At 35.6% G+C, this 144,179-nt stretch overlaps 2 protein-coding genes across 7 annotated transcripts; one reads left to right on the top strand and one right to left on the bottom strand.

Moving 5' to 3' along the window:
- Nucleotides 1-10,628: 10,628 nt before the first annotated feature.
- IL7 (interleukin 7) lies at nt 10,629-57,511 on the top strand. Of its 4 annotated transcripts, XM_058528921.1 has the most exons (7): nt 10,629-11,144; nt 16,205-16,338; nt 18,596-18,598; nt 51,451-51,531; nt 52,608-52,739; nt 54,747-54,800; nt 57,088-57,511. In XM_058528921.1, exons 1-7 carry the CDS (start codon nt 11,135-11,137, stop codon nt 57,205-57,207), a joined length of 534 nt encoding a protein of 177 aa, XP_058384904.1. In that variant the 5' UTR covers nt 10,629-11,134; the 3' UTR covers nt 57,208-57,511. The 4 variants fall into 4 exon arrangements, with proteins under 4 accessions (XP_058384904.1, XP_058384907.1, XP_058384905.1 ...); XM_058528924.1 differs by lacking the exon at nt 52,608-52,739; XM_058528922.1 differs by lacking the exon at nt 54,747-54,800.
- Nucleotides 57,512-69,454: 11,943 nt separating this feature from the next.
- On the bottom strand, nt 69,455-119,345 carry ZC2HC1A (zinc finger C2HC-type containing 1A). Of its 3 annotated transcripts, XM_058528920.1 has the most exons (10): nt 119,292-119,345; nt 110,641-110,714; nt 108,121-108,237; nt 102,713-102,854; nt 100,430-100,578; nt 92,601-92,700; nt 91,597-91,696; nt 84,069-84,185; nt 80,632-80,739; nt 69,455-72,005 (listed from the first exon to the last, which is right to left on the bottom strand). In XM_058528920.1, the coding sequence occupies exons 1-10, from the start codon at nt 119,305-119,307 to the stop codon at nt 71,840-71,842; spliced, it is 1,089 nt and encodes a 362-aa protein (XP_058384903.1). In that variant the 5' UTR covers nt 119,308-119,345; the 3' UTR covers nt 69,455-71,839. The 3 variants fall into 3 exon arrangements, with proteins under 3 accessions (XP_058384903.1, XP_058384901.1, XP_058384902.1); XM_058528918.1 differs by lacking the exon at nt 84,069-84,185; XM_058528919.1 differs by lacking the exons at nt 69,455-72,005; nt 84,069-84,185 and adding an exon at nt 75,405-75,706.
- Between the last annotated feature and the right edge of the window lie 24,834 nt (nt 119,346-144,179).

Here is a 144,179-nt window from a genome sequence, read left to right as displayed (position 1 = left end):
TGCAGCCTAGAAACTAATATTAGTCATCATAAATATTACTAAAACCAAATAATTCCCGTAAAACAAATGTTGCAAATAAAAAGTGAGTCTGGAATAATTTCCAGAGCCAGTCTTCTCAATTTCAAATGGCTTGTTTGTTTGTTTGTAAGGAGGATAAAATAACTAAAGCAGATCTTACAACTAAAGTTATAATATTTTCAGTTGAATAGTATATAAATGGAAATGTTTAAATAAGAAATATTTCACATAAGAAGCTATTTTATATTTAACTCAATTCTTTTCCCCTTCACTTTGTTATTTCCTTATGTCTATTTTTCAGTTATAGAACACACAGAAATATATATATATTTTATAGAACACACACAAATATATATATTGGGTTGACATTAAATACGTCTGAAGATCATTTCTAAAAAGAAAGTCTTGTCTGATCTTTATAGCGTTTTTCTATATAGATTATATGAGGTTTGAGGACACTGAACTTCTCAGGATAGGAATTGTCCTTTATACTATATTTTTAACAGCCAAATATGTTAGATATTACTGCTGATGTCAGATATACATAATGAAATCATAATAAGTGGGTTTGTTTGTCCAAATATTTGACTAAATTGAATGTGTCTAAAAGGTGGCTTCTGGCTGTATCCAGAATTTTGGAGGAGTGAGATGTTCCAATTAAGCTAAATCCTAGTTATCAGCTGATGAGTAAATATACCAGCACGAATGCATGCATCTACCTCTACGATGATATTGGCTATATGTTCACCGAGTGCCTGCGATGTCCAGGGACCACGCTAAACATTGAGAATAGAACCACAAACAAGATTGGTGCCTGTCCTCAGGAAACTGTGAAAGTCCAATAGTGTAATACATGCAACAGCAGAAGTAGCCATCCATTCATTCAACAAACTTACATCAAACACCTAAGGCAAGAAGTTACTGTGCTGGGCTCAAAAGATAACGTAAACAAAAGGGAAGTCTGCACCTTCAACGATCTCACATTGTAGGGAGAAAATCATCAAAACAATTACAATATAGCTGATAAGCTTTGATAAAACAAGGGCCTAGTCCATACAAGTGACGTTATATAGGACATCCCTCAGGAAACAAAACCTGAGCTTAACCTGAAGGATGGAGTGGCCGAGGGCCCTCGTGGCTGAAAAGACAGCATGTGCAGAGGTAGGGAAGCCTGAAAGCCTGAATAATGTGAGGGTTCAGGATGCCAGATGGGGCGCCAAAGCCACTGGATGGCAGGAGGGTGGTGCTGAATTATGAAGAACCTTGTATTCCATGCAGTGTCTGTGGACACTGCCCTTAGGAAACAGGAAGCCATTGAAAAATTTTAAACAGGGAGTGACATAGTTAGTCAATTTTTTCAAAAACATCCTTTAAGGAGGTTTTGTAGACAAGGAGAGAGAGAAAGAAGACCTAAAGAAAGGCTGCAGGAATTGATGAGAGAGGACAGTTAACAGCAAGCAAATGGATCAAATAGGATTTAATGATTCATTTTATCATTCCTAGGTTTCTAGCCTGGAGAATAAAATGAACAATTAAAGGATATATTTAAGAAGGATATAGGGTGGGAAGAATGAGGTATAAAATGAGTACATGTTTGTGTATACTGAGTTTGAGATATCTTTGAGAAACCTGGGTAGAGCTGCACCATAGCCTATTGGTTGGAATTTAAGGTGATGTAGTGCCAGCCTGGAAATATAAAATATAGGCAATGAGCATAAACCGGTGGTTACAACCATCAGATTGAATGAGGTGACTCAGGAAGCAAGTGCAGCATAAGAGGAGAAGGCACAGGGCAGAACCCTGAGGAATAGAAATGTTACAATAGACAGGCGAGGAAGAGAATCCAAAGAACGAGAAGGAAAGATTTTAAGTCTGTAAGACGAAAATTAGGAGAATGATGTCTGTGAAAACATACAAGGGAAAAAAAATCCAAGAGTGACTAAGCGTCCAATGCTCCTGAGATGTCAAGTAAATTAAGTGGGAAATGTACCCAACGTGTTTTTACAAAACTGCCTCCAAGCCAAGTGGTTAGCAATAGAGAACTGGTTGAAAAAATTATAGGCCATTTGTATGTACAATGCAGCTATTACAAAAAAACAAAAAAGGTCTCTATGTTCTGGTATGGAGAAAATATTTACCTATTGGGGGAAGAAGAAAAGGGGCAGAAGAGGAAAGTGAGGCACAACTTGCCACACAGAACTGCTGTAGTATGCTTTTCTCTATAGCTAAATTTAAAATAGTATTGGAAAAAACTGACCCTATCATATATTAAATTGGTAAAATAACTATAAATAGAAAAGATTGATTTTAAGTGACTTTGGAATACAGCCTTTTAATGTTGTATATGTCCTTACAGAGATGCATTCAAGGAACAGAAAAAAACTACGAAGCCGGTTTAAAATTTCCTTAGAAGTTATGTAGTTTAATGTAATATTAGTACTAATATTTTGCACCTACTTTACTTCTATTGTTAAAAATAAGTAATTAAGTTAATGATACTAGGAGTCAATATTTTCAGTGAAAGAGAAAAAGTGATAACATTCTAAATTAAAAAATTAAGTGAAAAAAAGCTGAACTATTAAAACTTTATTAAAGAGATCAACACTAACTCATAATTTTTCCAGCTATGATCAATGAAATGGCTTAGATGCAATGAACACTTCTAGTGCCCAGACTGTGGTCTCTAATGTAATAATCTGCTAAAATAAAACAGAGCTCCAAGGTAATGAACATTTTGGGGTCAATTTTGGAAATTTGAGTATCTGAGTATTAGATAACAACTTAGTGAAATACAAAACTAGAGAGGAGGCCACTGAAAACAAAGCATGTTGCAGAACAATGTGTATAGTATGATCTCTTTTTGGTTAAAAATATATATTAACAGCATGATCGTTCCAAGTGCGATGGTTAGATGGAGTTTTCATTTTTAAAATTTTGCTTGTCTCCATTTATTACATGTTTATGCTTTACGTGTTCTGTTTTATAACCCAGGAAATTTAACAAGTAACATCATCAACAACAACCAGCCAGCTAGTTCACTGATGACCCAGGATGCGGTAGACGGAAGCCAGGATGCAGTGGAATGAAAAATAAACGGGAGTGGAAACGACTCAGAATGAGTCAGGTATGTAAGAAAGGAAGAAGAAAGGAGAGTCATCAGGAGCAGACAGCTCAACGTCTCCAGGCCTTCTCTGACATAAAGCTTTGGCGTGGGCTTTCCTCCGTCCAGAGGATGCTTCTTACAGACATCCATGAGACTCAGGCAATTGTCTCCTCTCAGTCTTCGTTCAAATGTCACCTTCCCACCGCGGCCTATTTAAAATCACAGCACTCTTCCCCTCCCCTCCACTCCGCTCCACATACACAAATCCCCTACCCTGATCCTACTTTTTTTCATAGACCTTGGTAAATTTCTAACATTTTTTGCAATTTTTTACTATTTCTTGTTTATCCTGTAAGTCCTCCACTAGCAGGTAAACTCAATTTAACAGAAATTATTTTTGTTTGTTTTGTACACTGATATATCCTGAGCACCCAGAACAGTGCATGGCACATTGTATTACTTGATAACTATGTGTTGAATTAAAAGAAGGGTTACTTAGTGTTGGGAGAGATTAGAGCCCATCTGTGCGGTGATCTCGACTATTCCCAGGACGAAGGATAAGCCTGATTAATGAAGTTCAGGATGGCAGAAGCAATCCTTAGGAGAGTTCCTTTGTCTCTTCCTAGAGTGCATATAGTACACATACGGTAGTAAGCAGATAAAAGCTGTTTGGGACGTCTTATAGGCCAAAGAAAGAGTGAAACTGATTATAATTCTGTGTCCTTGCTATTTGGCCTTTATTTCTAGTAACATAAAATGCACTGCCAGAGCAACAGCTACACAAAATTTTGTTGGTGCTTTTTCGTTGGAAGAAATTCATTGCCTTGGCGACAATAAATTTCAGAAAGACACACTGTTTGAGCTGGTACTTACTGTCATGGAAAAGCAAAGGTCCAATTAATTCCATTTATGGATATGATACATTGAATTAGCTGCACGTACGCAGCAGGAAAAGTACCAAAGAGAACAGCCAAAGAGGCCTACTTGCGAGAACAAGTTTGCCATGAGGTTTATTTATTTCCTTTTACTGTTCACTATTCAATAAAGATTTAGCAGGAGGAAGAAAAGAGGGAATTGTATTGAGTCAAATTTAAGTCAACAAAAACAAGTATTTATTAAGGCAACAAAAGACTTAGAGAAAACTAAGATTATAAAGAAGACACTAGTCTCACTCAAGAGTAACACAAAGCCACTATAACAACAACAAAAGCATGAATTTGATCTACTCCATTTCTAGCACTTTTCTAGGTTCAACCTCCTGAGATTTCCTTAGGCCGCTAATCTTTCTTGCCTTTTGATAGAGATCCTTGTAGCTCTTGAAAGTCCTCGATTTTGTTGTTTGGTTTTGATTGTTTTGGGATTTTACTTTAAAGTCACTGAGTTAAATCAGGCTCATAGTGCAGAAAGCCTGCAAAAACTCTAGTCTCAGAGGATCATTCTTAAATGATCAATATACCAGCACATGCAACATTCGTTTTTGTCTTGCTTTTTGGTTAGTTCTCATTGTAGGCCACTTAGATAATGTCTATAAAATGAAAATATACATACTGAAAAGCTTAAAAGATAAATTCAAATAGCTTAATATATAGGGACGTATCTGTATTTGGTAGACAGCCCTAATTTCATAAAGTCTACTTTAGAATAAAAAGCAGTTATAATATGGGTTGGTTTGGAATTAGAATCAAAAGAGCCTCACTTTTCTGATCTGAATAAAAGTTTAAAGGTCTCAGAGAATAAAAATGACACAGAATATCATTTTGAAAGGAGGGAAATAAAAAGAAAAAAATATTACATTTCACTGGTAAAAATAATGTCTTACCTAGGACAGATCAGGAAAAAAAAGTGTTGATCAAAAAAAGAAAATCTAATGAGAAAGACATGATTAGAAAATTTGTTAGTTAAACGTTTGGGAGAACTGCTAACATCATAAAAGAAACAAGGAAATCAAAGCATATAGCCATCACTTCACAGGGCGTGTTAGTTAAGAAACAGGACATTCGGCTCCATTGTTTGAAAAATCGTTGTCTGATATACCAAACTCAATAGTTCAGTGTTGTGATCTCTTGAAAACTTCCATTTTTCTGCTCTTCTCATTGAGGTGTATATGTCACTGCCAGCTAACATATTAAAATTTTAGGAGAGCATATTAATGGTAGTTCCAGGCTTTTAGGATGCCAGTTAATTGATACACTATTGTCACAGAGCAATGATTGATACCCTAGGAACTCAGGCAAGTACAAGATCTCTTTAGATTACTATTTATTGACTTCATTACTGTTGGAATAGACTTAATAATTCCAAGTCACATACGAGTTAATGGATGTTCTGAGAGTTCAATCACAGTCCAAGGCAATGACAAATGTGCTAGAACAAATCTAGCTTGCCTGAAGGAGAGGCAGATGGGACTAATTTTCTAATTGAATAATAAAATGACTTAAATAGGACACACAGCCCTCCATATTAGGGAAAGAAGTCTAAATCTATATTAAATATGAGAATTTTGACAAGCTTACCAGAACCTGGGACATATCAACAGCAATCAGTACTTGGTGTTATAACATTCCCAACGTTGACACAGGTTTGCCTGGAGCACCGGTTCTCTCCGAGAACAGCAAGTCAAGACCTCTGCAGTCTGACATCTCCCTTTTCCACAAGTCACACTGGGGTAGAATCTGCAACTTGAAAGGAAATCTGTTGACTTCAGAGAATTTCAGGTTGAATAAGACACTCTCACTCTTGTCCAAAAGCTCATAAGAACCACTCAACATCTTCACATAGTAACTGGGTGATATTAAGGGAATCTGTTTAGAGATTTTAAGGCAATAAAGGAAAATATTTTTCCATTTTCTTCAAATAATTTGCATAAGGAAAATGTTCTAATTATTCATTTATAAAGGCAGTGGTTAAAAGCACAATTCCTCCAAAATTTAGTATATAAAAGAAACCTCTGATTGCAACAACACATCCATTAGTGTACAAAAGGATTAAATAATGCAAACTACATAAGCTACAGCTGCTCCCTCTGAAAGACCACTTGGGAAATATTTTTCCCTTAGACTAGCCAATACTCAATCCAAAAGCAGACAAGTGAGTGTCATAGGGAACATTTTGACATGACACATAAAATTAGGCACCAGATTTTTACTGGATTCTGATTGTTTAGAATTATACGATTTAACGACTCAAATGATAGAGGAGAGAGAAATGAAGGCAGCGTAAGAAAAAATAAATAAATCTGATATCTTGAGTTTCTTGGTTCCATCCTTTCCTACTTCTTCAGAAGAACCTAATTTTATCAATTAATATATAAATATGCTCCAGTACCTGTCATACTTGAAAATAGAAGCCTCCATTATGCTTTGCATGCCTTTCAAACCATTACCCCAAGCCTTTTATCTCTACCAGATGTCTTTAAAAAGTTATCTCCTCTCACTTTATTTGCATCTTCCCTTACACCCCACAAATTAGAATATTACTCCTATTTACACTGCTCATCTCAAACTGTTGTCATGAGGACCACAGACGATCTCTACTGTACCACATTCTGTGGACACACTTTTCAATCTTCATCTCGTTCAATCTCTTTGTGACATTTGGAAATACTGACTACTTAATTTATTTTGCAATTCTGTCCTCCTTCGCTTTCTGGTACACTGACTTCTGATTCTCCCACTCTGCTGCCCACAATTTGTCAGTTTGTCCGTGGGCACCCATTTCTCTATCTACCCTTAATGTTCGTGTCTCAAGGTTCCTCCTGGCGTTAGCTCTCTCTCTCTCTCTCTCTCTCTCCTCTCTTCTAAGTTGCAGGCTGGGTGATTTCATTCATTGCCATGGCTCAACAAATCATTGATATGCTGACACACACATTTCCAGCAAGGTTCCTGAGATTCTGACGTGGCCATTTTGATTCAGCCTTCAGAAGAAACCTTTTTATTTTCACTCTGATAATGCTCGAAACTAGCAGTCTTATCCTATCCCTGGGCTTCATCCTGTGAAAGTAAGTATATTTTATTGTTGAACTCTAGTCAATCATCCAGAAACAAATAGTTTATATAATACTTAAACAGTGACAGTTTCTAGAAAACAACAGAATTCCCAAATCCTTTTATGAAGCTAAGAGAATCTACCAAAAATAGCCCAAGTTCAGTTGAATATAGTACAAAGAACAAATATATACCAATTATGGATATAATTTCAGAATTCTAAATTAAATATTAGCAACTGGAATTTAGCATTATGGTAAATTTGTGGCTTATTCAGGAATGTAAATAAGAAAAAACATGACCATGTAAATAGATGCTCGGTAGTCATTTGATAAAATTTAAAATTCATCCTTCAGCTCAAGCTTGAAAATCAGATTGATTTAGAATTATAGATTATCTGCTTATAGCTATTTCTCCATTGGACCAGTAAATTAACCTTTTTGGACCCTAGCTTCACTAATTTTTAAAATGGGTTTAGATTTCCTTAAACCCCTGGTTTGAAATACATCTCATCCTTTCTTTTTCATAATATTCTTTATCCTTGAGATTACACATTTAACATCTGTTTTTCGCATCAGCCTGAAAACCACCCTGAAGACATGCATTGCTATCCACAATGTGTAGCTTAACATGTGTTAGCGTACATGACCAGTTGCAGAATCTGCAGGGCCCAGCACAAAGTGAAAATGAGAGTCCTCTTGTCCAAAAATAATTAAGAATTTCAAGACAGTCACAGCAGAGCATTAAACCAAGAAGGGAGCCCTTCTAAGCACGAGCCCTTGTACCACTACACAGAACACATGCCCATGAAGAAGTCGGCTTTGTGTGCGTGTGTGTGTCTGTGTTTGAAATATGTTGAATATTATGCCTGGAAAATTAAATCATAGGAACTTCAGGAAATGTCCATAGACAGAACGATAGCTAACATTCAGATCTCAGACTGCAAAGAATAGTCATATTAAGTTGGGTAAAAATAGTTCAGATAATTAATCAAGAAAATATTTTCAAGTTACCAATAATTGACTATTTTGATTGAAGATTATAGAATATTAAAAAAGACATTGGTTAACCTTTGATAATTCTCCCTTTAAGTTGACATTCACATCATTTTGATTCAATTTGTTCTATTACATTGTATTAATCATTCTGAGAATGTCTTTCCTCTTAACATTTATTAGTTATAATATGCTATCTTGTTTCCATGTTGACTTTTCTGCACAATTTATTGAGTCTACAAGTGAACAGAATAGTAACCACTCCATTTCTCTAATCATAAAACATTAGCATATAAAAATCCATAAAACACTTTATCCTTGTCTATCTGTCTTATGAAAAATAATGCTCAGTTTATCCAAATATCAACCACTAATTTAAAACTTCATTTTGGAATTTTTTTCCAAATGATATTAATTCTCTGATAGACAGAAAAATAATAACTTGATGTAGTTAGAATGTGCCCATTTTCATATAACAATGAAAATTCCAAATGCTTTATGAATATTTTCTTCAGAGTGATTCTTCACATTTGGGGTCAGAGTCCAGTGAAGAATTTATATTTCCTCTCCTAGAGCTCTGAATAATTTTGTCTCATGCTTCCCAAAAGTTCGCTTATGCATAAGCCCTTATTCAGCCAGGTTTTATGGTAATTGCATGAAAAAGAAAGACAAGAGTTCCTTCTGAGCAAGTTATTGGTGGAAGCTCTTTTATCTGTCCCTGAAAAGTTAAAAAAAAAAAAAAAAGTGCAGGCTATGTGCAATTTCCTCAACGCTGCTGTCAGGAATTTTAAATAAATAAATAACCAACCTAGGTGTATTTAGTTACAGAATTCATTTTTAAAAGTCACTTCAGCCTCCTGTTTCTGCACTCCCCACCTCCCACTCTAGGATCAGCAAACGGACATGCTTAGCTTTTCCCACCCCATCTGTCTCCTATTCTCATTTGCTTCCCTCCTTCTCTTCCGCTCTCCTTCTATTTCCCTTCTGCCTTCACGTACTTTCTCTTTCACACAGGATCTCATTCACGCATTCTCATTCAATTGTTCTCTCTCATTCTGTCACTCAGCCATACTTTCTGAATGCCTCTGTGCTAGATACTGCTCTCAGCGGAAGTGAGCTTGGCTGGGCACAGAGAAGAAAAAGGCTAGTGTGGCTGGAGTGCAGTGAGGTGGGGACCAGAGAGGGACAGAGAGGGCAGCAGGGCCTTGAAGGCCTGTACTTAGTGGGAAGCGGCCAGAGGGTGGTCCTGGGGGTGGCAAGTGTAAATCTGATATCCTGCTGCTATGAGGAGAGAGGGAAGCTGGAAGATCCCCTAGAGAGCAGGGTTTTATGGGTTTGCCCATGGGCACTTCGCAGAGTGGACAGATTGGATTCAGAATTTCTCGTAGAGGTAGAGCTGATGGGACTTGCTATGGATTGAATGTGGGAAGTGAGACTAAAAGAGAAATCAAAGATCCGAGTTTCAAGCTTGAGCAACTCTGTCTCACTCTCTATTTCATTGTTATTCTCTCTCTATTCCATGTTTTTCTCTTTTCTTTGTTGCCACTATAACAGGATCTGGAATGCTCACATCCCCAGGTTAATTTCTGCTTGGGTCTCAGTTTAGAACTCACAAACTCCAGAAACCTTTCCTGAAGTCCCCACACTGGGACAAAGGCACACCCACATGACACATGACCCTGTCTCCCGGCCAGCATCAATTTCTACAATACTCAGAGAACTCCTAACACAGGGGTTCCAGGCATCCTCTAGAGTCAGAATGTGGCAGGTTTGTGTTCAAGCTCTGTTACTAACTAGCTAAGTGAACTCGAGTCATTTACTTCAGGGAGTCTCAGTACCCGTACCTGTGAAGTGCACGTTAGAAAATTATCTGCCTCATAGAAAAATTTGCATTAGACCATATATGTGGAATGCTTGGCACAATACTTGTACAGAGCAAATGCTAGATATCTGATAGCCGTTATTATTACCACTGTTATTACTGTACATTACCTACCTTCATTTAAGCAGAGTTTCTGCAAAATATCAGAGACTTAACTAAAACAGGAAATAACTAAATAATTCAGCCCTAGAAAAAAATTAACTCCTCAGTAACACACAGTCAAAAAGGAAAGTTTGATTTATTAGCCAATTCAGATAAATGCTCACGTGGGAGTCATAGTTATTAACCAGTATAATCTCCATTTCCTCCACCTAATTTGGGCTTTGATTTTTGAGTCCAAAGATGCCACTTACCAGATTAGGTGGGCCCACAGGATTATCTTTCTTTGAGGTCTCACCTGGGCAGGTACAAGTACAAAAGCCAGGGTTTAAAGAGACTCATAGAGAGGTTGGAGGAGCTGAGGGCGTGACCCTCTTAATCATTCTTTACTTCCTTTTTTTTACAAGACGACTTGGCATCGTCCACCACATCCGCGGCAATAGCTGCGACGCCTCCTCCGTGGCGTCCGCTTGCAATAGCCCAGTTTTCGCCCTACACATTTGTGGCTTCTGTGGCTACATTAGCAACAGATGCTTTCAGATCCCAGTCGCCCAGCTTTGCCAAGGCGGCTAGAGGTCATCTGGAACTCTTTTGCCTCAAATCGCTCTGACTCAGAAGGCTAGCTCGTTCCTCCCGCGGTGCCTTGGAAATCCGCGCCCTCATCTGGTCCTGGTCCAGGTGCACAAGAAGCGCTAGGGGAGGACGCAGGTGCCCAGGAGAGGGGGGCCGTGAAGGCGCCCCGGAGAGGAACTCAAAGATCGAACCTGCGGACCAAGCGCAAAGTAGAAACTGAAAGTACACCGCCGGCTGATCCTACGGAAGTTATGGGAAAGGCAAAGCGCCGAGCCGGGCCGTGGTGTGTGCCGCCCCCCTTGGGATGGATGAAACAGCAGGCGCGGCGTGGGTGAGAGGAACCAGCAGCTGAGACGGCCCTCCCCGGCACCGCTCCCGGCACCTCCGCGGAAGACCAGGGTCCTGGGAGTGACTATGGGCGGTGAGAGCTTGCTCCTGCAGCAGTTGCGGTCATCATGACCACGCCCGCCTCCCGCAGATCATGTTCCATGGTAAGCGCTCCTCTCCCGGGCGCAGAAGTTCGCGCGCCCGGCACGCCGGGGACTCTGGGACGCGCCGCCGGGCCCCGTGTCCAGGCGCGTCCGGGAACAGCCTGGCCTTGCACTTTGGACCAGCCGAGAGCACTGGCTCTCCCACAGGCAGCGGCAGCCGCGCCTGAGTCCCCTGGCCGCCAGCCACCTGCACCTGGGGCTGCTGCGCCTGACAGGCTGAGAGAAGCCGTCCCCGACGCCTGCTTTCTGTCCGAGACCGAGCGCGGCAGCCTCGGCCGGCTCAGCAGTGGCAGCCGGCAGCCGGGTCTCAGGGGTAGCCAGTGGCTGTCAGTCTTCCCTGGCCAGCTCTGCCCCGCGCCAACCCGGCGCAAAGCCCACCGTTCCCGGGCTCCTGGTCGCGCCAGGTCACTCCCGGGCGCTCGGGATCGGCGAGGACCTGGGCTCTTGCAGCTCCGAACTCCCTAGAGAAGTGAAAGCGAGGCTCCCACGGGACGCGCTTTTAAACCCTAAGGGGACCGGTCTCTGGAAAACCCCGTTTCCCCCCCTCAGTAAGGCTGGGAGTTTCCGACTGGGGCTGTACATTGTGCTTTTGCTGGGAACCCAAGTCATGGGGCTGGCACTGAGGAGGACCGGTTTAGGGGTTTTGTTTTTTGCTCCATGGGTGCTCCTTGGTGGAGGCAGGATTAAATAGGCATAGCTCTGAATTCTAGACCCTTGCCAAGATCTTACATATTTCATTGGTGCAGAATACGGACTTAAATGGACAAGGTCAAGCAGAGAGCTAGCGATTTGGCAGCCACATGGCCAAAGTAAAGAGCCAAAAAATTTACCGGAAGATAAAAGGGGGAAAGGAGATGTGAGGGGAGAGGATCTGCTGAGGGAAATTGGGACGTTTTACAGTAACTACTTCCTTAAGCAAAAGAAGACGGGTGGGGGAGGGTGCGGCAAGAGAGAGCAGATTGTTCCTCGGTTTGATGCCTGGTCCGTGCGCGTTCCTGGCTACACCGTTAGATCAAAGGAACCCTTTCCCTTCTCATCGCTAGTAAAGAATCAGGAATTGACATACCCAAGAAGTACCAGATAGGTAACAAAATAAAGGGCGGGGGGCAGGGGAGGATGGCAGTTAGAGTATGGAAGACAATTATGGAAGAAGATTCGTAATGGGCGTCCTGCAGAAGTTTAATATAGAATTAGAAATTAGGTATAGCCCTGTTTTCTTTACAATGCCCTTGGATCTCTTGCAAATCTGCTTCTTTCTTGATTGCTCTCGGTTCTAATCCTTGCATCACCTCTGATCTAAAGTGGAGGGGTAAAGTAGAGGAGCCTAAGAATAGGGTTCCTCTTTACACTTTTTCTTTGCTCCTTCTTTTAGGAGTTGACGTATTTGAGGACCTACTATGTGGTCGTCAACTGTGCTATCTAGTTTAGAAAATTTAATCATATTTGAGGACTGAAAATGGAATAGTAATAAAAACAGAGGACAAAGATGAGAAAGCTTGAACAAGTATAAAGGAGAATTACCCATCTATATCAATGGTTGAACATCTTAAAAATGAAAAAAGTTATTTCATAGGACTAACTTACATGTCATATTCACACTCACGTATGTGAATTTTTTTCTGGTCTCACCCCTGACACTATCATAATCTAGTGTAATAAGACCAAACAATTAGTGTATTTTTCCTGAAATAGGAATGTGGATGCAGTGTTTCAGAGCTCGGCCAGGAAGTACCTTAGTGAGGTTTCCTGTAGAGGAAGATGGATTTTTGTACATTTCCCTTGGCTACACACACACACACACACACACACACAGAGTTATTTGTGTAGGAAGCAGTGTAACTCAGTATCTAAAAGCTGAGTTTCTAGACTGTTCAACCTGACAAACCTAGATTTGAATCTTGCCTCTTCCTTACATTATATATGCGGAAAATTTTTCTTTGGGCCCAGATTCTCCATCTGCAGAAATGTTAATAATTAATAGTACTTATCTCATGAAATGGTTGTGGGATTAAGTGAAATATTGTATGCAATATCATTGGATGGCTTCAGGAATGTCTTTAAGTGTTTATCATGGGATTTGTGGATAGAATTTACAGTCTAATCTTAATATGGTTGTGGCAGATATTAGATTTCTTTATGTGAGCATAATCAAATTCATTTTTGTAACCTTAACAAACTAATTTCCGTACAACACATGGTTGTTTTCTATTGTTTATTAACTTTTTCATTATTCACCCATTTGCTTGCACCAATTGTTCATATTAAAGCCGACTCCTGTATAGTCAGATAATGTGTTCCAATCTATCTTGAATGTCTTTTGACCATTTTTTTAAATTCCCAGTGAAGATAGGTCTACATAATGCTTATAATGGACAGTCAATAAACTCTTATTGATCTTAAAGACTGATGAAAGATTGGATTTGATGGATAGAAACTAATTTATTTGTGTTCACTTTGACCCGGTAGCTTAAGTAGCTGAGGAGTGAATGTATTATTTGGCTGAAATTAAAAACCAACAAGAATTTTTAGACAACCATCCTTCTGGTTTATCCAAACTCCCTCCTGAAAACAGTTCTCCAGTTTCAATCCCTTCAGGATATCTAAAGAAAATTCCACAAGCCCAAGCTTGCCTTACATTATTCTTTATGGTTTGTCTTTTCTGTAACGTAATGAAAAGTTCAGGGTTGGGGGAAGCTGTGGGTGTCTATGTATAATCTGAAACAAAACAAAATAAAAGCAGAATCCCTTTCCCATTGCAAAAACAATGTCAAAAGCACACTCAAACTCGGCAGTCTTAATATGTGACTCTCTATGTGGTGTGGAGGAAAGACTTCAATTATAGAACAAGCTGAAAGTCATTAATGACGGAGCTGGGAACGTATGAGATGTGAGTGTGAAGCCTGGATGTGTTTGCCGTGTTGTTCATGAGGTGATTTCAAATCTAAAGAGTTACTGTATTTAGATGGCCAGGTAGATTCTTAGAATTAAGTTGCTTGAGAGTTGGAAGGGACATTAAAGGATCATTTAGTCTAAAGTTTTCATTTTAAAACTCAGGTAAGTGAAGCTTAAAAGATGCTCTGTCACTCAATCACACAACCCATTGTCATACCAAGACAAAGACCCCAAGTCTCCATACTACAAACCCTCTCTGAGCTTTGCCTTGCCCTCGTCTATCTGGGGTTAACATTTAACAACAACAATGGCAACAAAAGACACTCTTTACAAGACAAGGCAAATTATGTTTTAGAATTGAGAAACTAGTTGTAATACACAAAATAGACTGAATTTTCCACGAAGCCATCATTTGAAAGCATTGATAAAATGCCATTCTATGAATAAGGAGGCTGATATGAATTTTGGGAGCACTAATTACTGAAAATTGGGGTGGAGAGGACACAATAGTTAGTGCTCATAGAAAGTAAAACCACCTCCTTTATTAAAACATAAAAGGTAGACCTTTAAAATAACATTTATGTATAATGATAAAAATGTCTCTTTTTCATTCTAGTATTTAATTATTTCATTATATTCTCCTTAAAGCTTATTTCAAGTTATATGCTGTATAGCTGTTCCTTGATCATCTGTTCCTCCCAAAGGATACCCTCTGTACACCTGTAAGATGACAGAGAAAACACAAAGTTGGGCTCTATGCCATCTACAAATCTGATTATAAAGTTAGGTCCTAGTAAATAATTATCAATTAATCATTGTTTGAGCATCTTCACGATGAAAGAATAGTAGTAGTAGAAAGAGGCAGAGCTATATAATATTACATGCAAGTGGTTGTCATTCAGAAGACCAATGTGATTACATATTATCAAAAGATTGTGACCACTTGTAATCAAACCCTGGCGAGACAGTAAGCTCAGGTTAGAATTCAAACCTGGCACCTACTATCTGTGTTTTACAAAAAGATGAACTTAAAGGACTCTGGATCTTTAGAGATAATATGTGTAAGGCACTGAGCAGTGCTCAGCTCATGGTACTCAGGTAAAGGTATTTCATTCCCTTTGATTAGACAATTGCCCCTAATGGTCCAGAAGCCTTATCCAAAATAGATATACATCATTAGTTAACAGGCTTTGAATTTATTTATTGCATTTTTCTAATATGTCAAGAAGCTAGACAGAGCTGTGTTTGAAGACAATATGGATCTCTGGGCGCTTAGAAACAGAAGATACTGAAAAGACAAGGAGTCTCAAAATATCAATGTCCACTCTGTCACGGTTCTGGGAAGGGTAAACCCTTTAAGGTCCATCATTAAAAGGAAGGAATATAATCGCAGAGCAGTACCACGGAGATAAACCTCCTGCAATGCTGCCTCCAGGAAGCAGCTTGACATGTGGACAGCCATCAAGTTTTACATAAACATACCATCAGAGGCCATAGATCATAAAATTTCAAAAATTTGTAACTTTTTTAACCCATAGTTTACCTGTTTACCTGTAGATGCCTTTTCTTGTAGGGATGTTCAACGTTAAGTCGAAACTGAATAAACTGCATTTACGTTTTTCAGAAGCAAAGAGACTCTGCCGTCATCATACCTGTCCTGCACTTTCCCAAAGAGTAATTTCTAAATAGAAAAGTGAAAGAGGGGCCGGCCCAGTGGCGAAGTGGTTAGGTTAAGTTCCCGTGTCCGTTTAGGTGGCCCAGGGTTTGCCGGTTCGGATCCCGGGCATACACCGATGCACTGCTTGTCGAGCCATGCTGTGGTGGCGTCCCACATAAAGTAGAGGAAGATAGGCACGGATGTTAGCCCAGGGCCAATCTTCCTCAGCAAAAAGAGGAAGATTGGCATCGAATGTTAGCTCCGGGCTAAACGTCCTCACAAAAATAAAATAAAATAAAAATAAAGTGAAAGAAACCTAAACTCTAAAATGCTGTCCTACTTTGGTTGTTACATAATATTGGATTTTAAGGTTCTTCCCACACTATCCAAAAACCGAGATGCATTTTTAAAATTATTAGAAATAAATGGTCAGGCCAATTGAAACACCACAATCAAATTATATAACATGACTTATAACACTTAGCTTATTCTTACTTACTGTTGAATTTAGTTTCTTTTAGGTATATCTTTGGAATTCCTCCCCTGATCCTTGTTCTGTTGCCAGTAGCTTCGTCTGATTGTGATATTGAAGGTAAAGACGGCAAAGAATATCAGAATGTTCTGATGATCAGCATCGATGAATTGGTATGTGCTGGTTTTGTTCTCCTCGAATTTTGACTCACTGGGAAAACTTGATATCTACTATCGGTATGCAGTTTCATATTCAGGAATCCATTTACGTTCCTTGAAAGAAAGTGAAACAACTAAAGAAAATTTAGTGAGCTACTAACTATATATTTTTATAGTTGGCATCATTATTACCTTTAAAAATAATTCTTTCCTAAACCTTCAGACACTCACAACTATCCTTTCACTACCAAATTTCTTGTAAGCATAATTTAGCATAATCACCCTCATCTCCCGTTGACAGTCCCTGTAGAATCATTACATTAGGAGAGGGAAATAGAATATAATATTAAAAAATTACCATGAAAAGAGATGTATAGTTATTTTATCTGAATGTGTGTACATGCATATATATTATGTATTTATTTTTATACATATGTATATATAGAATTTATTGAGTTAATTTTTTTATTTACTATGGACAAATTTTTTTTATATTAGGTTTTATTTTTTAGAACAGTTTTAGGTTTACAGAAAAATTGAGAAGAAAGTAGAGAATTCCCATATACCCACTCTCACTCTGCACAATTTCCCCTATTATTAACATCTTGCATTTGTGTGGTACATTTGTTACAGTTGATGAACCTTTATTGATACATCATTATTAATTAAAGTTCATAGTTGATGATAAGGTTCACTTTTTGTATTATACCGTTCTATGAGTTTTGACAAATGCATAATGTCACCTACCATTAGAGTATCATACGGAATAGTTTTACTGCCCCTAAAAATCCCCTGTGCTCCGCTGATTCATCCCTCCCCTCCTCCCCTGCAGCCCATGGCAACCACTGATCTGTTTACGGTCTCTGTAGTTTTGCCTTTCTAGAATGTCATATAGTTGGCGTCATGCAGTATGTAGCTTTTTTAGTGGATTCTTCCACTTAGCAATGTGTATTTAAGGTCATTCATGACTTTTTTGTGGCTTGATAGCTCATTTCTTTTTATTGCTAAATAAAATTCCATGAATGGATGTACCAGTGTTTGCTTCTCCATTCACTGATTGAAGTCTTTGTTGCTTACAGTTCTTGGCAATTATGAGTAAACCTTCCGTAAACATTCGTGTGCAGGGTTTTCTGTGGACATACATTTTCAACTCATTTGGATAAATAACTAGGACAGTGATGGCTGGATCAAGTGGTAAGACTATGTTCAGCTGTGTATAAAACTGCCAAACTGTCTTCCAAAGTGACTGTACCGTTTTGCGTTCTCACCAGCAATGAAGGAGAGCTCCTGATGCTTCATATCCTTGTCAGCATTGGGTGTTGTAAGTGTTTTGAGTTTTAGTCATTCTAATAGGCACGTCGTGGCATCTCGTTGTTGTTTTAATTAGCAATTCCCTAATGTCATATGATGTTGAGCATCTTTTCATATACTTATTGCCATCTATCTATCGTCTTTGGTGAGGTATCTGAACTCACATCTTAACTAATATCTTAACAATATTGAGTCTTCCTATCCATGATCATGGAATATCTTTCCATTTCTTTCTCTGATTTCTTTTATAAATTTTGTACTTTTCTTCATATAGATCCTATTCATATTTTGTTAGATCTACACCTAAATATTTCATATTTTTGGTGCCATTGGAAATGGTGTTGTGTTTTGAATTTCAAATTTCAGTTGTTCATTGCAAGTATATAGGAAAGCGATTGACTTTTGCATATTAACCTTGTATCCTGAAACCTTGCTAAAATTGCTTATTAGTTCCGGGAGGGTTTGTTGTTATTGTTGATTCTTTGGGACTTTCTACAAAGACAATTATGTCATCTACAAAAATAAATGTTTTTACAGTTTAAGAGCTGTATCAATATAATGGAATGTGTTAATTTAACAGATAATCAGTGCTTAAAGCCCCAATGACCAAGGAAAACTTTCTCAAATGTTCATGAGATGTGAGAAATTGTCTAATCTGTCCCCTCCTTCCACTCCACTATCTTCTCCACATACTCACACTGAAGTGGCATGACACCTTGGGATATTCAGTGTTATCTCTCTTGGAGGGATATGGAAAATTCAAGATGATATTGAACACTGTACCACAGAGGTCATTGATTTTGCCCATTGGCAAGAAAGAAAAGTGCACACTACATTGTAATTGCCCCATGTATACTGCATGAATTTTTGATATTTTCTGCATTAAATGATGCTACTAAATTAACCTTTTTGAGTCAAATAATGTTTTTTCTTTAATTTTACTATCTGGGCAGGGAATCAGCTAGTATTAGTTCTACAACATTTATAAATAACCATATGTATGTAAACTCTGCAAAAAAATGCTATTGGCAAATTCAAAATAAGGAGAGTTTTATCCACCAGATTCATAGTACGTTTTTTCTGGAAATATAGAGGAGCTTCTCTCGTTAAAACACACAGCATCAGGGCTGGCCCAGTGGCATAGTGGTTAAGTTTGTGCCCTCCACTTTCGTGGCCGGGGGTTTGTGGGTCCTGATGCCAGGTGCAGACTTACACACCACTCATCAAGCCACACTGTGGCGGCATCCCACATACAAAATAGAGGAAGATGGGCACAGATGTTATTTCAGGGCTAATCTTCCTCATCAAAAAGAAAAAGATTGGCAACAGATGTTAGCCGAGGGCCAATCTTCCTCAGCAAAAAAAAAAAAACAACAACACAGCAGCTACAAGAACCACAGCAACAACGATACCATTAAAACAAAGAAAAACATGGCTACTCTTCCCAAGGAAATTAATTCACAAGACGTGGAAGACAACATGAACTAATCAGTCCAAGTGAACAGTGCCATCATGATCTCAAGAAAGTTGTCTGTAAATGTGAGGTGGTAAATTTGAGCAAAGAAGAAAGAAAGAAACAAAGAATTATTCATATCAACGTGGCTGGTAGAGAAGATTTTGTCACTTATTCACTCAATGTGTACTAGATGCTTTGCAGACATTACTGTGTCTAAATCTCAGGGACACCATAATAATTCTAACATTTATGAAGTGCTTGTTATCTTCCAAGTATCAACTAATTTTACCCTCACAATGCCCCTATGAGAGAGGTACTCTTATTACCTTCACTTCACAGAGGAAGAATCTGAGGCTTGGGGCTGCCCAGTTTGCAAGTGGCAGAGCTAGGATCTGAGCCTCTGCTGTTAACCAGCTCGCCATCTTGCCTCCTAGTAGCAATCTCTGGGTTAGTTTATTCATTCAGCAAACATTTATTTGGAGCCTGTTTTGTGCCAGTTATTACAGAAAACCCTTCTGTTTGGTGGTGGGGTCGTGGGGGCTTAGGGGTAGATGGACCAGGTATAGACCCTTTTTTTAAGAAGCTTACATTTGGTGATGGTTAAGTCTTGGTGTGAAGAATGCAAGTTGCAGCTTGAAAAGGAGTGGCTGTCATTTCAAACAAGCAGACTGGTTGTGAGCCAGATTTGGAAACAAAGAGATAGGAATTGTGTTCTAGGAGGACTTGAATAGATCAGTTTGGCACTAGGAGAGAGACCATGTTGTGGGAAAGGGTACCAATCTCAACATTTTAGACAGTACGCCCCCTTAGCAAAAATTTTTTTTGAGCCTGCCCTTCCCATATATTTTTAGCATTTATTTACATATTTTAGCACTTATTTACATATTATGGCATTTTCATAGTATTTTTGAATACATTAATAATGATACATACAAATAAAGTTAAAATTTACAAAGGATGAGATAAAAACTAAATGTAGATAGACTCTGTAAAATTTTTCTCCTGTGCTGCAGTGGATTGCCCACTGTGGACTCCACTTTGAAGACCACTGACATAGGGGAAGACATGAGTTGATCTGTATGTTATAGCAAAATTGTGAGTGGTCTTGATGAGATGGTGTTTAGACTTTATTCTAAACATAACCAAAAGTCAATAGCGATTTAATCATAAAAGTAGAATTTCATTAAAATACAAATTTTTGAGCATCTACTTTGTGCAATGTTGGCCATTAAAAAATAAATAATAGTCCCTGTTCTTCTATAATGTATGAGGATGAGGGCTATACATCATTGTAATACAAAATGCTAATAGCAGTGCATTACAAAACAGTTTCATGCACATTATCTCATTGAGCTTCACAATATCTCTATGAGGCGATAACAATAATAGTAACTGACGCAAATTCAGAGTTTTCCATGTATTAATTTATACAATTCTCAGCAACTCTATGTAATGAGGAAACTGAGACATAGTGGCAAGCTGGAATTGAAATCCAAGCAATCTGGTTCCAGAAAATGCCGTCATTATTATGAGGCAAAGCAGGGAGTAGCCCTGATTTTCTGAGGGAGAACGTGTGCTAGAGAATTGTGCTAACGTGATGAAAGAAGGGAATCAGGAGCATTAAGATGCTGACTGCACTGGTTGAATTGTAGGGAAAGGAGATGGTGAACTGAACAGATATTCGACAGTTTTGGGTACTATTATAATCATCCGGATCAGATTAATAAAGTGGAATCGAGTTGTAGAGGTAAGGAAATAGAAATGATGAGAACTATTACATAGAGGCCAAATAGGACCTAGGGTAAGGGTGACACTCATTCTTTCTACCTACCTCAGCAGGAGAGGGAGGTTCATAAAAAATGATAAAGGCCCTCTTTCTACATGGTCTACCAAATAAGGAATGCAGATTTCTAGAATCAGGATGACTAAGTTAAATAGAATCAGTATTTTAAGCTTCCTAATACATATGACCAAATTATTTTCCAGAAATGACAGATCAATTTACAGTTCTTACAACAGGATATGAGATCATCATTCTTGTCAGTATTGAGTATTTTTATTTTTGGTCATATCTGCCAAGGCAATGGAAAAATAACTTTTTGTTTTGATTTACATTTCTATGATTGCTAGTGACTGACTGTTTTTTACATTTATTCATCATTTATGTTTTTCTTTAATTATTTTGCACTGAGATAAAATTCAATGTCCTTTTTAAGGTGCATAATTTATTGGCTTTTAGCATATTCACAAGTTGTGCAATAATCACCACTGTCTACTTCCAGAGTATTTTCGTCACCTCAAAAAGAATGATGAAAACCACTAGCAGTAACTTTCCATTCCCCATCACCAGACCCTGGAGGCCACTAATCTACTTTCTGTCTCTATGGATCTGCCTTTTCTGGGCATTTCGTGTAAATGGAATCATACAATATGTAGCCTTTTATGTTGGGCTTCTTTCACTGAGCATAATGTTTTCAAGCGTCACCCATATTAGAGCATGAATCAGTACTTCATTTCTTCTTATAGATCAATAATATTCTATTGTATAGGTATACCACATTTTGTTTATCCATTCCTCACTTGATGGACATTTGAGTTCTTTCCACTCTTTGGCTATCATGAGTAATGCTGCTTAGAACTTTGATGTACAAGTTTTACCCAACTCTCTTGGATATATACCTACAAGTGGAATTGCTGAGTCATATGGTAACTCTATGTTTAACTTTTGAGGAAATGTCAAACTATTTCCAAAGTGGCTGCACCATTTTACAGTCCCACCAACAATGTATGAGTGTTCCATTTTCTCCACATCCTCACCCAAATTTGTCGTCTGACTTTTTTACTCTAGTTATCCTAATGTGTGAAGTAGTATCTCTTCACTTTGTTCTTTGATTTGCACTTTGGTATTGCTCTTTTTATTTGCATTTGCATGATGACTAATGATGTCAAACATCCTTTCATTATTGGCCATTATTCTTGGCCATTTGTATATCATCTTTGAAGAAATGTTTCTTCAAATCTTTTGCTTACTTTTAAATTGAGTTGTCTTGTTATTATTTGCTTGTGAGAGTTTTTTATATATTCTAGATACTAGACCCTTATCAGATATGTAATTTGCAAATATTTTCTCTCACCCTGTGGATTGTCTTTTTGCTTTCTTTATAGTGTCCTTTGAAGCACAAAAGTTTTTTTTATTTTAATGAAGTCCAGTTTATTTATTCTTTTGTTAATCATGCTTTTGGTATCATATCTAAGAAACGATTGCGTAATCCACGGTCACAAAGATTTACACCTATATTTTTTTCTGAGTTTTATAGATTTAGCTCATATTTAGGTCTTTTCGTTAATTTTTGTATATGGTATGAGGTAGGGATCCAACATCATTCTTTTCCAGCTTTTCCTGCACCTCTTGTTGAAAAGACTGCTTTCCCCATTGAATTGTCTTGAAACTTTCTTCACTTTTATTGAAACTCAGTTGAACCCAAAAGTAAGACTTTACTTCTGGACTTTCAATTCCATTCCATTGTCTGTAGGTCCACCCTTATGTCAGGACCACACAGTCTTGATCATGGTATTTCAGTAGTTAGTTGTGAAATTGGAAGTGTGATTCCTTCAACTATGATCTTTTTTTTTCAAGATTGTTTTGGTTCTTATGGGTCCTCATCATTTACATTGTCAACTATTGATATTTATTATATGGATTGTCTACACTTTTTTAAGGGATTCTGTTGTTAAAAAGCTTTGAAATTTAAATGCAATGCAAAACTCTCTGATGATGCCATGCCTCTGTGTGATAATTAAACCACATAACTCCACACACCTGTAAGCACGTCCAAGTCAGTGGCATGGATAGAAGCAATGACAGTAGAGACGGTGATGACAAGCTTAAGGATATCTTCTCCCTTATAGCCCTCAAGATCCCTTGCAATTCTCCTATTGGCTTTTATTTATATTCCCACCACTTGGTAAGAGCTCATTATATATTAAGTATAATAACTTTATGACTGTCACATTTTTTGAAAATATTTTCCAGTTTATCATTTACTTTTTAATCTTGCTTTTTGACATGCAGATTTTATTTTTATGTAGTTATATCTATAAAATAGAATTACACAGGGTGCAATGTAGGCACCAAGGTGGGAATTTGTCATTTCCCTTTTTAGGAAAGGGGTCAGTTAAGGCTACATAGCACACACGATTCTTTTTTTTTTCCTTGAGTTTTTTTTAAAGACAATTTTTTAGAGCAGTTTTAGGTTTACAACAAATTGAGAGGAAGATACAGAGATTTCTTATACACCTCATGCCCCTACACATACATAGCCTCTCCTATTATCGACATCACTCACTAGAATGGTACATTTTTTTTACAAAGGATGAACCTACGTTGACACATCATAACCATCCAAAGTCCATAGTTCACCTCAGGGTTCACTCTTGTGTTGTACATTCTGTGGGTTTGGAGAAAGTATAATGACATATACCCATCATTATAATATCATACAGAGTATTTTCACTGCCCTAAAAATCCTCTGTGCTCTGCCTATTCATTTTTCTACTCCCTCCAACCTCTGGCAACCAGCGATCTTTATATTGTCTCTATTCTTTTGCCTTTTCTAGTTTTATGTCTTCTTTCCCAATCTGTATACCTTTTATTTCCTGTTTTTCCTTTATTGAATTAGTAAGGACTTCCAGTACAATGTTAAAAAGGAATGGTGTGAGGGGACATTCTTGCTTTCTACCTGATCTTAGTGGGAAAACTTCGAGTTCCTCACTATTAGGTATGACATTAGATGTAGGTTTTTTGTAGATAGTCTTTACCAAGTTGAGGAAGTTCTCTCTTTCCTAGTTTACTGAGAGATTTATGAATGGGTGTTAGATTTTGTCAAATGCCTTTTCTGCATCTAATGATACAATCATGTGATTTTTTTTTTTTAAATCTGTTGATGTGATGGATTACATTAACTGATTTTCCAATGTAGAACCAACCTTGCATGTGTGGAATAAATTGCACTTGCTTGTGGCATATAATTCTTTTTATATTTTTTGGGATTTGATATGCTAATATTTTGTTGAGGATTTTTGCATCTACTTTCATGAGAGATATTGGCTTGTAGTTTTCTTTTCTTGTAATGTCTTTATCTGGTTTTGGTGCTAAGGTAATGCTCACCACATAGAATGAGTTAGGAAGTATTCCCTCTGCTTCTATCCTCTGAAAGAGATTGTAGAGAATTGGTCTAATTTCTTCCTTAAGTGTTTGGGGGAATTTAGCAGTGAACCCATCTCAGTCTGTTGCTTTCTGTTTTGGAAAGTTACTAATTATTGATTCAATTTCTTTAATAGATATAGGCCTATTCAGATCATCTATTTCTTCTTATGTGAGTTTTCATCACACATGATTCTTGAATCTTAAAGTAGATGTAGGTGTTACCAAAAGGAGCAGAACAGGGTTTGGGGGCTCCCCTAGGGAGAGGATGGATCATCTTGCAAAAGAATGTAAATAGGAAACCAACTGGCATGGTGTGGTTGGATTGTAGGATGCAAGATGAGAACCAAATTCTCAGACCCACTACCTGGATCGCTGAGTGCTGCACCCGCCATACAAAGGAGTTTGGATTTTTTCCTAAGCACCAGGAAGTCACTGAAGAGTTTGGAGGGGGAAAAAGACATTGAATGTTAGCGCCATGAGAATAGAAATCTTCATCCTTTTTGTTCACTGCTGTACCGGGAGAGCTACAACTCTCAATAAATACTTCATGAATGAATGAAGAATGAAATAACACCATCAGAGATTTTTATCTTATAACCTTTTTCTGGCAATCATGTAGATAATTTGTGGGGTAGGATGGAAGAAAGCCAGGAGACAGTGGGAAGCAACTTCAGTAATTTAGGTGAAAATTGTTGATGGGCATTGACCAAGGCAGTGATTCATAACTTTCGGGCACTTCAGAGTGAACTGAAAGGTTTGTTCAAGCACAAATTGCTAGGCCCCACCTCCAGAGATTCCTATTTTTGAGGAATTTAGTGATCTGAGAAGTGCACTGGATAATCTCATGTATATCCTTCACTCATATGGAAAGAATTCATAAACTTAAAGAAAAAATTAGAATAGTACCCCAATTTTAGTCTAATATCTGAATTCTATTGCATCAGGTCTACAAAGCCATATATTACACTTTGTGGGTATTAGCTTCTATGAGTTTGTTTGTTTGTTTTTCAATATTTAGCTCAACCACAGTAACACACAAAGTAGAAATAATGTGGAAGAAAAAACTCGACCATAAATTCAGTTAGTAATTGTGTTAAAGTGCACATTTAATTTTAGAATCCATGATTAAACATCCATTTTAAGGATAAATAAAACAATCTTCTGCAACATGGAAAAATATATGTTCACTGATACCCTTGATCAGATTTCTTTTCAGTGAAACAGCGTTGCAGTGCTGTGTAAGGCACACTGAGTGAAGGATCAGAAGACCTAATTTGTTACTAGCTTTGTTATTAGCAAGCACTGTGATCGTGGATACCTCATTTAACCTCTTTGGGACTCTTCAATCCCCTATAAAATGTGGAAATTGAATTGTCTCTGGGTTCCCTCATATATTTTGAGACATGAAAAAAATTGTTTTATTTTCTCTTTTCTTCTTCTTTCCCTTTCTTTCTTCCTTCGTTACAGGCCTGTCTTGATTATTTTCTTCCATTTATAAATATTTATCAATACCCTACTATGTGCAATGCTCTGTGTCAAACATTATGCTTCCATATAACAACAACAACAACAACAATAATAATAATAATAAGCTATCTGTCTCCAATGGACATATAATCAAGGACTGGAGTGAAATTCATTCAGAAATAATTATCTTATAAAGCAATAAATAAGCAATATTTGGAGAAGAAAAGACTATTCTTTCTCCCATTGAATAGTCACGGCATCCTTGTCAAAAAATGAGTTGACCATAGATGTATGGGTTTATTTCTGGACTCTTCAATTCTACTCCATTTATGAGCATATTTATTCTGTGCCAGTACCACACTGTCTTTATTACCATTGCTTTGGAGTAAGTTTTGAAATCAAGAAGTGCAAGTCTTTCTAGTTTGTTCCTTTTCAAGATCGTTTTGGCTATTTCAGGTTCCTTACAATTCCACATGAATTTTAGAATCAGCTCATTAATTTCTAGCAAGTCAGTTGGGATTCTGATAGGGATTTTGTTGCAACTGTACATCAATTTGAGGGGGTATTGTCTTTTTAACAATGCATAACAATGCTTCTGATCCATGAACATGGGATGTTTTTCCATTTATTTAGATTGTCTTTAACTTCTTTCAACAATGCTTTATAGTATTGAGGCTGTAAGCTTTGAACTTCCTTTGTTAAATTTACTTCTAAGTATTTTTTGTGTCTTTGATGCTATTGTAAATGGGAATGTTTTCTTAATTTCATTTTAAAATTGTCTGTGATTCTTACTACACACTACATACTTAGTAGTTTTTTATAGAAATAATAATATGAATTGCAATAATATATGATAAATAATATATGAGTTGTAAATCAACACCATAAGTTAATGAGAACCCAGAACTTGTTTCAAATAGGCTAGGAAGTCTTTTTTCTTGAAGATGTTTCTTTGGAAATTTGTTATGAAGCAAATGTCAGGTATTTTTCTGATATCCAGTATTAATTAGCTTTTGATGTTGTATAATATTATTTTATTCTTAAAAAATTATTTTGCCTAAACATAACTCATATGATTGGATGATGCAACTCTTAGTCACCAGAACAGAAGCTGGTTAGAAATATAAAGGCTGCCAGAGATGGCCAAATACTTTCTAGGAATGACTCAGTCTAATTACTGTCACATCAAGGGCTGTTCTTTATTGTAACTTATGAAATTATATGCTCTAATGACTAATCAATTATAATTGGCTTTTACAATTTCCAATATCTTTATTTCGTCTCTATCTTTTTTCTAGGGGCCCTCACAGATTCAACTTCTGTCTTTGCATAGATAGCTCTCAAATACCCTCAGGTCTACACCTCTTTCATAAACTTTAGAACCATTTAATTCAAATATCAATTGGAAAATCTCTACTCGGATGTACTGTGGCACATCATGCATAATAGAGAACTAATTATCATCACCAGCCTGTTTCTGTTTCTACATTGTCTGTCTTAGGTAACAGTGTTTGCATTTTCCCAGTCATTCAATCCTGAAAGCCTGGAATTATCCTTGACACCCTCACTCCTTCATCTCACCCATCACCAACTCCTGTGGATTAGTATAATTCCTTAACACGTGTATAAGTCATTCACTCTGTTGACTTCCACTACCATAGTCTTACTTTAGGTAGTCATTACATATCACTGGGACCACTTCCATAGCCTGCAGTAGGCCCCTGGCTCATCTCCCTGCCTCCAGAATGCATCTGTCTTCGTTACTGGCATTGAGTCATCTTTCCGAAATTCAAATCTGATGCTCTCTCTCGCCTTTTCAAAAACTCTTTAATACTTTAAAATCTTTCTTCCACAGTACCCAGCAGACATTGATCTTGCATTTGATAGGTTTGCTAACAGAGGTGGCCAAGAAAATAAATAATCAAATTCTAGTCAAATATTACTTTAAATATATTATTTTAAAAGAATTGTAATTAACAGAGAAAAAAAGATTTAAATTGACTAAAATAAAAATTAAATTAGTTCTTCAATATATCGAGTTAAGCTAGAAGATAAAATACATTTCCTATGTATATAATTTAGCAGCGTGACTGAATAGGTTGCAGTTTAACAAGGGAAGTTATCTTTTAAGGGGCAAGTCTTTTTGTTATATTAATTACTTCTTTCAGTTATAAAAATGAAATAAAAATACACCAATTAAAAGAGACTGAGTAGATAGAAGAAAAAACAAGACCCAGCTATATGTTTGCTACAAGAAACCCACTTTAAATATACAGACAGACATAGATTAAAAGTAAAAAGATGGAGAATGATATGCCATGTTAACACTAATCAAAAGAAAGCTGGAATAGCTATATTCATTTCAGACAAAGCAGACTTCAGAGCAAGGAAAACTATCAGGGATAAAGAGGGGCATAATAAAGGGGTCAATTCTCCAAGAAGACATAATAATCCTTAATGTGTATGTGCCTAACAACAGCATTGGAGACTTCAACACCCTTCTATCAGTAATTGACAGATTCAGCAGGCAAAAAAGTCAGTAAGGATATGATTGAAATAAAAAGCGCTATAAATTAACAGGACCTAATTGACATTTATAAAATACTTCATCCAACCAACAGCATAATACACATTTTTTTCAAGCTCACATGGAACATTCACGAAAGTTGAACACATTCTGGGTCATAAAACACACCTTAACAAATTTTTTAAAGCTAGAAATCATGCAAAGTATGCTCTCAAAACATAATTAAAATGGAAATCAATAACAGAAAGATAGATGGAAAATCCCAAAACATTTGGAGATTAAACAACACACTTTTGGATAACATATGGGTCAAAGAAGAAGTCTTAAGAGAAATTTAAAAATATTTTGAACTAAATGAGAAGAAAATACACATTAACAAAATTTGTGGGACACATTGAAAGCAGTGCTTAGGGCATTGAATGTGTATATTAGAAAGAAGATGGATATAAGTCAAGATGGCTATAAGCTTCCACATTAGGAAAATAGAAAAGAGAGAGAAAATTAAAACTAAATTAATCAGGAGAAAAGAAATAACAAAAATTAGAGAAGAAATTGGAAACAAGAAAGTAATAGAGAAAATCAGTGAAACTAAAATCACGTTCTTTGAAAAGATCAGTAAAATGGTAAACCTCTCTCTAGCCAGGCTAACAAAGAAAATAAGAAAAAAGACACAAATTACTAACATTAGAAATAAAAGAAAGACCATTACTGTTAACCTCATGGATATTAAAAAGATAATAAGGGAATATTATTGTGATGGTTAATTTTATGTGTCAACTTGGCTAGGTTATGCTACCCAGTTGTTTGGTCAAACACCAGTCTAGATGTTACTGTGAAGGTATTTTTAGATGTTATTAACATTTAAATCAACAGACTATAAGGAAAAGAGGTTACCCTTCACGATGTGGGTGATCCTCCTTTGTTATGGACCGAATGTTTGTGTTCTCCCAAGATTCATATATTGAAGCCCTAACCTCCACTGTGATGATTAATATTAGGAGGTGGGCACCTTGTGAGGTAGTTAGTTTTGGATGAGGTAGTGAGGGTGGAGGCCCCATGATGGGATTAGTGCCCTTATAAGAAGAGAAAGAAACACCAGAGCTTTCTCTCTCTACCATGTGAGTACACAGTGAGAAGATGATCCTCTGCAAACCAGGAAGAAGATTCTCACCAAGAACCAAATTTACTGGCACCTTGATCTTGGACTCCCCAGCCTCCAGAACTGTGAGAAATAAATATCTGTTGTTTAAGCCACCCAGTTTATGCTATTTTGTTATAGCAACCTGAGAAGACTAAGACATCCTTCAATCATTTGAAGGCTGTAAGAGAAAAGACTGAGATCCACTAAGGAAGAAGGGATTCTGCCTCCAGACTGCCTTCAGGCTCAGGATTACAACAGCACCTTCCCTAGGCCTCCAGCCTACCGGCCTACCCTGCAGAGCTTGAACTTGGCAGCCTCCACAATCACATGAGCCACTTCCTTAAAATAAACCTTTCTCTCTCTGTTTATATATATATATATATCCTATTGGTTTATCCTCTATATATTCTATTAAATACATATATATATATCCTATATAGGATTTATATATTCCATTGGTTCTGTTTCTCTGGAGAACCTTAACTAATACAATTATGAACAACTCTGTGTCCACAAATTCAATAATTTAGCTGAATGGACCAATTCCTTAAAAGACAAATGACCAGAACTCACACAAGAAGAAATAGATGATCTGGCTTATATTTATTACAGAAATTGAATCAACAATTAATAACTTTCTAAAACACAAAATGCCAGGTCCAGATGGTTTCACTGGTGAATTCTACCAAACATTTAAGGAAGAAGGTATACCAACTCTCTACAAACTCTTCCAAAAAAAGAAACAGAGGGAATACTAACTCATTCTAGGAGGCCAGCATAACCCTAATTCCAAAACCTGACAATGACATAACAAGATAAGACAGCTCCTGGTGAATATTTCTATGAACATAGGTGGAAAAAAAACTCAACAAAATATTAGCAAATTAAATGCAACAATGTATTAAAAGAATTATACATCATGACTAAGTGGGATTTATTCAGGTATGCAAGCTTGGTTCAACATTTGAAAATGAATTAATGTAATTTATTATATCAACAGGATAAAAAAGAAAAATCATATGATCATATCAATAGATGCAGAAAAAGGGTTTGACAAACTCCAACAGGGATTCATTATAAACACTCTCAGCAAACTAGGAATAGAGAATAATTTATTCAAACTGATAAAATTTAGTTATAAAAAGCCTACAGTTGACCCATATTTAATGGTGAGAATCTAGATGCTTTAGCTTAAATTAAGTAAAAGTTAATGATGTACCCTCTCACTACTCCTATTCAACATCATTTGGGAAGTCCTAGCTAATCCAATAAGACAAGAAAAGGAAATAAAATATATACAGAAGAAATAAAACAGTTTCTGTTTACAGATGGCATGATTGTCTTCATAGAAAATACAAGAATCAACAAAAGAACTCCTGGAACTAATAAGCAATTATAGCAAAGTTACAGGATACAAGGTTAATATACAAAAGACAATTGCTTTTCTTTATACCAGTAATGAACAATTGGCATTTGAAATTAAAAATACACCACCATTTACATTAGTATCAAAAAAATGAAATACTTAGGTATAAATCTAAAAAAATATGTACAATATCTATATGAGAAAAACTATAAACTGATGAAAGAAATTAGAGAAGAACTAAATAAATGGAGAGAGATTCCATATTCATGGATAGGAAGGCAATATTGTTAAGATGTCAATTCTTTCTAACTTGATAAGTTTAATTCCAATCAAAGTTCAGCAAGTTATTCTGTGGCTATCAACAACCTGAATCTAAAGTTTATATGGAATGTCAAAAGACCCGGAACAATACTGAAAAGGAAAACACAGTCAGAGTATTGACATGACTCAAACTCAGGACTTATTATAAGTTCTGATTATATATAATCAGAACAGTGTGAAATTGGTGAAAGAATAGACAAATCAATAGAACAGAATAGAGAGCCCAGAAGAGACCAAGACTAAGGTAGTCAACTGATTTTGACAAAGGATCAAATGCAATTCAATGTAGAAAGGATAGTCTTAAACAAATAGTGCTGAAGCGACTGAACATCTGCAAAGAAAAAAACAACCCTTATACCTTTCACAAAAATTGACTCAAAATGGATTATATATCTAAATGTAAAACACAAAACTATAAAACTGATAGAAAATAACATAGGAAAAAAATCTAGGTAACTTTGGATTTGGTGATAACTTTTTACCTATGGTATAATCCGTGAAAGAAAAACATGAAGTTGGACTTAATTAAAATTAAAATTATTGAGAAAAACACTGTTAAGAGCATAAAAAGACAAGTCACAGACTGGGAGAAAATATTGACAAAATACATATCTGATTAAGGACTTGTATTCAAAATATCCAAAGAAGTGTTAAAACTCAACAATAACAAAAGAAACAATTCAATAAAAAATGGGCAAAATACCTGAACAGACACCTCCCCAAATAAGATACACACATAGCAGATAAACGTATGAAAAGATGCTCAAGATCGCATGTCATTAGGGAAATGTAAAACTAAACAATGAGATGGCACCGCGCACCTAATGAATGTCTAACATCTAAAACACTCACAACCCAAATGCTGGCAAGGGTTTGGAGCAACAGGAACTCTCCTTCATTGCCAGGGGGAATGCAAAATGGAACAGTCACTTTGGAAGACAGTGTGGCAGTTTCTTACAAAGTTAAACGTAGTCGTACCATACGATCACGCTCCTACGTAGTTACCCAAATGAGTTGACAACTAATGTCCACACTAAAACTGCCACGCTAATGTTCATGGAGGCTTTATTTTTTCATAATTGCCTAAAAATGGAAGTAACCAAGACATCCTTCAACAGGTGAATGGATAAACAAAATGTGGTACATCCATTCAGTGGAATATAATCCATGATAAAAGGAAATGAGCTATCAAGCCGCAAAAGACATGGAGGTAGCTTAAATGCACATTATGGGAAAGAATCCAGTCTTAAACAGATACGTACTGTACGATTTTGACTATATGACATTTTAGAAGTGGCAAAACTATGGAGAGAGAAAAAGATCAGCGGCTGCCAGAGATTGGGGAGGGAGAGAGAGAGGAATGAATAGGTGGTGCACAGGGTAATTTTAGGGCAGTGAAACTATTCTATATGACATGGTATTTGGTGGATACATGACATACATTTGTCAAAACCCATAGAACTTTACACCACAGAGTGAATCCTAAGATAAACTATGAACTTAATAATAATGTGACAATATTGATTCATGAATTGTAACAAAGGTGCCACACTCATGCAAGACATTAATGATAGGGGAAACTGTGGGTGGAGGGGAGGGAATATATCTGAACTCTCTGTTCTTTTTTCTAGCTTTTCTGTAAACCTACAACTGTCTTAAAAAATAACGCCTGTTTTTTAAAAAGTAAAATCAAATAATTAATTAAAAAATAAAAGAAGACTGGTAGTACTTATAGTATGGCTACATAAATTCTCCAAATCCAACATCCCTTGGTATGCACAAGTAGTTGCTAGGGAGGAAATAATCACATTTCCATAGATAGTTTCCTGGGCAGAATGAGATTAAGAACCCAACCTCTTATTTTTTGAGGTCCCATGATATTAGATTCTTTATGAAAGACTGAATTGTTCCTGACTGATATCCACTGACAGGGGGAATTCATCAGGGAAGAACAGAACCTTGACTCGTCACCTGGACTCAACACCAGATTCAAGGTATTTGTCGGGGAAAGTTTACTCTGGAAAGGAGTGTAAGGATTGGCATCACTTTCAGATCTGAGTACCCTGCCACTGCAGATCTCTTTGAAAACAATGCTGGGCATATAAGTATGAATTAAATAATTATGAATTTGGGACCTCAGGCCTGTGTACTGTTGGGGCCTGTACAGATGCTTGGACCAGCAAGAACATCCAACTATGTTGTGCTGGTTTTCTGTGTTGATATCTTGTAGCTGCAACAGAAATCAAAAACAGAAAGAAAAAGCATAAGCCAAAAGCTGTGGATGGATCAGATAGTCCTGTTCTCTCTACATGGCATTTGGAAGGAAACCTAGTCTGTTTGCATTTAGAAAGATGGGTTATTTCAGCGTTCAGAGTTTACATACGGCAGCTGAGGTCCTCTGAAAGTTTGGGTGTGTGTGACTAGTAATGTCATTCAATCAGTAATTTTTTGATCATATGAAAATACAATGGAAAACTTGAAGATGGATAAAATGTAGTTCTTGCACTAGGAAGAAGTAGATAAAAAGCAGTAAATACTAAGTGAGTGGATGATGTTCTTAAAGCAAGGTCCCCAAAAAGAGTAGCAGGCCTGAAATGGCTCCCAGGAGCTGGAGAGAAAAAGACGAGGCTTTTCTAAGTAGGGGCAGTGAGATGAATGCTAGAGTCACAACATGATTACAAAGCCTGTCCTAGTGAAGGAGGAAGGCCCTTTCAGAATTTCCTCTTTATAGGTGCCTATTATTGTAGAGACTTGGTTTCCTCATATCTGGCCAGGCTTCTGTAAAGTCAGTGCACTTCATCTTTGAAGAAAATGGTGTTTCTAATACTCCCACGCTTTAACAGCTATTTCATGAGAATTACGACATTGGTAATTTTTACATTTGTTTAGAACCCAGACCTATGTCAGTATTAGATCTGGCAGTATTGTAAGTTTTATAGAATCTGGGCTCTTTAGCACGTGCATTTAAAGGTAAATCTCAGCCAGATAACCAATCAAGATGTTGTGGATCCCATAATGATCATGTGTGCTTCAGTTGTTCTCTATTGGTGGTGATTATTCATGGAGGTTATTAATTCACTGATCATCCTTGGTGTTGAAGACTGTGAGGTTAGAAATGTAGTTTATTTATTTGGGGCTGGCCCCATGGCTTAGCGGTTAAGTGCACGTGCTCCGCTACTGGCGGCCCGGGTTCGGATCCCGGGTGCGCACCGACGCACCACTTGTCCACCCATGCTGAGGCCGCGTCCCACACACAGCAACTAGAAGGATGTGCAACTATGACATGCAACTGTCTTCTGGGGCTTTGGGGAGGAAAAAGGATGAGGATTGGCAATAGATGTTAGCTCAGAGCCGGTCTTCCTCAGCAAAAAGAGGAGGATTAGCATGGATGTTAGCTCAGGGCTGATCTTCCTCACAAAATAAATAAATAAATAAATAAACTCATTGCTTTAATTAAAAAAAAAAAAAGAAATGTAGTTTATTTAGATAAAAGGTTTCTGTGTGTCATGAAGACCACAGATAGTTAATCTTACAGTGAGTAATTTATAATGAACCTATTTATGTCATGACCCAGTGGACCCTATGTAAATATTCAGCCTGGATCTGCCACTTGCTAGCTATGTGACATTGGATAAATTACTTAATCTTTTTATACTTTAGTTTCCTTATTTCTAAAATGGGAATAAAATTAGTACTCACATTTCATGGGGTTATTATAAGGATTAAATGAATTAATATATGTAAATCTGATTACACAATGCCTGGAATTTAGTATGCATTCAACAAGTCTTGGCTCATAATATTATGCATGTAAGAAATAATATGTCTGCAACAATGCCTTCTGAGTTTCCTATTTCACCTCCTTAAGAACAGAAGGAAATAAAAACCTATAACATTTTTAAACGGCTATAAATTGCTTGATTTATGAGAGTGAAATTCTATTAAAATTCAAATGTATACGTGATGATTTTGCATTTATAGAACTTAGAAATGGATCATCAATAACATGGTTATCCATGAAATTTTTTTCAAATAAATTCTACACAGAACTCCAGTGAAGCCCCGAGCCTTCACTATTCTGCATTCTCTTACACCCGTTTCTAAGGGGCCCCTGAGTCATCCTGTGGAAATTCTGTGGAAACCCCAGGATTACATGGAAGATGATGTGTGTTAACCACTGCTGCAGTTCAGCCATTCATTTCACAAAGGAGGAAATTTAGGGAGAGGCTACATCATGTCAGTACAGTGCTATAGTTAGATTACTGGAAATGAAAATGTTTGGGTCAGAGTCCTAGCTTTGCCACTTTGACTTGGAGACTTTGGACAAGTCAGTTAACTGCTGTAGGGCCTCACTTTTCTAATTCATAAAATTAGAATTTTGGCTTGCATAATCTTTGAGGTCTATTACTGCTGAAAAGTTATTTAATGCCAATAGTGGAACTATTTGGAGGCGGTTATCCACACCTCTGTTTCAGTGTTCTTTCCGTTGTACTGATGTAGGATTACAGTCTATTTAGACGAAACAGAGAATATGGATGCTCAGCATGAAACTTTTATATATACCCCATAATAACATTCCTACACACTCGAGTAGGATAAACATGACTTTTGATCTGTGGCACTATGCCAACTGGAAGTGGATATGATGCCAGGTTTCAAAAGTTATTCAGTGCCCATATTTGACACGAACATTGCTATTTAGGGAAATCTGCCAATCGTTGAATCATACAATTCCTGGAACACCGTTTCTTATCCCCAAGCTTCCATAACCACACCTTGATTAATGCAAATTAATAAAACACCAAGTTATGTGTCTAGGGTGTGTTGGTAACACTGGAAAGGCATCCTATAAACAGAAAATATATATTCACCTCCATAAAAGGCATCCAATGCATATCCAACTTTCTACAAGATAAAGAATGGGTTTAAAAACTAAGATTGAGGGGCCGGCCCGGTGGCGCAAGCGGTTAAGTGCGCGCGCTCCGCTGCGGCGGCCCGGGGTTCGCTGGTTCGGATCCCGGGCGCGCACCGACGCACTGCTTGGTAAGCCATGCTGTGGCGGCGTCCCATATAAAGTGGAGGAAGATGGGCACCGATGTTAGCCCAGGGCCGTCTTCCTCAGCAAAAAAAAAAAAAAGGAGGAGGATTGGCGGATGTTAGCTCAGGGCTGATCTCCTCACACACACAAAAAAAAAAAATTAAAAAAAAAAAAAAAAAAAACTAAGATTGATTCATTACCCTTTTGCAGTGTCCTCCTTTGCTCTGTATTCTTAACATTATAAGTAATTCTAATGAATTTTGTTGATTGTTTGCTTTTCCTTAAATACAGCCTCATCAAAGAAATTCTGTAGAGGTATTTTCCCAAGCAGAAACTTGAGATCATAAGTTTTATTTTATAACTTTTCTGCATAAAAAACATTTTGGGGACACTTGTGTAATATTCTTTCGAAACACCATATTTGATTATATAGTCATTTTCAATGTTATTTTTAGACTGGTGTTCTTTGCTTTTATTCTTGGCATGTTTTCTACAGTGAATGACCATCAATATCAATTGTTAAAGCATTTAATTATTTCTGCTATTGTTTTTGTACTATGGAGACATACAATATAAAATATGCTGTTTTATGAGTGTAAGTTAGATGAGAAGGAGAGTGACAATAAATTTCATTAGAACTGCTTTGCATGGGCTACTCTTGGTCATAGGAGGGACTGGAGAATCAACAAAATCACACTTTGGTAGGCTCAAAGCTTTGATTAATTCATTTACAGTTGTTAATTAATACTACTATATATATTCACCTTAGAATTTTAGCATAAAATTTAGTAGGATACCCATTTTGGCTACTAAATCACTGTATTAAATATCTTCTGTTTCTTGAATGTCAGAGTGTAATTAATATATGTTCATTGTCATAACAAGGAATAAATACTAAAGTCGAAAAATTTCAGCTACTCTTCTCCCCACCACCCCCGCCCTTGTTAACCTAACAAAGTTGGTCAGTAGATAAAGGGAAGGTGAGAAATACAGGGTTTGATAAGGATGTGCTGTCTTAGTCTTTGCATATACTTGATATCTGTTACCTTCTCAAAACCTGTCCATTGAGGATGAATTCTCAGAAATAGAGAAATCTAAAAATATTAGACAGGGCAAATATAGTTGAGGGCACAAATATTTGTATGTACTTATTTTGTAGAAAATGTAGAACGTGACTATAAGTTTGGAGTTGATTAATTTATCATTTGTTTCACAGTGACTATTCCAAACTAAAGAATGCCTGTTTACCTAATAAGCTATCTCCAAATTGGAGTCAGTTCCTTGATTCAGCCGGACTTACCCCGGTTGTACATTTCCAGTGGGACAGAATTCTAACAAACAGCCTTCCTTCTGGTTCTCCTGTATTTCTCACATAATCTATATCTACCTCCTCACACTGCATTTCTCCCATAATTTACATCTACCTACCGCCTAATTTGCTCCTCTAGGCAAAACAGATAAGAAGCAGCTCGGTCAGCAGTACAGTATGAATACCTCTCCAACATGCACCAATCATCATAGGGCAGAACTGAAATCATGCCACATCTCTGCCCAACAACTTTCCACAGGTTACCACTCATTGTCTGTTGAATGCAGGACTAATACCTTATCTGGCATTCGGGAAGCATAATCTGCTCTCTGTCTGCATTTCTAGCCTAATTACCATTTTACATTGCCCCTTACACTCCCTACCACAACCGAACTAGACTACTTACTATTTCCCAAATGAGCCCCCCATTTTTGTACCCCAGTGCTTTTGCTATGTGTTCTCTCATTCTGGAATTTTCAACTTCCCCTGTCTTTCTCAAATTTAACTACCCCTTAAGACCAAGCTCAGGTTAATTCATTCATAAGACCAGGCAAGAGGAATTTCTTTTATAGCATTTTATCATGATTACTATTAAGTCAGTTATCATTCTGTATTTTATGCATAAAATATGAATATGCATGTGCATCCAATAAATTTTTTAAGTAGACATATAAATGAATAAATAATCAAATAAAAAAGATTGTAAGCTATGTCATGTGGACAGGATTCAGGATTTAGAAAAAGAATATATTTTCTCGTTTTTTTTGGCTAGAACTTGTATTCTCGACACTTCCATTAAACTTTGTGGATTGGAAATTCTTAAGCAAGTTCACATTACTTAGACGGTAAACTTGATGTAGCAGAAAAAGCATAGGCTTTGTAACTGGGCAAACCTGGGTTTGTGTGCTAGCTCTGCTTAGCATTCATTTTCTCACCTAGTCTATTTGTGAATCTGCTTTGTCTGGGACTATGGGGTGTAATGGTGTTGGTGACTGTTGTTGTGTTGGGTATTGTTTGCACCATCAGTCATTCTAGGGAGAGGACATTCCTGGGATAGAAAGTGTGACACGGTGTTTTTTTTTGTTTTTACGGGAGGAGGAGGAACGTCCTCTTCTCTAGGGCTAGAAATGAGTTGCTCTAAAAGTCTCGGTTAAGAGAGGACTGGAGCTGTTCTAATGCTAAAGGTGAACTTCCCTGACCACGGGCAGGCAGTGCGGGAGCAGGCACAGATTTATACTGGTAGAAGTGGCTGTGTGAGAAGGGGGGCTGATTTGAGAGCAGCCCGAATCCAGGGTATCATTTATGAAATCCTCCAGGCTGGAGAAGGTAGATTCGTTAGTATGCTTTCACTTACAAGTAGTAGAAAACTGAACATAAATGAACTTAAACATTCAAGACTATTTATTGGCTTATGTAACTCAAAAGTCCAGCTGTTGAGTGCCTTCAGCTGTGGCTTGGTCAGAACTTGGGCTTTTTCTTCACAATTCTTTTCACTCTGCATTTCTTGATGTCTTCAGCTTCATGCTGTCCTGCCAGTGGTAACCAGAGTTTCTTGCTTCTTTCAAATCCAGGAGAATGATCATTCTTTTTCCTATAACTAATTAACCATGGTTCCAGCTCTACTCTGATTGAATTATCTATGAAACAATCCTTTTGCCAATTGGAACACCAATGCCCTGATTGCTTTAGACCTTGGTTATTTGAACCAATTGCTCTGGCAGGGGAGATGGGATAACTCTTATTGACTTAGTATCGAAGTCTTAGACCACTCAAAGCCCAACCCAGACGTGGGAGTGGGATTAAGTTCCATAAAAAAAGCCACATGACTGCTAAATAATGAAGAGGGGAGAACTAGATAAGATATGGAAAGAAAATCACCGTGTCCATTACAATAGGAGTGTTTGGAGTTCCAACAGCTAGGAAAATGCTTTGGACATAAGGACTATGATTCGTCTCCACAACTGAAGACGGACATTAGTGGTCGTCACTAGAGAAAGAGCTTTAGCCAGGAAAGTGGTGATTTCATGAAGGTCATCATCTCTAGAGGCAGATGTTGATAGCAAGTTCAGGAGACCAAATGGAAGAACTTGAGTTTATTACAGAGCACACATTAGATAATACCATGGGGAATTTCAGAAATAACATGTCACTTTGAGAGGAGTTCAGCTCCATCAGGTAGGAAGTTAAAGGCTTATATTATAATAATGTGTGTATAAAAAAGAAGAGTGACTTTATGTTGTAATCATGGCATGGACACATGTGTTAAAGTCTCCCAAAAAGAAAAGGCAAAGACTTTATATAACTATAGATATTATCTTCCTACCCATCTCTCTCTCTCTCCATCTCTTTCTCTCTCTCTGTCTCTCTCTCACACACACACACACACACACACACGTACACTCATATATATATATATATATATATATATATATATGCATATACATACCTATTAGTCTGTGTACATGTGCATATGGATAAATAAGAGAAGACAATTGATACCATAGAGTCCAGAGAGTTAATCTATGAATAACAAGTGATTTTGAAGAAAAAAATAACAAATGAAATAGAAGCAAAAATTCCAGAATTGAAGAAGGATCTATTTCTGTACTTAAAAAATATATATATAAAGCCTGTTGATTATGAGTAAACAATACTAACGAGACAAATACTAAAATATATCAAGGAGAAATTTTTCAAGTAAGCATCCTTCTTGGAGAAATATGGAGGAAGGGTTTCCAATAGAGGAAAATAAAATTAGGCTACCCTCCAATTTTGTTATGAGATTTATCATATTTGTCAGTATTTGTCTCAAATACTGAGATTTGTCATAACAGGAGCATGATGAATCCACAATCCTAGACCAAGGCAAATTTTATTCAGTGCACCAAGGAAAATAAAGATACACAGAGGTCAGTAAGTATACAACTTCCTTATCTAAAACAATAACAACAAAAACCTGACTCTAAGATTAGTCCAGCCAAGCAAGATATTAATAAATATTAATAATAGACAAATGGTCATATAAAATGACCATTGTTAAACACTGAACTATTTAGTGATGTCTAGATAGTTATTGTAAATACAGAAACACAACAATAACATGTTTCACCTAAAAACTAGTAATCTACAAAGCATGTGGTTACAGGATTCAGAGAAAGTAAAAGAGATGATAAATGCCTCTTCTTATTTGAATAACCAATAAATACGTTTACTATTTAAATTGGGAGAGAATGGTTCTAAAAGAATTGTCTTTTATATAGCAAAACTACAAAACAAATGTAAAGGAGAATGAAGAAATAGTAACGAATATCTGACAATAAATATGAATTATTTTAAGCTCTAAAATTAAGACTGTATAAAAAATACATTATATGGGAGATACACCTTAAATAAAACATAGAAAGTTTTAAAAAATTTCCTAATATAAAATGTACAAACTGATCATTAGAAGACAAACAATCTAAGAAAGTGGATGAGAACAAGCTATTCATGAAAAGGAAATGCAAATTGTCAATTAAAGCAAAATGATGCTCATCCTCTAGTAGTCATGGAAATGCAAGTCTAAGTTAAAATTTTCACATATCAGAACTGATAACAATAAAGGCTGATGACATCTGGTGCTGGCAAGGATGTGACAAAATGGGCTGCTTTATTTGCTGCTGGAAGCATGAATGGTTTTTAAAATGAATATGCCATTTTCTTCAGCAAATCTCAATTATGGAAACCAATTCTACAGAAGTGCAAGCTTTATAAAAGGACATAATATACACATACAAATATACATATATATTTTTTGTAGGAGCAAATATTGCCTTGATTTTTCATCAATAAGATAAGGGTTGAATAAACTATAGAATATACTTAATGTGGAATATTATGCAGTTATGAAAAAAATTGTTCTAGATGAGTTTGACCTAGAATCATGGTCATAATATGAAGTGAAAATAATACAAAACAAGTTAAAGAGTAACGTGTATACTATGATCCTATTTTTTTTAAAAATGGTAAATGAAAAATACCTTCATAAGCCCTATATATGCAGATATACGTGTGAATTTTGTATGCTTGTATACACATGGCACATATGCATAGGTTTTTTTTGAGCAAGAAGGATATTTTCATCAAACTGCTACTATTTAATCACCTCAGGTGCATGATTCTAGTGGGGGCAGTGGAGAGAAATTGAAAAGTTTTCACCATACATCTCAGCATTGTTTGAATAATGACAAGCTAGCAATATATTTGACATTAAAAAATATTTTTATGTTCAAAATAATTAAAAAAATAAAAAGATGGGAAAACTATACCATGCAAACCAAAATCAAAGTGGCATAGTACAAATAGGGTGACCAAATAATTTATTGCCCTTTAAGAATGTAAGGGGGAGCTAACCAAACAGGTTGCCATTCTGGCATAATCCAGAATGGTCCAGAAAACTGGGATGTGTGGTCACCCTAGAAATAAAATATAATTCAAAAGTATTATCAAAGAGAACAAAGAAGAATATTTTATTTCAATAAAAAGGTAAACAGCAAAGAGCCTCTATTCACAACCTTTATGTACCATACAAAACATGGCAGTATTAAAGCAAAAATTCTAAGAAATACACTAATCTTCTCATTCCTTTCTATCTTGGAGAAAGAGATATATTTCCCTATATTCTAAAACTAACAACTTTAAAAATACTCCTGAGATTTTGTTCCCCATGGCCTCCTCTTAGAGTAGATCTTGACTTAATTAGTTGTTCATTATTCTTGAAACATTGATCTACCCCTCTGTACTGAAAAATTCCCATTATATAACAAGTATGTCATATAACTATTCCAAATGAAGGTAGTTACAACATTGCAGTTATGAAAGAGGGCTCTAGAGTCAGATGGCATGGGCATAATTCTTGATTCTGCCATCTACTAACTGTGTGACTTTGGGCAAATTACCCTATCTTGTTATGTCTCAGTTTCTTCCTTGAAAGAAATTGTATATCACATCTTAGTGTAATAAAGGAATAATAATTATACTGAACTCAAAGGATTCTTGTGAGAACAGGAGAGATATGTAGGTAAGTTTTGTGTCTTGTACAAAAATACACACTCAAAACTGTAATTGAATGCTCCATAAGAGTACTTTTTCATCCTTGGATGTCCAGTGCCTAGAAGCACACCTGGATCTTTTAACTTATTTAGTAAATATTTGTTAAGTTTAAAAAGTCAAAATTTATCATTATTACTGAGATACCACTCTCTCTTTCCCTCTTTTCTCCACTCTTTCCATAAACTTTCTGCATGCTACCACAGCCAATTATCCAATTAAAACTGTTTCCACCTCCTCCAGTCCACAGACTGACTGCTGCTTGAGAGGGCAAGGACCAATCTCTGTCTTTTATTGGTGTATTTAGACTATTGACATCTAAAGTGGTTATTGATATAGCTGGATTAATATCTACCTTTTTTTTTTTTTTACTGTTTTCTGTTGTTCTTGTTCTTTGTTTCTGTTTTTGTCTTCCACACTTTTGTTGCCTTTTGTGGTTTTGACATTTTATATGATTCCATTTTCTCTCCTTTCTTAGCATAGCAATTATACTTTTATTACTTTTATTAGTGGTTGCTCTTGCCCTAGGGTTTGCTATATATATTTACAACTAATCCAAGCCCACATTCAGATAACAATAACCACTTCACAGGTAGTACAAGTACCTTAAAATAACAACATAGTCCTCATTCCTTCCTTCTTCTCTCATGTCCCTTGCATCATTGCTTTCATTCATTTCACTTATATATAAGTACACATTATATATATATATATATATATATATTTATATTTATAATGGACTATATTGTTACTGTTATTATTTTGAACAAGCTATTTAATTTTGTCTTCATTTATTCATTCTCTGATGCTCTTGCTTTATGTAGATCTGAGTTTCTGACCTATATTATTTTGCTTCTCTCTAAATAACTTGGGTTTTTTTTTTTTAGTGAGGAAAATTGGCCCTGAGCTAACATATGTGCCAATCTTCCTCTATTTTATATGTGGGTTGCTTCCTCAGCATGGCTGATGAGTGGTGTAGGTCTGCACCTGGGATCCGCACCTGTGAACCCAGGCCGCCAAAGCAGAGCATGCTGAACTTAACCACTACACCACGGGGCCAGCCCAAGAATTTTTTTTAAAATTCCTTTCAAGGCAGGTCTACTGGCAACAAATTACCTCAACTTTTATCTGTCTGAGAAAGTCTTTATTTCTTCTTCCCTTTTGAAGGATAATTTCTCAGGGTATAAAATTCTAGGTTGATAGTTTTTTTCTCTCAACACTTTAAACATTTCACTTCACTCTCTTCTTGCTTGCATGATTCCTGAGGAAAAGTTGGATGTAATTCTTTTCTTTTCTCCTTTGTAATTAAGGTTCCCCCTCTCACCATGGCTTCTTTCAATATTTTTTCTTTATCTTTGATTTTCTAAAGTTTGCATATGATATGTCTAGGTAGAGGATTTGGGGCATTTATCCTGCTTGGAGTTCTGTGTCCTTCCTGGTTCTGTGGTTTGGTGTCTGGCATTAATTTGGGGAAAACTCTCAGTCAATATTCCTTCACATAGTGCTTCTATTCCTTTCTCCCTTTCTTCTCCTTCTGATATTCCCACTATGCATATGTTACACATTTTGTAGTTTTCCACACTTCTTAGATGTTCTATTCTGGGTTTTTTTCCCCCCAGTATTGTTTCTTTTTGCTTCTTAGTTTTGGAAATTCCCATTGTCATATCCTCAATTTTTTCCTTGAGGATGTCTAGTCTAATAAACAGCCCATTATTCTATTACAATAGTGATTTTTATCTCTAGCATTTCTTTTTTATTCAAATTTCCATCTCTTGCTCACATTATCCATTTTCTTGCATGTTGTCTACTTTTCCCATTAAAGGCCTCAGCATATGAATCATAGTTTTTAAAAATTCCTGGTCTGATAATTCCAACACCTCTGCCATATCTGACTCTAGTTTTGATGCTTGCTCTGTCTCTACAAATTGCATTTTTTGCCTTTTAGTATGCTTTGTAATTTTTGGTTGAAATCTGGACACAATGTACTGAAAAAGGATCTGTGGAAAATAGACTTTTAGTAATGTAGTGGTAAGGTGTGGGGAGAAGGGAAGCATTTTATAGACCTATGATTAGGTCTCAGTCTTTTGATGAGTCTGTGCCCCTGGACTGTAGACTTTACCAATGCTTCTCAGAACCTTCCTCCCTTAGGTGAGACAGGATCGCTAGAGGGGGCTGGAGTTGGATGTTTCTCTCCTCCCCAGATAAGTTAGGTTCTGATAAAACCCCAGCAGGTTAGGTTCTGGTTAACTAATTTCTCATCATGGCAGGCCTTGTTAAGAAGAACATAATGCTCCGACATAGTTCAAAATGGTTCCCTTTCCCCTCCCGCTGCCAGAAGCAGGAAGGGCTTTTTTTCAGATATTCACTGTAAGGACCTCATAGAACTCCTGTAGGTAGAACTCAGAAAAGTGTGCACCCCTCCTCCCCCAATGACAGGGTCTCCTTTGAGGTTTTAACTCTCAGACTTGTCCACTCTGAGCCTCCAGCAATTCATCAATTACAGTTCAGGTTTTTCTACTCCAGCACTGGTTTCCATGGAGATTTCTGCTCCTGTGAATTGTGATTATTTGTATCCACTTGTCTGTCTCTCCAGTATTTGGGGCAGCAGTTTGCCCTGTGACCTCCCTTCTCTGATGGGTATAAGAAGAGTTGCTGATGCTTCAGTCTGTTCAGCTTTTTACTTGTTGTTACGATGGAGTGGTGACTTCTAAGCTCATTACATGCCAGATTGGAAACCAGAAGTCCTCCAAACAAGTCTGTTTTCATACTAATATTTCTTTGGTTTATATAGTATTTAATTAAGTGATATAATCAAATAATAAGTATAACTTAGTGTTAGGGAATTGACTTAGTAACTATGCAACTCAAATTATGAGAACAAAAATTTGAGTATATCAGAAACTAGACTACTAGTTGGGAGTGTTCCATGTGCTGTGGGCACTAGTCAATATGATTTTACAGAAGAATTAGAGAGTATTGATCAACCGAGCAAGTTAGTTAAATAGAGAACAATTAAGAGAGCTTCTCCCACGTATGGTCATGTGTGCGCATATGCATATACATTTGAATATGTGCTTCTACATAATACCTTTTTCTTTTGATGTTTTATTATAAGCAAAATATTATCTCAAAACAAATATCATAATATCTGCTTCCTTTATGTTCCATCACTAATTTTTTACTATGCATTATCAGCTTTTCTTTCTATTTTCATTTTGCTTTCTTTATATGGATACATTTGTACAAGACTCAACTTAGTTGAACTTTTAGTTGGCATTTTACACCATGGACCACCACCTCCTTAAAACAATTTATTCTCCTGTTTTTCTTTCTAACTCTCTGTCTCCTCTACGTATGTGTCTATTTTGACATCTGTTCTTAGATCTCTGAACATCAACTCACACTTCATCTGTTTAAAACCAAACACACAATTTATTCACTCCACCTCTTCTGCCATTTCCTATCTCAGTAAATGGCAACACAGTATAGTCTGTTGCACACACCAGAAAACCCAGGAATCATCCTTGGTATGTCAATATCCCTTAAATTTAATTTGCAAATCGCGTTGAATTTGCTTCCTAAATGTTTCTCAAATCTATTCACCTATCTCTACGTTCTCTTTCACTACGAAGTCCAATAAACCGCTGTCTCAAGCACTGACTATGTAATACCCTCCTACAGATTCACGCGTATACTTTCTTGAACTCTTCCAAATCATTCACCATATTGCTATTAATATGATCTTTGAAAAAGGTATTTAGTCATTAATTATTGCTTTTAAGATCAAGATGAAGCTATTTAACATGTTCTTAAGCCCCTGCATAATTTTGTCTCTTCCAGCCCCTCCGGTTTTAAGTAAAACCAGGGATTTCTCCTGCTTTCTCAACTATATACCTGCTTTCCCTTGCTCTCTTTTATCCAGCAGCATACCTGCCATTGTTCCCTCCCACTTAAATGCAGCCATACATGCATTCATACATCTTGAATCCTCCTTTATTTCCTCTTTCTCTAGTTCACTCATGCTTCAGATCTCAGTTGAAGAGTTCTTTTCTCAGGGAAGTCTTCACTGAGGTTCCTTAATAAAGTCCTTCTTGTATGGGTTTTCAGTGTAGCATATACCTTTTATTCATAACAATGATCAAGTTGGGGTTTGTTTGTGGTTGTTGGATTGATGTCTGTCTTTAGCACCAGAGAGTAAACTTCTTGACAGAAGGAACCATGTGTGATTTTGGTCACAGTTCTATCTCCACTATTCTATGGCACATAGTAGATGCTCAACAAGTATTTGATTGAAGAATAAATGAATGACTTTTCATTTAAACTAGGAATCAGCTACCAATTCATACTATAATCTGCTAAGCTACCTGATCAATGGTAAAATTTGTGCCAGTTGAAATAGGATTCCAAGAACACTGTATACTTTTTCAAATTCCCTACAGAGTACAGATTTCACTTAAAATCCTCCAAATGAGTCTTTATATAATACAAAGACTTTGGGCCATGGATGGGCTGTGATAGTGATGATCAGAAATGAAGAATATTTCTGTGGGGACCAAGTTCATTTTCAAAGACCGGCCGGATATGAGACTGAATCTTTCTTTTCTATGTCAAAACCCCAATCCTTAGAACCAGACCTACAAAATGAATAGAAGGAGAATAGAAAGGAAACAGCAATCAGTCATGTCGCTGCTGACTAGAATCATTTATCAGCAATAATTACACATTAGTTCACTTAGAGCAAATGTGACCATGAAGATGCACTGTGAGACTTACTGACCTTCTCTCCTGAAGGAAAAAACACGAAAACATTCAGAAGGGAACTATTCTTCATGACAGAGAGTATCGCAATTGCGTAAGAATCTGTTCTGAGGCAAAATACTTGAACTGAAGGTGCTGGCTGCCCCAATTCATTACCTTTGCCCATTCTCACTTTATTTTTGGACAATTAGTTGATACAAAAAGCAACAGTTCTATATTGGTCAGCTTTTACTTCATAACAAACAGCCACAGAAGCATACAACAATATACATTTATCACAGATTCATATTTACGCAAGTTGGCTGGGGTCAATCGTCTTCACATGCTTCATTCTGGGTCACTGGTTGGAGGAGCAGCTGTGTGGTAGTTTTAACATATGTCTACGAATTCTGTGACACTCCTCCTTTCAAGAGATGGAGCTTAATTCCCTTCCCCTTGTGGACTTGCATTAGTGATTCACTTTGAACCAATAGAATAAGATGGAAGTGGCAGTGTGTGACTTCCAAGACTAGGTCATAAAAGGCATTGTGGCCTCCTCCTTGCTGTCTCTTGAATTGCATGCTGGGGGGGAAGCCAGCCACCATCTTGTAAGGACACTCAATTAAACCTATGAAGAGGCTCCCGCGGTGAGAAATTGAGGCCACTTGCCAATAGCTATGTGAATGAGGCATCTTGAAAGTGGATCAGTCCTCTAGTCCTAGTCAAGCCTGAGGTGACTACAGACACAGCCAACATCTTGACTGCAACATCATAGAAGATGCAGAGCCAGAAGTACCCAGTTAATCTCCCACATTCCTGACCCAAAGAAATTATACAATAATAAATGTTTGCTTTAAGCTACTAAGTTTTGTGATAATTTATTATGTAGTAACAGATGATGAACACAAGCTGCTACCATGGGCTTGAAAGAAAAGAGTGCAAGGGGCCAAACTCGATTGTGGAAGTACATTTCAAGCCCCTGCTCTTGTCCAACCTACTAATACCTACTACCCAAAGCCAAGTCTTCTGGTCAAACTCAACATCAGTGGGCAGAGAAACACTTCTGTATAGTATGCTGAATTAAAGCCACCCAAAGATATTAGGTTCTAATCCCTGGACATTTATAAAGAAAAGGACTCTTTGCAGATGTGGTTATGTTAAGGATTTGGACATGGTGAGATTATCCTGGGTTATCCAGAGGGGTCCTAAATGCCATCACTTTGTCCTTATAAGAAACAACAGGGAGGACTTGACACACACACACAGAAGAAAGTGATGTGGAGGTGGAGGCAGAGACTGGAGACATGTGGCCACAAGCCAAGGAACACCAAGGAATGCTGGCAGCCACCAGATGGAAGAAGAGCCAAACAACAGATTCTTCACTAGAGTCTCAAGCTGACACCTTGATTTTGGACTTCTGGCCTCCAGAGCTGTGAGAGAATAAACTTCTGTTGTTTTGAGCCACCAAGTTTTTGGTACCTCTTGTTACAGCAGCCCTGGGAAACTAATACATCCTCCCATGGGGTAGGGTAGGGGTTGAGTAATGGCTGAACAATAATCTAACCTATTTTAGCATCCTTTCAAAAAATAACCAGAAAGTCAAAAAGGAAACACTATGTATGGATACTACCAAAATAAATGAACACATAAATAATCAAATTAATACATACATAAGAAAAATGAAGAATTCAGACCACAGATTAATTATGCAGAAAAGCAGTAGAAAATGCCAAAATTTTTCTTCTTAACAGTCTCTAAGAAACCAAAGTAAAAAGAGCTAAAAATAATACACTATCAGAGAAGAGATAATAGAAGAAATGAAAGTGAGCTCTCTGGATTTAGTGGGGAAAATGGAGAATAAAATAAAACTCACAAATGAGTTCCTCATTAGAACAGGCATATAGAAGATATAGTGGAGAAAACCAAATAAAATGAAATTTTAAAAAATCAAAGATAAATATATAAAAGAAAAAGTGAAATAGAAAATCTATTAATGTTTTTGAAGAAGAGACTATTACAAATGCAATAGAAAAAAATCAAAGAATAAAACTATGCTGAAATGAAAGAAGATGTAATTCTACAAATTGAAAGGACATTATGTATTTTAGGAACAACTGATATAACATGTTTTATACTGGAAAATATTGCAGTTCACAATCAGTATGATCTTGGCTTTTCTCTTGTTATTTTCCATATTCATAATAAATATGAATAAATCTTCAAAAACCTTCAAATAGCACAATGCCTATAAGAAACTATTATTAGTAAAGTAATTCTACTATTTGTTAAGTCAAAAGATGGATATATAAGGTTCTTTCCAACTCCATGCTTCTATAAATCTTGGTCTGAGCCATCCTTCTCATAGAGCTTGAATGAAAACAATTTCAAAAGCAACTGTAATTGGCACTCATGTACACTTATGTTAAATTTATTCATAAAATGAGCTAGAGTCAACTAGTGCGTAATAAAGGTGATTTCTATGAGAGTCAACCTTTTAAGTGTATAGTAACCTTTTTATATGCTGTAATAAACACTTGGCAAACAAATCAACTGGTATAACATTACCTTTCTATATCTGCAGAAAATGAGTTTTGTTAAATACCTGGAACAATGATTTAACCAATATGGCTTTTCAGATATTCATGTGTCATGCTATTTGTTAAAATGCTCCAAGAAACAGGTACTAATTCTTTGGCATATTTCATATCATATTTTTGGTAAATTGGAAAATACCATACAGATTGGCTGCACATTTGTCTATCTTTTTTTTTGAAGGATCGCATGGCAAAAAATAAATGCATATTTTATCAAAGAGAATGTATGCATGATTTATTGTCCTTCTTGGGGTTAAATGGAAGTCAATAGACAAATTATTTAATAGGCAAATATTAATTCTATACTACCTTTTCGGGAATGTGTATAATGTGGCAACATGAGGATAGTTACAGAAAATATATCTATTTGCACTTGAGATATTTGCAGTATGACTGGGGTAGTTGGCACTAACGAATCTTCTGTTTACAAAAGCATACTTTTCCAAAGATAAGAGGTGATGTAAAAGTGTCCAAGGATGCAGCATCTGCCCTTTATATAAAACAGCACAAGAAACTGGGGCTGTGTTTTCTTATCATTGTTTCCCCGTAGGGCTCGGCAGAGGACCTTGCACATTGGCCCATAGTAAGTGTTGAATGGTTAAGTGAATGTTTACATGTGCAGACACTAATTCCTGCAGGTAAAAAGGCTAGTGTATACATTTAAAGTCAAGATAAACCCAGAGACCATTTATGCTTTTCACAGGTGACTAGAGTATTGCACACTTTTCTGAGAGGCAGATGAAGATTAGAAGCCCATGACTAAATCCCGCCATTACTCCACTTTCTATCCTGTTTCTTTGGTGACAACATATAGGCTAAGATTGCGTGAAGTCCTTCTAGAAGCTCTGATAGCATGGAATTGCTAGTTTGCTGGACAGAGCTAGTCCAACCCTGTGCATAAGAGAATCTGAATCCTAATATGTCAACTCAATTCTTGATTCAGGTAAAGCCCACCTTCAAATGCTGCATTCCTTAGAAATGGAAAATAAGAATGTACCAGTTTGTCTTTCCACTCCTACATTACACACGTTTAATCCCATTGTTTCTCAGCAAAATTCTACCTCAAACATCCCAGACAAACTGGACTGTTAAAAATGCAGCAGAATGAATTTCAACTTTGCTTTCACTGTCAATAGGTTTTACCTTCTTTCTAATGTAAATTCCCTTTGTTGCTGTTTGATAGTAGCAGGAAATTGGACCAAATACGCTCTTAAATGCATCTCAACTTCATTATTTCAAAATTTATAGGATTTGTCTATATAGTATCACTTCTAAAATAGGTACTTTTAGTTCCCCAAATGAGCCAGAGTCTCTCAATGATTTCTGGGATTAAACTATGGAGTCTGGGGGGGGTGGGCTCTAAATATGTGAGGGTTTGTGTATATACTTGTTTATTATTCAACTATAGAAAACTATTCTTCATGCCTAGTCAGGTGAGTCAGGCTAAAGTTATTTTCCTTAAAATGTACATATGAATACCAAGTATTATAACATTGTTATTTTTATAATTACTACATACTAGAAAAGTCCTCAGTTTAACATATTATTTTATATTATTTATTACAGGACAGCATGATAGAAATTGATAGCAATTGCCTGAATAATGAATCTAACTTTTTTAAAAAACATTCATGTGATGATAATAAGGTAATGATAATTATTTGGAGTCTATATGTCGTTCAAGCTCGATTTCATAGAAGCTTATTTTTTTTTGTATCTCTGTTAGATAATTATATTGATTATATTAATAACATATTCTTTTGGTTCTAATCAGACAATTCCCACTGATCTATTAAGTTATATTATGGTCTTCTTTTATACTTTTATTTTACAAATAGCCCTGTGCTTATTTGACAAATATTCTTTTCTATTTTAGCATTTCATTTTTCACTTTGAAAATACTAGAAGAACTGCTGTATTCAAAGATACACATATCTCTTATTTCTGAAATTTTTATGCAGAAAACTGTTTTTAGAGCGATTGCTTGCACACACAAACATAAGTCACGGGCATAATTTATTTGTAGGCATTTTGAAATTTTTTCTTTCAATATTTGCTTATCTTCAAACCACTACCACATCCAATTGGTGTAATATTATAATTTACTAACTTTCAGTGAAAGCTTGTTTCATTTCTTTCTACTGAAACTAGTGTGCTATTCGATAGTCTTTTTTAAACTTACAATAGCTGAGTTAACTTCATGGAATCTAATAGCATATCCATAAATTCTTTTTTTTTAATTTCTTACTATAAATATCTGAAAAATTTGTTTTAGGTGAATATGACCCCTTATTTTCTTATTGCCAGCTATTCATCCATTGCTCAAAAGGTGCAAAAATAATAACAATGAGAAAAACCACACATACCTTTCATTATTGTTGCTTCCAAAAGCTCTCTCCTTTGGTTATCTTGTTTAAAAATTGAACAAACTTATTATATGTTCACCCTTAAGTGATAAGATCACACACATGTAACGGAGAAAAGAGACTTTAAAAAGTCAGATAATCATTAAACCAAGTTCTAAGCACTTCAGGCTATCACCTGGGAGCTAAATAGTTTCAGTCTGGTTACCTGTCAGTCACGTGATTAACCGGAATGGAAAGCTGGGGTGGAGGTGGGGCATTATTTAGCAATATGGTTCTGGCTTTAGACTCCTTAAGAAAGTTTATCATTACTTAGTATTTTATTTGAACCACAGCCCTTCTGATTTTTTTCTGTAATAGGAACCTATGTTTTTATATCGTGCTGCTCGCAAGTTGAAGCAATTTCTTAAAATGAATATCAGTGAGGATTTCAATCTCCACTTATCAAGAGTTTCACAGGGCACATTAAAATTGTTGAATTGCACTATCAAGGTAAGCTGAGGACTGTTTACTTTGAACAAAAATATAAACTACTCTCGTGATAGGGTACTACCATTCTCTAATGATCACAGAATTTTAAGTGCTTATTATATCACATATCACAGAATTTTAAGTGCTTATTATAACTTGAATGTTGAAACACATTTACTCAACTTTAGAGGACGAAAGTCTCAATTTGAAAAGTACCTATTCATCTCTTTGCTAGGACAAATAGTTTATGAAAGGGGAGTAAATATAAATGAAGGCGTATTTCATTGCCATAACTTTCAAGGAGGCTAGTGTGGTAAGTTGAGTGGAAAATGGTAAATTTTTATCTCTAAAACTTACTAATAATTTTAATTAATATATGCACATATTTATAAGAACTCATAGCCAATAAAACAGGTAATCAAATATCTTTATATGTTAAAACTGGGCATATATATGTCCAACAATTTTCTATTTTTTTGCTTCAACAACTTTGAAAGGTATAGGGCTAATTTTTCCCTATTTCACTGCTAGCAGTTATGAAATATAAACAACAAAACAAAATTTGGAAGATATTATCTTGAGACTAGGCAACAGTTTTTTCATCGGCAAAATGAAGAAAACTATATTAGCTACACTATAGGGTGTCGAAAAGGTTAAATGGCATAATTCATGTAAAATGCTTAGTACTAAAAAGGTTTCAATAAATGTAATATTATTATTATTATTGTTACCCCCTCTTCAGAAATTTTACCAGCTGCCACACAAAACCAAAGCTTTCTTATGATTTTTAAGGGAAATTTTTAACATTTTTATGATAGAAAAAGGATTGTGTGTGTTTTTATTTTTCAATACCAATAGTTGCCCACAGAAGGTAAAACGGTGAGATTATCTTTGAGCCCTGTTGACAGTGATGAAAATAAAGATGATATAAGTTGGACCACTTTATCTATCATTATGTTAGCTACTTGATAAGCCAGTCTCCTCTCAGCGTCCTGGATTTGCCAAGCTTATTTCCAATTTTGTCCCCTTATGTTGGTCCCTTATATGTAACTTCTACTGTTGTCTTTTCTATAAATCTGATCTATCCTGTTCTATGCATCCGGTAAGGCCAAGCTCAAGATTCATAAAGACTTCATACCCCAGCCTACCAGCTCTTAATCCTTATTTATAGGGATTTCAAGCACTGTCTAATGCAGGAATGGCAGATAGGTTTCATGTTGCTTACACATCCAATTGCTTAGTAGTGACTATTGGAAACACTAAGTTGAGTTTAAGCCTTAAGTCAGGGCTCAACTGGAAAGACCACATGACAAACTAGTGATATCACCTCTTGGCCTCAGAATGGGTAACGGATATAGGTGTGCTCTATATTTGCAATTCCTTCTCTCATATGTTGAGCTTTGCATGGATCATTGTGTTCCAAAACCAACTAATCACAGGGCAGAGAAAGAAAATACACAAATCATTTAAATCTTGAAATTAAATAAAATTATGTTACAAAATTAACTAACCTCATACAGTCCACCTTTTTCTTGAAATGATAAGGCAAGATATTAAAGACGGTCAGCTACATTGCATTTTCCTGATGCGTCAAGCATGCTAAAAGCTTTTACTGTTGTTTATTTCATTTTGCTTCTGATGGGTAAAGCTCAGTAGAATTTATGGTTAGGATTTAACAATTTAATGCTAACTTTATTTTCACGTTGATTAAAATTCTAGGTTTGTCTTTGCCAGTATACCCTTCTATGTTAGTTTTTCATATCTCACAGCTATTAACAGTGCTGGGCATACCTGCAAAATGATGGATCCAGGGTATTCAGAAGACTCACCTCTCTTGCTTCTTCCCTTTCCCTGATATTCTATTTCTAAATGAAATTTGTATTCTGCCACACCAACAATAAATAATTTAAAGTAGATTCTCAAATAGATTAGCTGAGCTGAGAGTAATATGAAAATTAGCAATTATATTAATAGAGGGAGCAATAAAAGATTAATATTCAATATTGTAAATTTAACTTTGTTTTTAAGGTTAAAGGAAGAAAACCACCTTCCCTGGGTGAAGCCCAACCCACTAAGAATTTGGTGAGAGTGACTGTATAATTTTCTTTCTTTATCAGCTTTTTACTCAACTTAATTCCTTAGTGTTTCTCTTTGAATTGTTTTCTTTTTTATGGTTGGTTTTGAAAAATATTCATTATAATGTTAATAAAAGGGAAAGGGAGGTACTTCCTAGAAATTGGATCTCTTTCAACTGCATTTTTAAAAGCCACTACTTTAAAATAAAAGCAGCTAAGGAAAATATCAGAGCATTGATTTTTCTTTTTAAGCGACAAAATTAAAACATCAATAGATAATAGGCAAAAGACATGAACAAACTATTTATATAAGAGAAAATAAACTAGAAAACAAGTGTATGAAGAAAAAAAGCCATCCTTGTTAGTAAAGAAATACAAATTAAAAATGAGGACCCTTTTATACCTATTTTACTAGTACAGAGTGTACAATATATACTATATATGTACAATAGTATATAAATATTCTATATATATCTTTATACACATACTATTATATATTATTGCACAAAATTATATAGTGATACAGAAAATATTTATGAATGAAAAAGCATATTTAATTAAATCTGATTAAATATTAAAATGATATAAATATTAATTAGGATGGGACACAGAAAAATGAACACACCTGGTTCATGAGAGTGGTGGGTCCTTCTTTTGCATTTCCATTATTATTATAACGTTATTTGACCAATAGATACATGGGAGCATGGAAATTCCTTCCTCCTCTTCGAGAAGCAGGATAAGTTTGCAAACCGTGGGACTCAGGAAACCCTAGGAATTCCACCTGAAGTGGAAGACTTGAAATGAATACAGGAGCAATATGTATTGAGGGCTTCTGGCTAAGAAAATTTGGAAAAAAATGTTTAGCAAAGGGAGATAGCATCTGTGTTCCCAAGATGACAGAGCTAAAATCATGGTTCTTTGTTTTTGTCTTTTTAATGAATGTTCAATCTTGGTCTCTGAGGAAAAGTCGTGACATTTTCACCTCTATGTATTTCAAACCCGATTAGTCATATAAACTTCAATTTGCATTTTTTAAAGATATCCTGGGACCCTCATGAAAAAGAATATGAGAAATTCCTCTTCATATTTATCTTCGAAATCTGTTGTCTAATCTTTTAAGTGTATTATTTAAATATGTGTTAGTGTTACTAAATATGTAAGTAAAAGAGATCTGAATTTGTGACTAAATTAAAAATAGGACAGAGGAGCTCAAGACCCAGTCGTTATATTTACTTGACATGTGACTGTGTCAGCTTATTTGTCGTCTTTGCAGCTCAGTTTCCTCATCTATGATGGAGGTGAAATCATCAATTTCATAGAGTTATGAAGTAGATAATACGAATTAATGTATATAAAGCATTGAGCACGATACCCGACCCAGAAAACACCCAATAATTGGTTGTTATCTAAATGAAGAATTACCCTACCCTCTACTAATCCCACTTCCCAGGGGCTCACAGGAATATAACTGAGTATATGCAGAGATACTCCCTTATATGGCTATTCCACGTGGGGTATCTCTTTCTCCACTTTCTGTAGGTTTTACTGGTAGCCCTTTTTAAGCTTCTTGTCAGGAACTGAAAACTAACCTATAAGGCAGATGTCTTTCATACTCTAGTGAAGACCAGATTGTTGGGGTAGACGTTAAGGCACAAGCCCAATCAGGTAGATCCTTATTAATCATCTTTGCCAAAATACTCTGAATATTTTCAGTGTTAACTATTCCTTCCACAAAAGATACATTTTTTCCATATTAAAAAACTCAATTGAGTGGCCAGCCCCATGGCATAGTGGTTAAGTTCATGCATTCCACTTCAGCAGCCTAGGTTCGCGGGTTCGGATCCCAGGTGCAGACCTACACCGCTCGTTAGCCAAGCTGCAGAGGTGACCCACATACAAAGTAGAGGAAGATTGGCACAGATGTTAGCTCAGGGCTAATCTTCCTCAGGGGGAAAAAAAAAAAAACTCACTTGAGTAATCCTCAAATATCTTTCCCACGAAAGTTTAAGCAGCATTCTTCTGTCCACTGTTGCAGAGGTGAAAATGGCAGCCACCGACATAGCTCTTTAATTTATCCTAAATCTTAAACCACAACAACTTTGAATTGTTTACACATCAATTATCACAATTATAGTTAGAAATTATAGTTTAAAAAATATGTGAGATTCTCGTTTTTCATTACATCAGATTTTCAGTATAACTTAACATGACGGAAATTAAAGATTCAATATTTTAAAACGTGTATTTTTATAAAAATGTGAACTTAAAACTTTTTTTATATATTTCCCTAGGAAGAGAATAAATCTTTAAAGGAACATAAAAAACAGAATGACTTGTGTTTCCTAAAAATACTACTACAAAAGATAAAAACTTGTTGGAATAAAATTTTGAGGGACGCTAAAGAACATTGAAAAATATGGAGTGGCAATGAAAACACATGAACTTCAGTTGTATCCTCCAAGAATCTATCTGCTCATGCAATTTTTCAGGGTAGAATGCCTTCTAGAAGTTACTGAATGGATCCTGGTAAAAACGGATGAGAGCAATTGAGAAATCCATACTGTAGTACTAGAAGATGGGCATAAACAAGGGAAACTGAATGCTGCAATCAACAACTGTTTCATATGTTTGCAGACTTACACCAACCGGTGTTAATTCTGTGCTGATTTTTGTAAGACAATCCATGTAAGGAATTAGTTGCAATAATACTTTTTAAACCTGTTTAAAAATTTCAGAAGAAGATATATAAAATATGTGAAGTATATAAAGGTTACAAGAATTAAAAATTAACATTGTTTTATTATCAAAATAACGTTATGGCTCACTATGCGTCAGTATACGGCAACAAGATTGGAAATTGTCTGCTGTGCTGGAAATCTTTCAGAGTTAACAGTGAGACGTGGAGAATGCCCATGAGAACAAGAGTCATATACCTTAAAGAAACAGCAGCTTAAAAAAGTCCAAGATACTTAAGAGAGATATCAAGAGATGTAATTAAACACAACTGTATAACCCAGTGCCTACAATAAATGGTATAGAAAATGTTTTAAAATGAAAATAAAGAATAATTTCACAAAAGAGAAAGTCAGCTGTTCTAAGGATGCTAAACCGTAGTACTGAGTTACTTTCGTCATTTATGTATAATAAAACTTGTCTACATGAGTTTGCAATTTGGTAAGTATATTTTTAAGAGAATAATATATGTTGGCCTTTTAATTAATGGAATGTGTATATTTAATTTTGACACTATATCTGTATATAAAAATATTTTCATACAGTATTACAAGCAAATCGCTTATTTTGGATAACCTTTCTCCTTTGATAATAAATGACCTATGTATTAACACTGTCAGATTCACTTAATGGATCTCAACAAGACTTTTAAGATAAGATTTTTAATCTTGCACCACTATTTGATCTCTCACTTTCATTGAATAAATGACCTTTAATATCTTGTTACTGAGAAGGTACATGAAACCAGGACCCTAAAACTGTGTTAAGAACAGGAACACTACTTTACTTTCTATGTTAAATTTTAGTCTTTTAAAAGAAACTTTTGTATATACTAGACCCAGTTTAGAAAGATCAGCCAACAGTCTTCACTTACTTACAGAGGGAAATGAAAACACTATTTTAGGGAGGCAAGGACCCTAAAACAGCCAGGAGTTTGCAGTTTGCTGAACTCACAAACTTCATGCTGTTTCACAGCTCATCACCACCTAGCTTTATTTGATCTACAGATAATGCTCAGGGGCAACCCCGGATGTGTGGTGGTCAGATCTTCCTCTCGGTTCGTGTCTGTCTCTCTCCCTCCAACTCATATGGGGTTTCATTCTCACTGGTGCAGATAGCTATATAGAAGCACACAGACAATTGAATAGAATTCACTGACTGCCCCATTAATGGGGCTTTTAGTCGAGTACGTTTTCTGTATGGTTCCATTATTAACTCCAGAAAAGGGAGTTGACTAACACTTTTTAGGAGCAAATGATTCTCCACCAAGCCCTTTCTTTCTTCACGTGGACTTTTCCAAGTAGGCTGTGTTTCCTTCCACCATAACACATGGTCAACTCTATGGTACACCTCTGCTCCGGTGAACTGGTGGTCTTGGTAAACCATCAGCTATAGAAATGAGAAAACTTTAGGTTTCTGAATGTAAACTCTTAAAACTTTGCTTGAAAGTGCTTTCTTGAAGGCTGTGTATAACTTTCCCAACACTGTCGAAAAAAATTTGGAGATTGTGGCAAAATAAGGAGCAATATTTTAAAATGCTTGTTAAAAGTTATTAAAATTTTCTCCCTTGATTTTTTATCATTTGTTTAAGATAGATTTGAATTTTAGAGAAAACTGACACTCAAAAAGTTTACTCAACATACACTGTGTGTCAAATGCTTGGAAAAAAAATACCAGGCATTTATGTTTGTATTTCTCTTAGTCTTGCCTTCCTAACCACTAGCAAGGTAAGTAGAGACATGGCAGGCTGGTTAATAATGATCTTGAATACAATATTTTTACTCCCCAATTAGAGACTTGTTTTATCTCAATAAACATTCTTTCAAATGTGTATATGGATGCTTTAAATAAGCATTTTATAAAGCTTGTTCCAAGAAACCCTAATCCTTATTGATGCTCCAAAAAAAAGGAAGCAAGCAAGGAAGAAAAAAAAGGAGGATTCTTAAAACAGGCTTTCAAGGAAGCTGCTGAAGGAAATACTCCTTTCAAGATTAACATAGTTCTATTAAAACTAGAAAAGTTTCTTTGCTTCATACTTCCATTGACAGCCAGCTTAAGGAGGACATTTCATCAAACCTACTGTAAATATTTCTCCAGAAACACACATCCTCTACTCTAAGTCAGTCTTTACAGTACTCTGAAAATTCAGTCTTTATGTCTTTTTTCATTATGTTCTTACTGCTTAGAAAGTTCTCCCAAATTCTATCCAGATCCTGCTCAAACTTCCAAATTCTATCCAGATCTTCCTCAATTGCTATGGCTTTCATGATAACTCTAGATAATGCTAATATTTCTTCCTTTAGTTGCCCATAGTACCTAAATGCCTATATCATGCATTATTATTTGATCAGATTCATCTTAATATTTTATCTTAAGTACAATTAGTATTTAAATAATTTGTTTTCTATTCATGTTTCTTTAAAATGTTTTCTCTCCTCTGAAAGAATATATGATCTTTTATGTTCCCTTCAGCTCCTTAATAGGAAAAGCCAGACCTACTGTAGGTAATAAGTAAAGATGAATTGCATTAAACCAGTCTATTAATACAATTTATTTAAATAATCCAGAAAATACATTTCTACAATAAAATATAATTTACTTAAAGATAGATATGATAGGACCATAGAACATAACTAATTTAAAACAATATGACCCCACAGCTTTGTGTTCTCACAATCTCCAGGGAACTTGCTTTCATTTCCAAACTTTGTCGTGAGACATCTTTCAGTCTTGATTCTGACCAAATAATAGAATCAGTAGAAATATTATAGGATAAGACAAAATAGGTAGGTACATTGATGATTGCCAATTTCAACAGTTTTTAATGTCCAAATATCAAAATATATGTATTCAGCTAGATTCACAAATTATTTAGTATTTGAGAAAGATGCAAAATGGTTATTTTGGTTTGGGAATAACCTGGGGTTTGTCTTCATTTGTATGTTTTGCATCCTCTCCATATAAAATGGTAAGAAGTGCATTTTTCTGTATAAGACAGGAATTCTCTAAATGGGGGAGAGATTAGTGTTCCTTAAGATACTACTCTAAAAGTGAATTATTTTCTATCCATATTTTACATGAAGGAAGTGAAGACAAGTGGCAACATTTACAGTTTAGGATTTGCTACTCTTGCTGGCTGACTTATTCCTTTTCCTTCAAGATCCACTCTAAGGGTCCCATCCTTCCTGAAGCCTTTCTCACCTTCCCAGATGGAGTTGACGATTCCTTCATTTGTGCCTCCACTGCTCAGCTCAATAAATAACTCAATAACCTACGAGGTGCTACCATGTGGGAGATGGACATATGTTTGCCAATTTCCACATTTGATGCTTATTACAAATTTTCTTATGTCTGAAATCATCTGATTTAAATGGGAATATTTTAATTAAAAATTTAATTGGACAGAAAGTTTATACATTTTTCTGGAAATGTCCTCAATACTATCACACATAAAGGCAGCTTGGTTTGCAGAGCATCCAATCAGGTGAAGTAAAAACTTTCTAGTAGAACCAGAAAGATCTCCCAGAAAAGGACAAAATGACAATTGTCTACACTGTCATCTCCTTGCCTAATATTTCCAGCAGAAAGGAAATGGATTTGTCTTTGCTGTAAAAAATCTTAAATGTGTACACCAATACATCTATCTTTCTGCTTAAGAGTAAGTTGTTACTTTCATTCAGGGTAAGTTAGATACCAGGGTTAGGAGTAATATCTTCACAGCCAAGTGAGTTTGAAGAAGCAGCTCCAACTTTTGAATACAGACCACTTAATGGGAAGATGCAACACAAATATGGACAATTAACTCACTCGACAAATATTTATTAAGCGTCCATCTCTAATGTGCCAGTTCTGGTCCTAGGGGTACAACAAAGTCCCTGCCTTCATGGAGGTATATTCCAGGAGAGGAAACAGTCAACAAGTGGACAAAATTATTCCAGAAAAAAATTCTATGGAAAAGAAAAAAACTGAGATAGATTCACTGGTGGAGAGAGGTGGTATTTTAGGTTAGATGATCAAGGAAGATCCCTTTGAAGAGAAGACATTTGAAAATATTCTATTGGTCTCAAAAATTTCAACATATAATACATGACTGGTACTATCTACACACAATAAATTTCATTGAAGGAGTCAAGAGATTTTGCAACAGATCAAAACAACATTTCAGCTATAGTATCTGACATTGCCATAGAAATAAATTATGAAATTATCAAATGTTTGACTTTGAAGTAGTCTATTGCCTTTAAGTGGTGGTATATAAGCTTTGCTTATCTTTTTATTTTGAAATAATTTCAGATGTATAGAAGAGTTGCAAAGATAGTACAGAGTGTTCCCATGAACCCTTTACCCAATTTCCTCTAATGCTAACATCTTACATAACCATGGCACATTTATCCAAACTAAGAAATTAGCATTCCTTGTTGTGGGGGTGGCTATGCTGTGCATTGTTGGATGTTTAGCAGCATCCCTGGGCTTTACCCCCTAGATACCAGACACATTCTCCCCTGAGCAGTGACAATCAAAAATGTCTCAGATATTGCCAAAATGTCCCAGGGAGACGTTTGAAACCACCGTTCTAGAAGTTTTATATGATGTTTTGTAGTCAGATCCATGACTCATTTTGAGTTATTTTTTAATATAAAAGGTGTGTATCATGGTTCATTTTTTTGCATATAGATATCCAATTGTTTCAGTGCCATTTGTTGAAAAGACTATACCTTGTCAGCTGAATTGCTTTTGTGCTTTTGTAAAATTCATTTGACTATATTTGTGTGGATCTATTTACAGATGCTCTATTCTGTTCCAATGATCTATGTGTCTATCTTTTCTCCAATACCACATTAACTTGATGATTATAGCTTGATAATATCTAGAAATTGGGTCAAATGGGTCTTCTGGTTTTTTTCTTTTTCAGAATTGTTTTGGCTATGCTACTTCTTTAGCCTTGCTATATATACTTTATTTTAGAATCAGCCTGTCAAACCACAAAAAAAAAGTTTGCTGGAATTTTGATTGAGAGTGTATTGAGTCTATAGATTAAATTGGGGAGAATTGACATCTTTACTGTGTCTATTCTTTGAATTAATGAACAGAGTGTATTTCTATCTAGGTCTTTGAGTTCTTTCATAAGTGTTTTATAGTTTTCAGCATACACATATTTTGTTAGATGTATGCATAACTATTTATTTGTGTGTGTACATGCCCATGCACTATTGTCAATGGTATTTTAAAGTTCAAATTCCTACTCTTCATTGCTGGTATATATGAATGACTAACTTTTGTATATTGTCCTTGTAGCCTATGAACCTGCTAGAACTAGACTGATCAGTTCTAGTTTCTTTGTAGATTCCTTGAGATTTTCTAGCTAGACAATCATGTCATCTGCAAATAGAGGTCATGTGTTCTTTGCATGTAGAAAACTTTTAAAATATTATTTTTTAAATTCTTAATTTACCTTCAGCATAGCCCCACCAGCCAAGAATTTGTCAAGCTTTACTTTCTGAGGTTTGTATTACGAAAATAATAGGTATGATGAATTTACCTTTTTAAACTACTCCACTACTCCATCATCAGAAAATTTGGATACACATTTCCCAGGGGTTCCTCTCTCCATTGCCATTGAGAATCTTTGCACTAGATTAATACTAATAGTTACTGATACATTTCTACATAAAACATTTTCACTTCAACTAACTTTTGAATTTGATAGTTTGAAGACTATTACAAATATAAACAAATAGTTGTTTTCCAAATATGTCAATCATTCCCTGACTTGTCCACACCTCCTGTAAAGGATTCTGCCACATCTATGACTTCTGGTAAGTGGCTGTGTTGTTTACCATGAACTCATGCCTCTATCCCAACTAATAGGAAGAGAATATCGGGCATCTGTCCTAAGTATAACTAATTAATAGATTGGCTAATTATCTGTGATGTACGTCATGTAGCTTGAAAAGATGAACTAATTCAGGTGCTCTGTGCCAGGAATTTGAACCAGAATCCCAAATGAATTTGCCCAAAATGAGTCCAAAATAGGAAGTTGTAAGGTTTAATTAAGGTGGGCACTGACAAGCTGAAGGAATGGGAGAGCAAAAATGATACATAGCAGTGAGTGAGGAATACAGACTATAGAGAATGGACAGATGAGCTAAGAGCAGCAGAGGCTGGCAGGTAGGCCAATCCTTGGAGCTCCCTCAGGACCTAATGACCTTCCACTTTTAATCCACATGCATCTTATATTAAACCCTCTTTCTCAAAGTAACGCAGAACGATCTCTGTCCCTTATATTTGAAGGTTCTACTCAGATTATTCTACATTGATGAATAAGGAAAGAAGAATAAAGGGCAATTTTATGAAGATTAGGTACTAAATAAAGTAGAATTAACCACTAAACTTTACCTCCCTAAGTCAGACAAAGTAGTTGGGTCCGTAACAAATAGGGCTCTATTTTTAATGAGTTGGGGGTTAGGGGACTCAATGGCAATCTTGTGAAATGGGGATGCTGCTCCTTTTGTTATGCTCAGGTGGGGCTGAAAAGTCTGTTTCAATCTAAATTGTATACAACCAGTGATCAACCTAAATTATATAGTGTACTACTTTTCCGAGTGTCAAAAGTACTTAATTTGATCGATACATACAGACACTTGAGGGTGGAATGGGTGACAACTATTTTCTCTTGCCTTTTATTTCTCACTAATTGAGGGGCCAAAGGACATATACACAGATTACATGTTTAAGCCAGATCATGTCACTTTCCTATTCCCATCTTATCCTGAGTAAGCCAAAAATCATCTGAGTGGCATCTACAGCATACACAGTCTGGCTGCCTGCTTACCTGACTTAATTTCCTGGTCTTCTCTCTCTTGCTCACACCATTCCAGAGGCCCTGGGCTCCCACCTCAGTCTGCATTTTTTACCTCTGCATGAAATACTTTTTCCTCTCTTTTCGACCTGCATGCTTCAAACATATTGAACACTCTCTAACAGAAAGCACTAAAAATTGGGGGGAACAATCCAATCGACAATTCAATGAAGTAAACAAAAAGGATTAACAATAGAGGCTCAGCCCTCTTCCAGGGCTGTGCTCAGATAGCACTTTCTCAATGCAATTGTTCCCGAACATCCTATTTAAAATCATAACCCACTTCCACTCTCCCTCGTTTCCCTCCAACTACCTCTTCCCCACTTACTTTTTCTCCATAGCACTCGTCACATTCTAATATAAAATATGTTTACTAATTTCTCTTCATGTTTTCAATCTTCCTCCACTGGAATGTGGACGTCAACAGGGCAGGGATTTTCGACTGCTTTGTTCACTGCACCTAGAACAGTGCATGGCACATAATAGGAATTAAATAAATATTTGATAACCATACAACATGCACATATATCAAAAATTATATACTACTACTAAATAACTGATATCATTTACTGAGAACCTGTTAAGCATCAGATATTGTGGCAAAGATTTTATACACATAACTTATAATCCTCAAATTAGCTCTGCCAGGTAGGTATAATTATACTCACTTAAATATTTCTAAAAATTCAGTTTGTGATTATCTAACCATTGATTGGGATGAGGAAAGGTGTCTTAATTCAATATATTGAAGAATCCCTCCTGTAGAACATGGTTTTAAGCACTTTTCCCATTACCATGGCCATTGTAAAAGGGAAGCACAAGGTAATACCAAATTTTATCACTGAAGAGTTTTTGAGTGCAAATAACAGATCCCAGTCTAGTTAGTTTCAGCAAAAAGGAATTTATTAAAAGCTATTGGGTAAGTCACAGAATCTCTGGGAGAGCCAGATAATCAGGTTCGGCAGCTGTTCAGCCAGAAGCAATGCCCAAGTTATAATGACAGACTACTCCAGGGGAGGACAGTCAGCTAAAGTGCCACATGGGGAACAAGCCACATCTTGCAATAAGGGTGCCACTTCTCGACTCCGCCACTGCTGCCTTTGAAGCTCAGTGTCTCTCCACCATCCTCACTGGAAAACAGATACTGCACAGCGTCTGCTTCTTCTCATGGCCTGTTTCAGAATCCAAGTCTGTTGAGTAGTCCCCAGGTCACGTGACTACTCCCTAGCTGTTAGAAAGGATGGAAGACTAAACTCTGGCTATGATCTTCAGGCAATGGGATCCAATACATAAAACTTACCAAACATAGGATTTCCAAAAGATGCTAGCCACAAACATAACCAGTACCCATTACAAATAGCAACAAAATTTAGGTTTAAAATAGATGAAGGTAATTTTTCACTACTAGGTATGACTTGGGCAATGTTTAATTTCTAGTATTGTTCAATGTTTTCTGCTTAAACTACAGTAAAGTATCTAAGACACTGAATGATAAGCCCCCCTCCTCCTCATATAACACCTTTCTGGTAATGACATCAGTAAGAAACAATCTTTCTACTGATACAAGAGGCAGAACCATAACAGTGTTTACCAATAAGGGAAGACCATGAGAATACAGTCCCTCACCAAGGACACAGAACTGGTCTAGCACACATGTTGCTCATTCAAATGTCTGTAGCAAGACATATTGAAAAACAAACCCATTGTTTTAAATTTTCTAATAATAGTTAATTGAATAGCATGTTTCCAAAGAGAATCACCCTTGAGGAATTCGTGTTTCAAATAAAATAAAAAATTCCTAATGTTTCTTGTGGGGTTCATATGAGTTTTCCCTATAAGGACTGTAATTTTAGGAAGATTAGTAAAAATAAAAATCTATTTTTAAAACTTTCTGGTTGTTCAAGTATTCTTGACTAAAAGAAGGTTTAAAGATAAGTATCATAGGTAAATATGTGAAAATAAATCTAAATATTTCAAATATAATACACATATATATTATCCTCCCAGCTCAACAACAGAATGCCATAACACCTTTTAAATATTTAGACCAGGTTTAATTTTTATTTTATGCTCTATGATGTAAAAATTCACTTGTATTCCCTGGACTCTTCAAAACACAGGTGATAAGCCTTTAAAAGGGAGGTGGGGGGACCTATATGAGAATGCCCTTTGAGTGAAATTCAGGAAAAATAATCCCATTAAAATTACACCTAGAGTTGGCAGACATCGCTTTCAGCAAAAAAAGGTATTATAAAAACAAATTAGCTTAACTAGATCACAAGGGCTATGCTGTACATTTGTGTTAGAAAACAACTGAAGATGAGGTGGTGATTTTAAATAAACTGTTATCACATGCAGGTGATTTTGAAAAACATAACCCTCTCTATTTTTTTAAAGATTATAAAGGTAATATATATTCATTTAAAAATTGGCAATATAAAAAATATAAAGAAAATATAACATCAAAAATTCTTCCAGTAGAAAGCAGCATAATATATTGAGGAATATATTTCAAGCCTTTTATCTGTGTAGTTCTTTACATAATTGGAATCATATTTTATACACATTGCACTACTTTAGGCTAGGTTTTTGTCTCAGTAATGAAACATGACCTTGTTATGCCATTGAAAATTATTTGAAAGTGCTTTGTTAACTTATTAATTTTTATCACTACAAAAAACAGTACTATTAAATATGTTCTGCTTAAGTATTTTTCTATACTTCAGATTAACCTCCTCAAGAAGTACATCTTAGAAGTAAAATTACTAGGTTATGAGGCATGAGTATTTTAAAGGCTTTTATATTAAATTTAGTCGACTTTTTCAAAAAGTGTTATCAATTTGTGTCCACCATCAGTGGATAAGTGCCTTCATCTTAATGCCCCATGGCAGTTTTCAGTTTTATTATAATTTATGATTGCTTATTTGATGAATGAAAATCAGCATTTCATAGTTGAGTATACTCACCATTACTAGCAACCTCCTATTCCTAGCCTTCTTGTTGCACATTCAAAATAGGCACAGAAACTGAGGTTTCTGGGCAGAGAGAGAAAAGATGACAGTGAAGGTGAAGAGTTATGTGACATAAGATTGAACAGGTGGAATCATAGGTAACTTTTACTCAGCATGGCTTGTCCTTAGTCCTCAGGACAGCTGAAGTCGTTCATATTTTACGGCTCTGACGGACCCCAGTGCACACACATCCCTGCCACTGCCACTTGCTTTTTCCCCAATAAAAGGTAGCGCAGCTCTCGCTCATGTTCTACCAGGTTCCCGTTAAGCATTAGGACAGGGCAGAAAAAAAGAAAATAGGAAACTTGCGGTGATAAGAGAGAAGCTCCATCTTCAAGTCTTGGGCAGTATTTTCTTGGCACCTTTATAACAAAAAAGTTCCATTAAAATGAATTCTTCCTGGGGCTGGCCCGCTGGAGTAGTGGTTAAGTTCACATGCTCCACTTTGGTGGCCCGGGAACCAAGGCACCACTCGTCAAGCCATGATGTGGCGGCGTCCCACATATAGAGAAAGACGGGCACAGATGTTAGCCCAGGGCCAGTCTTCCTCAGCAAAAAGAGGATTGGCAATGGATGTTAGCTCAGGGCTAATCTTCCTCACACACACACAAAAATGAATTCTTTTTGTCCTAAGTTGTAATTGTCCATTTACATATCAGCTTCTCCAAATAAATTATATCAACTTTAGGGCAGGGACTTAATTACATCTTATTTATTTCTCTTGATTCCTAGCATTTCATGGAATAAAGACCATATCAAGCATTTTTTAAATGTTTACAGCTTTAGCTTTGTGCATTCTCCATTAGCTGGTCTAACCATTTATTTAGCTCCTATTTAAATAGATGTCATTCTCAAATGTTAGATAATGTTAAGCCAGGCTAGATGATTGAAAAAAAAATCCTTAAAGGATATAGATTATAACTGTTGTACAACTAAGATGAAATGTTAAATAGTACAAGGAATATTTGGTAATGTGCACGAGTAATATGTTTGAGATGCATAATTTTGCTAACAAAATACTGTGAGGTAAATGTTAAATTATCTATCAATTACTACCACATAGGTGCTTGAAATGAGCTAGGCTAGGTTTTTAAGAAATCAACATATGGATTATGAAAATCACAATAAAACAAACAACAAAAACTATCTCTTAAAAATCTCTGTAACTTCATGTTATCAAAAAAAAAAAAATCATACCTATACTGCTGAGAGGCCTTTAAGACAATTGGAGGCTCATAATATTAAAATATCCAAAAGCACCCCCTAGTGGCCAAAAAGCGATTCACATATAAGACAACAAAATTGTATATAAATAATGAGTATCCTGACAATATTTAACTGAAAAATTTCTAAATGAGAATGAGTGTGGCTGTCATTAACTTTAATGATTCTGCACTGCTCTATTCAATAATATAGTCCGTTGGAAAAATTAACCTTAGTACTAAAAATATACTTACCATATAAAATACATATATTTGCAACGCAAATAGACACCACAGTTCTGCTGACTCTTTGTAGCTGTTTGTCTTTTCTATTATTTTTTCATTCCCTGAGCTTCTACTCATGGCAGCAGCGTTTACCTCTAGCCTAAGGAAAACTGAGTACAGTTAAACATGCCTAATCTGATCATATTTTCACTAGAGACAGCTCCTGTTTAAAATATTAAATATAATGGTTTAAATCATTAAGTATTCATCACAAACACTTTTTGCCATTAAACTAATATTACCTAATTAGAAATATCCATAATGTTTCCTATCAACCTTGACTTCACTGTTTTCAAGTGCTAAATTTTATTGGCTATGAAGAGAATGTTTCCTATGCCTTAAAAATCTTGTGGTGAAATATATTTATAATAGTTTGAGGTCATAAACACTTCAATAAAATAGTAATAATTTATTTAAAAGCTGATGGCACAAAAACAACTGCCAATGATAAGCTACTTTCTCATTAAAAAATTTGTATTTTGACTTCGAATATTTTCTTTATGTTTCAGTTTGTTCCCATCTTTTCACCTATGTCTGGCTAAAAGATAAAACGTCAATGAAAACCAAGTAGCATTTTTTTGCTTCATGTCTTTATTGAATAGGTTCAAAATGAAGATATTATTTGTAATAAAAAAACAGAGTGAACAAGAGACAACAGCAGCCATAATAATCTTACTTTTTTAAGCTAATAACTTTCAGAATAATATATAAGCAATTTTTACATTTTAATTTAAGCTTACAATCTTTTTTTTAATTCTACCACACTGGCAAATACTTGTGAAAATAAATAAAAATAAAATAAATGATGCATCGAACTAGGAAAATTTCTTAAAAACCAAGCTATTGCACAACAAATCAACATGAGAATACTATATGCAAGTAATACAGAAATGTATTTAAATACATTGTCACAACATGTTTCATAATTCATAAATATATTTCACCTACTGTTTATAATAATCTCTGGGTTCTGGAATTGAATGATTTCTTACCAACTCGTTTTCCATGTAGTACATTATAACATTTATTTGCTACTGTGAAATGCAGTGAGAAACAAACATATGCCACTTTTTAATTTAAGCTCATTTATCTATCCCTTCCCGGGGCAGACAAAAATTATGTGGTCTTAAAAAAAATACTTGAAAGAAAATAGTGCTCAGTTCTAAATAAAACAAAATTTTAAAGTTCTGCATATAATTTATAACAATTAGGACAGAAGAACATAAATTACTGAAACAGAAATCTAATATTATTCTCCTAAATTTATTACAGCTTTTTCTAATTGATGGACTGTTTTTTTGACCATGATGACTAAATAAAGACAACCAGAAAAAAAGATTAATAAAAATTCAGGAAAGAAACTATAAGGTAAGTAAAATGACAATTCCTATTACCACTAAGTTTGTTTCCCCTGCCTCAACAAAAACAAAAAAACCCCAAAAACCTAATGAATAAAATTATAAAGTATAAGCATAAATAAATTTCAGAGAAAATTATGACACCAATTTCTACACTGATCCTTACAGTGGATCAGAATCATAAGAAACTAGAAATTGCCTATAAAAGATTTGCTTGTACCTTTACAATACGATCAAAAGCTCTGTTAGGTTTGATTCAACAGAAATGACTACTGACTTACTGAATATGGCTGCACCAGCAAAGACAGATTTCTACTACTAAATACCATGTTACACTGAAAGTGACAATGATTAAAAGCTGTATTCTAGTCAAAGTTAGAGTATAATTAAATTTTTGTGAATGTTTAATTACATAATAAGTCAGCTATGCATTAAAGCAATGCATTTTCAGTGGCTTTTTATTGTGATGTGAATGGTGTTTCATCATTAAACATAAAAGAAAACGTGAGTAGGAAAACTTAGATATTCTTTTAACCTACTCATAACTACATCTAACTACAAGGGACTAAAATGCAAATACTTTTTACCTGCATGCCCTGCACTAATGATTAATTACCAAAGTTATTATTTATTAGGTGATGTGGTTTGTATTAAAATAATTTCTTCTAAATTCAGATAGAAATAAACATGAAAGATTTTGCAAGGAATTTTGAGCATCTTATACTAAATAATTACATTTTCGAACTGCAAAAAACAAAACTACTCTTTAGACGTGAGGTTATGGAAAAAGAAAGAAAAAAAGTGAAATTTGGAGACACAATTGGAAGTAGAAAGAATATATGTTCAACCAATACACACAGAAGTAAAAAAATCATTCAGTTATAACTAGAATAAGAAACATCTGTATTTTCAGCCGTGTGTTTCTGAAAAGAAAATTGCATAATTACATTTTCAAAGAATGAGTAAAGATTTTTAAATTACATAATTAATAATACACCAAGTAAAGGGCAACATAAACCTTAGGGGTTTTTTCTGTCTTTTTTTTTGATATTAATAAAATTCTTTGTGGGAGAGCTCTACAAGAAAATGACCTCACATAACTAATTGTAACTAAAAATATTCTCTTCAATTCCAAAATTCCGAGCATCCCATCCTATTATGGTACTATCTGAAAATAGGTACCAATAATAAAAATGTTTATTCTGATTTTTTGCTCAAAGGAATGATCATCCTAAACCTTTGAGGGCTAAGCAGCAGCGTTTGCGAGTCTGTGGAAGCATACTTATTGTGCTTTAACAACAACAACAAAAAATACCTAAATTAGTGATTCCACTTGAAATTATTTTCTGACAGATTAAGTGAATATTTCCTTGAATGGCACAGTTTGGGGTATCAGGTTTATTATATACAGTATATGTACACATATATATATATACACACACACATTACAGACTCAAAAGATTATGCTCCAAAAATTGCTGAAAAACATATTTTGAACAATTTTAGCAGAAAAGAACTAGAGGAAGCGCTCTAGCTGGCCAAGCAGCAATAGTCATAAAACTCTGGACTTAGCTCTTTTTTTTTTTGGATTTTGTTCACAGAACCATTCTTCGAACACCACATTCACAGCAGAACTTTGCCCATTCTACAGGGTATTTAGTCCCACACTCGTGGCAGAATTTTGGTAAGTGTCCAGATGAGTTTCCTTCAATGCCTTTAATGTTTCCGCCATTAAGTGAAGATATATAGTCTCCATCCGGCCTGAGGAAGTACAGAAAAAAAATGGAAACACAAAGTTCACATAACCCTTGGGAAACAGGACATAATATTAAGCATAACTAAAAGCTTCCTTAATCTCATTTTTAATATTCTTCCAGTTCAGATAAAAAAAGAATCTCTTTTAGGAAATACTGAAATTCTAAATGTTGTCTTTGGCATTATATTTGTCCCTGTTAGAATTCTTCATGAGCACATGCAGCCGCGCCTTCCATCAGCTCTATGTACTTGGCATTTACGACAACGGGAACAGGAGGAAAATTATAGTGTCCTTTCTGCAAAACCATCTATGAAGAGAGAACTGGAACCCAGCACTGAGGAAGACGGAGATGTTCCGGTTCCCAGGTCTCCCTCATTGGTCACAAGGACTGTAGGTTGAAACTCCTAGTACTTCTTTCATTATTTATTTTAATCGTATTATTAAATTATATTAAATTATTGTGATGCAATAAATGCTCAACAAGCCCCTATACATGCCCTGGCAGAGTGGGCCTTATTAACAACATAGCAATGAAAGTAATATAGATGTCAGAAGAACTACATACTATAACAACAGTTTTAGAGCAAAATGCTTGAGATTATAAAGGTTTCATCAGAAAAGCCAATCATTGAGGAAATTCAGCTTCTACTGATGAAACACTAATTAACTGGAAGAACAGCTATTTGATTCCCATAAGAACATCTTTACATTCCCTCCTGGCATGTGTTCTTCCGAGAACATGATATTTACTTTAAAGTTACCATATAGAGAATTCAATTGCTGGTGTCATATAAGCATGATGCCATTGAAAAAAATTTTTCTTTTATCTCTAGAGGTAGCCATTGGAGAATTCTAGGTGCTCCCCAGTCTAGATGCTTCTTTCCTGCAGGCAGTTTAAGAGCGATAAAGAATCACTGGACTTTCTGATAAAACCCACTGGGGATCTAAAAGTTATGCTGATGAAAATAAGAGCATATGTCAGTATTTTACAGGCCTGGAAGGTTCTTTCTTCTTTCAGTCCCACTAGAGACAGGGTGTAGAATTACTATGATCTCCAGCATCAAGAAGCATACCCACTTAGATATTGAGAGCAAATTTATAGCTATCAGAATAATCTTTTCAAACCACAAAGAATATAATGAATTAGAAGACATAACCCCAATCAAGGAAGAATGTCATGGGAAAATAAGCCAATTTTATTGTCAATGAAATGTATAAGAATTACCTTAAAAGAAAAGATCATTTCAACACTGCATATGGCAATTTAAGGAAATCAACACTCATACCAACATTAATAAGTATTCATAAAATATCAAAACTTCAACTTAACTAGATACTGCCAGATTTCTCTACATAGTGGTTGGCAAATTTATACTCCCACTGGCAGCATATGAGGGTTCTCAATGTCACAGGTTTTTAACACAATTTGCACTTTCAAGAGTTTTTCATTTTTGCTTATCTGATGGGAATAAAATGGTATCCAACTGCAAATATACAAACCCCTGACTGCTTGTCAGGCTGAACACCCTGTCACACTTTTTTGCCATTTGGATTTCTACTATTGTGAACTGCCTATTCCCCACCCTTCTCCATCCCCCCACCAAAACCCACCCATTTTTCTACTGCGTGCCTTCATTTTTAAAATTTTCTTTGTCGAAATTTCCCAGATATCCTGGATAAAAGTCCTGGAATTTTTTAGTTTATATATATAGTGTATCTTTTTCCAGTCTGTCACACTGTTTCACTTTATCCCTGGAGTCTTTTGAAGCACTAGGTTTTCATTGTATTACGATGCAATACATCAATCAGTCTCTTGCTGTACAACTCGTATTTGCTAAATTACTTAAGAAATTCTTTCCTCAGACGATAATGAGACTTCTCTATTTTATTCTGAAGTCTTTATAGCTTTCCAGTCCCCATTTAGGTCTTTAATTTACTTGTAGCTTATTTTTTTTATACGTGATATAAGTAGAAAATTTTTCTCGACATGGATATCTAATAGTCCCACCACTCCCCATTCCCTGGATCTGCATTGCTACCTCTGAAATTTCCAGTTATTTGTGGGACTGGGTTCTTTTTTTAACCACTGCATTCTGATCCACTGTTCTATTTGTCTATCCTTGAATCAGTATCAGACTGTCTTCCCTACTATAGCCTCATAAATCATTCATGCATCATTCTTTAACCTGGCTAATTTTAAGCTTTTGTTCTTCATTTACATTTTGAAAACAACTTGTCAAGATTCATGAATTTTATTTGAAAATTGCACTGAATTTTTACATTGATTTAGGAGAGAACAGATAGCTTTAAGAGATAGCTTTATGATGTTGAATTTTCTATTATATGAAGAAGGTATATTTTTCCATTTTGGTTTTCTTTAATATCTTTGAAGTTTTGTAATTTTCTCCATCAAAATTACAGTTTTTGCTTAGATTTTAAACTGATTCCTATGTACCTTGAATTTGTGTTTGTGTGTGGGTATTTCTAAAAAAAAAGTTGCTGATAAAAAGACTAATAATTTTCAGTATACTGATATCAAATCCAGCAAATTTACTAAAAGACTTCATTATTATTTATTCATTAGTTTGTCTTTTTTGGGTGTTCTACATATAATCACATAATAGCAATATTGTGTCTTTATTTCTATGTCTTGTAATTTTAGCTTTTTTTTCTTGTTTTACTATACTAGCTAGATATTCTATTAAAACAGAAATGATTATAGCTGACATTCTTGTGTTATTTCTGCTTTTAAAGAAAATGCTTCTTACATGTCACCATTAAATATGAAGACTGATGTAGGGTTCTAGTAAATACATTTTGTTGATTTAATAACATTCCCTTCTATTCCTAATTTTCTAAGAACTTTTTTAAAAATCAAGAATAGGTGGTGAATCTTACTGAATATCTTTTATATACATAAATATATAAAATATATAAATGTGTGTGTATATATATTAAAATGACCAATATATTTTAATCCTTTAATCTGCTGATGTGATAAATTATATTAATAGACTTCCTAACATTAAATCAATCTTATTTTCTGGGATAAATCTGAAGTGTCATGACTTTCATGTTTGTGGATTCAATTCGCTAAAATTCTTGGATATTTTTACTTGTATTTTCAAGTTTATAAGTACAACTGATTACAATTTTACATTCTTTCATTAGTCTGGGTATTAAGGTTTTACGAAACATTTAAAAGAAGTTGAGGAATGTCGTTTTTCACTTCCCTCCCCTGGAATATTTTGGTAGAATTTATCATGTAAAACAATCATGAGCCCATTCTGTGTGTGTGCACGTGTGTGCGTGCGTGCACGTGTGTGATGAGGAGGCAGGGCTAGTTTGTTATTTACTGATTCGATGTCTTTAATAACTATAAGCCTATATAGTTTTGTAGTTCATTTGAAATCAGTTTTCATAAGACACATTTTTCTAGGAAATTGTGAATTTCACCTAAGTTACTGACATAAAATACTTATAATTTTAAATCTCTGCTGCATCTGTAGTTACATCCCTCTTTTCATTCTGAATATTATTTGTACCTTCCCTCCTTCTTGTTGATCAATCTTGAGAGAAGTTTGCTTTATCATTTTAAATGAACCAAATTTTTCACTTTGTTTATCCTCTTCACGTATTACTCACTCATTCCCATTAAAAAAACATTTACTGAGACCCTGGTTTACGTCAAGTACTCCTCTTGAGCCTGGAGACAGAGCAGTAACAAAACGGATAAAAATTCCTGCGCTTAGGGAGCTCACAGTTTTGCAGAGAAGACAAGACACAGCGTAGATAACATCTACAGCAGGTCACAGGCTAAACAATAAAGCACAGCGGGACACAGAGCACGGGGCAGCGTGAGAGGGTCCAGAGCCATGAGGAGTGAGGACGAGGATGAAAGAAGAGTCTGGAGCGTGTTGTGACAGCTAAGTAAATTAGAACACAGGGCCTAACAAATTCAACCTGCCCTGGGCCGGCCCAGTGGCGCAAGCGGTTAAGTGCGCACGGTCCGCTGCGGCGGCCCGGGGTTTGCCGGTTCAGATCCCGGGCGCGCACCGATGCACCGCTTGGCAGGCCATGCTCTGGCGGTGTCCCATACAAAGTGGAGGAGGATGTTAGCCCAGGGCCAGTCTTCCTCAGCAAAAAAGAGGAGCATTGGCAGATGTTAGCACAGGGCTAATCTTCCTCACACACACAAAAAAATTTCAACCTGCTGACAGTACTGATGGGAATCTGAGTTAACTGAAGGTGAAGTCTCACCCCGAGTTCTGAAGCTCCCTCTCCACTCCTGTCAACAACGATGCAGAAGCCAGGACCCCAATGGTCTCATCAGGATCTCAAGCAGCTGCCGAGCACCACCCTGGAGGGAGCTCCTACTTGACCACCAGTTGTTTCCTTAATGCTCTCTATTATCATCTTTTTATTTCATTAGTTTGTTTTATCTTTATTATTTCATACAGTCAGTATTAGCTGAGATTTATTTAAGTAATTACCAATTTCTTTGTTCACCATTCCTCCTTGCAAAGTTCCTCCACTGGTCACTTTCCTTTTTCCTAAAGTACAGTCTTTGGATGTTCCTTTAGTCATGGTCTATAGATGGTAAATTTTCTCAATTTTTTTTGTCTGAAAATAACTATTTCATTCTCATTCTTGGAATGATAATTTAGCTCAGCGGTTCACAAAGTGACGTCCTCAATCTGGCAGCATCAGCATCTTCTGAGAACTTACTATAAATGCTGAATCTTATGCCCCACTTCTGACCTACTGCATCAGAAATCCTGGGCTGGGGCCAACAAGCTGTGTTATAATTAGCGCTCCAGGCGATTCTGATGCACTTTCAGGTTTGAGGACCACTGGCTTAGTTGGTACACAAGCAAAGGTCAGCAGTGACTCCCCTCAGCACTCTGACCGTGCCGATTCCATCGTCTTTGGGCCCCAAGTGCTGCAGGCGAGCTGTGTACTATCTGGGTAATCCTCACGTTGTCTAAGTCATGTCATTTTCTGTCTGGCTGCTTTTAAGATCTTCTCATTGTCTGTCTTCTCAAGTTGCATCACAATGCATCTTCATGTTGTTTGCATTTTATTTATCCTGCTTGGGATTGTTGTTCTTTGATTCTGAGAACTCACGTTTTTCATTAATCCTGGAATATTCTCAGTTATTAACTCTTTGAATGATGTCTCTCATTCACTCTATTTTGTTCTTTTGACCTCTGATTCAATAAATCTTAGACCTTATTTTACCACCCATGATTTTTAATCTCTTTCTCATCTTTCATCTCTCTTGGGACTACATTCTGGATAATGCCTTTAAATCTACCCTCTAGTTAACTTCTCTCTTCTTCAGCTCTGTCTAATCTACAATTTAAACCATCCCTTGGGTTTTTGGGTTTTTTCCTTATATTAAGTTCTGTTTGGTTGTTTTGTAAAGATGCTCTAATCTTTTTGTGATAGAATATTGTCATTGTTAATGATTCCAATTCTCTCTTCCTATTTCTTTAAATACTTTAAACAGACATTTTATAAGCAATGTCTGATGATTTCAGTATCTTAAGTAATGGGCACTGGGGTTTGTTTTATGCTAACGCTCACTCACTCATGATTGCTTGTTTCTTTGTATAGTTTGGAATTTCCACGTGTCTTTTGTAATTCAGAATTGCAAGCTCATGTTTGCTCACCTGAGAGAATCAGGAAGCCTGGGTTAAGAGTATTTCACACCAGAGACGATTTGCTTTTGCTTTTACAGGCTCCAAGGGAGCTACTAAACCAAGACTATCCAAGTTATTTTTCCAGTTAAGAATTTCTTAGAATAATGCAGATATTGTATTTTCAAACCTTAAACTCATGTGAAGGTGAGCCTATAGTTATGAATTACCAGGGGAACTCTTGCATTCCTCTGAGTCATGGCTGAGACAAACAAGTTTCCTTGGGGTCTCCTAGTCCTGGTTGGTGAAATTTTTTTTTCCTAACCCATCCTTTCACTGAGAGATAACCCTTTGAGTATTGTGAGAAAAGGGTTAATAGAACTCTTTCTCCTTTCCTGTGGACACATTTGACATTGGGATAAGTTCCTAGCTCTGTTTAATGAAAACCTAATAAAGGTGGAACGCCAGCTGTGTTTCCAGGCAATAGTGCTTATACGTAGTCCACTGAAACTGGACATACCCCTCAGGACAACCTGGAGGCTATGTTTATGGGACTGTTATGAGAGATATTGGTTCCCCGTGGGTACACAGAATTTCTAATTATAAACCGTTCCTATACCCACCTATGAGATTTTGTTCTCTTCACCTAAGCTGTCACCTGGAAGGCCAAAGACTAGGCTCAGGACTGCGGCAGGGGCTTCCACGAAAGAGAAACACCTGATGCTGCCCTGCTGTTGTTCCATATTTCCTGTAAATAACTCCAATGCCAAACGTAACATATCGTCACGTGAGTATCTCTAGCTGAGCCTAAGATGGCCCCTTGGAGGGTATCTCTAGCTGAGCCTAAGATGGCCCCTTGGAGGGCATTTCAAGAGTCCTGGCTTAGAGCAAGAGGCACAGGAGGAGGGAAGAGAAAGTTGACTTTCTAACCCTCCACTTTGTACAAGCCCAAAAAATCAACTCCTCTCTCCCACAAAGAAATTAAAACTCAAGCCTCTAAGTAGTGAAGATCAGTCAAAATCTTAAATGTAGCTGCAGTGTCAGGATTAATTTACCAATTTGACCTCTAGTTTCCTTTATATTTTTGTCCTGTTTCTCTAACTTTTCTGAGAGCTAAGCTATACACTCAAAAGGATATTTGTTCCATTTTATCCAGCATTTCTAGGTGTTTTTGGACCTAGGAAACGTCCAGGAAATCTAGTCTATTATACTTCAGAAAAAGAAGTCTCTAACATTTTTTCATCTACTATGGTTATAATTATTTCTATCTGGAATGGGGGGATAGGATAGTAAGGGTAAGTTAGGTGAGCAAGGGGCTTCCCATCACATATCAACCATCTAAAAAGAAAGAAGGAAAACCAAAGAAGAACCCAAATTTGTTTTTTAATGTGAGTTTTGCCCCTGCCTGTTCACACTTCTTTTGTCTACCTCTTTGGCAAGACAAGATGATCTTTTCATTCAAGTATACGTATTTATTAAATTCTCCATTCTATAAGAGAATGTTAATACTATATTCAGCCTTGATTCAAAACACATGCCTCCAGACATAAACAACACAGTACAACCACACTCCAGGACTTCGAGAAACACATGCTCACTTTTTTGATATTTAACACGTATCAAAACCTCAGCTGAGACAAACAGTATTTACTAAAGAATCTAGCTAGAAAGATAGCAATTCCTCTATTCCTCTATGGTTCTCAGCCTTTGTTATATGTAAGCAACACTTAAAACTTCTTAAATGGCAGATGCCCAGATCCCACTCTCCAAACCAAAGATATCAAAATCTCTGGGACAGACCTGGACATGTTCATTTTTAGAAAGCTCCACGGGCGCTTCTGATGGCAACCAGGATTGAGAGCTACTATCTTAGATACTTGAAAATCTATCCCTGGATTACATCTGAATAACAGATAGCTGTATACGTTATACACATACAACACAAGCAGACAATACATGTACTTACACATAACATACACACACCCCACAACTGTTTTTCATGGATCATAGGACGTCATGTTATAGGCCTGCATTGAGGGCATCTTAAGAAAACACCCTATGAGATTCATCCCCATATTTACGGTAGGGATGTTAATTAAAAAGTTATCCATTGAATTATTCAGTGCCTCTTTATGAGAATTCACAGGAGAACTTTTGGGGCCTCAGGACTCGCTGTGCTTTCACAGAGAAACTGATTTATTTTTCCTTTTTAGACAACATGAATTATGTAATTAACTGCTCCTATCTTCCCCTATACTCTGGCTGCTACAAGTCTAGACCCCAACTTGTGGCTCCTGGCTGGCCTATATACAGGGTCTCATGACACATATTTTGTGGACTAACTTCATTCCTTTTTTTCATTGTATCTTTTAATTCTCATTTTTCCTTTTTCTATTCTTCTTTCATTTTTAAAACAATTGTATGTCACTGTACGTTACGGATTTATCTATCTTGTCTTAAAACTTTCCAGAATAAGTTGGGATACATATAAAAAGTAAATATATATAACTGAGATGATTTCATTATATGCTTAAAAGCAGTGAATGTACAAGTCATGCAAATACTGTGACAGATTAAAAAGGGAAGTACATGGATAATCACAACCTCAGCAGGGAGTTTAAATGTATTAAAATGCTGCTGAAAATGATAATAGCAGTGGTTTAAAGGGTGTATTATTCAACTCTTGGAGGTAAAAATAACTATGTTGCAGTTAAAAGAAAGACACAAAAAACACAAATGAAACCAGTGGAACTGAACAAATTGTCTTTGAGCATTTATAACAACAATTATAACTACAAGCTTTAGGAAAATATTATTTATGTACAAACTATTTCTTTAGTGTACAACTTAAAAGCCAGATTAAATCATATAGCAAAGAAAGTATCAGATTTTCTATAAATAGCCTGATATATATTTTTGTATGTGGTGTTTGGAAAACTACATATACTCATTTTTATTTTGGTTATTAGAATATCAGAGTTAAACATACCTGGCTATGTAGCTATCAGTATATGTTTTTCTTTTGCTCATAAGCACACCTGAGGCAGGATTTCGTGCCAAACTGGGTGGTGTGGTATTTCGAGGTTTGATGTTAGCTCTAGAAGACAGAAAGAGATGGCATAATGAAAAACTATTGACTAGTAAGCATTTATTTCTCAAGTTGCTTATTTGCATAATTAGAAAAATAATTAGAAGCTGTGGAGAGGTAAATTCAAAAGATTAACATCAAATAATTATTTTAAATCTGAAAACAATAGTAGTTAATACTAAGGATAAACCAAAGCATTTTGCATTCACTAACAGTATCCTGATGGTATATAAAATCAATTAAAATATATATATATATGCTTTATATGAAATTTATAAGTTAATCATTCTGAAAGGCTTCGAGTTTTTTAAAGTTTAAAATCTATAGTTCCCTCCAAATAGACGTGTTTTATTAAATGCCTACAAGTAACTGTTAAATAATATGTTTAGCACCTGAGATGTGGTTAAAAAAATAGCTAACCACTTTAAGAAGATAATATTCAATTTATGACAGTCTGTTCTTGGAAACAGCAACTAAAATAAATAGGTTAATATGATTTTCCCTTTAAAGATTTAATTTCACCAACTACACAGCCTGAGCTATCTGGTATCAGTAGAGAAGGAGCTCTGGTTTGATCACCACTGAATTCCCTTTCTGAAACTTGAGGAATCAAAGAAAGCTTAGAGGGCTATGTGATGGTATAACGGTAGAAGCATAGGCTTTGGGATTCAGATGAATCTGGATTCAAATCCCAACTGCTACTGATCAAGTTTGTTATAGCGATCAACCTGCTGAGCCCAAATTCCCTCATTTATAAAACGTGACCATCACTTATCTTATAGGCAGTTATGAGACATAAATTGCAATTTATACAAACATTTAGCATAGTTGATGATGATGATACTATTATTACTACTATGGCTATTGCTACTACTACAAGTTAACATTTACATAACGGTGCTTACTACATTTGGTATAGCTACATTTCTAATTGCTTTCACATATAAACTTATTTAATCCTCACAATAATCCTATGAAGTAGGTAGAATTAATAACTCCATTTTATAAATGAGGCAACAGAGATAGTAACTAACCAAAGTGACACGGCCAGCATGTTGCTGAACCAGGGGCCAGATGTTTAATCAAATTTTAGTTCCCTCCCCCCAGAGATTTAGTCAAATCTTTTCATTTCAGAGATAAGCAATGTTATGTTGTACAAACAAGCAGAATACTTTTTAAAATTCCTTCAGAGCGGAAGTTCTTAAACTTTGGCTAAAATTCTTCCTCCTCCACTAGTACAGCAAAGCTGGAGAGTCTCCTAATATTTTAGATAGCTACCTCCAAAATACATGGAGGTAATAACAACATCTACTATGTTTCAATAAATACACTACATGTCAAATACAATGCTAGGTACTATACATACTTCACTGCTTCCTCTTCACAAAATCTCAGAAGGTATTATTCCCATTTTAAAGTTGAAGAAACTCATATTCAGAGAGAATAAGTAAGTTGCAAAGCTATTATGTGGCCAGAGTACTTGAATTTGAATTTAGGTGGGTTGTATTACAATTCTTATATTCAAATATGCAATGCTGTCATTCAAAGAGGGGCTGCTTTGAACAGTTACTTTAAATTATTTCTGAGCTTCGACGAGTGAAGAACCACCTTGGTGCATGGACGGGTTACCCTGGACCTCTTCAAACGACCATGAGGTGTCCATCCATGAGGTGTATTTTGAAGGTGTATCTACGCTACTTTATATGGCCCCTCGAGGGATGTTGCAGAACTGCGACAGTGCCTTTTTAGAAATACGTTCTCTAAAAAATCACTGCCAAAAAATGGCAGTTCCTCCAGTGAGAGTCATAAGAACAGGAAGGACACTTTTTTTCTGGTTCTGGAACAAATTTTGTTAGAAATCCTATCACCTTCATATAATATGTACGTGAGATATGCAGACAATACAAACACAGCCTATCACATATTTTTAGTAATGTCTTCTAAGACATGGAATTTGAATATCAAAAACCACTCTTAAGAGATTGAAAAGAACTGTCTTGATTGGTACTTAAAACATGTTGCCCTAGGGGCCACCCTGGTGGCGTAGTGGGTTAAGTGTGCGGGCTCCGCTTCACAGGCCTGGGGTTCGCAGGTTTAGATCCCAGGAGCGGACCTACGCACCGCTTACCAAGCCATGCTGCAGCAGGCGCCCCACGTACAAAGTAGAGGAAGATGGGCAGAGATGGTAGCCCAGGGCCAATCTCCCTCAGCAAAATGAGGAGGATTGGCAACAGATGCTAGCTCAGGGCTAATCTTCCTCACCAAAAAAAAACCCAAAAAAACCCCACACATATTGCCCTAGTCTCACATGGCCAAGACATTTCTCTTCCTGGTTAGAATCGGAATAACCTACTCTTATTCTGTATCTGCTTGCTATAGTACAAGCAATAATAAAAGAAAATTTAATTTTGGAATTAAATTTAATCTACACTTAATCTACCTTACTGCTAGTCAATGTTTCTCTGAGATCTGCTTCAGAGAGTACAGACAGCAGTAGTAGCACAAAAAAAAACGGCTCAGGGCCCAAATTCTTCCTTTTAGGATTTATCACTAACTACTCAAAAATCACACACGGCTGCTGCTAATACCTTCACGACTTCTTCCAACTTTATGTTACTGTAAATCTAGTTACATTTATTATTACTTTTCATACATGGTAAAAGAACGTTCTAGTAGGCCTTGGTTTAAAAATTAGCTAAGGGAACTGTGTTTAACAATATATTTTTCAACTTTAATAAGTAATTTATTAGACCCTAATTTCATCATTTTCAAACCAGAAGGCTAGACTTGGTATGGGGGCCCAAACTAGTAAGCCTTGAAGACTTAGGTGGAGGAGTTCCAAAGTGACTGCCATTGCCACATGTGCCTCTCTTCTCAGTTTGCTAAGGCAGTAACAAATGTCTGAATGTTTTCTAAGATCCTTTTTCCTGCCTTTTTATAATTCATCATCTGCTTAACTAAAAGGTAATCCAGCAATATTAAATAATACATGTGGCATAATATTCCCTCTACTCTTCTTTTCAAAAATATTACTACTAAAGAAAAAGCTTCATGAAAAAAACAATTACTGAAGGTGACTATTTCAACCCTTTAAAAATTAAAATTTAACAGAATAAAATGTATACTCTAAAAAAAGCCATTATTTGGGACGACAGAAATGTCCACCAAAAATCAAAGTGTTTTAAGTCCTAGAAGATTATCTAGCACTTCTTGTATTAAAAATGATTAAAATAACATTTTTTAAGTATAGGAATATACAAGTTTATAGTATTCCATTATAGAAAGCCTTTAAGGAAATATCTGAAAAAGATTAACCAAACTAAGTTACAAGTACTTACTTGGAAATGGGTAATAACTCATGTCTTTTGGTGGCACTGTCTGATTGTGTATCACTGTCATACAACCTTTGCACATGTCTTCCAGTTCGAAGTGGAGGGCCTAACTTGTCCATCTTACTATTAAAATATATAAAGGTGTACCCATAAGGAGATTGCTACGATTTGTTTCTTTACATAAAATTTTTTTTAAAAAGACATTATTCTGGTTCATCAGAAATCCACCCCACAAGCTGTTAATTATCTGACTGCCAATGTAAGACAACTAACATCAAAAAGAATCCTCACACAGTTTATACAATGTCCATTATTAGACATGAAAATTAGGCCACTCTGCCAGTTCTGATGAATGCACAAAAAAATGCCACATTTATATGTAGCAGGGCAATGGAATCAATGAGGAAACTTAAGGTAACAACTGTTTCAAAAAAAATTCATGAAGCTAGAAGTGAACTAAAGTTATTATTCTAATAAATAAGACAGATCTGATGCCTGTTGTTAATGAAGCTCACAAATAATCTCACTTTTTCCCTTCCCTGAATTCACAGAACCTTTCTCTTTTCTTCTTTATGATTTCCCTTGCATTTAAAAATTCCAAATATAAAATAAGGAATCAAATAAATAATATATTTATATCTTTACCCAAACTGACTTTCTAACAAAGAACGACTATTTGTGAAATTCATCCAGAGAAAAGTAAAACATGATCTTATGTGAAAAAACATGGATGGCAATTCTGAAAAATCACATATAAAAATGTTAAAGGGCCATGCCATCTGAGGCTTTCTATTTTTTTTTTCACTTACAAAAGTATAAAGGATCTCCATCTAGAGGATAATAGGAGAACTGCTGGTTTGTAGATATTTCATGGTTTTACATCAACCAAATAACTGAATCATATATACTATCACCAACCAATATCCATTGATAGCAGGGAAAATTAAATTAGGACATCAGGAGAATTATCTTAAAAAAACTACTGAACAACACAGCACTGCTTGTTCACTTTAAAAGTACAGTCTTTAAGGGATGCTTGTTTGCTCGTTCATTCCTCCCCTTACTCATTGACTACAAATCCTGAGCACCTACTATGTGTCAGGCACTGTGCTACATTCTGGGGAAAGAGAGACTTGATGCTTGTTCTTATGAAGTTCAGCGTCTAAAAAGAATCTGTTCATTTCTCTAGATTATAAAGGTCTCTAAGGAGGGACACATTTTATCTATTTTTATGTTCTTTCAGTATCCTCTACACAGCAGGAATTTTGTTGTAATATTTGATATTAATATTTTACAGATGGTTTACATTAAATTTAAAACATTTTAAGATTTTTTAAAAATGCTTTCATTAAATATATATATTAAGCATAATTTCTAAAATGTTTGAGATTAAATCTGATTTTTTTTTTTAATTTGTGAAAGATTACTGGAAAATTCAACTATCTGGAATTTTAATTAACAAATCAGATTTTCCTTTGAATCATTTAAGAATTATCAAAACATCACTGTTCCAAACAGTGGTTATCTTAACAAAAGGTATCTGTGGATTTGGAATAAGAAATAAAAGATCTTATTTTCTTTCTCAGAAAAAAAGTTACTAAAATTTAAATTTAGAAAATTTTAAACTACATTTTTAAAACAGATTCCTCTAACAGGATAAGAACCACTCAAATCCTACATAAGATACAAAAAAGTTCAAATTCAGAAAGGAAATGTGTAAAATCTAATAAAAATCTAAAGGTAACTGTCTAATGGAAATATTACATATATTCCATATGAGAGGACTGCCAGTATTTTCAGATTTTTAAAACCTAACTGAAAGGCAGCTTCCAATAGTGATTTAACGTACCATATACCTGTGTTATAAAATTCACCTCAATTCATCCATCTACCTAGATACAAGTGTATCCATATATCTATAAATACACACACATATATTGTTACTTAGGCTAAATGTTAATAAAAGTTATTATTAAGCTAAAATCACTTAAATTTATGTCCCTCTACAATTTGCTACTGTTATAATACATATATCATATATATATTATATACTATATGTAGCATATAGTATATAATACATATAATAGTATGTATACTATATACTGTTTTATATATATTTATATATATATGTAGAAAATCTTGACTACATATATATTTTTAAATCCCATGCAATAATAGTCAATGTAGGGGTAATTACATAAATTTAAAAATTATTAGTTTATGAAAGAACTTTCAAATATTTAAATCTTTCCCTCCACTACTCAGATCATAAGATGTAACAGACCATTTCTCATGTACCATCTTCATATTTAATTTACTGAATATGAACATTTCCTTGCTCAAGTCTCCTTTTCTATCAAACCCTTTATTTCTGTGCCTCAACCTCCGGTAGCACTAAAGATAAGTCAAAGCAGTAACAAGATGAAGGGAAACTTGGAAAGAAATTGAAATCTTTGCAAAAGTGGTGATGTATTTTGAAAAGGAACTCAAAGGCTTCAATCCAACTGATTGCTTTTTGGTTGAAGTTTCTTCTCTATGTCTTTCTTGGTCTTCCAAAGTATCAGTTAAGGAAGTGAATAAAATGACTATAGGAACCAGGAAGCCTATGTCTATTACATGTTTTACCCTGACATCTGGGGCATTAGATGTTCCAAGTTACATCGTCTACATATGGGGTTACTTTGAGAATTAATATATGTTGGGAAAGTACAATGAGAAATCCACTTCATGTATTTTTTAATTAATCACAAAGCTTGAGGAATATAATTTCAATCTGATAGTACTCCACTATGGAATTATCACTATCAATGTTTTTAGAGTGTATCTATGCTCTTTTTCTCCTAAAGGCTCCAATTCAGTAATGACAGTTATTATACACCCAAGGTCTAAAAGAAATTAAGGCAGGAATAAAAAAATCCATTCTGCAGTAAAAGTAGTCTTGCTGCTAAGGAAAAAAAAAAACGAGGGTATTTTTTGAAGCCAACCAAGCACACCTACATAGCATACATTTTGGAGCGGACTAAGCAATCTGATCACATAACATAGAATTTCAATCCCATATGATAGTCAAGGATATGTCCTTAAGTTGGCAGCAAGATTTGGTCAGAGACAACATGAAAGTGTATTTTCAATCCCTCACTGATCTTTCAATTGAACCACAGAAATGTGTTGAGTTAACAAAAGTTAAAAAATGCTTTGGTTCCATGAAACACTAATCTATGGCCAAAGTTCCTAGATATCCACATGACTTAAAAAATAACAGTTCCATCTTTGGGTATAAATGAAGAATCCTTAAAACCTATACCTTCAAATTATAAATATCTAATTTCTATGATAATTTACTTACTGTAAAACAGGAAGTGGCAAACTTTTCCTGTAAAGGGCCAGACAGTAAGTATTTTAGGCTTTGGGGGCTACACTGTCTCCGTTACAAATACTCAACTCTGCCAGGATAGCATTAAAGCAGCCATAGACAATACATAAATAATTGAGTGTGGCCATGTGCCAATGAAAACAGGTGTTAGGCAAGATTTGGCCCTCAAGCCATAATTCAAAAAAACCATCTGCTCTGAAATATCAAAATTTCATATGAGAGGATGCCAGTATTTTAAGATTTTGAAAATCTAAATGAAAGGCAGATTTCAATGATGATTTTTTTAAAATTTTACCATATATTAAAGGGTTATGATAAATATCACTACATTATCCTGTATTTCTCCCCCAAAATAAATTACTTTTTGTCAAGCTATGGTATGATATTATATGAACAGTTTATCCAGAAGGAAAAATATTTTGGCAAGCTTTCAAAATATTCACAGCTGAATGAGCATTTTTAAAAATATTTGGCAATGATATCAACCTATTTCTAATTTGAAATAAACTTTAACCTAGAGACGGTCCTTGTTTACTGTTGATACCATGTAAGGGCATTCTCTTAGGAAATAAGCCACTCAGTCTTGTAAGACTATAGCAAGCACAGTAGACTGAGAGATAATAAAAAGATGACTTCTGAAATACTATTGTATAGGTGGTATTTTTTTATCTTTATAGAACTCCAATGTATGATGTTCTGAGGCATTCAAAGTTTTGAAATGTGTCCTACTTCTGCTTTTGATCCTAAGCTCATTAATCCTATGGTGATAATTCAGTATCTTAATTTCATGCCAAAGTTAACTTCCTTAATCCAATAGTCTCAATCATTGTTATCCACATAAGAAGCCAAACTCTGCAATTCTAGGTTGTTTTAGGCATTTCTAGACCAATAATAAAAGACCGAGAAGTTCATAAAAATCCATATAATGCTCCACACAAACTCAATTTACATACATCAAAAGATTGGCTTATGAGAAAAGTATCTTCCCACTCATACAATGTACTTAAAACTGGACATTTATTTCTTATTGTTGCTAATTAAAATATGAGAAACCAAATTCAATTTTTGTATTAAGAAATGCTCCTTACATGCATTCTTTTGCCCCAAAGTAAACTGTTTTTCACAGTAACTGAACAGCAGTAAATCTCTGAAATTTGATATTTTAGCAATTGAAAACTATCAGCTGAAACATCCATTTAAGCTGGTAATTAACCATTAAGAAAACACCATTCTCAAGGCATGACTGTGTAAACTCTGAGACACAATTCAAATGTGGCAATATTTATTTAAAAGCTCTGTGTTTCACCATACTTCTAAAATCTCCTATGACTAAAGATACTCATCTTTTCGAATAAGGGAAAAAGGGTAACAGGGCACATGTGTATGGTGATGGATGGTAAGTAGTCTTTGGGTGGTGAAAATAATGTAGTCTACACAAAAGTTGAAATATAATGATGTACACCTGAAATTTATGTAACGTTACAAACCAATGTTACCGCAACAACAACAGAAAAGAACAAGGGAAAAATTTTCCATGGAGTTTGTTTTGCTTAAAAAAGTCTGTCAAAATCAGTTGACCCACTGGTTGTCTAGAATCACCAAACATAACGAAAATTTTTCCAAGTACAAAGATAAATTTTTTGCAGTATGACTCCAATATATGCTAAATACTACAGATCACCAGTATGCATGATTAAAGCTGACCACGATAAAGATTATACACATCAGGCTTTAAACAATCCCACAGCACTAAAATGACTCCATTTTACTAATTTCAGAAGATGCTCAATTTCTTGAACATTACAGTTAACCAGATGGCCCAATTCCACCTTATGCAATCCTGAATCATCTGTGTCAATGGAAATAATTGTTGCCATACAAACTTCAAGTAATTATTCCATCGGTACCAGAACCATGATTTTACGATATGCCAACAAGTTGACAAATGAGGGATTTATTAATTCGTTATTTTTTTTCATTTATTTGCCAAAAATTTGTTGTGTGTCTATATGCCAGGCATTACACTACATTTTGTAGTTACATCTATAAGCAAGGTAGACACAGAGAGCTTTACTATCATAGACCTTACAATCTAGCAAGGGAAACAGACAAACAAATCATTACCTCAATAATTCTGAAAAAGGAATGAACTCTGCTACTGAACAGACAGCCATGAATGGTTCCACTTAATATAGTAATGTTCCAGTTAATACAGTAATATATTGGCTGGCAGGAAACACCACCACTCTTTCCAGTAGTTGGAAAAACTCCTTTCACACGTAAGGATTGTATACAGAATGGACAATCAGAATCTGAACAGTCATGTTCGACAGTTTAATAAGATATGAAACAACCAGAAATTTTAAATCTTCATGGCATTATAAGCAGTGCATAACATATAATTATTCTGCTCAAAATCTTTGCTTATTAGTAAAAACATATTTTGTCCTAAGGATCATATAAATGTTGATCAGATTTTCTTACATCAATCGTCAAGGTCTAAGCAGAGTCAGAGAACGTTGTCAGAGTGAGACAGAGGAAAGAGACATCACGAAGTCAGAGAGCTTAGTGGCGAAGTAGTCTAGAAGCCTAGTTTTCTCATATTTCTACTTAAAAATATCAGCTTTTAATTCACAATCAACTGTAAATGAAACTATAAACAACACTACAAACACTACAACCTAACAAGGAAGGCAATTCTCTGTGATATGGTAAAAAAGGCTTTGTAAAGTTAAAACACATATGGCTATGTCTATACTGTAGTTAAATATCTAATGAGTCAACTTAGCACACAAGCAAAAAAAAAAACATAAGTCAACTCCGTTTTTTACCACTGGAAGATGAGAGCCTTTTACTTTTCAACCGTTTGTTCTCCTGATAACCTCTCTCTTCCTTAATGATAGTCTGTCTCTTCTCTTTGGAAGCACAACAAAGAGAAAAGACATTTAACTAATCAGATCTAGTCAGCTGATTTGTTTGCTTTTCCTGCAGTGACAATTACATAAAACTCCCTTTAGGACTTGTACTTTCTACATAGTCCAAATTAGGAAACAAAAGGCAGTTACTCTCACTTGATATATACCCTGGTGTATATTTCCTACATGAAAACTAAGGTGATAACCTATATCTGAAAATAACGTGTGCTATATTTCCTAAATCAATTTGATCGGTATTTATAAAGATAAAGACATAAGCCCTCATTCTAATGGTCATGTGGCAATCTCTTAATTCTCTGATCTATCAAAATGGAGGAGAAAGTGAGTTTCTACTGGAATAGGAGGCCTTCTATTAAAATCTCTAGTGCTAACAATGATTTTCTTAGAATAAAAATAATTGTTGAAAGCTTAATTATGCTACTTTATTAAAAACCATGTATATAAAACTGTGGAAAGATAAAAAGTATTAAATAAAAAGAATCACCCACTGTTAATATTTCAGCATATTTTGTCTTTTTTATCTACACATATTTTTATAGTTTCTACCATAGTACACATGGAGTTTGTATCCGACATTCCTCTTTGGTTATAGCAGAATAATCTTATTAAAATTTATATATATTTTATGGTTGCATAATATCCCTTTGTAGATGGTCATAATTTGCTATAGACATTTCGGTGATTTTTGTTTTACATTATAATAAAAACATATGAAAAGAGACCAACGTTTAGAGGCAAAGAGACTCCAATTTGTATCCTGCTTCTAACGCTCACCAGCTGTGTGGCTTTGAGCAAATTACTTTTGCTTCTTTGATCTTCTCATCCTATAGTGTGAGGTGCTTTTAATAAAAATACATGTGAAATATCTAGCATAGTGCCTGATACATAATGCTTAATAAATTATGATTACTACAAAAATCTTTTACATTTCAAATAATTTCCTTAGAATGGATTCCCAGCAGTAAAATTATTCAATTGAAAATAATGTTTTTAAGGCTCTTGATAAATGCCACCAGATTTTCTTCCAAAATTAATACAAGTTAGTTGTACTAATCTAGATCCTCAACAGCAGTGAGTGTGCTCCTGACCAGCAATACATTATAAGGCACATGGACTTAGAAAGAAAATTAAGTTTAATGAAAAAGCCAATTACCTAAACAAAAGAAAACCTTAGTATCATTTATATATATATACCACTAATAAATTAAATTCAGTGTAAACTTACCCTACTTGAGGGGCTGCTATCCCTTTATGGGAGGGAGATAAGGTCTGAAGTTTGCTTCCGACAGAGCTGCTAACTGAAGACACTTTACCTGAAGACACACCTTAAAATAAAAAAGGTATTAGTCTTAACGACACTCTGAAAAAGAAAAGTCACACAAAACAGAGCATATGACAAGGAAAACAATTCTCTAGTGGCAATAAATCTCTATGGTAATAAACCAAAACAAATTATCAACTAAGAAAATTTTTTTAAAAAAATGAAATTTCCAGGGAACATATAGCATCCATCGTTTCTAATTTCTGTATTTCTTTCTTACAATTTACATATAAATAAAAGTACACTTCAGTAGTCAATATCTTCTTCAAACATCTGTCTATTAAGGACAATTTTCAAGTTAGAGAGGTACAGGTAGAATGAGGGAAAAATACTGTGGTCAAAGAATCAAGAAAGATGGGGCCAGCCCGGTGGCGCAAGCGGTTAGGTGCGCGCGCTCCGCTGCGGCGGCCCGGGGTTCGCTGGTTCGGATCCCGGGCGCGCACCGACGCACTGCTTGGTAAGCCATGCTGTGGCGGCGTCCCATATAAAGTGGAGGAAGATGGGCACCGATGTTAGCCCAGGGCCGTCTTCCTCAGCGAAGAAAAAGAGGAGGATTGGCGAATGTTAGCTCAGGGCTGATCTCCTCACAAAAAAAAAAAAAAAAAAAAAAAAAAAAAAAAAAAAGAATCAAGAAAGAACTGGGTTGATTATTCTGAACAGATGATATATTAATAACAACATCAAGGATATACATTTAAGCTAAAAAAAGGACTATAAAATATCTCAAGTACAAGCTATCTCAAGTTACTTGATTTTTACCCAGAATAAATTACTTATCCTCCACATCTCTTAATCCTAATTATAAATCTATTTTAATAATCCACAATAGAATACTATCTTCATTTCCTTCTCTACCAACACTGTTTAAAAAAAAAAAAAAAGACAAGTTATTTTATGGATCTCATTACCTACAACAGTTTTGCTAGAGCCGCTTGGTTGTGGTAATCGTGAAGATCCCGAGGATGCAGTTCCAGGAGAATTTGACTTTTTAAGTGCAGGTGCCTTATACTAAAATAATGAAAATAAAACATTTATCAACATTTTTTGATTATGGATTGTAAACTAGTGTTTCAAAATCTCACATTCCCTTAAATGAGCGATCTTTTTATTAGCTACTGAGTTACCCAAATTGAGAAAGTGTACATTAAAATACATCACTTCAGAGAGAGGTTTCCCAAAATATGTTCCCTCTCAAAACTGGTGTACTAAAAACTTGGCTCAGATGTCCCACTGCTAAAATAAACTAAGAGCAACTTTTCCCAGCCCACAGAAAAGAAAACCAGGTTTAATGGAAAAAATTCCTCAATGTTAAGATTTTAAATGCCAAGCAAATATTAATAGAAAAACTTAGAAACATCCAACGATGCTTGCTTGGTGTTGCAGCTTTAAATGTCAAGATCCTTACATGTTCCTGGGTGTGGTTTATATTTCACACATATAATCCAGCCATATTTCCTACTGATAAAATTCATAACATTACATATCAGTCGGGACAAGTTTCACATAGCTGCCTTTTGGATTTCCCCAATGTGAAGAGAAAGAGCTAATTCTGGCTTCACTATCCTCACCAGACCATATTAGAAGAATGGATATGGGTTGAGAAAAGATAGGGTATTTCAGTTTATCTTGCTTATTTTTATTTTTTCTCTCCTCTCTACAGGGATATCATTATTAATTTTACTTTACTGTCCTCTCTTATTTGAGCCAAATTTTGCTTCCATACTGAATACAAAAATATCTCATCAATCATCTGCTCCAATACAAAAAAATGAACTTGCCCAGGGTTATGCCCCAACTTAACAACAGAACAGGAATTAAGACTCATGCCACCTTAGTTCTAGCCCAACGCTTCAACTATAAGGTGATTACTGTGCTTACATGGGTACTTGACATTTAGCCCAATGCATTATTTAGACTGCTTAGGACTTTAGGTGAGAAATTGGTTTAAACCTAATTTTCAAAAATCAAATATTTTATAATAATCAGAATAAAATTTAAGATGTACTACTCCTAAAAACTGCAGGCTAAACACAAATTTTAAAGTCAAACATTATAACCCTTCAAAATTCAGTATGTGAATCTTTTAAAAAATTAAATCTTGATAAAAGGGGCACACGCACACACACACACAAAAATACCATGCACATTTGGTACTATTATGCCTGAAACTGAAATTTCTTAGGCATTTGGTAAATAGAAAACCTTCAATAACTGTCTGTCAAATGAACAAATGACTAGAAGACTTTGGAGATGAGCCACATAAAGACAACTTCGTTGAAAACCTAAGAGGTGTTTCTGGTTTAAAAGGGTATCTGGTTAGTATCAGTCTCTCCCACTAAAATACCAATGAGGACATGAGGAAAAATCTTAAAACTAACAACAATAGGGAAAACAAGACCTAACAAAGGCTTGTCCAAATTTCAGATACATGTCTATTCAAAACAGGGTCAACAAAAATGGATTAAGAAACAGGACTGGTGACCCATTCTTACGTGCTACTACAAAAAAGAGCGTAATGACCAGCATAAACAAAGGGTGCTGGGGCAGCACATCACATACTGAGAGGCAAGTCTTCAGGCCGGGCACAGGCAGAAAGGGCCCTGGTGGCACTGCACACTGGGGGCTAAAGATTTTTATGTTCGTATTTGAAATTATTATTATTAACTTAACGGCTCACGAATAGAAAAAGGCAGAATATTCCTTTCAAAAGGTGCTTTGCTTTTCCCCCCTCTGTATTAGGCCTCCTACTGTTTTACTCAATTTTATTGTCAGGTTTTCTGTGATATCCAGAACTGAGTTCAACCTTATCTATCTCCTACACTTCCTATCACCTTCAACAAGAACTAGCCAGGTTAGATTCCCTACTGAGTCTTCATACTACTCTGAATGCCTCTTGTTCAAACATATTCACCTGCCTCTCAGTAACTTGCTGTTCTCCTGACCTAGATAATCTGACTCCTTCCTACTGAGCTGTATTTTATCTATTCTACAACACCTAGCCCAAATTCTACCAGTAGTACACAGACTTTCAGGATGACTCTAGCTATCAACAATTTTGTGTAAATCCATTTTAATGATCAAAAGAACAAAATCACTTTATTTGTATACGGTTATATTCAATACATATATCTTTCACTCATTACATAAGTATTTGTTAGGTGCTTATTATTTCATGTCTTTTTATACAGGTCACATACCTAACAAATTTCCTTAGTAAAATATTTAAATTTATGAAGACTCTTTATTGAAATTGGAAAAAATTAAAGAACATGGAGGACATTCATTTCTGATAAAATGGTAGAAGGTACTATTTAAACCAATCTTTCAACTAAAAACTAAAAATGCTCAGGAAAGTATAAAAAATCATTTTAAAAGCACTGAATGTCAGATGAGAGGAAACAGAACTTCCAGACCAACACCATGTGAGATTTTAACAATGATCTGGCCATCATGTGAATTTGCTGTATAAAATCTGCATTACTAGTAGGCTGGTCAAGCCAACTAAAGCCAGTAATTTAAAGTGCTTCCAGACTGGTCACACTCTCAGATATCTGGAAGAAGTAATGCAGATTTCCTCCGGAAGAAAGCACTTCACATGAATAATCCTCATAAATAACTTTCTAAGGGCAACAAGCAGTAAATGGTCAATAATAATTATGGATATAATGATGTAAGGAACCATGAATGAGAAAAAAAAAAAAGATAGCAAGAATGTATCCCAAAAGGTCACATGATGTGATAATTATTAGATACATAATATAAAACAATTATGGTGACTACATTTAAAGAAATCAAGACAACTTTGAAAATATTAACAGGCAATTGGAAACTATAAAAAGTAACAGAGGAAATTAGAATATTAGCCAAGTTCAAGAAATTAAAAATACAACAAATTACAAACTCAATGGTGGAGGAGTGAAGCAGCTGTATAACCCTCCTATAGATGACAATTTTAAAAGAGGATTAAAAAGGTGATTTTAAGAGACTGGAAACCATCTAAGAGCAGTTCTTCTGGAAAACTGGCAACTGTGTACTCTGAGTTTACTTCAAGGAAGGGGAAGGAAAAGGGGGAGGCAAGGAAAGGAAGGAAAAAGAAAACAGGAAAGTATGACCCCTATTCAGCAAAAATAGTCAAACTGACAATTGACAAACTGACTCCAAGTAGGCACAGGTGTGTCAGACTTAGCAGTTAAGAACTTCAAAACAGTTACTATAAATATGTTCAAAAAGTAAAGGAACATATATACAGAATTAAAAGGAAATATGGTAACAGTGAATGAACAGACAGGGAATCTCGATAGAGAAATGAAGGCAAAATATAGGAATTTTCAGATAACCAAAAACAGAGAATTCCTTGCCAGCAGATCTGTACTATTAGTAAGCTAAAGAAACTTCTCCAGGCTGAACAGAAATGACAAAATAAGGCAAATGAAATTTACAAGAAGGAATAAAGAGGTCTGGAAATGAAAATATGTGAACAAAAATAAATACAAAGTATATGCATGCTCTGCATAAATATGTGTGTATATATGTATAAAAATGTTTATATATTTATTTTTTTCTCATAATTTCTCTAAAGGACAGATGACTTTTAAAGCAATAAGTATATGCTATATAACAATAACCATCAAGAGTATTGATAGGTTCATAATATCTATAGAGTTTTATACAGATATATATAAAATAATAGTTCTAAGATTAGTGAGAGGTATGTGGACATATCCATAGATAGACATAAGTTAAAGGTGCATTTTGTTACTTCCAGAGTAACCATTTAAAAAAAATACAAAAAAAGGGGCCGGCCCAGCGGCGCAAGCGGTTAAGTGTGCATGCTCCGCTGCAGCGGCCCAGGGTTTGCCAGTTCGGATCCCAGGCATGCACTGACACACTGCTTGTCAAGCCATGCTGTGGCGGCGTCCCATGTAAAGTAGGGGAAGATGTACAGAGATGTTAGCTCAGGGCCAGTCTTCCTCAGCAAAAAGAGGAGGATTGGCATCAGATGTTAGCTCGGGGCTGATCTGCCTCACAAAAAAAAAAAAAAAAAAAAAAACACGAAAAAAAGATAAAAATAGAAAACAGTAACATGACAGACCTAAATACAACCATATCAATAATTACATTAAATAGAAATGTCTAAAAATTTCAACCAACAGGTTGAGGTTGTAATACTGGATTAAAAAAAAAGAAAAATAACCAATCATGGGCTGTCTACAGGAGAAGCAAAATACAAATTTAAGTTATAGAAAGGAAATGAGCATAACTAAGCTGAAATGGCTACATATTATCAGATTAAACACACTTCAACACAAGGAATGCTGCTACAGACAAATCAGGACACTCCATAAGGATAAAAGGGTCAATAAATGGGGAAGATAAATTATAAATGTAAATATAATTAATAACAGAAATTCAAAATACTTGAAGCAAAAGCTGGCAAAATTGATGACAGATATAGGAAAAGTCACAATCATAATTGACGATTTTAACACATTTCCCTCAGTCATTGATGGAACATATAAACCAAAAGGCAGTAAGAACAGGGAAGATCTGAGTGACACCACCAGCCACCTTAACCTAACTGACATGCATAAATCTTTATACCCAACAACTGCAGAATACCCTTTTTTCACCTGCCATGAAACATTCAGAAAAAAATACCATCTGCTAGGCAATAAAACAAATCTCAGTAAAATGGAAATCTTACCAAGTATGTTCTCAGAACACAACAGAATTAAGTTAAAAATAAACAAAAAAATATCTAGAAAAGCCCCAAATATGAGGAAGTAAATGACTCACTTTTGAATAAACTATGAGTAAAGGAAATCACAAATTAGAAAATATTTTGAAATGAATAATAAAAAGTCCACATATTACGATTTTTGAGATGCAGCTAGAGCAATGAAATCAAAAGCTGTTTCTTTGAAAAGATGTAATAAAATTGATACTCCTCTAGCTAGAATGATCAATGGAAAAAAACTGATCAGAGAGAGAAAAAGAAAAGAAAAGACAAAATACCAGTATTAGGAATGAAAACAAAGATACCACTACAAGCATTAAAGGTTAATACCTCTAAGTCAATAAATCCAATTACACAGACAACTTACTTAAAAAAGGCAAATTGCCAAAACTGACACCAAAAAGAAATGAAAATCTGAACAGCTTTATGTCTACTCAAGAAAAGGATGCAGTAATTGAAAATCTCTGAAAAAAGAAAAACCTATGCCTAGATGGCTTCATTAGTGAAGTTTAGCAAACATACCATAGGAATAATATTGATATCAATACTACAAGACTCTACAAAAAAGAATTTACAAAAACTCTTTCAGAAAATGGAGGAAGAAATCACGGTAAATCCATTATGAGGCCAGTACTACCCTGATACCAAATCCAGCCAAAAACATCAAAAGAAGAGAACTATAGTCCGATATTTCTCATGAGCATAGATGTAACAATTCTTATCCAAATTTTAGCATATCAAATCCAATAATATATAAAAAGGGTAATAATTCATACCTAAATGGAATTTATTCATGGAATGCAAAATTGGTTTAATATCCGAAAATCAATCAGTGCAATTCATCATAATAATAGAATAAAAGAGAAAAACGAGGTCATTTCAATAGATGAAGAAAGAGCATTTAACCAAATGTAAAATCTATTCTTCGTTTAAAACAAAAAACTCTTGGTGAATAGAACTTTCTCAGCCTGACAAAGAGAACTGACGAAAATCCACAGCTCACATCATACTAAATGGTGAAAAACTGAATGCTTTTCACCCAAGAACAGGAAGAAGGCATGATGTCCACTCTCATCACTTCCACTCAACATCAGACTGAAAGTTCTAGCCAGTGCAACAAATTTTAAAAAAGAAATAAAAGGTATACAGATTGGAGAGGAGGTAGTAAAACTGTCCTCATTTATAGGTGACATGATTGTGTACACAGAGAAACCTTAAGAAATCTATAAGAAGGCTATTATAATTAATAAATGAATCTGGCAAAATAGCAGGATACAAGATCAGAAACAACATGGAGATTAAACAAGACCAAAAACAAACACTGCCGAAATAAACAAAACCTAAATAAGCAGGAAATATAACAAGTTCACAGCTTGGACAATTCCATATTAAGACGTTAATTCTCCCCAAATGGTTTATAGATTTAACGCAATCTCAGTCAAATACTAGAAGCCATTTGTTTGTAGAAACTAACAAGTCAATTCTAAAATTTATATTTTTTAATGTTATAAATTTATTTTTACAATTTGTATTTATATATTTACAAATGTAAACAATCTATAATAATCAAAGCAATTTTAAAAAGGAAAAACAAGTTGGAGAATTTAGACTATCTGATTTTAAGACTTATAAGCTACACTATTTAGTACGGCAATACTGTTCACACAAAGACAAAATCACCTAAGGATGCATTTCTCAGAATGTATCCCGGTTGTTAAGCAACACATGACTGTATTGTATCATTATTTTGATCACAGCAGGGTCAAAAAGTGGGCTGTATGCAGGCCAGATTATAGTTGTTAAATATGACAAGGATGTATTTAAGCATCTTTAGGAAAAGTATTCTATTTAGTTTACTAATGTAAACCCAGTACTTGATACAGTGTCTGGTTCAAAGAGGGTACTCAATAAAAATTCCTTGAATGAATAGAAATGAGAAAACATGAGGTGAGACTGAAATAAATACGTATGATTGGGCATGGAATCAGAACGGACAACATTTACAGTGGGAACTGTCCACCACTTGGATTTTACATTTACCAACCACGGCACCAAGTTGCTGCAAGATACACATTCTATTGCATCTCCTTCACTCTATTGATTATTTTTTTCTTAAAACAAAACAAAACAAAAAGTCGTATTAGTGTTCTCAACTGTTTAAGTAAAAGATGTACACTGTCTGAAATATGTTCTGGCGATTCTTCAAAATGAGTTTTCTTCACTGTTGTTTCCCCACGATGATGATGATGATGATGATGATGATGATAATGATATGCTCTATCTCCAATTATATTAACAAAAATTCAGTAAGAGGATTCTCTCAAGGAGGCGCCAATTGTAATGGAGTCTTTTAATCCAATATTTTATTCATAAGTAACAAGAGAAATGGATTTGATTGTTTACTGCCTGCAAGATTCACAGTACTAAAAACAAATTGTTTACAAATGATAGCTCTGTGAAAAATGAAATTTGCTTAAAAGTATGACATTATCAAAGTTTTTGTGTAACAATATGCTTAAAGAAAAACGACAGTACTGTAAAAATTAATTTTATATAACAAAATCCTTATATGGTTTATGGTTTGGATTTGATCCCAGGCTTTCATTTCCTTATGTGTATTACTCATATATAACATGGAAACATTAAGTAATTGCATGATTTTCAAATGTGGCTTTTCATTGCCATTTTCTCACTCTTCTAATCTCTTTAGTTTCCTCTGATTCTGTTTCACCTATTTTTCACTTGTTTTCTTACCTTTTTCCTAATATCTCTTTAAATCTGAATATTTTCAAGTCTTTAACTCAAGTCCTTTTCAAATTAATTAATTTTATTTCTTTTCAATTAGCCATTCAAATTTTTTACTAAATCCCTGAACAGTAAATATAAATTTTAGCAGGTGAGAAAACTGTAGTTAAATGTTTTGGAAAGCATAAAGACAAAATTGTGAACTAGAGTCATTTTCTCACTTGTTTGTAAAAGTGATTAAATTGAGCATTTCACCTGTGTCCGAGAAGGCGCTTTTCCTTTGGTATCCGTAGAAAATTTGCCTTTATTGCTAATACGTGCTGCCTGTTCTTTACAGAAATTTATATGTCTATCAGCTGCATTTTCATTAAATCTCCTCTGGCAATATGGGCACTGAATATAATCTAAAACAGAAAAAAGAAACAGATTAATAACATAATACTTGAAATGGGACATAAAGATTTATAAGTTTTTATGAATAGTAATTCAAGACAAATAACACAAATAACAACACGTAATAAGTGAAAACTCTCATTTCCTTATAACCACCCAACCTGACTTAACTAAACTTAATAAAGATGTTTAAGAAAAAAGTCTGCTAGCATATGATAACTTCCAATTTTCTCCCAGCTTAGAATCAAATTTGAGGAAAAAAGAACAAAAGATAAATCCTTAGGACAAAACAATAAGAAGAGGGAAAAATGTTATTTCTTTTTTGCCTCTATAATACTGTACGTGTTCATCATATATACATATTTCTACACAGTAGACTAGTTAAGTAGTAACAACACAATACATTGAAAATACGTTTTAAAATTTGGGCTCATCTGTTAAAATTTTTTATTTCAATTAGAGGAAAACTGTCAAGGAATAATTTAATCTACTTTAAACAGTTTTATTTTCTTTTAGAGGTTCCAACAGATGGAAGAAGTGATAAAAATATACCTCATTAACATAATTAATTCAAATTTAAGAAACAGAAAATGTTTCCAAGATAAAATATTCTCCCAAAATGCAATTTATATTGTAAATGAAATTTCTTTTAAAATTAAATCTCAAAATTATCCCAGACCAAATTTTGTAGCACTGTACCAAAGTTCTCAATTCTACGAGACAATGAGAAGACATAAATACAAAAAATTTAGTGGTGTCAAAAATATGCCAATTTATTTCAACAGGTTTACTTTTTGAGAAGGAGTGTGCCCTTCAGAATTTACACTCATCTGAAGTTCAGAATTTGTCCTGCTAACTAGCGGAGTAGGCATAAAATCTCTAATAACAAAGAAGTTGTTCTGTCAGGACTAAGAGATTCAAAAATTTCTAAAGTGCAAATTATCCTGAAGAACTGGCACTCTCTCTCTCTAATATATGCAAACATGAGAAATATAGCTACGTTGAATAAAATGCAATATACAAATACCTCCAATGCAGAAAGAAAATTCAACTTCATAGGGAAAATTAACATAGAATTAGAAACCTAAACCTAGTTGAAACATCCCAGAAACACTCACAGCATTCAAGTTAATTACTGACACTCTAGAACAGGGGTTGGCAAACTAGGGCCTGTGGGCCAAATCTAGCATGCCTACTGCCTTTTTTTATAAACAAAGTTTTACTGGAACAGAGCTGCATCCATTCATTTACACATTGTCTGAGGACGATTTCTTGCAATAGTGGCAGAGTTGAATGGTTGCAACAGAGATCTCATGGCCTGCAAAGCCTAAAATATTTACCATCTAGCCCTTTATAGAAAGTTTGTCAACCTCTCCTCTACAAGAGAATGTTAAAAATGATCATATCTAGATTTTCAAAAGAGCCTTCTCTTTACTAAGAAATAAATCTCAGTCTAGAATACTAACACAATTTTAATGCAGCTAACTTGTTATATTAAAATAACTACTTCTTGAGGCTACTCTAATAACTAATGTCAAATTGTCAACTGTGCTATTTTAAATCTTTCAGTATCTCAATATCTCAAATAAGGTTGCCAGTACCTTGCCTTGTTTTTGGTAAATTTAAATAGGTAACTTTTAACCACCCAATGAAGAAAATATGATAATACTTAAATTTAGGACATAATTCAGGTATATTGGTCTATAGGGTAGTTTCCCCACATGAATTGTATATTTTAGAAGCAATATGATATTCTTTTTTCCTTCCCAGATGACAAGATACTAAAGAACTAGGCAACATAACTACCTGAATCTTACTGAGTAACTACATTTCAATCCAGTGAGCATGATGAAAATATTTCTTGGACTATTAACATTTAATAGTTACTACAATAATTTAAAAAATGGTATTATAATGCTTTATGTTAAAGTACTGAGATAAAAAGATAATGTATTTCTATGTTCAGCACTGATGTGTCTTTATAAGCCTCAATGCCTGGATTATCACCATTATTTTATAGCAAAGCTTTTAAAGATTATGCTTCATCAGGTTCCATTATTATAAATTAAGTTTCTTAAAATTTATGAAAATTCTATCACCATCTTCTCCCCACATGAGCACTTCTGTCAACAATGCTCCATGTACCAGGATCATAAGAAGGTGGAGGAGGAGGAGGAAGTTTGCCGCCCTCTTTAAGGGCCTGATCAAGGCCTTTAGCAGCTCTTATGGTGGCAATGAATTCTTCATGTTTTCTTCTCCAGTTAGATGGCTTCTTTGGTGGTTCAGGCTATAAATAAAAAAACAACAACAACAACTTCAAAACATTATTTTTAAATAAATTGAAATAAAACTTAAAGAAATGCCATATTATTTTAAATGTTTTCTTATCAAGAGTCCTTAAATGATCTCCTTCCCAAATTTATAATTTTAAAAAGAAACTTGGGTCTGGCCCCATGGCCTAGGGGTTAGGTTCAGCACACTCCGCTTTGGCAGCCCAGGTTCAGTTCCTGGGCATGGACCTACACCACTCGTCAGCAGCCATGCTGTGGCGGTGACCCACACACAAAATAGAGGAAGACTGGCACAGATGTTAGCTGAGGGCAAATCTTCCTCAAGCAAAAAGAGGAAGATTGGCAAAAGATGTTAGCTCAGGGCCAATCTTCTTCAGCAAAAGTAAATAAATAAATCAATAAAAAGAAACTTTATGCAACTATATTACAGGCAATTTTTAAAATGCAATTGTAATTGTGACAGACACTGCTAAAGTGACTTCTGTAGGTCTTACAGCCATTTAAGTTCCCACTAAGTGTGTACTTCCCTGTTTTCTCATAGTTTCTCCAATGAAATATGTTATCAAACTTTTGGGTTTAGAGAGGTGAAAAATAGTTCTCTATAGTTTTCACTGGAATTTCTCTTATAATGAATGAGATTGAGCATCTTTTTGTATCATTAAGAAACATCTGCATTGCCTTTTCTGCAAGCTGTTTATATGCCTGGTCAACTTACCTGTTGGGTTGTTGGTCTTTTTTTTTTTTTTTTTTTAACAATTTCTAGTAACTATTGGAGACTAGCTCTAAACCTCCCCACCAATATGTCTGTCTTTTGACCTTGTCTAAGGGTCTTCTAATATGCAGAATTACTTTAAAAATGTAGTATAATTTACAGATCTTTTCTTTATGGTCTCTGGATTTGCAGTCACACTTAGTAAGGCCAAACCTCACATTAAGGCAAAATGGAAATCTTCCATGCTTCCACCTAGAACTTTTATGGTTTCATTTTTAAAATTTTAAATCTGTCACTCATTTGGAATTTATCCTGATGTATGGTGTGACAAATGCATTCAACTTTATTTTTTGTTTTTTAATATAGTTATGTAGCTGTCTCACCATCCTGTATTGACTTTTCTCCTCACTGAACTGACATAAAACCTTTACCAAATTCCCTTTCATATTTGGGCTTATTTCTCTTTTTTTTTTTTTTAAACAGTTTTATTTATTTATTTATTTTTTTGCGAGGAAGATCAGCCCTGAACTAACATCCACGCTAATCCTCCTCTTTTTGCTGAGGAAGACCAGCTCTGAGCTAACATCTGTTGCCAATCCTTTTTTTTTTTTTTTTTTTTTTTACCCCCCAAAGCCCCAGTAGATAGTTGTATGTCATAGTTGCACATCCTTCTAGTTGCTGTATGTGGGACGCGGCCTCAGCTTGGCTGGAGAAGTGGTGCGTCGGTGCGCGCCCAGGATCCGAACCGGGGCCGCCAGTAGAAGAGCGCACACACTTAACCGCTAAGCCCCGGGGCCAGGCCTGGGCTTATTTCTGAACTTTACCTTCCATTCCATCGTGCTGATTATCCTTGTGTCAGTACTACTGTTTTAAATATTAAGACTTTATAATAATATTTTAATATCTGATAGGGTAACCTAACTTTATTCTGCTTTCTTAATATTTTCTGGTTATTCTTGTATGTATACTTTTCCAAATGAACTTTAGAATCAGCTCGCCTAATTTTTTTAAAAGACTATATTTTAACTGGAAAAATTAAACACTACATTCATAAACAACCTAAGGAACTTAAAATCTTTATTATGCTAAGTCTATCTATCCAAGAACATGAGATATACCTCCATTTGAAGAAGTGTTCGTCTTCCAGTAGTTTTTTTAAAGTATCCTTTGTGGAAGCCTTGTATCTTTATTATTATAAGGTTTATTCCTAAATATTTTATATTTTGTTTTGTTCTTATATAAAGGGTCTTTTCTCCATTTTTATGTTTCAAGAGGTTGGTTGTCGAAACATGAAACCTAGTAATTTCTGTTTATTAACACTATACCTCATTACTTTACTGACTTCTCTTATTGTTTGTAGTAATTTAGCAGTTAATCCTCCTGAGTTTTCCAGGTATATCATCTCCTAATAATGAGAGTTTTACCAGCTCTTTTCCAATCCCTATGCATCTAATTTCTTATTATTATCTAACTCTATTGGCTAACATTTACTATACTAGTTGGAGCTTAATCTTGTTCCTGACGTTAACAGAACTACCTCTAAATCTATTTCCACTAAACATGATTCTGGCTCGTGTGCTACAAGAGATTTATTTTGCCATATTATTGAAATATCCAACTATTCCTATTATGACTTTATTTTTAAATTAAGAATATATGGTGAATCAAAGTCAAATGATGATTCTTTAAAAACATTAATAAGGCAAGACTAATTATGAAAAAAAAAAGAAAATATAAATTACCAAGGAATAGAAAATAGTGCACAATACAGTTCTTACAAAGATGAGAAAGAAATTATAAAGAACCTTTATGCTAAGAAATTTGACACCTAAGATAAAATGGACAATATTCTTGACAAACACGACAAAACAGATACCAGAAAAAATAGAAAATCATAAGTCATATTTATTTTAAAAAATGAACTATTTAAAAACATACAAAGAAAACGCCTCGCCGAGATGCCTTTACTATTGAATTCTTGCAGACATTTAAGGAAGAAATGGCATCAATCTTTTACAAAATCTTTCAAAAAATAGAAAACAAGAGAATAACTTTCCAACTAGTTTTATGAGAGCAACAAAACTTTGATAGAAAGAAAAATTACAGACCCATCTTTCTCATGAATACAGATGTAAAAATCTTAAATAAATACAAGCAAATTAGATGTTTGAGATCACTGATTCTTTAAAGTTTCTTATTTTATAGGGAAACGTCTGATCACAACCTTCATCTGCTCCATAATGATCGTTACTCACCTACTGATAAGTTTTGCTGCTCTGTCCTACCTTCTTTTTCATGGTATCCTTGTATCAATGATGAGCAAAAGGTTTTTGACTACTCATCATTGAATGAGTTCGGTTTTCCTGGTACAACTATTTACAAGAGGTTTTAGGGAGAAGGAGAGGCCCAGGGTAGCCTTCCAGGCTACACAAACCAACAGCTCTCTTATCTGCTGCACAGGATACAGATGCAAATAAGGCCTCTCTGTGTGATTACACAGACTTACCTCTTCTGCTTCTCTACAATAATATGGTTGAAGAGGGTTACTGCTGCCAGCCATGCTTCCCTCAGTTCCCACACTAACCACTTCACAGAAAGGACACAGCCCTTTAGAGTGGGCGCCTCACCTTCAGAAAGGGTATTTTCTTTTCACTAGTGCTTTCTGAGAACCTCTGCCACTGGGCCTCCTCAACTCGCTGTGCCTCTTCTCCCCACGTCCTCCCTCCTGGATTTTGTCCAATTTCAGCCAGACTCATCCCAGTTCCCGGTATCGAAGCTCCTGCAGCTCATCCCAGTTCCTGCCTTAGCTGTAGTAAACAAGGGATATAGACTTTCTGATAAGACTCCTCACCTTTGAGGATTCATCTTTAAGATGAAGAGAGTTCTCACCTTTAAGGTGGCAGATTCCCAGATTCTGGGCCATGGGCTCCCCAGCACCTTCCTGCACTTCCCCTGTGAATGGCTTCTCCTGGATCTCAGTTGCTTTGGACAGCCTGTAGTCTGTGGATTATGCCTGCCTTTAGTTTCTCCAAAATTAGAGTTTGTATTTTCTTTGCTCCACTCTGCTTATGATTTTGTAGGATTTCCTTGATACAGGTAAAGATATTGAGACCTACACTATGATGTTCAAATCTTCTAACACACTGTTTCTCAAACTTTAATGTGGATATGACTCACCGAAGGATTTTGTTAAAACACAGATTCTAATTCAGCATGTCTGGATGGAACCTGAGATTCTGCATTTCTAACAAGTTTACAAATAGTGCTATTATTGTTCTATGGACCACACTTTAAGTAGCAAGAAAATAAACTACTAATGTAAAGCAATGGTTTTTACTTTGCTTTTTGCTGAAGATTAATTCCTTAAGTATACAAACCCTCTCCCTTAAAAAAGAAATAGGATAACTAACATTTATTGAGAAACTGCCACGGATAAGCTTATGTAATAATCCCGATAATAACCTCACAAGATGAATACCACCACTAGGTCACCATTTTACACATCAAGAGAAGTACAGATTAAGTAAGTCATCAACACAACACGGTAAGTAGCAGAGCCAGGGTTACCCAGGCAGTCTGACTCCTGAGCCAGCTTTCACACCACTATGTTATAGGGCCTCCAAAGACCTCGTTTACCTACCCAAGCTAACTAAAGCTATTAGAATCATATATCTGGCAGCTTACTAAGAAAACTTTAAATAACAGTTGATGTATCTTATTCAGACTTCACCATCCTTCCTTTAAATAGTCACAGACTAAAAAACAAAGATGAATATCTGACTTTTCTACTATCAAATCATTTTATTTCCCTCCACGGGAAAATGTTTTCTTGTACCACTGGGAGAAGTTATTACCACTGAAAGCTGTTTTTTTTTCAAAAGTTTATTCAACCAGGTACTCAAATTTTGACTATTTCACTGAAATGACTCTTTAAAACTATGTCAGACAAAGTATTTAAGTGATTTATCCTTAGCAATAGAACAGATCAGGGATAGTACTAAGGAGAGATTATCATAGATTCATTGCTTTGGTTCCAAGAAATAAAATAAGCTGACAATGGCTGTACGTGGACAATTGAGCAACTGATAAAACTTTTCCCCAGAAAGCATAAGACCACAAATATTGGCAATCAATCAATCAAAATAATCAGTATCTATTATGCTAAGATGTCTGTAAATAATAGCTTTACTTTTGTATATAGGGATTATACTACTGGTGAGAGAGACTTAAACTTATACTTAAGTTTTATCTGAAGTAATTAACAATGACTTTAGAAGAACGTGTGCAGACCTTTTAATTACTTCCAGGCTATAGCTAAGCAATTGGCTCTCCATTGCTACAAACACCTCACTGTAACAGTTGGAGTTTGGGGCAGTAGTTTGGTCTCTCCTTTGCAGAAGTTTAAAATAAACAAGTTTCTGACCATTTCTAAGCGGAGAACTTGACACAGAAGTCTGTTCCTTTTTTACTCACAGTTAACAGACGATTGTAATTGTTTTCAGTACATACATGGCAGCAAGGTTCATACTATCAAAGCATTACAGAATTACCCTAGGTTTAAGAGGTCTGACTGTTGGGATATCAGTTCCTTCTGCTCTTTGTCTGCTTGAATCAAAAGTCTTCCGTTTTTTAGTGGCAGTTTTCTGGCAAATGGGTCCATGTTTTTTCTGTTAAGATGAAGAAAATAATGTATCATTCTCTTTTCTACAGAAGAGAAGATATAAAACTTTATCTAAATTGTCATTTGAGACCAGTTTAAAAACATGAACGTGAAACAAATAATAATAATACATAAATAAGACATACCTCGTTTTAACTAAAATTGTTAAAAAGTATATATAATACGTGCTATAAGTTATCTTTCTCACAACGAGTAAATACAGATAAAATACTTTCCAAAATTTTATTAAGAGATATTTAATAGTCTTCTAGTTTTCACACTGCTAAGAATAAGGAAAATAATGTAACCAAGTCAAAGCTATTTGAGTGAAAAAAAAAGTTATCTTCATCACTAAAAACCTGAAAATAGATACTAGAAAAAGAATGTAAATGGAGAAGAATGCTTTAGTGTTAGGGGTACAAAAGTTAACACATTAGTAGTAGTTTGGGTTACCAAAGTGAACATAATAGTAGTATGTTAACATTAAATTAACATAAAATAATGAGACAAAGTGGTCAAATTTCTGTCCTTCCTCCACAATGACCCTTCTCCTCCTTTTTGGAACTCAAGCTTTCTACCTTTATTTTTTATTTATTTATTTATTTTTTTGGTGAGGAAGATCAGCCCTGAGCTAACATCTGTCACCAATCCTCCTCTTTTTGCTGAGGAAGACTGGCCCTGGGCTAACATCCGTGCCCATCTTCCTTTACTTTATATGGGATGCCGCCACAGCAGGGCTTGACAAGCAGTGCATTGGTTCACGCCCGGGATCTGAACCTGCGAACCCCGGGCCGCAGCAGCAGAGGCTGAGCACTTAACCGCTACGCCACCGGGCTGGCCCCTTTCTACCTTTCTTTACCAAGGATTTTTCTTGACCTATCTGGTGTTCCACTCCCACAGGTTTTTTTTAATAAGGTTGCCGACTCATTCGTTCAATTGTTCATTTATTCATTTTAAGGACACTGCAATAGAAGCTCTCTTAACTGACCTCCAATTAACTTAGTGGATAAATAATCATTCTCCCTCCCCTAAGTAAAACCTGTTGCCTGATGATATCAGTGCACTAAATACACTTTTTTTCTTTTGTATTTTGATAAACACTGAACAGGCTGAAAATGTTCAACTTTGGGAAAAGAGGAAATCAGAACTGGTTGGTTTGGTGTCGTTGAGCCTCTCATATTTTCAATACACAGTAATTAATTGTTTTACATGTTCGTTTTCAGTTTTCATTTCGACAAACAAGCACTGTAATTGCAGCTATTAGAATAAAATCTCTTAAGTACCAGAAAAATAATAAAAGTGTGGCTAGCAGGCGACTTTCTAGTAGACCAACGTACATCTGTTCCCATAAATTGAGTTGTATATGTCAGAAGTATTTGGTTCTTGTTCCCAAACCTAATGATACAAGCAGTAGTTGTTATAGTGATTATATCATTTAATTAAATATTAAATAAATAAATTCGGGCAAAAGAAGACTTTTTTCCCCTGCAAAAACTCAGCTGAATGCTTGGAAATGGTTTGAAAAATAGTGACTCGATTAAAAAAAAAAAATCACTGAATTAAGTGCAGGCAAGACATTTTTAAAAGATTAAGAAAGCAGCTGTCATTATTTAAAAGGAGTCTGTAGTCATGTGGACATTCACGGTTAATTTTTCACTTTGCTTTAAAGAAACAAACTGGAAATAGTAAGAGGTGCAAAATGGATTGTGGCAAAACTCTAATCAGCAGATCCATATTCAAAGAAAAGTCTTTATGCTACATCAAAATATTAATAAATGTATACTTACATTTGAAGTAAAAGATTTAAGATACATAGGTTTTTTTTTTCTTATTCTCCATTTAGCTATTTTTTATTAAAATCAGTTAAAAGTGCTTCTATTTGTATATACTAAGTATCTAAAAGTAACTAGAGAATGCATAATATATTTTAGGTGCACTTTTAATTGAAAAAAATTTTTCCTTGGAATATTTCAAATATACATAATTGAGAGAATAGTGTCATGAACTCCTCTTTACTCATCACCCTGTTTTAATAATTACCAACATTTTAGCAATCTTGTTTCATCCATCTCAGCTTTCTTTCCTGAAGTACTTTAAAGCAAATCCCAGATATCATTCCGTATCTTTAAATACATTATCATGCATTTCTAAGTTTTTTGTTTTGTTTTTGTTAATACTCCCAGAAAGAGAAGAATACTTTTAACACTTTAATAGAGGAGTTTTGAAGACCAATCAAACTCGGAAGGAAAAAGACTGCTCTGCAAGAATGACAGATGGAACTGACGCTCTTGAACAAAGAACACTAGCTAGTATCTCTTTAAATTATTCCACAGAGGTTCTTTCCATGTGAGTTGTCCTGAGTATTGAACAATTACTCATCTATCAAACCCCAAAGGAAAGAGGTACTCACTAATGCCACTGGAAAGAATGTTCTTCCACAAATCTTGCAAGGTAACAATTCTCCAACCTGGACACTTCCATTTTCTAAAATGGAAAAGAATTTAATCAATTCTATAGTGCAATTTGTGAAAATTCCTAATTTTAATATCTTCCCTTAGTTTATATGTAAGTTGTCAGTTTTTGTTAAATGTGTCTTGTTTCACTTTCAAACAAGCAACATTATTGATTGAAATGGGCACAAGACTTAAGAGTTATCAGTGGTCAAAAAGGCCACGCCAAATACAGAAGTCATGATTTAAGGAAAACCAAACTGATATGGTTGGAAATATCTGGTTTTATTTTATTTTAATCAAATCAATTTGTCATATTCTCTTAATTTATAGGCTATCTCTTTTGTAAATTACTAAATTTTCAAAACCAAATTTATCTTAAGGTTAATTTTATTTATTATTAATCTTCAAAGCATTGAGAAATAACATTGGTGATCAGCAAGGTGACTTCCTAAGATGATCTAGGGAGTCTAGGATAAAAACAGTCTTGTCAGAACAAGAAGTCAATATCAGACAACAAGAAGTACAATACCTTAAGGAAAAGATCACCTAGTTGTTATGCAAACTGCCTGTATGTATTATGCGAACTGTTCACTATTTTATACATATAATATTATATTAAGATTCACTGGACCAGCAAATTGAGATATACTGACCTTATGGGCACAAATCATTAAATAAAGAAGAAATAGCTGCAACTTTTACTCAATCAAAAATTATTACATCTATCATGTACTTGCATGCAACAAATTTTGTTACTAAAATGATAAAAAGAAAAAACCTACATTCTTTGAGATTCTACATAACTGAGTCAATTTGTCATTTTATTATCTAGCCAAATATCAAACAATTTCCATACCTTCAATTTTCTAAATACGATACTTGAAATTATATCTTTACCGTATTTTCTGCTGAATATTTTACTGATTGTTAAAATTCCTGTATCATATGAAAGACAAATAGAAAAATATTCTCTTTTAGAAGTAACATAAATAAACTCATGAGAAAAGTACATTTATGACTTCATATAATTTGTTCCAAGGCATTTAGTGAGTTTACAGAAAACTAATCAGGAGAATCACAATAGCCATAGGTGGGAATATAGACAAACAGTCACAGAAGAACTGTTTTGTTCTCTCACTCTCCTAACACTCCACGGCCATATTTTAGTGGTAGATAGGGACTATTTGTCATCTCAGATGGAGGCAATATCTCTATGGTGGCAATTAAGCACTGGACACTACAAAAGCAAAGCTAATTGCCTGATTTGTCCTTCTCCAATATCAGAGCCTAGGTTATTTCGGGAGAGCAACTTCATTTATCTGGATCACTTCATTCCACTATCTAGAAAGTTGAGGCAGTTGCTGGATCAAATCCGTTATGCACATTAAGATAAGAATGTCTTCATAAGGATGGTCAGAGTGATACCACACGCTGCATAATCTATTAAGCTTGCTTATTTATAGCTTTCATGTATTCCTTGAAATTCTAAGCAATGACTTAAAAATTCATCAATACAAAATATGAACATGTATCACATATCTTACTTGCTTAAAAGTATATTTCAGTATCTCCTTGTTAAATGGACAACAAAGCAAAATCTTACAAAAATTAACTATTGAGAAAAACCAATTCAACAGACGGAAATAACCTGAGTGCCTACTCCAGCACCTACTACTTGCCAAGCATGTACCACATCACAGTGACACAAGGGTGGAAGAACATGATCACGCTCTCATAAAGCCACGAGTCCATGTGATTTACTTCTTCACTATATCTAAGAACCAAATCATCTCCCACTTTTTTTATTAAAAAACTTAAAACTTAACAGCAACTAGAATATTACTATATAATAAAACTCAACTCCTGGGATTAATTCCTACAAGATATCAAACGTGTTTAGATTGTCCTTAAAGGAAAAGTAAATCATTATCACTAAAAGGCATAAAAAGGAGGAAATAGCATTGAAAAGAAAGCATCTAAAAACAATTATCTTGAGAAACAAAAAAAATTTTAAATGCATTACTTTATTCAAAGTAAATAAAGATATATATAAATTTGTAATTTCCTCTTATATTAGCTGTTCATAGAGCACAGCCCTTTAATTCACAAAATATGCCATGTGCATGTGTGTCGGTGTTACCACACTCTGCAAAGAACTTCTACCAACAGGTCGTGATAAGCAGCTTAGGCTTTAGAGTCACAAGCACATTTTGTTCTAATGGTATTCATTAAAAGACATGACAGTGTAGTAAAAAAGGCACTGGAATTTGTCTCTTATTATCTGAGTTCAAGTTCCAGCTCTGTCACTTAGAACTGAATCCCTGGGCAAGATATTTAATCTCTCTGAGGTTCAGATTCTTCTTGTATAAAACAAATAAGTTAAATGACCTAATTTGTGGCCCCCTTCTATCTCTAATATACCATAATGAATACACCATACTTATTTAATAAAATCTTCCTTAAGATCACATTAGCAAGAAAAGTACACGGACAATAAGACACCTCCCTTACTGGTGTTAAATTTTTAAAAAATTGGTTATATATAAGAATTATTAAACCAAGTGACCAATTGCAGATAGTGGAATGACTGCTTCAGGTACTGTGTAGTATGTAGAGGAAATCACTTTCACTTGTCTATATACAGAACTGAGAATCTGCAAGGACCTATAGCAAAGAACATGACGTCTCTCTCCTGGTTGGAAAAGTCTTCACTACACGACCTAGAAGGAAATGTATGAGTATATGTATCATATAGGTAGCTTCAATTCAACATCTGTTAAATGAGGATAATACCTGCTCAACCTGCCTTAAAATTGAAGAGCATCAGCTGAGATGTTATATATAAAAATGCTTCAAAACCAGTGACATAAAAAATACTGCTCTCCAGGGCATGCAGGCAAACTCCACTAATCTCTCTTGAGTGGCAAAAGCTAGCAAAGGGCGCAGCTTATAAAAATACAGTAAAGAGATGATATTCAGAGGGGTGATTATTGCAGCAGAGAGCATTGTTGAAAGAAGCACTCAAACTGACGGACAGAGCCAACTAAATAAAGTACTTTAATATTCTAAAACTCTCAAGAGCCAATCTCTCCTTATAAAATTTATCCAGCATACACTGTTGATTCTGTTACCGGTTGCTGTACGTATTCAGCAACTTCAAAACCTGCACGATAATAATGCTTGAAATGGTATCTTTATACAATACCATTATATAGGTGATGTGAAATAATATGCCGTTATCTAAAATAGTTATGAATTCTAAAATGTACACATTTAAAAAATGAGAAAGAACATTTTCAAAACAAAAGAAATCTTGGAAATTAAGAACAGTTCTGGCCTCTGTGTAGCATGTCTATTTCCTCACCACAGGTCACCACTGCTCATCTGAATCCAACCTTTAAAACTCAACAAACCTCTCTTTTGAAGCACATGACATTTGCACCACTTTCTTCTTACAATCCTTTTTTAAAATCTAATTACTTCCAGATCAATAATCTCCAATATCTCACAAGATTTTCCTTTTTCAGCTCATCTTAGACTACAATATTTCAAATTCACATTTAACCTGCTCAACACATAACCTTCACCCTCCACCCCACTTTAGTCAGCTGCACTCCAGTTCAGCAAAAACAACCACTGTTACAAAACACTAACCAGCAAAAACAACTTAGAAAGGGGCCACCTCCGGACTCTCAAAATACTCAAGCTCCCTCTCCAACCAGAGACTTCCACCTTCTACCTCTCTCTAAATCACACTCCTGATCTCAGAGTGACTCGCATTTTCTTGATAAACCGTTCTGGCCACACTTCCCTTCCTTCCCAGTCTGACCCTGACTAGTCATTTCCACCACTTTTCACCAATCACCCTCAAATCCCTTGCCCTCATGGTCAAATGTTTAGAAAAATGTTAGATTAAACAAATGATTTTTCTTAGAGTAGAACTTCCTTAGTCTTAAAAAAGGGATTTAGTATGCCCTTATTTCCCCAACAGAAATCCTTTCTGCCCCTAAGAGATATTTGAGAGCCACGTCCTGAGTAGCACATTTTTTTGAAACACTGGCTTACATTTACTGATTACCTGCTCTCCCCCTCTCATTCTCTCCTTATCAGAATTGCAGGCAAACTGTTATATTATCAGGCCTAACCACCACATTAAAATAGATCTATTCGTTGATAGAAGTACTTATTGAGTAGCAAGGCTGAGACAGGAACTGTTCTAGGAGACCCTGATCTTATGGAGCTTCTGTTCTTCTAATAGGGAAAAAAATAAATAAAAACAATTAAATATATAAAATGTCAGGTAGTGATAAGCATAATGTAGAAAAATAGAGCAGAGTAAGGGGAGAGAAGATAGTCATAAGGCTCTATGTGTGTCTGAGAAGTGGGTAGGATCAGGGAAACCTTTAATAAGGAGATACAGTAGAGACCTTAAGAAACAGAGGCAACTGATCGTCGTTAATCTGCTAATTGTCAAATTCAGAGCCCTCTTTTGAATCCTCATCCTACTGGACCTTTCTACAGCATGAAGCACTGCTGATCAGTTCCTTCCACCTTTAAAAGTCTTTCTTTCTTGGCCTCAGTGATATTTTTCTCTCCTAAGCCCAAGTTTTACAGATCTCATAAACTAAGCAGGGTCTGACCTGGTTAGTAGTCAGACCTCCAGAAATACCAGATGCTGTAGGCTTTTTCTGGCACATATTCACTGTTCAATAAATACAGGCTTCTCCCGAACTTTCCTTTCTTGACAATTTTTAAACCTCTTTAAAGACTCCCTTCCACTCCAATCTTCTTTCCTGCTCAACCCTAAAACATCAGTTCCTCCCAAGTTTCATTCCTCATTTTGTTAAATACAGCTTTCCTGGGTGAATGCATCCATTTGCTATCACTTATCTACTGATGACTACCAAACTAAAAACCCCAGACAGAGATTTCCAAGTAGCTATGAGACTTTTCCACCAGATATCTCCCAAGTGCTGTACAAACACATTTCTAGAGCCAAACTGATTATCTCATCTCCCAAACTTGGTCTTCCTCTTGGTTAAAGACACTTAATACTCCCTCTTAGTCCGAGCTATAAAGCTGTTTTATCTTTGATTCCTTTTCTCTCTCACATTCGGTGGTCACGTCTCATCTTTCCATCTCAGAAATGTCTTCTAAATCTGTCCTGCCTTTTTAGTTCCTGCTGCTTTTGCCCTAGTTCAAATCTTCATCACATACATGTATGCCCCACCTCCCCATTCTCTCGTCTATCCTGCGGCCATAGTTATCCAGTGAGATTGCCCACAATCCCTCTCAAGCACGCAATGTCTTACCCATACTGAACCATGCTTAAGCTCCTAACACAGTTCCTGTGATTTTATCCATCCAATAAACAAGTACAGAAGGGGCCTTCTATGTAGTAGGTGCTTTGCAAAATGCTTTATATATGCTACCTCATTTAACACTCAGTATAGTTCAGGTAGATTGGCATTGACGGCTCCACCTTTTATAGCTGAGGAAACTGAAGTTCAGGTGAAGTAAACTGCCCAAATCATAGAGCTAAAAAGCAACCAAGCATGGATCCAAACACAGGCCTTTCCAACACACTGCCTATTAAAATATCTAGCATCTGACTCAGTACCAAAAAACAATGAATGCTAGATAAATTAATCAAGATGAAGAATTATTCAGGAAACTAGCATGAGTTTAGACTAGGGAAAAACAAAACAAAAAAGAAACCCTAATGGGACAGGATGGCTGTCTTCAACTAGATCAAGGGCTACACTGAAGAAGAACAGACTTCTAATCAAGTTTTAGAGGGCAGTACACTAAGATCTACTAATTTCAGCAGTGCAAAAGAGGAATGGGCAGCCTAATCTTACAAAAGGAATGACAATACTGTACATGGATAAAATCTGCTTAGAGTTTATCATCTTCCCGTTTTACAGATGAAAAGCTTATGAGAGATTAGAACTCTCCCAAGTCTAGAACTATTTCTATTGCCTTTAGATATATCTATAGGGCACGAGCTTTAGGTGAAAAGAAATTAAAGGCTTTGCTCTAATTACCTACACAATGCAGAAGTGCTCAGATATAGATTATACAAAATCATTAGCAATAATTCATATTTGGTTTTGAAAAACAAGATTCAGCCTAATAGCTCATCTCTTGACAATCCAGGAAGCATAAAAGTCCCAGAAGACCAAAAATAATGTACACAATTGGTATACGATCTACATGCAGATAATTTATAAGTTACAAGAAAGAGTATGATAATCTTCAATAGAATTTTTCAGGGGTCCATATATTTTCTGGTTTTACAATCAAGATTACTCTAGTAACTGGTTTTAGCTAGAAAAGTGGGTCTAATGCCAAACAGTACAATATTTACTCAATTACTAAGACATGTTAAGCAAACTCTTGATGATGTTTTTACTGGGTACTGCAATATAATGTTTATTAGACACCTTCAAAGCGCTAGACTTTAGCTTTCAATAGTGCAAAAACTTTATTTTATCTATCATTGTTTCAATGTATCAATGTTTATTAAATGAAGGCATAGATGAATGAATTAATGGTAACCTTAAGACTCAAAGTTTTGATCTTTGCAAAGTGTGACCTAATAGGGACTGAACTGGAAGAAGGAAAGAAAGAAAGGCACTGTCCTAACTTCAACAAAAAAACTCTCAGAGCTTTTATTAGTCTAAATCACTTGAAATTACCAATATCCAATTGTTTTGCCATATAAAAAGGACAATTTCATATATTTTAACCTAACCCACTAAAATTAACACATCATAATGATAGCAACTCATTTTGTTAAAAAAAAAATATCAAATGAAGAGTAAAGACGAAGTACTGTTTAACATGATACATCACAAGCTGGGCCCATAAAACACACCCGTCATAACATACCATATTACATCAGGATTCACAGACTTCTCCACCCCTGTAATTGAGTATTATAATAGGTTTTTATTACATTTTAAAAGCATTCTTAGTCAGATTTCAATAGTGATGTTTTAGCACTGCTAAAATATAAGGTTCACTAAAATGTAGGCTCAATGAGAGCAGGGCTTTGACTTTTTATTTTTTTGCTGTATCCCCAGGGCTTGAATGGTGCCCATCACAAAGTCATTTATCTAACAACAACTATTGAGTACCTACTTTGTGTCAGACACTATTTTAAGTGCTCAGCGTACATAAGTGAAAAACCTGACAAAGATCTTTGACTTAATTACAAACGCTGAATAAAATAATGAAAATCTGCAGAAACACTGTTCTAAAGCACATTAAGGGTATTACGATAACCTTAGGAGAATTCCAGAACCCATGATCCTACCCACTGTGCTATAAAACCACCAGTTTTAAAATTTGTTAAAAAAAAAAAAGTAAGCTGCCTCCAGAAGTCTTCTAAACAAAAGTATCTTGAAAGTAAGGAGCGCTATGATTACAAGTCCTACTTCATTGAAACTTGAATGATCTGCCTAAAATAAATTGAATAAGCACGGAACAAGACCTTCATTTGTCATAATATACTGCAGCTGCCCACAAACGGCGAATTATCAGAATTGTCGATTAGCTATCATCCTCAAGGTGTTTACTCTAAGAGCTTCACCTCAGAGCAAAAGCATTATATTTGCATTTTGGTGAGCTTAGGTCAGTGCAAAAAGTTACCACTTATTACTTTCCACTTCATAACACAACCTGAAATAATTCACTCTCCAGCATGCAACGATGCCTAGAGGCTCAGTGCCTCTGCTTATTAATTCCACCTGAATCTACGTAAATTAGGAGAAAAAAGCTAAATCACGACCACAGGATCTTTGAATTCTGCAGGCTTATTCTTCATCAGAAGGATTAACCACAATTTGAAAAAGAACCTTGAAACTGCTGTCGCCAGTGCTAGGTGGGTTTTTTTTCCTTTGTTGTTTTGAGGCGAATGCAGTATTACACTGGATAAAATGGGTAACGAGAATGGAGAAAGAGTGAAAGAACTGGGAACAAAGCAACATCGGGAGTCATGGTTACAGCATAAGGATAAACCCAAAGATAAGGAACCAATGCTGGCCGTTCCTTGCAGAGTCGTCGTGAATGAACCCTGAGGTCCTGCCGTTAATCTATTGTCCCGGCTCTAAAGCTCGCCAGCGACACTTCCTCGGGAGACGCTCTTGGCATCCCCTCCATAGAAGATGCTGTAGAAAGGGAAAAACGGTTACCCAGGGAGACCGGCCACGGGAAGTGTCAAAAGCCGAGGGTGGGGACACACCCCGGGGCCCGAGAAAAGACGGGAGGTGGGGAGGCGGTGGACATGAACGGACCGTCCACCTTGCAAGGAAAATAAAATCCGGCCAGAGGCTGTGATTACCAAAAGGACGCTCGGGAGTCAAGCAAGACCCGAAAATGGGAGGAAGGGCCCCGCAGGCGTGTTCAGAAGCCAGGCCAGGCTCCGGGTGGCGCACCCCAGCCGAGGACCGTCCGAGGAGGGCAGCCTGAGGGGGCCGTCGGGCTCCAGCCCGCGCCTCCGGAGACGCCGCGGGGCCCGCCGCTTCGTCCCGGCGCTGGCCTCCCCGGCCCCGGCGTCCCCGGCGCCTCAGCGGCCCCCGCCCCGCATCCCCTCCCCTCTCACCTTCCAGCCCCTCCATCGCGCCGCCACGCACAGCTCGCCGCGGCTCCTCCGACAGCGCCCGCCGCCGCCCAGCTCCCGCTGTAGCAACCCGGCCGCGCCTCCCACCCGCTAACATCCCGGCCTCCCATTGGCCGGGCGCTGGCGGGGCGGGGCTCCGGGGGCGGGGCCTCGGGGGGCGGCGCGCCTCCCGCCGCCGCCGCCGCCGCTGCGCCGCTGCCTCCCGACGCCGAGCGTTCCCGTCGCCCTGCAGCGCGTGCGGCCGCCAGACCGCGCCTTTGTCCGCCCGCAGCCTCGTCTCCCTCACACCTTCTCCTTCCGTGGGGAGTATCTCAGCACCTCGTGGGCCGCCGTCGCCAGTCCCCCAGTGGGTGCAGCTCTGTCTTCTCGTGTGTCCTCTCTGAGGACTCGAAGCAGACAAACCAAACGCGCGCCCCACGCGCTGGTGTGCAGCACACTCTCCATTTTCCGCCACTTGGTCACACGGCTTCACCTGAGTGTGTTCCCTAGACTTGACCTTCACACACCGCCTTCTGAGTGAAGGCGCCTTTTCCTACTGAAATAGTGCTTTTCCCCGGGATTGTGGAACTGAGATTGCTGCAGGCGCTTGAAAACGGTGTCCTCAGCCTGAGAGCTTGGGCCCCAAACGAGCAGGGAAAGCGCGCCCTCCCTTCACTTCATCTCCACTCGGCCCACCCTGGCCCCGTCCTTCATCATCCTGGAACTGAAAAGTCGTCTGGCCTCGAGCTTAGGAGGAAGCAGGGAAACTGTGTTTGCTCCTGGAGTTTAAGGGAACTGACCTACCTATGTCAGAATGAGGCCTGTGTCTGAGTCACAGCCTCTTGGGGATGAAGGGACCTTCAAAACGAGCTAAAACCTTTGCTTAACAGTTGAACACTTTTCACCAGAACTCAATTTCTTTGAAAATTTGATTTGGCAGTGATCAACAAGCCAAAGTGTTTGTTAACTCTTGTGTATCTACTGGCGAGTTGTCAGTATTAATGCAATTATCATACGTCTTACATTAATTTTCTCATTAATCTGTTCAATTGCCAAGTTTTGACATCATTTCTAACTTTGTCTACTATTAAAAGTATGTATCTTACAACAGGGTATATCTTACTGTAGCCTTTGGGAAGCAAGAATCCTCCTACTCTCCATTCAAATGGATGTGTTATAAACAAGTAAACAAACGCTGGGGGGCACATCATCTCTTACTGAGAAGGTGTTCTAGCCCATCTCTTACATGGAGTCATATAAGTCTCGACTCCTGCCCTTCCCCTGATTCTGCCCTGGCTCTCTGCTCTTCGGGGATCTGAGATCCTGGACCTGGTTTGCCAAACCACAAGCACACCCACCGCTTAGCCACCCTGTACTAACTGTGGAAAGGACCTTTTTCCTCAATGCTGTGAAGACAAAATTAGGATTGGAGGCGGGAGGAACTTTTAAAAGGGCACTGAGGAAGAAAAAAGCACACATAGGAGAAAACCCAAAAATAAAGAAGCACTTTGCAAATTACAAGTTCTTGAACCGAAGTCAAGACAAAAATTGAGTTGGCTGATACACACCTTAGTGGGAATAAAAGCTACAATACCAAAAACAATAATGGTAATCAGAATTTAAAAAATCATGCCAGGCTTGTTTTAGGTTCTTTTCATATATTCACTTATTTAATCTTCAAAACAATTCTACAGAGTAGATACTATAATTTTCATTTTTCAGAATTGAAGTCTTCATTTTCTAGATGTCTCAGAGAGATTAATTGTTTTGCCAATATCTATACTACTAGTGAATGGTAGCTTGGATTTAAACTCTGGTCTGTGATTCTGCCTATGATGATTTCATGAAACCCCTCACTTTCCTTCCTCAATTTGCCTTCTGGTTGCCTGAGAAGTAAATCCAAATGTTCAGATATGTTGTTTAAGGTATATTTGGGTAGGCATTACTGTGAGTCTTAATTCTCTAAAATGTGCCTGCTAATCTCTACAGGTAGCGGGCTCTCAGCGCTTTGATGCTACCCTGGCTCCTGCAGCTTTCCCCTGGTCCTGACAACTGGGTGAAGAGGACAATTTCTTATCTGTCTTCCTAAGTTCTTTCCTCTGCCTCCTACATGCCTGGCCTGAGAGTCTCTTTGGTCTTGGTGCTCTCTTCTGACTTTACTTCCTCTCTGATCTGTTTTGTTTTTCTGATACATTCATTCAACAAATATTTGTTGAGTACCTACTATGTTTCAGACCCCTTTCATTACTAGCCAGTTACTAAAATGAATGCAGCTCAGTTTCTTTTCTTATGTTCCTAGGCTCTTATCTGTTCGTAATTTTCTTTAGCTGCCAAGTGATCTTTTTAGGTGATGACAACATTCATAGACAAATTTGAATTAGAGATCTCACCACCTCTTTATCATACAAAAAAGAAAGCAAAGGTTCAGAGATGCTTACTGACTCAATCCAGATTACAAAACTAGTAAGTAGCTGAAATAGATATTGTACTCTGGTCTTATTACATCACGTCCCTGATTGTTTCCACTTTGCATTACTTTCCCTCAACCACCATTTCCTGGAGCCAATCCACATCTCCTTTGCCCCTTCTAAAAGGCTGAGCAAGCTACATATATCTTCTTGTTTCAAAGCTCCAACTTCCTGTTGGATCTTACACAAAGATCAGCTTCCCTTTCAGACAACCTTTGGCTCTCATTCAAATCATTTGCAGAGCACAGCTAAATGAGATTCTGAAACTCAGTGAGAATCCAACTCAGTTTATCAACTCTGCTATAACAGGGCGTTTCTTCCCTTCACAGCCTCCCGAGGAATGATCCACCACAATTTAGTATGTCAAAATTCATTCATACATTTGGTAATCATAACAAAATGATAATTTTCATCGAAAACAAAAGAAGCATATTTCCCTTAAAAGTGGGGAGAAGGGGCTGTTGAACAGTGTTCTAGACCAAAGAAGCACGTTCTGAGTTGGCTCTTGTTAGTTTTATTTTATAGATTGAAGTAGAAACAAAATTCTTTAAGTGTTCAGGAAAAAAAATAGTGATAGTCCTAGACAAGAAAACACCAAGAAAAGGGAAAAAAGAGGACGTAAAGCAAACTTTGTCTCCTTGATTGATTGGAGGGCTACTCATTCACAGTGTGATAGCAATTATTCTGCCTCTTCCTCCTCTAATTCCAGAGGGAACTCCAATTCCAAAAGGAACTGCTCTTCTCCTCCACTTTCAAAACTAATTTCCCAGCCACAAAAGGATAAATTTTTTCAACCTTCAGTTATAATCCCATTTTTCATCCTTGCCACTACAATTCCAAATCTCATCTGAGAATCTACTAATCCAAATATTTACTGAGATACTCCTATGTAAGCCACACTGTTCTAGGCACAACAGGAAGCTCTGAAGAAGTCTCTCTGGTCTCTAGGAAGTCAACATCTGGTAGAGGAATCCCTGGGCAAGACATAATATAGAGCAATAGAGGACAATATATTTGATATATTATTGTCTTAGATGTTGTGGTACAGCTTATACAAGTTAATTGGTTTCAGGAAGATATTTACATGAATGGAACAATTTTAAAGGTTTTATAGAGAAGTAGAACTTAAATTATGTCCTGCAGAGTGTCATTGGTTAGGTAAAGATCACTGGGGATGAGGGAGTAACAGCATAAGTCTCCTTAAGAAAAGGATGCGAGCCTAGCGTGTTTTAGGACAGTCAGTAAAGAAGCAAAGAGAGTTTTGTATATATTTTTGTTCATGTTGTAACATTTTTTCCTCTTTAACTTACAAAGGACGGGAATTATGGTTATATAATTTACATATCTTTAGCTCAATCTGTGTTTTTTTAAGACTGATAATTGCTTGGAGGTGCCAGGAGTGGAACCCCGGGGCCTCATGCACGCGAAGCATGCGCTCTTCCAGTGAGCTACACCCACTCACTGTTTGTTTATGTATTTTTAATCTCAGGTGCAGGGTGTTGAGTTAATAATACTTCCTCATGTACAGCATATACATCAACTGTCCGTGCAAAGTCACCTCTTCTTTTTTTTTTTCCATTTTATTGTTTTGGCTTGCATTCTCCATTTTAACTCCATTGACCAGCCTCCTCTCTGTAAGCACTATTATATTGAATGTAAGCTCTCAGCTCATGGATATCTTTGTATATATGTGGTTCTCGAAACATATATGGTACTGTTTTATATATGAATCTGTTTTTAATTTACGTACATGACATTATACTGTAGCCTTTATTCGGTTTGTAATTTTTAAATAAATATTCATTTAGAGATGTACTGATGTTGGTGTGTAACACTGGTTTATTGCTTCTGAATGCTGCATAGTATTTTGCTCCATGCGTGTACTACATTTTATTCACCCATTCCTGCAGTGATGGACACCCAGTTGCCTCTAACCTGCTGCTACAATGAACATCTTTGTGCCTGTCCCCTTATGAACCTGGGCTCAGGTTTCTCTGGGATGCATCCCTGGAATGGATTACTGGATCATATTTATTTCCAGTGAGTATGCCCAGATTGCTGTCTACAATGGCTGTGTCAGTGTACCTTCCCATTAGCAGTGTGCAAGAGTGCCCATCCTCCTATATCTCATTAATAGCTGGCTTATCTCTAATTTTGGCCAATCTGTTGGGGGTAGTAAGTTGGGCATCTCTTCATATACTTGCTAATTCAGATTTGGCTTTAAATGAATTGCCTAGTTTTATCCATACTTTATATTGCAAGTCTCATCTTTTTCTTATGGATTGTTAAATTCCTTGTGTATTCTAGATGTTAACCTCTTGCTAATTTTGATTATTTTAAAGCTATTTTTCCAGTTTGTCAAATATCTGATAACTTTGTCTATGATGCCTTTCATTAAACAGAAATCCTTAACTTTAATTCTATCAAGTCCATCAATATATTTTTCATATGAATTGTGCACTCGAGTTTTTATTAAAGTTTTCTTTACCTGTAGATTATGAGGGTATTTGCATACACATTTTTCTATTAGTAGAGCCAAGTCTAATCCTAATAAAACAGAGACAATTTAGAGATAGACCGGAGAGGACAACAAAAACATTTTTTTCTAGTGTCTTTTATGTTATGGGGTAACTCTAAAAATTCAAATAGGAACCAATGCCCAGAACTGTTTTGAGACATTGTGAACTTCAGCTGTATCCAATTTTGCCTATTGTCTCCAGGAAAACCCAGTGTTTTCAGGTGCTCCTTTTCCTACCCAGAGGAAGAGAAACAGAGAAAAGAGAAATACAGTATATCCAGAGTCCTTTCCCCCTTACTTTATTATTAAGTTTACAAATAAATATTATATAATGTTGATGATGATGTCAGGGCATTTATACTAAGGACAAGAAAGGAAAATTCTCCCATTATAAATCACCTAAATGAATATCTTGGCACTTCTTTATGATTTTAAAAGCCTTGTGGCTCTGTTTCTTAAAACAATTATTAGATGGTGTGGTATCTGCAGCTGCCTTTTAATGGAAACAGCTATATGAGAATTCACTCTATAAACACATGCTAATTATGAATGTAATTGATTACTTGGTTTTGCCTTAAGAACAAACAGGTAAAAGTGAAAAACTAAAGCTTTAATTTTCATTGTGGATACACATTATTAGAATTATCTGACATTAACTATTTATACAAATGCCCACATTTACAAACCCATCTTTCTAGAAAAGTTGCTTGTTTACAGTTTTACATTGAAAGTTTACCATTCTATTTACTTACTTCTTACTTAGAATATATACCAAAAGTATAAATTTGGTATATTATCTGTCTGATGTTATCGTATGAATCCAACAATTGTTTGCTTGCCGTTTCCAAGAAACAGAGTTGCTGAAGCCTATGTACATTTATGTTTCTTAGCAGGCAACAGATAATCGACAAAATAGAAATAAGAATCTCCTCTAGCTGTGTTTTCAAAACATAATAAAGTTTATGCTTTTGTAAGAAAGAGAAATTCCAGATAATAAAATATTAGTATTCATAGGAACTTAATTTATGGGTAATTCAAGGAACTCCAGTTTTCAAAGAATTTGAATGCTGTAAAAGACTATAGTGGATGTCAGTCAGTTTTTGAGAATTCAGAGAGCTCTTAACACCTTTGCAGTGCCTCTGTTATTATTACGAACATCAATGACCCTTTGTAGTGGAGGTCGTTGTTGCATTCTCAAATCGCCTTTACTGGAAGGTGCACCCAGCTTCAGCTGTTGAGAATATCGACTGATAATCCTTAGATATTTCTTTCTCTAAAGAGTTGCCCTCCTTATGAAGAGTACTGCCATACCTGTGAGGTTATGGCCCGCATCATCAGGAGGGCAGCCCACAGCCAGTGACCCACTAACTCTGCACAGCAGACTAGCCTTTGACTCAAGCTGGGCTGAAGCCAGTCTTTAGATAAGATCACATCCTCACTTACCTTTCTTCTTCCCTACTCCCCAAGAGGAGTCATCTCGAACAAATCACTTCCACAAGAATCTCCATCTCAGTCTCTGCTTCAAGGAAACCTGATGTTAGATCCTTTTATAGTTAGATAGTAGTAACAATTTAATGACTTAATACGTTATTAGAAGCTAAAAGTCCATCTTGTCATCTTTTCAGACTGTAATGCTATGAAACAGGAAATCAACCACGAGAAAAAAACGGGGAGAGTGACAAAAATGCAGAGATTAAACAACATGCTACTGAACAACCAATGGATCATTGATGAAATTAACAGAGAAATCAAAAAATATCTGGAAACAAACAAAAATGAAAATATGCCATAGCAAATTATATGGGATGCAACAAAAGTGGTCCCGAGAGGGAAACTTATAGCGATACAAGCCCACCTTAACAAACAAGAAAAAGCCCAAATAAGCAACCTTAAATTACACCTAACAGAACTAGAAAAAGAAGAACAAACAAAGCCCAAAGTCAGCAGAAGGAGAGAAATAATAAAAATCAGAGCAGAAATAAATGAAATTGACACCAAAAAACAGTAGAAAGCATTAATGAAACAAAGAGTTGGTTCTTTGAGAAGACAAACTAAATTGACAAACCTTTAGCCAGACTTACTAAGAAAAAAAGAGAAAAGGCTCAAATAAATAAAATTAGAAATGAAAGAGGAGAAATTACAAGGGATACCATGGAAATACAAAGGATTATAAAAGAATACTATGAGAAATTATATGCCAAAAAATTGGACAATCTAGAAGAAATGGATAAATTCTCAGACTCATACAACCACCTGAAACTGAACCTAGAAGAAATAGAGAATCTGAATAGACTAATCACAAGTAAAGAGATTGAAATAGTAATCAAAAACCTCCCAAAAAATAAAAGTTCAGGACCAGACGGCTTCTGTGGTGAATTTTGCCAAACATTCAAAGAAGATTTAATACCCATCCTTGTCAAACTATTCCAAAAATTAGAGAAAGATGGAACACTTCCTAACTCATTCTAGGAGGCCAACATCACCCTGATACCAAAGCCAGACAAAGACAACACAAAGAAGGAAAATTACAGGCCAATATCGCTGATGAACATAGATGCAAAAGTCCTCAACAAAATATTGGCAAACCGAATACAACAATACATTAAAAAGATCATACACCATGATCCAGTGGGATTTATACCAGGGATGCAGGGATGGTTCAACATCTGCAAATCAATCAACGTGATACACCACATCAACAAAACAAAGAATAAAAACCACTTGGTCATCTCAATAGACGCAGAGAAGGCATTTGACAAGATACAACATCCGTTTATGATAAAAACTCTCAACAAAATGGGTATAGAAGGAAAGTACCTCAACATAATAAAGGCTATTTATGACAAACCCACAGTCAATATCATACTCAATGGGGAAAGGCTAAAAGCCATTCCTCTGAGAACAGGAACAAGACAAGGCTGCCCATTCTCACCACTCTTGCTCAACATAGTACTGGAGGTTTTGGCCAGAGTAATTAGGCAAGAAAAAGGAATAAAAGGAATCCAAATAGGCAACGAAGAAGTGAAACTCTCACTATTTGCAGGTGACATGATTTTATATATAGAAAACCCTAAAGAATCCATTGGAAGACTATTAGAAATAATCAACTACAGCAAAGTCGCAGGGTACAAAATCAATCTACAAAAATCAGTTGCCTTTCTGTACGCTAATAACGAACTAACAGAAAGAGAGCTCAAAAAGATAATACCATTTACAATTACATCAAAAAGAATAAAATATCTAGGGATAAATCTTACCAAGGAGGTGAAAGACCTATACAACGAAAACTACAAGACATTGTTGAAAGAAATCAATGATGACATAAAGAAATGGAAAGGCATCCCATGCACGTGGATTGGAAGAATAAACATAGTTAAAATGTCCATACTACCTAAAGCATTCTACAGACTCAATGCAATCCCAATCAGAATCCCAATGACATTCTTCATGGAAATAGAAAAAAGAATACTAGAATTCATATGGGGCAACAAAAGACCCCAAATATCTAGAGCAATCCTAAGGAAAAAGAACAAAGCAGGAGGCATCACAATCCCTGACTTCAAAACATACTACAAAGCAATAGTGATCAAAACAGCATGGTACTGGTACAAAAACAGACACACAGATCAATGGAACAGAATTGAAAGCCTAGAAAGAAAACCACACATATACGGATAGCTAATTTTCGACAAAGGTGCTAAGAACACACAATGGAGAAAGGAAAGTCTCTTCAATAAATGGTGTTGGGAAAACTGGACAGCCACATGCAAAAGAATGAAAGTGGAACATCTGCTATTGCCATTCACAAAAATTAACTCAAAATGGATCAAAGACCTGAAGGTGAGACCTGAAACTATAAAACTCATAGAAGAAAATATAGGCAACACACTATTTGACATTGGGCATAAAGGAATCTCTTCGGATGACATGCCTACCCAGACTAGAGAAACTAAATAAAAAATAAGCAAGTGGGACTTTATCAGATTAAAGAGCTTCTATAAGACAAATGAAACCAGAATCAAGATGAACAGACAACCCACCAGCTGGGAGAAAATATTTGCAAAACATATATCTGACAAGGGGTTAATCTCCATAATATATAAAGAACTCACACAACTGAACAACAAAAAAAACAAACAACCCGGTCAAAAAATGGGCAGAGGAAATGAACAGACACTTCTCCAAAGAAGATATACAGATGACCAATAGGCACATGAAAAGATGTTCAACATCACTAATCATCAGAGAAATGCAAATCAAAACAACACTAAGATATCACCTCACGCCCATTAGAATGGCTATAATCACCAAGACAAAAAACAAGTGTTGGAGAGGATGTGGAGAAACAGGAAGCCTCATACACAGCTGGTGGGAATGCAAACTGGTGCAGCCTCTATGGAAAACGGTATGGAGATTCCTCAAAGAATTAAAAATAGAAATACCCTATGATCCAGCTATCCCACTACTAGGAATCTATCCAACGAATCTGAAATCAACAATCCAAAGAGGCTTATGTACCCCTATGTTCATTGCAGCATTATTCACTATAGCCAAGAAGTGGAAGCAACCCAAGTGTCCCTCGACTGATGATTGGATCAAGAAGATGTGGTACATATACACAATGGAATACTACTCAGCCATAAAAAAAGACAAAATCATCTCATTTGCAACAACATGGATGGGCCTGGAGGGTATTATGTTAAGTGAAATAAGCCAGAAAGAGAAGAACAAAAACTACGATCTCACTCATATGTGGACTATAAACCAACACATGGACAGAGAAAACTGTACTGTGGTTACCAGGGGCAATGGGGGTAGGATATGGGCACAAGGGGTGAAGGGAGACATATATATGGCGATGGACAAACAAAAATGTACAACCAAAAATTTCACAATGTTATAAACTATTAAAACATCAATAAAAAAAAAAAGTCCATCTCGTACCCAGCTGTACTTGAGTTGATAATAACTATACAGAATATCATCTATTTATTCACTGCTTTCGATAATTCTGTACATTTTCATAGGGCATTGTTGTTTTTGAGAAACTTACTTTAATACTTCAGTCAATTGTTTCACTAAATATTTACTAAATGACTGAATAGATATGAGTGAATAGTGTGGACTTAAAAATAGATTTTTTAGGTAGGCAGAGAGGTTTTATTTAACGCATAATGGTTATGATTAATATGTTACTATGGGTATCATTTCCCATGTAGTCTCATGTGATCCTCATAACCTACCTGTGAGATAGGTGTTATTCTTCCCATTTTCATGCTGAAGAAACTGAGATTCAGTAAGACTAAATGACTTTTTCAAAGTTATAGTGAGTAAGTGGCAGGGTTGGAATATAAAAATGAATTCTTTAATTTGAGTCCATATACTGTAGCATAATGGCTTTTTCTAAATAAGGACACTGAGTCTGTTGAGAATGACAGAATGGAAGGCATTAGATTCCTGCTGTCTCAAATTTCAGATTATGAAAGAGAGGAATGATAAACTGTCTACGGAAAGAAATTAAAGCAAGCCATCTGAATTATTCTGTATTTCCCTCAATGACAGAATCTATGTGTGATGGTTAATTTTATGTGTCAATTTGACTAAGCTACAGTGTCCAGATATTTAGTCAAATATTATTCTAGATATTTCTGTGAAGGTGTTTTCTGGATGAGTTCAACACTTAAATTGGTGACTTTGAGTAAAACAGATTGCCCTCCATAATGTGGGTGGCCTTCATCCAATCAGTTGAAGGCCTTAATAGAACAAAGAATGACCTCCCATGAGCAAGAAGGAATTCTGCCAACAGAATGCTTTGAACTCTAACTGTAATTCTACCTTGGGTCTTCAGTCTAATGGTCTAAGCCTGCAGATTTTGAACTTGCCAAGTTTCCATAATCACATGAGCCAATTGCTTAAAATAAATCTCTCTCTCTCTCTCTCTCTCGCTCTCTCTCTCTCTCTCTCTCTCTCTCTCTCTCTATATATATATATATGTAAAACTAACAGAATATATACATATCCTATAGATTCTGTTTTTTTGGAGAATGCTGATTAATACACTATGATTCCCCTGGCATTTGGGTAACCAACTCCTAGGTAAAACCAAGAATATTCTCTGAAAGAATTTATAATCCTTAGATAACCTTTGCCCTTATTCAAATACCCCATTGGCTGCTTCCAGTGGTTGGAGGTCTCCTTTGTTCCCATCCTCTTTTCAGAGATAGATACTTCATCTCTTTGTGTATCAATTTGAACACTGTAGAAAGAGGCAAACTATGGCCCAATTTCAAAAAATAAATCTTTACAAGATCTTAACGTTATCCCACCACAACTTTACTCTAAAAAGACCTCGAAAGGCTTGTTAAAAGACTGCCCAACATGGATGCTTAGTTGACTAAACCAAGGACTGGAACTCAGGTCTTCTGACTTCTTGTCTTTTGCCCTTCAGGCTATAATTTTGTGTCTCTTTATATGCAGATAGTTCAGTTCTAGATATTGTAAGAATAAAAGCCTGTGACCTCAAGGAACTAAAAATCTAGTTAATTGAGCAAGAACATGTGACGAATATAATAATAATACATGACGAATAGCAAATAAATACAATACTGGGTATAATTAAGAGACAAATGAAGGCTATAGAAAATAAGTGCTAAATAGCCAAAGTAGAGAGAGTATTTCAGGCTGAGTTTCCAGGGAAGGATTAAAGAAGAAGACTGGGTAATAAGAATGGAAGCCCTACTGAAGTTTACTATTTAGATCGGGTAATAAGATATAAAAAATGCTGGTAATACATGCTCACACACACAGTGCATACAATGCTAGAATGAAACGTTCAAGTCAAAAGAGGCAGAGGAGTTACAGGGAAAAATGTCCACATGGTTTGGAATTGGGAAAGTTTTATAGGAAATGGATTTTGTATTTGTCCTCTTAAGATGTGTAGGATTATGACAGACATTTTGGGTAGGGGGTTGATCGCAGGATATACCAAGGTCAAAAAAACAGGAATCATAATGGGAAGTTCAAGGGAGAATGAGAACATATTGAAGACAGAAAATTAATTATACGAGTATTACTGAGCATTTATTGTATGTGGGAAATTAAAAGTAGGCCCAGATTACAGAGGATCGTGAGTGCTAGGCTTTCAGATTAAAATTTATTTCATAGACAATAAAGGATCTTGATAATTTTTAAACAGGGTGAAACATTTTTATACAAATATAATTTAAGGGTTGGCTCGGTAGCATAGTGGTTAAGTTTGCACACTGTGCCTTGGTGGCCCGGGGTTCATGGGTTCGGATCCCGGGCGATGACCCATGCACCGCTTATCAAGCCATACTATGACAAGCATCCCACATATAAAGTAGAGGAAGATGGGGTGGATGTTAGCCCAGGGCCAATCTTCCTCAGCAAAAACAGGAGGATTGGCAACAGGTGTTAGCTCAGGGCTAATTTTCCTCTCACACACACACACAAATATATATATATATATTTATATATATATATATATAATTTAAGATGTAATAATATAATTTAAATATATATATATTTATATATATAATATATATATATATATATATAATTTAAGATGACTATACCTGGTGCAGACAGTCAGCAGGGTGATCTTTTGGAAGGTCACTGAAATGACCCAAGCCTAACACGATGATGGTCTGGCTTATTGTTGGTAACAGCGTTGTGGTTAGAGTGTGGTTTTGTAATATTTGATATTATCATTCCCCAGGACACAAGTATGTGAATCTTCCCTTGCCAATTACTCCAGCCACCAGTGGGACACCTTACGTAGATTATCCATGAAAAGTAGTAGCAAAATGTGAAAGAAAGTGCTACTTCATTATTGGTTGGGCCAATGTCCGATACCTCCATTGTAGAACTATCATAAAGCTTGGTTGGGCTCCATGGCATAAGCATTGTTTTAGTCAGCTTGGGCTGCTATCACAAAATATCATAGATTGGGTGGCTTACAACAGAAACGTATTTTGTCACATTTCTAGAGGCTGGAATTCTGAGATCAGGTGGCAGCAGGGTCAAGTTCTGGTGAAGACACTCTTCCTGCTTGCTGACAGTCCAGCTATTTGCTGGATTCTTACCTAATGGAAAGAGAATAATCTCCCTCTCTCTTCCTCTTATTATAAGGCCACTAATTCTATTGGAGTAGGACCCCCTTCTGACTTCATTTAACCTTAATTATCCAAATACAGTCACATTGGGTGCTAGGGCTTCAACATACGAGTTTAGGGGTGGGGGGATACAATTCAGTCCACAGCAGCATTTATTTAGACATACTATTGGAACATTAAAAAGTAACATACAATGTATATGGCACTGTAATTTACAATGACTTCTCTTACTATTAAATGTCACCCAAACAGAATGTGTGTACAAAAGATGACAGAGTGAGGTATAGCGTGCCCACCCTTAGGATAACCGCATAATTCAAAAAGGGTATAATAAATGTTTCAAAAAAAGAATTCACAAGACTTGTCAATGGGTCAGAGGCATTTTTTTTCATGTTGTTTTTATGCAATTATCTACTTGCAAAAGTATTTCAGGCAACTTCTAATAACATCATTAAAATATAATCTTACCATTGAAAATCACAGATGTGGAAACAAAATTATAATAAAATCTAGGTTTAATCAACCACATATAATGTATGCTCAATAGATATTTGTTGAATATTCATCTGCCACTTTTACTCAAACTAAGATAAAATCGCTATACTAATTGAAGATCAACTATAACGCCATGGCTCTCTGGCAGTTAAGGTTACCCCAACTGGGAAGAAAAAAACTGAATCACAAGATCTCTTTATCAGATATTAGGAAGTATTCTGATTCTTCAGGAAATTTTATCCTAAAACTGAATTAAAAAGCAATTTATAGTGCGACATGAGAATTGAAAGCAAATTAGAAAATTAAGAGGACTGGTGTGGATGATTAAAAGAATGGAAATTCTAATGGGAGAAATAAGGAAATAGGCAAAGAAGTTCATTTGAAACAGAAATATACATTAGGTTATTTATAATGAGAAATTTTACAAAACGGAAAATAAAGCTAATATGGTATTTTCAATAATACATGAGATATATTTGTCAAAAATAATTTAAATTTGTGTTGCTTTTTAGAAATTAATTGTTAAAGTCGTGTTTTTTACAGATATTTCTGTAGCAAGATATGAAGAACTAAGAGTTTGATGCTTACTAACTACCAAGTCAAAACATTTATATATGGGAAATTACAGAATAAAGGTAATAAGTCTTACTGAGTTAATTATCACAAAATTAGTAAGTTTAATCACCTTTTATGACATAGGATTCAACATTAAGTGAACACATTTCCAAAACAAATATAGTTTCCCATAACAAATAGTCATTGCCTAAAAGTTACAAGTGAAAATTCCTTAGAACTATAAACAGCATTTTCACTGTTTTATGAAAGCACTTTGGCTTTCTTAGCAAATAAACAGATAAAATTTTATGGTAAAAAGATACAGATTAAAATAGACATAATCTAAATTTTTTGATTTGGAATTATAAATATCCAACAAACTGTTATCTATCTAGCACAATATAATGGTTAGTTCAAGGCTCTGTTTGTTCAAAAACGTATAAGGCAATAGTCTCATTCTTTCAAGATTCGTCATTAAATTCCTAACTGAGGCTTGCAGAATCTGGCATCAGATATATTTTTGCAGCCAGAGTTGAAATAACAAATGTGGGGTTTATACTTTCTATTTCCACATAGTAAGAAAGTGAACATGACTGGGTCCGTATTGGGGTATATAGCATACACATATGAAATCTAAATACTAGGGGTGTCAAATACTCTTTTTACTATTTTTATTTTCAAAGATATCCTGGAGGTACCAATGTAGACAAGAAATTTAAAGTAAAGTACAGTTTATTTTGAAATTAAAGATGAGGTTTAAATGATTTATCCTTTACAAATGGACCTTAGAAGTGCAAAAATGGAAAGGAACATTCTATGATTTTGTTGGAATTTTTGTTTGTTTTCTTTACATAGAGTGAAACATCTTCATAACAAACACTGTATAGTTCTTCCTTGGAGACAACAACAGAAAGAAATTACAAAATTATTTCTTGTGTTCCAGCTTAATAATGAGCACTTTGCCCTGTAATCCTGTGAAGTCTGGCTAAAAATTGCAGCAGCATCACAGCGTTTACTCAACTCTAGAACGGAAGTGACCTATTTGAGGTCACTCTGTCCTGTGGGAGTTTATTTAAATTGAACACTCTTTTCTGTGGGAAGTCCAAGACTTTTTGCCAGTTTACAGATTTTATATTCTCTTGGTCATCTCTGACTCCCAAGACATGGCCCTGCTGAGTTATCAGCTTTACCTCTGCTGCTCGGTCTCTTCCCCGTGCTCCATGATGATCCTGATGTAGAAGTCAGACTCTCTTCTTTCATTCCCTACACGCCATTCCCATAAACATCTGCATGTTTAGTAGATCTGTGAAAGCATAACCTTAAGAATAAGACACTGAAATCACAGTATCCACAGTGAAATTACAGTAATCAAGTTTTGATCATGATATTTAGAAACTAAAATATGAAAGATGTAGTTGAAGACTCTTCTACGAGCCTCTCCAATTTGGGTGCAAAGCAGCGATTAAATTTTGGTTTGAAATAACAGTTTTTACTACACAGGTGAAATTAAAACAGATATCCGAGCCAGATCATAAATTAATAGCATTTTTTTATCATTGTAGATTTCTATTTTAAATTAAATCACCTTAAGATTTTAAAAATGAAAAGATAAGTATCTCCTCTTGATTGTTTTAGATATATTCAGATAGAACTTTCAAAGTGTCCAATTGATTTTCAGGACATTTTACATCTCAATCTAATGGTTCACTCTTAAAACAGCAGAGTCATCTTTTACCCTAGTCAGGGTAAAAATTACCCAGTCAGGACTTTTTACCCTAACTTGTAGGACTATGGGATATAAAATTGAATGAAATTTAACATCATGTTTTCCAAGTAAAAGGGTAAACACAGGAGACACAGACTAATATGATAGAGTTTAATATATTTTATGAATCCTAGGACACTGAAAATCTATAAATTGATAGAATTACATATGAACACCCATTGAAAATAATAGGATTTAGAAAAACTTTAGAAGGATTGAGTCAAATGTTTCACGCTTTTTTTTTTCTGGGAAAAGAAATATTGAATTCACTTTGTTGTCTCTGCTCTAAATTGTCTTTACCATTTCTCAATCCCTCAATTCCCTTTGCCATTTCTCAACTTCTCAAGGCAGAAATTCTATTTGACTGTTTGCTCAACACCAGCTTCCAACATAACTTTGTACTGATGTTAAGAAGCTGTTGCTGAAATTTCGGAAGGGAATAGAGTGAGTGACAATTCCTGGATAATATTTTCTGGCTGGCTGTGTTTTTCTACAGAGGTATTCAACTGGCTGGAAATTCATCTTGTTCAGTAAATTATAGGACTGATGTAACAAAAATAAACAGCGAAAGGCAACAACAACAAAAACAAACAATGACAGAAATTTCAAATTTAGAAAACGTATTCTGACTTTAAAAAGTACATATTTCTAATGACATAATAATATAATCACAACTGATTCTAGTTATTTTTTGTCAAGGAAAATGAGGTCAAGTTACAGGTATGGGTGGAAGAAAGGTGATTTGTGTAGGGAAAAGAGGTAGTGCAGAGTAGTGAGACTTCTGACCTCTAGAACAAGGGTTGGCAAACTACAGTCCAGGGACCAGCTACCTGTTTTTGTAAATAAAGTTTTATTGGAACACGGCCATCCACATTTATTTACAAATGGCTGCTTTTCTCCTACAATGGTGGAGTATTTACAACAGAGACTGCATGTTCCACAAAGCCTAAAATATTTACTATCTAGGTCTTTAAGAAAAAGTTTGCCAATCCACCCCTGCACGACAAACCTGGATTTGTACCCTTTGTTTCCTTGAAAAATGGATTGAGCTCCTCTGAGGCCCCCATTCAACACTTGTGAAATGTGGATAATAGTAGCTAATTCACAAGGTCACTGTGAAGATTAAATGTGGAAGTTCAGGGGAAGCACTTAGTACATAGTAAAGCATTAACAAATGTTAGCTGGAATTATGAACTTGTGTTAAGCCACATTTTGTTCTGTATTATCTCACAGATTTATTTACAGATACTTCAATTGTTAGCTAACATAATTCACAATCTTTACTAATGTTTTGTAACTGGTAAGTTTTTAGCCTCTATAGAATATTTTAAAGCAGCAAAAATGTGTCATATTTATTCATAAAATTTAATGTATAATACATAATCATGTTTCTTAACAAGTAGTTTTATTCTGATTTAAAACATTGTGAAGAACCTCCAGTACTGGTTAAGATGGAGTAAGGACATTCTACCCTGAATTTCCCACTGAATGTGGCTAAAATCCCTGTACTGAAGGTAGGAAACAACTATCTGAAGCCTCTGAAAAGTGAGTGGTAGCACGGAGATTGGGAAAGAGAGGCACTACTTGGAGTATAAGCAATTTGGCAGTCAGTTTCTTGTCCCAGCCTGAAGTCAAAGGCAGCCCAAATCTCAGAACTGCACTCCAGCATGGACAAAAAAGCACTTCTTTCTGGTTTGAGGAGTGAGAAGGGGAATGTTCACGGAACAGACAGAGTAGGGGAATCCACTGGATCTTTTCTCTCCTAGTCCCGTCATCAGGCGAGCTCCAGTCCTAAAGCCACAGGCCCATGGTGGTGGGACAGTAGCAGAGGCCAGGAAAGCACCTCATCTCTGAAGGAGGGGAATCCTTCTCTCTGACTAGAGGGACTGTGGTTGGAGGAGTGAGGAGAGAATCCCCATTGCTATTGTTTTTTCTCTCTCTCCTCTTGCCACTTGGTTCTGGAGGCAGACTCAGTCACAGGAAGTGCGTGGTAGAGGTGGAGACTAAAGCCAAGGTTACTCAACGTAAAAAGCACAGGGAAATCTCAAGAAATTGCAAGGGAAAAGTTATTCAACAGATACCAGCTTTGAGATGACCAGATGTTGAAAAACTCAAAGACTTTAAAGCAGCTACTGTAACAATGCTCCAAGAGATAAGGGAAAGTACCATTGAAAAGAAAAATAGAGAGTCTCAGTAGAGAAATAGAAGCTATAGAAAAGAATCAAATCGACATTTTAGAAGAGAAAAACAAAATAAATCCTAATCAAACTGCTGACAACCAGACGAAGAAAGAATCTTAAAAGAAGTCAAAGAAAAAGACGAACTACATATAGAGGAATAATGATTTGAATGACTGTGGATTTCTCATCAGAAACCATGGAAGTCACAAGGCAGTAGAAAAACAATTTTAAAGTGCTGAAAGAAATGACCTGTCAACCTAAAATTCCATCCTTAGCAAAAATATTCTTATTCAAGAACAAATCAAAAATAGAAATATTCATAGATATGGGAAAACTAAGAGAATTTGTTGCCAGCAGACCTGCTCTAAAACAGATGCTAAAGGACATTTTTCAGGTGGACAGAAAAGATATCAGAGGGAAAATTGGAAAGTCAGGAATGCAGGAAAAGCAACAGATACGGTAAATATCTAGGTAAATATAATGGAGTAACTTTCTCCTCTTAATTTCTTTAAAATATGTATGATGATTAAGAACAAAAATTATGACAGGATTTTTAATGCTTGCAGATGTAATACATATGACAATCACAACATAAAAGGGGGAGCATAAAGGGATCTCTGTAGTGGTAAGATTTCTGTATTCCACTTGAAAGTGGTAAAATATTAATTTTAAGTATAATGTAAAAAGCTAAGTATGCACATTATCATCCCTGGATCAACAACTAATAACGGCAAACAGTTATGGTCAAATCCAATAAATTAAAATGGATTACTAAAAAATATTCAAATAATCCAAAAGAAAGCAGGAAATGAAAAACAGAGGAAAAAACAACAGAGGGGACAAACAGTAAACAAATAATAAAACAGTAGACATAACCCAACATATCATAATTACATTAAATGTAATGGCTTCAACACACACTTAGAAGATGGACTTAAAATTAATTTAAAAAAGAGAACCAACTATATGCTGCTTACAAGAAATCCACTTTAAATATATTGGTTGGTAATTTAAAAGTAAAAGGATGGAAAAGATGAACCATGCAAACACTAATCACAAGAAAGCTTGAGCACTACATTAATAACAGGCAAAGTAGACTTCACAGCAAGGAAAATTACAAGGAATTAAGAGTGACATTACATAAATATTAAAAGAAGACATTTAAAGAAGACACTAAGAGGACAAAAATTAGATTATATAACTAACAGAGCTTCAAAATGCATGAAGCAAATGCTGATAGAACTGAAAGGAGAAATAGAGAAATTCAAAATTAGAGTTGGAGATTTCAACGTTCTTCTCTTGGTAATTAATAGAACAAGTAGACAAAACAATCATCAAAAATATTTAAATTGAACAATTAATAAATTGAATCAACCAACTATAATTAATTGGCATTTGTAGACACTCCACAATAGCAGAAATACAAATTATTTTAAGGTACATGAAACATTCACCGAGATAGATGATAATATTCAGAAGTTTAAAAGAATTGAAATCATCAGTGTATCTCTGACTATAATGAGATTAAATTAGAGATCAATAAAAAAAGATATATGGAACCCCTCCTCCCCATAGTTGGGAATTAAACAACACATTATTGAATAGCCCATGGGGCAAATGCAAAATAAAACCACAGTGAGATGCCGCTAACACCATTATACACTTAGAATGACTAAGACAAAGCAGACACACAGACAATATCAAGGGCTGGCAAGGATGCAAAGCAACTGGAAGTCTCATATTTTGTTGAGGTGAATGTAAATCGCCAAGGCCACTCTGGAAAACAGTTTGGCAGTCTTTTATAATGTTAAATGTAGACTTAACCATTTGACCTAGCAATTCCATTCCTAAGTATTTATCCTAGATAGATGAAAACTTATGTTCACACAAAGCCCTGCACATGAATTTTGTAGTAGTTTTATCATAATTGCCAAAAACTGGAAACAATTCAAAAGTCCCTCAACAGTTGAATAGATAAACTGTGGCACATCCATGCAATGGAATACTATTCAGCAATACAAAGGAACTATTGATACACTCAACAACATAAATGAATCTCAAAGGCATTATGCTGAGTGAAAGAAGCCAGTCTTAAAATGTTACATTCTATGTTATTTCATTTATATGACATAGAAAAGGCAAGCCTACGGGGACAGAGAATGGATTAGTGGTTGCTAACCGGTAAGGGTGGTGGGAAATAGTGTATGACTATAAAGGGCACACAGGAGTATTTTGTGATGAGGGAAATGTTCTATATCCTGATTGTTATGGTGGTGATATGAATCTATACATGTGTTAAAACCCAAAGAAATGTACACTAATAAAACAAACAAAAAATATGTAGTTTGCATATAAATTTTTAAAAATTATGACAAAAAACCAAAATGCCAGTTTGTGTTTTATTTATTTATTTCATTAATTAGAATAGCAATAACCAGGAAGCAGGCAGAGATTAGGTCAAAGATGAACTTACTATTTCTTTAAGAAATATAACAGAACTGGCTGACCATTTGACAAAATGTTGGAATTAAGAATGCATTTTTTAAATCGTCGCAGTAGATCTGAAGATGAAACAAAACCATGTGAATAACTTCTACTTGATAAAATTTTTGGAGTCTCTTGGTACACGTGCTTTTCCACTGTAATTCAAATATTATTTTATAAAAATTTAATAAAAATTTCTTTGTAAATGCAAGATTCCTTCCATAGTAGTTTGGACTTTACTTAAATGTGTGCCAAGAGATTCAACAATAATGATCTTGTTCCTTTTGAATCCATTACTTCTAGGTCAAGTTCCAACACTAACTAGCCATGTAATCCTTGAGCAAATCAAGGAACATCTCTGCCTCCAGTGTCTTCTTTCATAAAACAGGGATATTATACTAACTCTAGAACCCATTCCATCTAAAAACATCAACGTTTTGTGATTCTAGTAGTAATCTGTAGCCGTTTATGGAAGGAACAGCTCTGGGTAGGTTTTGCTCCCATCAAAAACATCTTGTTAAAGTCCTACCTTTATTGCTACATCAGGCAGTATAAAGCCAATCTCAAGTATTATTAGTAATACCTCAACTGAACCAAACTGTTAAGTTAGGGCAGATTATCTACTTAAAAAAGCTATTTTGATTAAATTCCAACATTAAATCTGACTAGGATTCATGTTAGAATCATAATCCCATCTCCTAGCTCCAATGACTTTTGACAACTTCGTTAGTTTCAGTTTCTCTATCTGTAAGTGGTAGTAATAGTTCTTCAAAAGGTTATTGTGAAGATTAAATCAAATAATACGTGCACATACCTAACAGAATGCCTGGCACATTATTAGACTCATGTAAACTTCGATTTCTATTTTTTCTTGAAATTAAGTGATAACTCAAAACAGTACTCTGTATTTTCAGTACACAGCAGTGATAAGCATAGCATCAAAAGTTCACCAGGAAACACATGTCGTACCACCTCTGCATCTGTGGGAAGAGGGAGCCAGGACTAATGTATCTGTTAGAAATGTGATGGACCTGTGAGAAAAACCAGGTGAAGAAATCGGTCCCTTAAATTGTGAAATTAAGACACAGTTTCACCTGTTCTGTAGCACCAACAGTGGACATAAGAATAAAACCAAAGAAAATCTAGGAGCACTTTGGAAAACTCAATTGTCACTGATGCTTCAATTAGGCCATCTCTATCCAACTGCGAAATTTTGCGTTACTCAGGACACATTTCATACATAAAAATCTTTCAGTTTCCTAGCTATAGTCATTACATATTCTTTCTCGGTAACTGGGATCATTTGAAAGGAAGTCTCTCTGTGTTAATTTCTTAGGGCTGCGGGAAAAAATTACCACAAACCGGGTGGCTTAAAACAACAGAAATTTAATTTCCTCTCCTCCCTCTCCTATCTTCCCCTCCCTTCCCCTCCCATCCATTTCTCTAGCACACTCTCCTCTCATCTCTCAGGACAGAGCCCTTGTTTCTATATTTTATTTCAGCCCCTCATTGAATCCAGAATAGCGGCCGGCCCTAAGCATGGATTTATAATCATTACAATTCTATTTTATGATTCCAAAAATATTTGTTAAATTAAATTAGACATCGAAAATCCTTGAAATGGAGTGTTTTGAGGAATCTGTCAGGGGGAATATGAAAGCTAAGAGAGGAGGGAGTGCTATATAACAGTAACTAATCTGTCTGTGAGACAATGGTAGGCGTACGGTGAAGATGATGTATTTTGTCCAGCCGGCTCACCAAGATGCAATTTCTCGTGTAATAAAATTCCTCACTTACTGAGTGGGAGCTCTGTGCCAGGCATGCTGCTTAATGCATCCTATACAGTATCTCAGCTAATCCACTGAGCAATCCTGTAAGATAGGAACTATTTATTCTCCTAACTGTGGCTTAGAGAGGCTAACTAGTTTTCTCAAGGTCACACAATTAGCAAATGACAGAGCCCAATTTCACTTTTCTGAAGTTTGCCTCCAGCAGCACATTCTGTCTGGAAAATAAGAGGATGGCATTGACTCGCTTGTTTATAATAGCCTGCTTCATGGTCCAAAGGCTGGAGAATTGACAGGTAAGTACTTTTTTTAACCACTTTTCTTTCTGTTGTCATTGATTTAAGTGATAAACATCCATTCCATTTTTGTAAATGAGACTTCTTTATTGTATAGTTGCTCATAGTTTCAGAAACGTCAATAAATAATTTGTGTTTTCCCAAATTTCTTATTAAGCTTCCGACCTTTGAGAGTTAAAACTATTAAAACTATTTCTTTTTTAAATAAAGACTATTATAATTTTTCTGTTTGTGATTACTAGTATATATTTTATTAAATTTTCTCAAAATAAATTTCAGGAAAAAATAGAATAAAACAAAAATTGAACTGTATGCCAAACAATTGACTACTTTTCTCAAAATAGACTTACCGTTTGTTATAGTCTATCATCTTTATGTTAACATATAATTTTTCAAATGCTAGGAAATGCTCCTAAGATTCATTGCTTTCAGATTACATATTTGATTTTCAAACTTGTTGTTAGCTTATGTGATATGTAGTCTCAGAAGGAATAAAAAATTCACTTCTGGTGGAGTAAACAATTCATGGTTTACATTTGACCTTTATTCAGATTTTAAGAGGATTGCAACTGCTTAATCAAATGCTTTAAGACTAAACAAAATGGGGAATTTAGAAATACTTAAATTTTTTGAGACTAATTTGTATTGGATACAATTTTGTTCAAACATTTCTAGTATCTTGGAAAATCTTCAGGAAAACCAATGAGTTAATTTATAGTAAAACATTTGTACAATATTAATATCATCTAAATATTAGTGACCAGAGCAAGAGAAGAAAAAGAAATGATGCTTGGTCACCCCCTAGTGGTTTTTCATTAGGAATTAGCTAGGAGAAACTGCACTAGTATGGACACACAAAAAGAAAATAGAAATGTACTTACATATATATGTAAATATGTAAGTAAATTATACGTGTAAAATGGTTACAGTTTTCAGTGCTGTTTGATTACACTAAACCTGCGTCGTATTCTAAGGCATCAGTAAATCACTGTAGAAATAGATGACTTAAAAAGAAGAGTTTCTCAAAAAGTAATTCAAAATTTCCTTCTGGAAAATAAAACGTATTTAACAATTGCTCATGGAAATGGCATAATCTATCTCTAAACTTACAATTATTAAAAGATATTTACTTTGTTTTACTTTTCCTATTAACAGTTAATATATTTAGGAATTGTCTGTTTATATTTTAAAAATGTAAGCAGGGTTGATAGTGTCATTATTTACTGGATCTGCTGATTTTTTTAATGCTGATTTTTATGAATAAATCATTAATTTTCAGTGTCATTTTATACACATATAAATTTAAATTTCACACATCTTACATTTTGCATGTTTCAGATCCAGCTATAAAACATGGCTAAAATTGGGGCTGGCCCAGTGGCGTAGCGGTTAAGTCCACGCGCTCCGCTGCGGCAGCCTGGCATTGGCCAGTGTGGATCCCGGGTGTGCACCAACGCACCACTTGTCAGGCCGTGCTGTGGCGGCGTCCCATATAAAGTAGAGGAAGATGGGCACAGATGTTTGCCCAGGGCCAATCTTCCTCAGCAAATAGAGGAGGATTGGCAGATGTTAGCTCAGGGCTGATCTTCCTCACAAAAAAATAAAATAAAATAAAACCTGGCTAAAACAAATTTTTAGGTTTTGAAAATGAAGTCAAAATTGTAGATTGGAACACGTGTCTACTTATTATAATTATTATTACTATTGTATCTTCTAAGATGCAATGCTTACATTTATCTGTCACTTTATAGTTTCTGGTTCGCATTTACGTTTGGCAGTTAAGAGGGAAGTTTGATTTTTGAATCCTGTTTTGGCTACTTACCAATATGATTTGAGGCAAATAATGGTACTATATGTCTCTATGTTTCTGTTCTCATCTGTGAAATGGAAATGCATATCCCTAGCGAGAAGCAGATATAATAAAGGTCAAGTATTTTGTACTTATCAAGTGCTCAAAAGATAATAAGATTTTTTTCCTGAATGTATTTCTATCCATATTAGCATGAGCTTAGTTGTTTGTTTTTTTAAGCAAAAAGTTTCTTTCGTTCCTTAAAATCTTTTAATTTTTTGATCTTCATTGTTAATTGGTACCATTTAGCCTTTATGTGGAAAGAACTATGAAAGATACATATGAAATCAACAACTTGTGTTTTGTTAGGATTTAGAGTTTCCAAAGTCCATAAAAATACTCTGTTGTTTCAAAATCTG

The sequence above is a fragment of the Diceros bicornis genome, chromosome 33 (genome assembly GCF_020826845.1).
Source record: "Diceros bicornis minor isolate mBicDic1 chromosome 33, mDicBic1.mat.cur, whole genome shotgun sequence".
NCBI classification, from domain to species: domain Eukaryota; kingdom Metazoa; phylum Chordata; class Mammalia; order Perissodactyla; family Rhinocerotidae; genus Diceros; species Diceros bicornis.
The sequence above is the reverse complement of the archived record's forward strand: the minus strand, read 5'-3'. Positions and strand labels throughout refer to the sequence as shown.

Bases quoted from the DNA above. Each gene is read 5' to 3' on its own strand.
- IL7 (XM_058528921.1), top strand. The intron at 51,532-52,607 runs GTAATGATAATT...TTTCTGTAATAG, and splicing joins ATTCATGTGATGATAATAAG to GAACCTATGTTTTTATATCG. The intron at 52,740-54,746 runs GTAAGCTGAGGA...TTTGTTTTTAAG, and splicing joins TGTTGAATTGCACTATCAAG to GTTAAAGGAAGAAAACCACC.
- ZC2HC1A (XM_058528920.1), bottom strand. The intron at 102,855-108,120 runs GTAATTCTGTAA...TTTTATTTATAG, and splicing joins TCAGACCTCTTAAACCTAGG to CCTGAACCACCAAAGAAGCC. The intron at 80,740-84,068 runs GTAAGTACTTGT...TCTGTCTTCTAG, and splicing joins GAGTTATTACCCATTTCCAA to AGCTAACATCAAACCTCGAA.